Source organism: Microtus pennsylvanicus, chromosome 4 (genome assembly GCF_037038515.1).
Source record: "Microtus pennsylvanicus isolate mMicPen1 chromosome 4, mMicPen1.hap1, whole genome shotgun sequence".
NCBI lineage: Eukaryota > Metazoa > Chordata > Mammalia > Rodentia > Cricetidae > Microtus > Microtus pennsylvanicus.
In genome coordinates this window covers 96,301,562-96,430,474 of record NC_134582.1, presented here as the reverse complement: position 1 = coordinate 96,430,474, position 128,913 = coordinate 96,301,562, and the positions used below count along the sequence as shown (strand labels likewise).

At 41.8% G+C, this 128,913-nt stretch overlaps 3 protein-coding genes across 6 annotated transcripts; 1 reads left to right on the top strand and 2 right to left on the bottom strand.

Annotated features, from left to right (window-relative positions):
• Positions 1 to 18,393: 18,393 nt before the first annotated feature.
• Positions 18,394 to 69,855, bottom strand: LOC142848192 (enoyl-CoA delta isomerase 2-like). 2 transcript variants are annotated; one of them, XM_075969909.1, is made up of 10 exons: positions 69,715 to 69,855; positions 37,288 to 37,450; positions 34,993 to 35,091; positions 33,604 to 33,792; positions 31,759 to 31,828; positions 29,272 to 29,371; positions 27,959 to 28,079; positions 21,210 to 21,299; positions 19,319 to 19,462; positions 18,394 to 18,715 (listed from the first exon to the last, which is right to left on the bottom strand). In XM_075969909.1, exons 2-10 carry the CDS (start codon positions 37,393 to 37,395, stop codon positions 18,560 to 18,562), a joined length of 1,077 nt encoding a protein of 358 aa, XP_075826024.1. In that variant the 5' UTR covers positions 37,396 to 37,450; positions 69,715 to 69,855; the 3' UTR covers positions 18,394 to 18,559. The 2 variants fall into 2 exon arrangements, with proteins under 2 accessions (XP_075826024.1, XP_075826025.1); XM_075969910.1 differs by lacking the exon at positions 69,715 to 69,855 and adding an exon at positions 38,129 to 38,253.
• LOC142848779 (large ribosomal subunit protein eL31-like) lies at positions 43,014 to 43,452 on the top strand. The gene has a single exon (XM_075970955.1). The coding sequence runs from the start codon at positions 43,034 to 43,036 to the stop codon at positions 43,409 to 43,411; it is 378 nt and encodes a 125-aa protein (XP_075827070.1). The 5' UTR covers positions 43,014 to 43,033; the 3' UTR covers positions 43,412 to 43,452.
• LOC142848191 (enoyl-CoA delta isomerase 2) lies at positions 50,737 to 100,900 on the bottom strand. Of its 3 annotated transcripts, none has more exons than XM_075969908.1 (10): positions 100,797 to 100,900; positions 69,063 to 69,225; positions 63,650 to 63,748; positions 62,361 to 62,549; positions 61,876 to 61,945; positions 59,780 to 59,879; positions 58,376 to 58,496; positions 53,214 to 53,303; positions 51,684 to 51,827; positions 50,737 to 51,053 (listed from the first exon to the last, which is right to left on the bottom strand). In XM_075969908.1, exons 2-10 carry the CDS (start codon positions 69,168 to 69,170, stop codon positions 50,898 to 50,900), a joined length of 1,077 nt encoding a protein of 358 aa, XP_075826023.1. In that variant the 5' UTR covers positions 69,171 to 69,225; positions 100,797 to 100,900; the 3' UTR covers positions 50,737 to 50,897. The 3 variants fall into 3 exon arrangements, with proteins under 3 accessions (XP_075826023.1, XP_075826020.1, XP_075826021.1); XM_075969905.1 differs by lacking the exon at positions 100,797 to 100,900 and adding an exon at positions 69,899 to 70,018; XM_075969906.1 differs by lacking the exon at positions 100,797 to 100,900 and adding an exon at positions 69,715 to 69,804.
• Positions 100,901 to 128,913: the final 28,013 nt, after the last annotated feature.

The following is a 128,913-nucleotide window of genomic DNA, read 5'->3' as shown; positions in this document are numbered from 1 at the left end:
TATTGCATGTGTACAGTTATACAAAATCAACCACACATAAATAAACTAATAGATAAAGTTAAATTAAAATCTTAAATACATTTTTTAAAGGATCCAGTTGGCATGCCTTTAATCTAGTACAGAGCAGTCAGAGTTGCCCAGCACACATCCTGAGGGTATTGTTTCTGGACCAGAGTAAGAATGGCAGAATCCTCAAGCCCTCAGCCAGAGCTCTAATCTCTACTCTGTTGTATGAGGACCACAGCCTCCTGGTTCTTTTTTTTTTTTAAATATTTATTTATTTATTATGTATACAATATTCTGTCTGTGTGTGTCTGCAGACCAGAAGAGGGCAGCAGACCTCATTAAAGATAGTTGTGAGCCACCATGTGGTTGCCGGGAATTGAACTCATAACCTTTGGAAGAGCAGGCAATGCTTTTAACCACTGAGCCACCTCTCCAGCCCTCAGCCTCCTGGTTCTAATGTGAGACCTTGAGATAAGATGTCTGATTCAATTAGATCTGACCTTAGAGGTTGGATGCAGGTACCAGTGCTGCCTAAGAAAAGATTTGATAGAGTCCCAGGCCTAATAATGGTCACAAGAGCCTAAGAAATGTTTCAAGTGATACTGAATCTTGGGGGTTCTACTTTACCTTACATGCTAAGAATTTTGGCAGATGTTTCTTGAAATAGTAGAATGAAACCTATGGTTGATGAACCTGTCAGCCAAAGTGACTGTTTTTATTTTTAACATTAAAATCTCATAAGATTATATTATTATCCTGATATATAAAATTCTAGCACATATAGTGTAAGGAATGACTAATTTTGTGCAAACAATGGCAAAGGCTGGAGTCTGAAAGAAGCCTGAATCCCTTTGTCCCACTGAGGGCTCCCCTCTCTGGATCTGTTGTCCTTCCACAGCTGTTTCTTGAGTTTATCTCTCCCTCCCCCACCCCATTCAGTCTTCCCTCAGGTCTCACTGTTTCTGCATTGCTGTAACTTGATCAGCCCTGACTGGCTTTGCTTTCTTCCTACCTCTGCAGCCTGCTTTCCTCCTTCTCCCTGACTGATTTCCCTACAGTGTAACTCTGATGGCTGTGGTTGGAACTGTGGCTCAGAGTTCTCATTTGGGAAACAACTCTCAGTTCCCCTGTCGATGGCATTTAGGGGCAAGACCTTTGAGTAGTAACTAAGGTGAACTATTAAAGAGGATCATGAAGGCCTCGTCTAGTTGAGAGACCTTGAAAATTAGACATCCTACTTTCCAAATGCTTCTGGCTTCTGTTGTCTGTTATTTACCCAGTTGGAGGCTTTTGGTTGTAGAAACACAAAATGCACCAAGACACTGACATGACTTACGACAGTCTCTTGATCCTTCCTCTGTCACTGGAATCTTGTGTGGGTCCCTTTGCCTAATAAGTAACCCAAACCTCTTAGTGTAAAACATAAGGAAGGCCTTTGAGATTTGGCCCATAATGTCTACTCATCTCTCCTGCTTCTCCTTTCCATTCATTCATTCATGCAGTCATTTATCCATTACACAAACTTTTTATTTTTAAGACAGTTTCACTGTGCATCTCAGGCTGGTCTCAAACATATGGTGATCCTCTTGCTCCTTACTCCAGCCTCTTAAGTTCTAGAATCATAATCTTGCACTATGGCGGACAGCTCTTTGTTTTTTATTTAAAATCATTTGGTTTTAGGTGGAATCTCACTATAAAGGCCCTACTTGAATTTGTGTTAATCCTCCTGTCTCAGCCTTGGATTGCACGTAGTTTCTTTCAGACAAGCAGTTTGTTCAGTCCTCACCTGACCCATATTAAATGCCGTGTCCCATCTCTGGGCACCCTGCTTGACAGGAAAGACTGGCTGTGGTCATTTGTTGTAGAGAGGTAGACAGGCTAAGGACATTCTCAGAGGCTCTGAAGAAAAGACAACAGGAACTTTAGTTCTGGATCCTCGGTAAGGAGTGCATTTGGCAAGTCCAGTCTGAGGCTGGAGTCAATGCCTTGAAGGAGTGAAGGTTGCAATTAGGGAGCTGTGACGCTTCCCTCTGGGTTGAGTATCAGCTGTTACACAGTTGGTGTACGTCTGATTTCTCTTGTGTTCTTTTCCCCAGCATTATTTGATTTGGCTCTCTGCTGACCTTGGTCATTATCCCCCGCTAATAGTATATGAGTTGCTGAACTTCTTAATAAACTTCCTTGTATAAGTTTTCAGCTTCTTAGTCCCAGGTACTGTTTGTCCTTTTCACTTCTCACTCCTGGTCTCCTATTCAACACCTTGCTCTCTGGGACTCTTATTCCTGAAGGTTCAGGTCAGTTTATTGAGGGCAAGTGAACTCTTGAAAATTTCTGTCTAGCCTGTGTGTTTCCACATCTGATGACAACTTCGGGTCAATTGTCACCTGTGGGTAAGCTGTCAGACGGTGTTAACTGACTTCATGCTCACAGGCATTTGTTTGTCTGTGAGTCACAGCTCAGGCAAAAAAATTGGACTTTTGCCAAGTTCCTATGACAAAAGCACCAGGGAAAGTGGGACTGGGGAAAATCATATTCACACATAATTGCAGGGGAAAGGCACCTATTATGACTTGATTAGTATCTAAAGAGCCTCAGTACCCTTTGTTCTCCCTCGTGTTTCCTGCTTCATTTTCATGATCCTGCTTGAGATCAATTAAACCTGTGTAACTCTGACAGAAGAAGTCACTTTATGCTTCTGTCTGTCTTACCAGTCTTCCCTCATCTTTCACCTAAACTTTTGTTGGTTTTTTTAGAGGAAGTTTTATAGATTCCAGGCTTATTTCAAACTCTACTTAGCTGGGGATGACCTTGACCTTCTGATGCCTCCATTTTTCAAATGCTGGTATTAGGTGCGGCCCTGAGCACGGAATCGAGGCAAGAACTGCGCCAACTGCGCCCCAGCCCCAGCCCCAGCCCCAGCCCCAGCCCCAGCCCCAGCCCCAGCCCCAGCCCCCCTACTCCCACTTTCTTGTTTTGTATTTTTTGGTTTAAGGCTTAGTTCTACTCTGTACTGTGCACTGGCCCCAAACCTCCTTGTGCCGCAGCCTTCCTCTCGTGAGAGTTACAGATGTGTCTGGCCTAACCCTCTTAATCTTGTCCCTTCTGTCTCCTTCCTCCTCTTCTTCCTCTTCCCCACTTCTTGTCAAATCAGGATCCTGCCACACCGCCAAGGTTGGGCTCTAAATCAAGATTGTTCAGCCTTTCTGTGATTACAGTGTATGCAATATGCTTTTCTTTTGCTTCATCTTTAACAACCACCTCCTCCACAGGGTGTCCTAGTAGAAAGAGGGACCTTGGTAATGCCCCCTTCCTTTTACATCTCAAATGTATTCTGTTGCAAAAATTGAATGTGTCTTTAACACTGGCACTCAGAGGTCAAGGGCTAATTGATCTTGATGAGAAAGAAAACAGAGTCATTGGGAATAAGCTCCCTCTCCTGTGAAGTGCTCTTGACCATTGTCTTACTGTAACCCTTATTTGTCTCCTAAACCCCCTTTGTGCTGTTATAGCCCTGAAGATGGAGATCTGAGGCAGGAGGGACTCTGCTGTTTTCCTCAGTGCCTGTCACTGGCAGCAGGAATGAACGGATGCAGCTAACTGGGTGACCTGATGATCATCCTTAAGGATGCAGGGTGCTCATCTGCTCGAGAGACACAGGAGCTCCTTCATGACTCAGGGTCCTCTACTCAGGAGACAGAAGAGTGTCCCTCAGACTCATTTGCAGGATGTGGGAATGAAGCAGGAAGACAAGAGGACTCGGATGGAGTCAAGTGCCTACATTGGGAGAGGGATGTTATGTCTATGCCTCAGCAGCAGCTGTGTGTGACCCAGGGACTGTGAGGCTAATCAGCTGTAGCTGAGATTAGTGGTCAGGAACAATGCATGCTGGTGGGATCCCTGTGTTTTCTGCAGGATTCTGCCCTTGAAGAGGAGACTGTTTGCAGGTACTCTGTGCATGCTTGAAGCTTGAGAAGAGGGCACTAGTAAAGAGAAAACCTTGATCAGGGGGGTCCTTAGTAAAGGGCTTGGGCCGTCAGCCTTGTTAAACAGTCTTATTTGAGATACCCTCAGAAAGGCCAGCACAGCTCCTTTCCCAGGGTGTGGAGTTCATTATGTAGAAGCTGCAGGGTGTCAGTAGTGAGATGGAATTAGAACCTGGGGCTTGAGAGGAGGCTTCCAGAAGCTGCCCTCTCTCAGCCCTGTTTCCTAACTAGCTCTTCTGCCTCAGGCCACCAGGCGTAAATCTATTTCCTCCTGATTCTGTCTGACTTCCAGGTTTTCAGGACAGCAACCAGCAGTCAAAATCTGAAATTCCACTAACACAATTACTAAGCACCCCCCCCTCAGAATCAACTTGTTTTCTCTTTGTCTCTTTTTTTTCTGTTTAGGCTGTGCATCCGTGTTTCACATCACAGCACACAAATTTATTCAAAGATGCTAAAAATAGCATGCTGAATTTTACCCACTTCTGGGATCCTCCCTTACTCCAAATGCTTATAATTTAGAAAAGAAAGACATCTCAGAAATAAACATTGGCTCCATTTGCCTTTGTATTCCTCACATAGTCATGGTTTTCTTGCCCAAAGCTCTTTCTGTCATTCTCTTGTGTATTGCACGAGTATTAGACCAACTTATGCTCCATGATTACCTTCAACTACTTTCCTGGCAAAGAAATATCCCTCAGGTATTACTCTCTGGAAAAATCACAAGTGGTAGTCATTACTGTGTAGGAAACAGATTTTTTTCTAAACATCTAATTATATATATTTTTGCATTTATCCAAAGTTTAATCTATAGTCTGCCCCAAAGTGTAATTAAAAGGAGAGCCATCAAAACACTGTGGTCAGCCTAGGAGAGCCACAAGGACCGTCATATACATTAAACACGGTATTATATCATTCACTCTCATTCAAGGGATGAGAAGGATAAGAAGCAGGTGCCATCTTTATTATCTACATTTATAAGCAAGGGTGACCCGACACCCTCCTCCTGTGCTAGAAAGAGCTAAACTGAAAATTCACCCACAATACCAGCAGTCCACCAGCAATCAAGGGGATGGGGGAACCAAACCAAGCAGCCAGCCAAACATGCTCCTGGGCTCTTCTACCTATCAAGAGAGCAAGCTCTGCCCTGCCCCAGCCTTTTGTTATGGTCATTTACTGTCCAATGCAACTTCACCCCCTGGGCCAAAGGATCCCTAGTCACCCAAACAGTGACACAATTCCTGCTGCAGTTGGTGATGTTGGGCTTGCCTTAATGAGTGTTAGTGGGTGTTGGCAGTGTCTTACCCTGGGTCTCTAGATCTGACTGGGCCTCCAATAAAGCCTAATCCTTCTGCTATGTTGTAGACAGGAATATGGAGCCCAGGAGAGGGGTGCAGTATAGTGCTGTTGGGCAGGGTTTTAAGGCATGTTGGGGGCAGTGGGTGGTGTCTTACCTGGGGTCCTTAGGACTATCCTGGCCCCGGTAAAGCTCCAGGGGGCTGTGGGTGAGAGGGGAGCAATGCAGGATGTGCCCTGGGAATCAGGGTCTGGGTGGGAGCCAGTTCGGCAGGGAGGCAGGTTACTTATCTGTTCTTCTGACTGGTGTGGATTGTACCTGGGTCTGTGGAGTCTATCTGAGTTGTGGGGAAGGACTGACCACAAGGAGGATGATGAGGTAGGAGCGGTTAGGTGGCAGAGTGGGTTTTTGGAAAGCAGAATCCAGGAGTGGAAGCAGTCTAGCTGGCAGGTGGGTCACTCACCTTCTGGTCAACTCCCCTTTTGTTTTTAAAACAATAATTTCTCAGGTAACTTCATCAATGTTTCTCCAGCTCAATGTGCCCACTTACACTGTATATAGGAAAATGACAATTGATGTTTTGTATTAGTGAATCTTATCATGTTTTGTTTGGTTGGTTTTGTGCGTGTATGTGTGTGTGCGTGTGTGTAGTATGTGTCTCATGGTTTCATGTACTTGTGTGTCTCGTAGGTTTGGTCTCTTGTACCTGACTCTTCACCTTTTCCTGACCTCATCGGTATTCCCTTTCTTTACTGCTCAAACATGCACAGGGCAGTTCTGCACTTGACACTGTCAGACCAGAAGCATGATTTTAGTTCCCAGCTGAATTACGAATCTCCCCTATAGCGTCTTCTTGGGTTGTGATGCATTCACTGGTAGAATATTCAACTCGCAGGTCCCATCCAGTTAATGTTGTACATTATTACTGATAGTTCTCTTAAGTAATATCTTTATTTTTAACTCTAAGTATCTGTAGAGTCCTATGGGGGAGAAAATTAGCACGTATTTCATACCTTTCAGGAATTTAAGCCCAATTATTACTGAAGACAGTCTTCATAATTGTAATGACATGCCTTATCAAGACTTCATAGTTACACAGGCCAGACAAAATTAATGCATTAAAGGGCTGTTTCCAACCATAGGTCAATAGGACAAATAATTTATTAGCATGATTCACCTGCTTCATAGAGGTGTTGGCAGCATTGCAAGGTTGGCATATTGACAATAGTCATTCATTCATTCCTCAATCATGCCTCCAGAGAGTACTTACTGTTCATCTCTTGTGTGCCAGGTAATAGCAAAGGGCACTGGAATAAAGTTGAGGCTTTGAGTTGCCTGTGAACTTCAGGTCACTGTTTCTTTTACTATACAAATAGTGATGCTGAATTTAATAAACTAAGCTCAGCATCATCGACGAGCTACAATTGTCACAAGTACTGTCTAGGATTACCTTGAAGATACAGAGCATTATTTTTTGCTATTTTACTGACATGAAATTGAAGCTTGGAGTCTGACAAGCCGTATCAATGTCAGAGTACAGACAGTCATAGATTAAAAAAGTAAAGATAAAAATAAATATCAAAAAGTAATAGAGTAAAAATAAATGAGCCACGTAAAGATGTAATACATACAGAGAGTCTGGATTATGCATATTATTGTGTCATTTTTGAATTTTTTGACTGTGAAGGAGCTAAATACAGAGAGACATTTCATTGTATTGACTGCTAAATTAAACCAGCATGTATATTATAAAGGTATCTTGACTTCAGTATTTGGGTCTAAGGATATGGTGCTTTGGAAGAGGTTCTTCTTTTGTTCCCACAGAGAATGAGAACCTGTGGATTGCTTCCAGACTAATATGGTTTGATGGACCAAGATCCCCTGCAAGGTCACCTTGAATACCTTTAAAAAATTTATTTGCCCACTAATCAGCAAAAAGCAGATTGGAGAAGAACTATGCCCATATTTCTAAATACTGTTTATAAATGTTTCTTTGCATATAAAGGGAATATGTTACAGAGATTTACATTGGTATGGATCTTGGTCTATTGATACAAATTTAAGGTAAATTTTGATGTATATATTTCTGATCTTGATTAAGGTATTGTGTTTGTCCAGCTCATGGAAAGATGTAATGTATAATTAAGACATATAGGTTAATAGAAAATAATTTATAATAGTCAATTTTCAGATATATAGAGATATATTTCGGGTAGATGGATAATCTTCAGACCTCTCAAAGACTTCAGAATATGGCATTTAAAATGTTTTCAGAATTTAGGATTTTTCACGACAGTGACACATATGCTTCTGGCAGCACCAATCTACTTCAAGAGGATCACGGGCATCAAAGAGGCTCCTTATGAAGTTGGTTAGCCATTCGGGCAAGAAACTACTCTTGCCTGGACTTAATGATAAACTGGACATATAGGACCCAAAGAGAGAGACTGCTGAACTTGCCTAAACGTAAGATGGTCCTTTGAGGTTCCTGCTTTGTGAAAGAGTCTGATTGACAATCTGCAGGACGCAGAAGAAAGTGACTGACAAACTGACAGTATAGGTGGAACTGTCTTTGAAATTTCCTGCTTCATGGAAAAGTAGGCTAAATATGGATGCCCCAACAACACAGAAGAACTTTGGGTGACTATCCAGGCAACAAGATGTTTCTGTCAATTCTAGAGTTTTGGAAGTTTCTTACAATGCACTTCCTGTTTAATTAGGTAATATTATATCTTTCTGGAGTCTTTGATGGAGTTGAAGAATTTATAGTTATAGTTTTCCTTAGTTATAATAAAAGATAAAGTAGATATAAATATTATAACTATAATTCTTACTTAATATCTCTTTTGTTATATGTAATTTTACTATGTTAAAGTTAAAACCTTTTCATTTAAAGAGAAAAGGGGAGGTGACATAGGATTCCCCTCTGTATGCTGTGAATATCATTAGTTAATAAATGAACTGCTATGGGACTATAACAAAGCCGTAAGGGAACAGAGCTAGGCAGAGAAAACTAAATGAAATGCTGGAAGAAAGGAGGCAGAGTCAAAAAGAAGCCGTGTAGCCCCACCAGAGACAGACGCCAGAACTTTACCCAGTAAGCTACAGACTCGTGGCAATACACAGATTAATAGAGATGGGCTAAATTAAGATGTAAAAGTTAGTAAATAGGAAATAGAGCTAATGGGTCATGCAGTGATTTAAATAATATAGTTTCTGTGTGATTATTTTGGGTCTGAACTGCCAAGAGGCTGGAAACAAACAAATGGCCCCCTTACAATACCTCTGCATCTGACTGATAACTGTGCCTCTGTCTTTTCCCACAATTCTCTTAGTCTGGTTGCCTTGCCTATATTTCCTGCCTAACTAATCAGCATTTTATTTAATTAATATGAGTTACAAATCTTTACAGTTTATAGGAGTGTAATCCCACAGAATTTCCCCCTTTTGCTTTTAAAAATAGGGACTCTGAATCTCATTTCCTTTGTATGGCTTTTTTCCTGACCAGTATCCATAACAACTTGTAACCAACACTCTAAATAAAGACGAACATCCATAATACATAAATCATTATTTCACAGCATCCATATTTTCAGAAATGAACTGAAGATAGACTATTGAAGGATTTCTGCCAGTAAAATAAAAGCTAGCATTCCTCAAGAACTGGTTTTCTGGCCCTTAATGGGATCATTTTCCTTGGCTCTCCACTGGGGTACACCTGTGACACTGTTAGCATATTAAAGCTCATGTTGGTCTCTAGGCTCTCTCAGTATCACAAGAACCTGTTGTTTCACAGTCTATAGTATCATCCTGATCCTTCAGCCTCTCCTCAGCTCCTTATAATCCACATTCTATCTCTCCATTCTCTATCTCTTGCTTTCCCCTTGCTTCTTGTTATGCTCTACTCTCTATTGCTATCCATAGTTTCAACTGTTCTTTTCCTTCCCTGGCCATGTCCAGTCTGTTTCTCTTTCTCTATGCTCTGGCCTCTTCCCAATGAACCTTCCTGATGCCAGGTGTGATGGCCAGGCTCATATCTTTAATCCCACCATTTGGGAAGCAGAGGCAGGTGGATTTTTGTAAGTTTGAGGCCAGCTTAATCTACATAGTGAGTTCTAGAACAGCCTGAGATATATAAAGAGTCCGTGTCTCAAAACCAAAACTGAAACCAAAACAACTTATCCCTAAAAAAGGAATGGTCATATCAGAAGCTTCTTTTTTATGTGTGTTCCCCCTTGAATACACTATTCTCTCCTGTTCTTGCTCTTCCCTAGCTCTGGCCATGTCCAATCTTATCTCTTTCTCTCTGTTCGTACTCTTCCAGATAATGCTGGATATTTTCTCTCTCATTCACAATAAAAAAAATCCCTTCCACCTGATAATGGAGTAATCCTGTTGGCAGCTTCTTCCTGCACTCCCTGATATACAGTCAGGTGTTCCACATATCTGTAATATCAACACTCGGGAGGTAGAGGAAGGATAGAGTTCACTGTCTATTGGGAGATAGTCTTCTGTTTTGTGTTAATTTCATTGGTTAAATAAAGAGACTGCCTTGGCCCTTTAAGAGGACAGAAAATTAGGTAGGCAGGGTAGACTGAACAGAATCCTGGGAGAAAGAAGCTGAGTCAGGGAGCTGCCATGGTTCTCTCACTCCAGACAGATGCAGGTTAAGATCTTTATTGGTAAGCGCACCTCATGGTACTACATAGATTATTAAAAATGGGTTAAGAGACTAAAACTAATGGGCCAAGCAGTGTTTAAAAGAATACAGTTTCCTGGTAATTATTTCAGGTGTAAAGCTAGCCGGGTGGCGGGACGCAGCCCGCCAATCTTATTACAACAACTGTCAGTCTCAGCAATATAACAAATCTGAAGCCAGCCTAGGCTCCCTCTCGAAAAACTCAAAATAAAAACAAAATACAAAACAGGCACAGCTGAGTTCTCTTTTCCTCCTTCTCCTCCTCCTCTTTCTTCTTTCTATTTTCAAAAAGATCTAAGCTTCACCATATACTCTCACAAGTGAGTTACAGAGGGTGACCTAGCTGAGTACATGGAGTCCACATCCATGGGGCATGCAAGCCTGAGTTGGCTGGATCCTAGCCACCATCATGTTCATTTGGGTTGTCCCCATAGGGAATTGGCAAACTTATACAACTGTAATTGTTCTTGGTATGTTGTGGCCCCAAGTGCCTGGAACACTGTGAAACTGAATAAATGTTTCTCAATTGTTATATTCTTCTTGGGTTTTGATCTGGCAAGGGAGACAATGAAATGAAGAAAGGACAGACTCAAGATAACCCATAGAGGAAAATTGGGATCAGGTGGGCCATGCTCCTGTAAGATATGCTTGCTCTAAACGAGGACACCACCAGCAACCCCCAAATTCAGAGTGTTTATTCTACACATCTGAATAGATGAGGTATAATGGCTGCTTACAGCTGGATAAGGAGGAGGGTACTTTATGGTACACAGCTAAACTAGGCAGATGTAGCTAATCTCAGTAGGAGGTCTCTGTAGGATCTCAGTAGGAGGTCTCTGTAGGAGAGAAGCCTCAGGCTTTAGTCATGCTGAAAGAGGAAGCCTTCACTAACAGTTTCTGCACTTTTTGGCTGATCTTTTGGAAGCACTGGGTACCAGTATCAGGGGAAGGCTTTTGCAGTTTCCTGGACCTGAGCTGGAGAAGGTTTTGGCATCCCCTTCAGGTCTAAGGCATTGGGGACCTTAATACAGTTGTGCCCATATAAACAACACTCTCAGGGCTTCCCTCCTCACCACAGTTAAAAAAAAAAACAAAAATGATTGTTAATTTGGATCACTACATTCATCTCTATGTGTTACTGGTGACTGATCACTGCCACTTTTCCAGTGTGTGAAGATTTCCATGGTCCTTCATATGCTGAGTTTTGATTCTTGTTTTAACCCTTTGGAGAATGTGCTGATCATTGTACATTTTGTTTGTCTTGGTAGGGAGATACCGATTTAAGTTCAAAGTCCTATAGTTCAATCCCTTTCTCTGGGGAATATTTCCATTTTCAATTAAATTTCCATACTTTTAACACTGCTCATGTTTCTCTCAGGTGCATCACCCCACCCACCCCATCCCCAGAACAGTGATCAATCTACGTCTTGGGAAAATTCACGTCAATTGAGCTCTAGAAGTCTTTGGAAGGCTCATAAGGGCCAGATCTACCCATGGTTAGTGCATAGTCACTGCTTCCAACTTCTCTTGAAGCAGACAGGAAGATAGGGAAACCAAGGAAACAGGAGAAGGGGAAGATGCTCCTCACCCTGGGATCTGCTTTGTCAGTGTCTGAGAGTACAGGAAACTCAACACAACTGGGTAAGCTAAGGATGCCTAGAACAGGTGCTTTCCTAATAATGCCTCAAACATGGATGTTAAAAACAAAAAACAAAGAAAAACAAATGTAATATGATCACTTGGGGCCAGAACATCTGTTGCCAGATATCAGCTTTCCTGTCTGACCCTTGAATCTATATAACATATTTCATAAGACCACTCAATTTCATTTGCAAAAGGAAATTCTTTTTGGTAAAGAGTAAATGTATCATCTCACATATTTTTAATTGATTTTTAAAACTTCCTTAAATTTAAAGTTTTCTTTCATTTTAATGTCTTTCTGGTAACTCAGGAAGCCACAGGACCATATACAGCCTTGGAAAGACATGTAAGTGAGATTCCATCAAGGAGTCCACTCTCCTGATTTTCCTATGTAACTTCCTATCTAGATGTTTAATCCACCAACTTTTGGTGTGGGAGGTCCTTCTGTCTATGTGTTGATTTTATTGGATAATGAAATAAGAACTGGCTTGGCCTATAGCATGGAAGGAGGAAGGCAGAGTCAGGGAGACTAGAAGGTAGACCTTGATGTAATAAACTGTCTAGTGAATGTGAAGTCACTCTGGCAATAGCACAGAGCAGTGAGGGGAACAGAGAAAGGAGCAGCTGAGATAGCTTCTCTAGTCCAAGGCTGCCTGGTATGAGCTGTGGCTCAGGTGGGAAGGACTTCTCCCTAGGGATGCTCATTGTGAGGCTTGGGGGATGGGCTATTGCAATCGCTGTGTTTATAAACAATGGCATCCTAGGTCTAGAAGGGACTTTGGTTTCTTCTACTCTTATTCATTTTCTCCCACACCAGAAACACCTCTACGGCACCCCCTACTGGCCCTTGATGCAGTCTTTCCAAGTACAGTAAACAAAGACCAACTAGGCTGTTTCCATTTCATGGTTTCATTATCTGTGGATTCAACCAACCATAAATCAAAAATATTTGCAAAATCCCAATCGAACGTTGTACTAAATATGTACATAATTTTCTGTTAGTCCCTAACCAATAGAATGTACCAACTATTTGCATGACACTTTTAGTTTTTCTAGGTATTATAGCCAAAGCATGGACCATTTAAGGTACATGGGATGATACGGGTAGCTGTTCCATTTTCCATAAGGGATTTGAGTCAGCACATTTTGGTATCTATGGGGGCTTTTGTATCACTTCCCTGTGGATTTCTATGGAGCCACATATAACTGTATGATTTTTGTATGACTTCTTGAGGCATAAGAAAAAAGTTGGGGGACAAGGAGCTTGGCATACCCAGCAGTCTGAATAGAAAGATGTGAATCCTGAGGGGTAGAAACCCTGGAGCTGTGAGAACACATAGGATCCCACCAGCCTTCTCTTATTCTTCCAGAACACCAAGGAAAGGCTGCCTGGGGGGATAACTGCACGTGGGGTCTGACAGTCTCCCCTACTCCCCCGATATCTGTCCTCATACCTCATACTATATATCTGCCGACATATTCAATTAATAGTGGGCTGTAAAATCAGTTCTAGTGCTCAGGGTTAATTTTGACACTAATACTCGATGTGGTGCTTTGATGTAGCTGAAGCCAAGAGAAGTCCCACCATCACCACCAGCAGAGACAAAGGCAATCAAGTGACTTGGTTGTCTCCCTTTCCCCAACCCCTTCAAAGTCCAAGTCAGAAGTCACCAGCCTTTCTGCTGCCACCTAGTGACAACAGCCAGTAATGTACAGTTTTTAGGGGATGTTTTTTTTAATTTTTTATTTCCATTTATTTATTTATTAAGGATTTCTGCCTCCTCCCTGCCACCGCCTCCCACTTCCCTCCCCCTCCCCCGATCAAGTCCTCCTCCCTCATCAGTTCGAAGAGCAATCAGGGTTCCCTGACCTGTGGGAAGTCCAAGGATTTAACCACATTCTAAAAGCAAGCTTGCAATTTTCTTCTATTGCTCTATTTCTACTACAATTAAAAACCCATTTAAGTGTGTAAAAATTTGAAATATATGACCTGTAAGGAATTGGTCGTCACTTTCAAAACCTCAAAAATTGAATGATAGGAGAAAGGGGAAGAATACTGAGGAGGTTTAGATGCGATGGGGATAGTGGGGGAGGGGAGGGCAGAGCAAGGCTAAAGAGCACTAAGGAAGTTTGAGAAAGCTACATGGAAGATTACTGTATCAATAGGGTTCTCCAGAGGGACAAAAAACAATCTTTATACTAGAGTGGCTTACAGATTGTAGTCCTTCGACAATGGCTGACAGAAAGTCCACAAATCCAATAGCCATTTGGTCCAGAAGACTAGACAACTCAGATGGTCTTCCACATACACTGGAATCCAGAAGAAGTAGGCTCTACTACCAGTGAAGGGATGAACTTGCCAGCAAGAGAGCAAGCAGGCAAAGAGCAAGAGCTTCCCTCTTCCATGTCGTTTATATAAGTGCCATCAGGTGTGGCCCAGATTTAGGATGGGTGTCCTCACCGTGAATGATCTAACCAAGAAAAATTTCTCACCGTTATACCCAGCAGCTTGGGTTTTTATTAATTCCAGATATAGGCAAGTTGACAAACAAAAAGAGCCATCACAGCTACTATATTATTAAGTACGTGTGTGTGTGTGTGTGCATGTGTGTGTGTGTGTGTTTAGTAGGCGTTACACTTCAAAAATGAAAATTTCTACCTGGCTTTAGTTAATCAGCTGAAATTTCACATGTAATCACATGTGATTTTCCTGGCCATCTGGGTCAGCTAGAAGATCTGCTTACTGTGTGACAATTCCAACCTCTGGGTAATCATGGGACTGACACACCTTTTCCTTCTCATTGCGACTGGCCAGCCTTCCATATGCCAAATGAGTGTGGACCGTGTCATGGGCACTGTGACTATAACCTTGCATGGCCTCTGTTCTTGGAGACTTTCACGTGGAGGACTGTTTTAGCAAGTGACTCGGACAACAGTTCCATTCTTGACTTCCTGTCAGTGGTGGTGATGTGTCCACTGTGACTTCCTGTGAGTGGTGGTGATTGTCCCACTGTGACTTTCTGTGTGTGCTGGTGATTGTCCCACTGTGACTTCCTGTGAGTGCTGGTGACCGTCCCACTGTGACTTCCTGTGTGTGCTGGTGATTGTCCCACTGTGACTTCCTGTGAGTGTTGTTGACAGTCCCACTGTGACTTCCTGTGAGTTGTGGTGACCATCCCACTGTGACTTCCTGTGTGTGCTGGTGATTGTCCCACTGTGACTTCCTGTGAGTGGTGGTGATGGTCCCACTGTGACTTCCTGTGAGTAGTGGTGATGGTCCCACTGTGACTTCCTGTGAGTGGTGGTGACCATCCCACTGTGACTTCCTGTGTGTGGGGGTGATGGTCCCACTGTGACTTCCTGTGTGTGGGGGTGATGGTCCCACTGTGACTTCCTGTGTGTGGTGGTGACCATCCCACTGTGACTTCCTGTGTGTGGTGGTGATGGTCCCACTGTGACTTCCTGTGTGTGGTGGTGACCATCCCACTGTGACTTCCTGTGTGTGGTGGTGATGGTCCCACTGTGACTTCCTGTGAGTGGTCGTGACAGTCCCACTGTGACTTTCTGTGTGTGGTGGTGATGGTCCCACTGTGACTTCCTGTGAGTGGTGGTGACCATCCCACTGTGACTTCCTGTGTGTGGTGGTGATGGTCCCACTGTGACATCCTGTGTTTGTTGGTGATGGTCCCACTGTGACTTCTTGTGAGTGGTGTTGACTGTTCCACTGTGACTTCCTGTGTGTGGTGGTGATTGTCCCACTGCGATTTTCCAAGGCTTTGCTCCATTTGTTTGCATCTGTCCTGTGAATGAACCTGAGACTTGAGGTTCAAACATGGAATCAAGGAGAATTCTTTCCTTAAAAAAAGAAGGCTCATTTTCATGTGTATAGATGTTTAGCCTGCATGAATGTCTGTGCACCACATGTGTGACTGCTTAGATGCCCTGGAACTGAAGTTACAGATGGGTGTGAGCTGCCATATCCCTTGTGGGAATGAAACCTGGATCCTCTGGAAGAGCAGCCAATGTGCTTCCGCTAAGCTATCTCTCAGTCTAGAACACTTTTTCTTCGCTTTGGGATTTTTTTCTCACTTTAACCCTCAGGGAGCCCTTCACCTGGACAGAGACCTTTTTGTTGTCATTTGTTTTCTTGGACTTATCTTTAGCTGGCCACATCATAGCCACAACAGTGTCCACCAAACAGAGCTCTGCTTTGGGAGCAAGAATCTCCTCCTCACCAGAGGAGCCAAGTGTTGTTTTCCCAGCCAGGGAAAGCTGCTTCTCTGTATTCGGGTGGCTTTTCATGATCCACTTTATAAGAATTAATTTATTCATATGGGTGTATACTACACATATTCCTCATACCCACAGAGGCAAAAAGGGTACATCGGATCTCCTGGAACTGTAATTACAGAAAGTTTGTGAGCTATGTGGCTGCTGGGAACTGAACCTGGATCCTCTGGGAGAGCAGCCATAGCTTTTAATCAGTGAGCCATCTCTCCAGCCCCTCCTAATCCACTCCTAATTTAAGCATTATAACAAAGTCTCTTTCTATATGTTGTACAGAGGTTTTGTACTGAACAGGAGCTTTGGACAATAGTTCCCTCCTGGGGTGTGGTGGTCCTGGACTCTACTGGCTTCTTAATTGACTCTTTGGCACTTCCTAGTCATTTCACTCCAGGAAAGCGCCACTCTTCCTTCCTGTTTTAGGATCTCAGCCTGTGAAGACAGCAGTAGCAATCTCATCTTTGTTCCCTGGCATCTTTTTCAAGGAATTAAATATGATGGGCATCAGGCACTAGTAACTTGTTAATAACCACAATGGCTATTTCTGTTTACATTTTCATAAAGCTGAACCCTGCAGACTAAGATTATCAGAATAAAAAAATCAAAATTTAAAATACTTTCAGGTTTTGACACTATAGCTACCTGGAACCTAATTGTTGAAAGAAAGATAAAAATGTAGCAATATTTTAGTAAGAAAAATAATACGCTATTGCTGTTTTTATTTGTGACACACCGTCTGCACCTGAGCCTACCACTGCATCAACTGCTGACTAGGAATCTGCAGCCACTGTCTCCTCACTGCTGAGGCCGCTGCCCCAGCGGAGCCTTCCTGGCCCACACCTCCACATAAGGAGGAATTTTTTTTTTTTTTACTAAGTCTCCCTCTTTTTATTTTACCAATGAAGTCTCACGAGTCAGATACTAGGGTGACAATCTGCTAGCTCAGAGAGACAGAGAAAGAAGCTGGCTAACTTTTCTCCTCTGCCATGTTTCAGAAAGAGGGCTTTCTTCAACATCATTTGAAACAAATTCCTCCAACTGGATGTCTCTTTCTTCTACCCCCCCCCCCCGACTCTCGCCCATCAACTTCCTTTTACTCTCTATGGTTCCTTCCAGTCAACTGGTTGCTTGCTCTGCCTCTGGACCTACATTTGATTTTATATAAATAATGCAATCTTGGGGTTCACAGTGTGATCAAATATCCAGCAACATTCAATCCCAATTTTGTGAGCTCCAACTATCTCATCAAAGGCCTTATCAAGTGAAGTGGATGCCATTAATGAAATTGTCAAGTTAGAAGGTTAGGCAGCTCATAGGTGCCTCACAAAACACTGCACGAAAGAATGAGGATTGTAAAGCCAATGAGGAACATTGCTTTTATGAAGAAATGACCCATTGTTCCTGTCTTACATCTTCAATAAATTGTGTAGGTGTGTGTTGGGGGAAGGGGTGGTATGGTGGTTTGAATAAGAAAAGCTTCCATAAGTGTACATTAGGAAGTGTGGCTTTGTTGGAGTAGGTGTGTTCCTTATTGGAGGATGTATTTCACTGGGGGAGGGCTTTGAGGTTTCATGTTTCTTTCTCTCTCTTACTGCTGCCTGCAGATTTGGATATAGAACTCTCAGCTACTTCTCTAGCACCATGTCTGCTTGCATGCCACCATGCTTCCTGCCAATGATGACAATAGACTAAACCACTGAACTATAAGCCAGCCTCAATGAAATGCTTTCCTTTATAAGAGTTGCTGTGGTCATGCTGTCTCTACACAGCAATTGGAACCCTAACTAAGACAAGAGGCATTGAAAATTATTTTTCTTTTTTGCCAGATGGTTGAAAAAGAAAATGCAACTCAAAGAATACTTCAAGTTGGTGATCCAAAGACTGATAGTGTTTGGCCCAATTTACTCAGTCACCATGTGTGGATGATAAACTGCTTCTGTGGTGTCAGAAACATGATCTCAGCATGTAAGGATGTAGACATTTTTCAGAACAGGTCCCTGCTGTGGAACAATAGATTTTTTTATCCTGTCAATTGTATTATTTGTAATAAAATGCTGATTGGCCAGTAGCCAGGCAAGAAGTATAGGTAGGGTGACAGCAACCAGGCAGGAAGTAGAAGCAGGACAATGAGAATTCTGGGAAGAGGGAAGTTTGAGTCTGTAGTTATGATCCAGACACAGAGAAAACAAGATGTGACAGCCTTGTCGAAAAAGGTACAAAGCCACATGGATAATACAGATAAGAATTATGGGTTAATATAAGTTATAAGAATTAGTTAATAAGAAGATCCTGAGATACTAGGCCAATCAGTTTATAATTGATGTAGACCTCTGTGTCATTTCTTTGGGGCTTAATGGCTGCAGGATCAGGTGGGACAGAAACCTCGGTCAACAGCTCCCCAAGTACACTGTCTTAAAGTTTATACACTCATGTCAAGGGATGTAAGACTTTCTATTACCAAAAACCTACATAAACTCTTAAGACTTGGTATATGAAAGTTTTTATTGGTCAGCGCTGTTAGGCCTTCTTATAATTGCTGTGTTGTTAGTCAAGAAAAAGGCACAGTGAAGGGTGTTCTTCGTATACCAGAAACCCGAAAACACAGAAGGCACATACTTCCTTTGAGAAGTCTAACTGCTGTGGTGGGCTTCACAGCTTTGACTTTCTGGATAAGAAGCTCTTGATAGCGTTGATGTATTCCTCTGACAGCACCATTGCTTTGATGGTACTGCACTCTTCAGCATTAACTGCGTGGAGCTTTTCTTTCTCATTTTTTCTGATTAACTGTTTGGAAATTCTCAGGGACTGATGAAACAAAACCAGCAATAAGTTATTCCAACAGGAATAGGATCAATAAATTCTTGCCATCCACTGTAATTAACTGATCCTTTTAGGTTTTGCTAAGGCATATATATGTATATTAGGGTTTATCTTTAAGGTACACAGAGATGACTCTAAACAGCCCTAGATGGATACAAATCTTCTGGTTCCAGGATCACACACTCAACAGCAAGGATGTAAGAACAATCAGCTATGAGCTACTACCCATATGTACTACCCATACAAACTGATGTTCTATAAAGTGGGGTCTCCTAAATATATTCAACCTCCTCACCTCCCACCTGAATCCCAAAGTAAAAAAGCTGGGTGTCTACTGGCATCCTCATGGAGTTATCACCATAAAGGATTATCATTTGACCTTGTAGCATGGAAATGAAATGTCTATCTGGTAAGTTCTCTTTAAAAAAAAATCACTATTCCCAACATCATAGTAACTTCTAACAAAATCCAGAGGTGCTTCATGCCAACTGAAGACATGTCTTGTCTTCTTAGGATGTGTCTTCCTAAGGCACATTTCCCCTTGGAAAATGATTTCCACATCCCCACAAGTAAAAACCAAATACTTACATTTTGTGGGAGCTTCGCATACACTTTCAGCCTGGTCCAGATTTCTTTCTCAAAAGTGCTGTCAGGAAAAACTTCAGTGACGAGGCCTTGAGCACAGGCTTCTCTTGCTGTGAGCTTCTTCCCAAAGAGAAGCATCTCAGCTGCCTGCAATGCAAAGCAAGATGCAACCTCAGCTTTATAAAAACAGGCTTCAGCTGACTTCAGAACAGCCAGCCACTGGGAGATGCAGATGTACTCATGGCTCTTAAGGTTGCCAGTCTTTCACAGGAACAGGCAAGCCGAAGACCACACTGGACAAAGGTTTTCAAACAGCTGAGACCATAACTGTTTATGTCTGTCTAAAAGTTAGAATGGCAGGTGCTTCTGTGAGGATCTGCATTGGAGAGGCAAGAATGGGAAGCACAGGACTTAAACCCATAGGTGGTGTAGAAGGTCCTTCTGTGTATGTGTAGCTTTTATTGGTTATTGGCTAATGAAAGTGTCTTGGGCCTGCACAGAGAATAGAGGCGGGGGGGGGGGGGAGGAGAGAACTAAACTGAATGCTGTGAGAAAGAAGGGCGTAGTCAGAAGGAGAAGCCTTGGAGTAGCCACCAGAGACAGACACGCTGAAACTTTGCTGGTAGGCCACAACCTTGTGGTGATGCACAGATTAATGAAGATGGGTTACTAAAGATGTAAGAGTTAGACAATAAGAAGCTAGAGCTAATGGGCCAAGTATTGATTTAGATAATATAGTTTCTGTGTGATTATTTTGGGAGTCTGAGCTGCGGGAGCAAACAAACAGCCCTCTTTGCAACACCTAGTAGCTATTAAGCTCTGTAAATGATAACAAAAAAGAGCAGGATAGAACAACAGAATCCATAGGGTCCACCTTTGAGGTTTCCAAAATCCATTCCCTTCCTGGTTGTTGACTCTGAATGTCATCTTTCCCTGCACAGATACTCAGATTACTTTCATGTGAATGAAGGGACATGGGGATAGCTTACATTGCAGTCTATAAAAACCAAAGCAATTGTTCTTTCTATAGTTGCATCTTCTCTTCAAAACACCTAAACAAATTCAAATGTCTAACTTTTAAGAGCTGCTTCTGCTCAACTATTCAAAGTTTACCAGATTAATAACTCAGCCTCTATGACGACAGCCCGGTAAAGTTGAAGTTTGTATGCCCCTGTACTATCTATGTATGTATGTGGGGAAATCCACAGCAAAAAGTCTAATAGTCACCAAATAGGTTCTTTTACCATACTGAGATGGCGACCAATGTCTGCTAAGCCCTTCCCTCTGTCCTTCCTCTCCAGTCCTATCTTCCTTCATGTCCTTGGGGTTATTCCACAGAGGACAAGTAGATGTGCACAAACACAGAGCTAGCTAGACCTGAGCAGTCAGTGGGCTACCTTGGGCATCTCAACACACAGCACAATAACTGGTAAAAGGCAGCTCTGACTGGGAGTCACAGTGACTATGACTATGGAGCTGCTAAAAGCTGGCAACTTCTTGAATTCGCATGGCTCCAAAGAGAAGATGTCACCATGTTATCTTGGAGGATGTTGCTCATCCACACAGTTTGGTGGTTTTGAGCTGATCACATCTGTAAAGACTTCCTAGTCCTGGGCCTACAAGGACTGTCACACAGCTGTGGAAGACAAGGTCTTCTGCTGCCACCAGTGCTCCAGCTCTAGGTCACCAACTGTCAGACACAGTCCCTGCATGATGAACTGCAGAGCAAATATCCTGACCCTTCCCTTACATCGGTTCTCCCCTTGGTCTGGGTTTTCCATATTGCAGAGCAAATAGTCATCCTGCAAATATTGCCCCAGGGAAAGAAGACAGAGTACAGGATTGCCTTGGCAACAAAGACAACACACTGCATTTTAAGTTTTTTCTAAGTTACCTTTGCTGAGCCCATTATCTTCGGAAATGTGTACGAGGAGCATGCTTCTGAGCACTGGCCAAGGGAAGTAAACGGAGTATGAAATGTTGCCTAGTTGGGATTAAGGAAGAACAGAAAAGCATTAAGGTATATAGATGTTAGTCTATAATTCAACTCTGACAAAGTTATGTAATTACTATTTAATCTTAAATTCACATTCTGGCCTAGCACTTAACCATCTTATGCCTCAGCCTCTGAGGGCAGGGATTACAGGATTGTACAACTGTGTCTAGCTCAGTATTCCTAAGAGGATATTTAAATTAAACTTATGTGTTATACTATGAATACACAATTCATTTCTAGTGTGTTATCAATGGGGTTTTACAAATATGTAAATTATGTTGCCACCAACAATTTGAGCTGAGTAAATATTTAGTACACCAAAAGCCCCTTATGGTCCTTGTGGGCAGCCCTTCCTTCTAACATTCCCATGCATCACTATCTCCTCTCTGTCCCTGCTGTCTCTCCCTCCAGCCATTTTTTTAGAAGGTCACATGCATGGAATCCTACATACAATAGATCTTTGTTTCTTGCTCCTGTCCCTTGGCATAAGGTTTGGGAGTCACTCATGCACTGCACATTGGTGGCCTCTTTCTCATCATTGCTGCTCTTAACCCTGTGTACGTGGCATCACTTAACGACCTATATGCCACTTAACACTTTTACTAATGTTTCCAGCACTTTGTTCATTATCAGTAGGGTTAGTCACAACCATGGAACTTGTTATAATATATAAAATTCCCCCTTTTCAAAAATACCTCAGCTATGTTTTAAAACAAATCCTTTTCAGATTTGTTATACTAAAAAGCAAGTAGATGTGAGTAGAGTAGCCATGCATCAACACCCCATACTGAGACAGGAGAGCCCCACTTTGTCCATGCCCTTATTCAGCTTTCCTAGGAGAACTCCCTGTAGCCCACACACATCACTATGAACATAGTGCTGTCTCTTATGTTTTCAGTTCACTCGTTAGCAGTAGCCTCAGAGTCCAGCTCTTCCAGACCACCTCCAGTGTGCGAGGAAGAAATGCATAGGGAAGCAAAGCTGAGCATATACTTTCTGTTTGAGGGTAAACACTCATACACATGATCTGAAGGTCAAGTTCTTTACTGTTTTGTTCACTCTAATTCTTCCGCTATGGCTTCTTCTATTCTTTTCTGCTTTAATTCTCTGTGCCAATTCTTTCTTGCTTCTCAGTTTACCTAGCTTAAATCCCCCCCTTTTAAACAGGAGGCTTAAGGTAAAAAGAACAAAGTTACAGGAATTACATCTCATTGGTCATAGCACACTCCTTAGGTAAACGATAAGGAGACAAGCCATTTACCATATACCATGGCCCTCAAAGTTTCAAGGTTCCAGGTCTAAGACTGACAAGGGGCTGGGGACACAGTGCCTGGGTGAGACAAGCTGCAGAGAGATCTGAACAGAGAGTCAGATCTTATCAGTCAGACTTAGCAAAAGAAGGATTGGCATGGTTTTTTAGGTTGCTTTGTGTTAGTAACTTTGCTTAGATATCTGCAACTCTGACTGTGTGCATATCTGTAAATTTTTTTAACATATGATCCATATACAGAAACATTTAGTCTAGTTTGAACTTGCTCTGAGGTGAAAATGAGTTAATTGTGTATACTTTGAGTAAAAGGAACAGAGCTGGCTTGTGTTTTACAGTCCCTGTGGGACAGTAGATCTAGTTATGAAACATATCCTAGTATACTTTCTATATATCAAAATTACATAACTTAATGAGAAGTCATCTTCCTGACCACCCATGGATATATGTGCCCATAAGATTGAGATGCAATTGTTGGATTATATATGCATATCATATGAAGTTACACACTTCAGTGCAGGTATTGGGGAGACACCATAGCTGCTTTAGCAAATATGAAATTATAGATTGGAGTAATATTTCCCATAGGCCCTGCCTGGATGGTATTTTCCCCTATCAGAGAATTATTCCTCTAGTGGGTTGACATCTGAACATTAGTTGTCACCTACTGTATACATTCACGGCACTTGATAATATGGCCTTTATGACAAATGATGTTGAGAATCTTGATGTCTACTTCTGGCTGTGTGTAGTAGCATCTTTGGTAAAGTAACTTCTAACATATTTCCCACTAATTTTTGTTTGTTTGTTCTTTTGTTTTGAGGCAGGGTTTTTCTATGTAGCCCTTGCTTTACTGGAACTTTCTCTGTAGACCAGGTGGGTCTTAAACTCACCAAAACCAACTGTCTTTGCCTCTTGAGTGCTGAGATTAAAAGTGTATGCCACCACTACCTGGCATTTCCCACTATTTTAAAATGTTTATTATTTGCTTTCTTATTTTTGAATTGTAAGAATTCTTATAGATACAGGTTATAAGTAAGTATCATGGAAAGAATTTCTGCTAGTCTACGGCTTATCTATCTCTTTAAATAAAAACAATGTTCTGGATAAAGGGTCTTTATGAAACGTAGCACAGGCTGGTCTCAAACTTAAACAGTTCTCTTGCCTCAGACTCCTAGAAGCATGCTGGGATTATAGGGATGAGTTGTCATACCCTCTTGGCCTTTTGGAGGTAGGGATGAGTAAGAGTGTGGAAGAACATCCTATGTAGTCCAGGCTAGCCTTGTTAGGTAGCTAAAAATGACCTTGAGTTCTTGATGGTCTAGTTCTTCTTCCTAAGTCCTGAATTGTATCCCTTTATCATCATATACAGTTTCTTTTTGCATTACAAAAACTTCAAGTTCCATTTATTTGTTTATTTACATGTATATATGCATGGGAGCATGAACACTTATATGGATGAAGACCAGAGATCAATTTGCTGCAGTTCTTTTTCTCCTTTCATTATGTGCAGTGCAGGCATTGAATTTAGGTTGTTGTGAGGACTAGTTTCATATTAACTTGATCCAAGCTAGAGTTACCTGAGGAGACAGAACTGCACTTGAGAAAAAGCTCTCGTAAGGTTGGCCTGTAGGCAACTCTGTAGATTAATGCCTTGATTGATGATTGATGTGGGAGGGGTAATCCCACAGAGAGTGGTGCTACCTCTTGGCTGATGGTCCTGAATGGTATAAGAAAGCAGGCTGAGCAAGCCGTGAAGAACAGGCTAGTAAGCAGCACTCTTCCACGGTCTCTGCATCAACTCCTGCTGCCTGGTTCTTGCCCTGTTGGAGTTCCTGTCTTTACTTCCTTCAGTGATGGACTGGGATGTGGAACTATAAACCAAATAAGCCCTTTCCTTCCCAACTTGCTTTGCCATGGGGTTTCATCACAGTAATAGAAAATCTTAAGACAGCATAATTAGTAGCAAATACCTTCACTACCTAAACTCTCTTGCCTAGACCCCAGAGTGTAGGCTATTTTAAATGTTCTCTTTCATGGTTTAAGGAGCCATTAGGTTTCATTTCTTGCATGCTATTTATTTCTCCTCACTGTCAGTTTTTATACTAGATTCTTGATCAATTGCTTTATAGATTTAGTTTAAAAATATTTTGAAGTGAGCAGCTTTTGTTGGATGACTTGAAATATTGTTTTCTCAATCTTCCATTTGTCCCGATTTCACCCTAGAGATCTTCTGGCTGGCTTCAGATTCTAGAGTTACTTTCAACATTGGTGGTTTAGATGATAAGTATGCTCATTTTTTCTATACTTAAGGAAAACATGTTATGAGAAAGGGTTTTACTCCATAGCCCAGATAGGCTAGCCGTGAACTCATGATAATCTTTCTGCCTCAGCTTTCCAAGTGCTTGTAAGTACAAACCAACACCCCATCTATTTATGTATTTTGTGAAGAATAATAAATTTATGAAATAAGTATACAAATACTTAATTTCTAGTAGTAAGACAGTAGTTATTTTAATAAGTATTTGTGAGTACATAGATAAAGGTAGCATATGAATAAAACCATAAAATAATCTCATTAATGTCACTTTTCTTTTACCCAGAAACCTTAGTAAGAAAATGCACTTCAGGAATATAATTAGACAACGTAGCTTTAAGAATATAATCAGAAAAGCAGTCATGGCTAACTTAACATAAATAGGTACATAGGAACTTGGCAACAAGCAGTTCCTATTTCCAAAGATGGAATAGTGGATGCAGTTAAAGGGCTGAGGCTCTAGCGATGAACTGATTTAAGGCTTTGGGGCAGTCCCACACCCTCTCTGTAATAGTATTCTCTATCTGTAGCTTAGTATGATCTTATAAGGCTGCTGTGTGTATTGTATAAAATGTGTATGTGTATTATGTGTATTAACAGAGTACCTAAGCACTATGAACACGCAAACATCTGTTTGAACAAATTTAAAACTCACATGGAAACAGTACATTTGCTGGTAGAGAAGCTACTAGCATATTTAGTTGCTAGTATTTAAGACCAGTATCCATCACAGACAACAGCTTAGTGATAGGCATTTTAATAGGGTTGAATGTGAGCCTCTTGTTCACTACAGTATTTGTTTATGAAGTCAATAAAAACCCAGGGAATCTCTTCAGTAGTTAGCCAAGAAACTTTGGCCCTTCCTAAGGAGAAAGCAGCAGAAGAACCTGGGGGCTGCTGATCTATGATTCTGGGGTAATTACTAAGATAACTGTCATCACATCTGTGTTTACAACATCAAAACTTAGAAACATCCTAAGGTTTCAGAAGCCAGGCACTGGTGAGATTTGCTAAGCTACAGAAACCAAATGCTTGCACTAGTTTATATCTGAGTGATAAAATGAGTGATTTTTCCCTAATTAACAAATTTTGGGATGCATATTTAAGATAGGTATATACACACACAGAGAGAGTAAAACTGCTGCTTTAGTGAAACTAATAAACTCATATATTCACATCCAGGTATACCAATTATCTATTCATTAGCCCAAGTTCTTGTATAAATTCCACTATGATTGACTACAGTTCTCACACAGCAAGTTAGAGGCTCAGCATCATGTATCTGTGACTATGTATCCTTTGAACTATATGTCCCTAATCCTCCCACTCCCATCCATCATCCTATAGATTAGTAAATGTGAGAGTCCCCTCTGTGTGCTGTGATTACAATTAATGAATAAAGAAACTGCCTTGGCCTGTTGATAGGGCTGAACTTAGGTAGATGGGGAAAACTAAACAGAATGCTGGGAGGAAGATGGCAAAGTCAGAGAGATTATGGGGCCACTGCCAGAGTCGGCCATGCTGAAACTTTGCCTGTAAGCCACAACCTCGTGGTGATGTACAGATTAATGGAAATGGGTTAAATTAAAATATAAGAGTTAGTCAATAAGAAACTAGAGCTAATGGGCCAAGCACTGTTTTAAATAATATAGTTTCTGTGTGATTGCTTCAAATATAAGCTAGCCTGGCCGCCGGGAAGAACAAGTGGCTCACTCCCCTGTAACAATTAGTTTTTCTTAAATGGTACTGGTGATCCAAAACAGAGCCTTTCCCTTCTTAGTTTACTGATCAACACGTACATTTCCTGTGTGTGTGTTTCGGTTTTTCAAGACAAGGTTTTGCTGTAGTTTTAACAGCCTATCCTGGATGTTTATTTTTTCCTTTTTTTTTTGTAGTTTCTATACTTTTGGAAATTTTAAGTTTGGCCATAACAGAAAAATACTATGGTTAAAAAGAATAAAGCAAAAATACAAGGTGGGCATGGCAGAATCTACCTTTAATCAAAGCAACTGGGAGGAGAGGCAAGAGTATTTCTGTGAGTTCAAGGCCAGCCTGGTCTACCTACACTGTGAGTTCTAGGAAAGCTAGTGTGACACAATGAGACTCCCTCTTTCTCTCTCTGTCTCTGTCTGTCTCTCTCTGTCTTTCTCGCTCTCTCTCACACACACAAACACATGCACAAACACACACGAAGGCAAACACACGCTCAATACAGTGGTGAACACAAGGCTGAACTATGTTAAAGTCTTAGAATTTCTTAGGCTTCAGTTTCTTTTTCTAAAAAGGAAGGAGAACAATGAATGACCAAAGTCCCTTCTTAATCTAGAATCCTAAATACTAGGATTCCTGAACTAGGAAAAGAGGTTCAAGCAATCCTGCAAGCTGTCCATCATCTCCTGACCATTTTTGAGTAATATGAAAACTGAAAATGGAACAGCTATGTAGTGTGATTAAAATACAGAACCATTAGAGTTGGGGCAATGTTTGCAATGGCAGTGTTTAGAAAAAATAATTAACAATGACGTAAGAATACAAACTGTCAAGTTAGACTGAGTCTTTAAAAACTATCTAAATGACTACATTCTACTGCTGTCTTGTTTTGGTTTCTGTTGCTGTAATAAAACACTGACCAAAAGCAACTTGGGGAGGAAAGGGTATATTTGGATTATAGGTAACAGTTCACTGTTGAGGAAAATCAAGGCAAGAACTCAAGAATCAGGGGCAGGAGCCATGGAGAAACAATGCTTATTGGCTGTCTCCTCACAGCTTGCTCAGTCTGCTTTTTACCACAACCCAAGATTACCTGCACAGTGGTGGTACTGCCCACAGTGGGCAGGGCCCTCCCACATCAATCATTAACCAAGTAAATGTACCACAAACATGACCAATCTGTTAGAAAAAATTTCCCAGGTTAGACTCTCTGTTTAAAAGTAACTATTTTGTGTCAAGTTGACAAAAAACTAACCAGCACAGCCATTAACCCCTTGTAATATACTGAAGAATAGTCACAATAAAGAATGGAGGTACTTACGGATTGACCTGTGCTTGCACAAGTAGACTTACCCTGTCTGATGCATAGACAGCATCAAACAGTCCCAGAAGGGCTACAGGGATTCCTATAGCTGGCCCATTTACTACTGCAACCAGAGGCTTTGGAAAGTCTATAAAAGTGCTTACAAATTCCCTAAAGAAATGGAAAGAGAAAATCATTAAACATCCCTAAGTGGCACCACTAACTATAGAAAGGAATGTATAAATCTGATATGATATCAATCTATAGGGACACCTCTGCTGATTGGCCCAGGATTCCTGTAAACCTAATGGAATATCAGGTCATGACTCCTAGAGGCTAAGGCCAGTTCACATCTTGGGCACTGAATTCAGGACTGTGGGTCAGCTGTGACCTGAGACATAATGGTGAGTGACTACATGCATAGCTGCATATCATAGCTCAGGGGGACTGAGAGACTTGGCAGAACTGGGATAGGAAGGTGAAGCCCCAACCCTCCTTCAACAGCTTTCAAGACTCCTTCCAGTGCACAGCCAGCATCTGCAGACACTGTCTATTCACCCTGCTGCGTGGGAACTCAGACTCCCTCTGCCTCTTCCTCACCTTACACTTTCCACTTAACCTCATCAGACTACAGGATGAAGAGAGGGATCTATCTGGAATCATGATTAAGTGCATCAACACGGACAAGTGGTCATTTTACTGATGTGGGGGGCAGTGAGGAGATGACTCATTGGTTAAAGCATTTGCCACCTAAGTGTGAAGATTGGAGTAGAATTTGAATTCTCGGAACCTCCATAAATTCTGGGTGGTCTTGGAGACATACTTGCTAGTTGTAAGTAAACTTGACACAAGCCTGAGGCATTTGGGAAAAGAGCCTCTCAGTTAAGAAAGTGCTTACATGGTTTTGGGCTATAGGCAAGTCTGTGGTGCATTTTCTTAATTAGTGATTGATGTGGGGGGGGGGCAGACCATTGCGGGTGATTCCACCTTTGGGTCGGCAGTCATGGAAGCTATAAGAAAGCAGGCTGAGCAATCCAGGAGGGTGCAAGCCAATGAGCAGTACTCCTCCATGATCTTTGGATTGGTTCCTGCCTTCAGGTTCCTGCACTTGTTTCCTTTGATGACGAATCATCAGGTGCAAATAAAAAAGAATTTCCTCTCCAAGTGTTTTTGGTCCTAGTATTTTCTCAGAGCAACAGAAATCAGAACTATGACCAAAAGCAATGCAGAAAATGTCTGACATCAACCCCAGAGTCCACATGAACATGTAGGCACTATACCCACATATATGCTCACAACAATGACACATGAAATTGGGGAGCAAAGAAGTAACCCTCTAGGAATGAACAAATGTGACTCTTACCTCAGAGACTCAGGACCCTTCTTAGCTACCTCCTCCATGCCACCAGGGACTCTTGTGAAGTTAGTTATGTCATTCCCACTGCAGTAATAGTCACCAGCTCCTGCGAACAGTCAATCAACAGAGCCATGATTCCTTCATGTTCCAACTCATTCTAGAGTTATGTGCATCTGCTGTGTGCAGGGCTCAGCCAGTCACTAGCAGAACACGAGTGAACCTCTTTTACACACTAGGGACTAGCAAGGCATGAGTGTTAAAGAACCTAAGTAAATGCAGATGGTGTGACTAGAACATGGCAGATGGCCACGTGGTATGACTATGGAGCAGGCTCAGTCTATTGTGGTGTTTAGTGTGGAGCTCACACAGGAAGGGGCAGCTGGACTAAGATCTGAACAACAGGCAAGGCTAGCAGAGATGAAACAGTGCACATGAGATTCTGTGTCTGTGGTCTCCAGGGTCTACACAACAGGCCTAAAGAAGAGCGCCCAGCGCTGAAGCAGAGAAAGATCGGGGGGGGGGGCTGCTATAGTCAAGATGAGTGGAGAGACTGTGTGGAACTGTCTAGATTACAGTAAGAACCATTATCTCTATATTAAGAGTCACTGAAGTTGTGTGATTATTTAAGTACTGTTTGTCTACAATGAAATGATTTCTTCTTAATCACTTTAGTTTTGAGACAGGATCTGAAGAAACTCAGGTTGGCTTCAAACTCACCATAAGCTGTGGATAACCCTGAGGGGCTGATTTTCTGCCCCTACCTCTTCATTGCCAGTTCTGAAGTCCTGTGTCAAAATACCATGCTGGGGATCAAACCCAGGGATTTCTACTTGATAGGCAAGCATTCCATTTCAGGCTACTTCCTTAGCACCCTTAAATAGTTTTGATAACTGTAAATATCAGGGTTTTCCCAGACCAAAAGAAGACACAATGGTTCTTATTTATGTGCATAGGATACATTCCAAGATGGTCCACAAATCCCTGAAACAGGGGGATGGTCATCAGGCTTTCAATATGTATCATGTATTTCCTTTCCAGTTGATCCTACATACCCTCAGGTTTTACATCTATGGATCCAACCAGCAGAAAATATTTGTGGAACAATAAGAAGAAAAAAACACCCATGTATACTGAATATTCATGGACTTTTTCCCTTTTGACCATTCTTTCCTAAAGTATGTAATGTGTACTGACATAGTATCTTTCTTGTTAGGCATTATGACATCCAGAGTGGACACAAGATACCTGCAATGTGTGGCCCTTCTATTCAGATACCACATGATTAAACCAGCAGAAAATATTTGAGGACCAAAAAAAATCATGAACACTGAATATTCGTGGACTTTTTCCCTTTGACCTTTCTTTCCTAAACAATGTAATGAGTACTGACATAGTATCTTTCTTGTTAGACATTATGACATCCAGAGTAGATTCAAGATACTTGGGATGTGTGGCCCTTCTATGGAGATACCTCATGATTCTACACAGGGAACATGAGTGTGAACAGTACTATTTTGATGAGAGTAGTGGAACTAATTCTCAGAGGGTGTTGAGGGTGACTGTATGTGCATACCTGTAACAAAGTTCAACATATAATTAGGCAAGATATTTACAGTTGCAAACTTTAATAATAACTATATATTATATAATTTGTAGGGATAAGTCCCGCCCCTTAGGGGGCGTGTTCGCCTCGGGCTAATGTTTGCCTATAAATTTGGCGAGCATGCTCCCAGCCGCTGCTTCTGCTTTCCTGGACTCCACGGGAATGGTGGTTCTGTAAGTCTATTTCTACATTAAAGCTATATATATATATATATATATATATATATATATATATATATATATTTACAATCTGTCTGCATTCATTTACGCCGTTACAATAATGAGTTATTTAAAACATACTGTTAGTTTCCTAGAAATTCCTACTTATTTCTAGATCAGGGATGACAACAGATAACTCAAATTTTGGGAGGAAAACCCCTGAAAGGAGCATTCAGTTAAGAGGGACGACTGTACTGATGCCTCAGAATGCACCAGATGCTCTCTCTACCCTGCCATCCCAGCTGCTGGGGGCCTTCATATCCAGACTCCATCAGTCAACAGAGCAGAGCTTCTCTCCAGTACTAGAGGACGTATGTAAATTAAACTGAGCAATATGCACTCTTACGTTTCATAATTTCACTAAGCAATTCTGTATATCTGCATGTATAAAAAATGTCTTTTCATTGTCGAGCAGAATTCTACAAACAGAAGTCAACCTGTTTGTGGATGGATGAGTTGTTTTCTGTTGTGACTCTTGTGAGTCAGACAGCATGAGCTTTACTATGTTAGGTTGGGACTGACGAAAGAGTGGTTATAACATGTGCATCATAACATGGTCCATTTATACATCAATCACTGGAGTGCTGGGAAAGACCTTCAGTCAGCATCAGTTCTACCTTGTAAGAAATTCCCTGAAATAGAAAGTGAATGAGTCCATGAAAATGGTCTTACCTGTGAAAACGGTTATGGCTGAGTTGTCTGTGCTGGCGTTTTTAAGTGCAAGCATAATGTCCTGATACATCTATGTGAACAGAAAGACAGGGAAGGGAACAGTAAAAATGAGATCCATCGTCCAGTGGACTGAGCTGCTGTATCGGTCTGCAAACTTTCTTTCAATCGAGTGCCAAAGTAATTTTTTTAAAAGACCTACTTATTTCAGTTTATTTCATGAGTGTTTTGCCTTGTGTATGTTTGTACAGTGCCTCGGACCTGGTGCTTTTGGAGGTCTGAAGGAGGTGTCAGATCTGCTGTGACTGAAGGGACAGATGAATGTAAAGCACCGTGTTTGGCTGGGAAACTTAGGAGACATGAGTGCTCTTAAGCACTGAGCCATCTCTCAAGTCCCAATAATTGTATTTTGATGATGAAAAAAGAGGCTGCCTGAGAGGATTTCCACTCCTCTAACAATGGCTGGGTGCACATGATGTACAGGTGCTGTGGCAGATGCACCAAATAACCACTTTGTCCAAAGGTGAGCAAGAGAGACATAGTTCCTGAGCTTTGCAGCTGGACAGTGACTGTGCTCCGACAGGGATGGAGTGATGGAAGCCCATGGGGTAGCACAAAGCTTGCTAGAACTTCTGAGGTTGCTACAGCAGGTGAGAGGAAAGGTAGCTAAGAAAACAGTCCGTAAAACAGCTTCTCAGCTGTCACTTCAAGGGAGGGGAAGTGTACTGTGCAGTCTGGGAAGCCAAAACTAATGCAAAGGCTGGATTTCTGGGCCTCTCCGTGCGGGGATACAAAGGCACTGGCCCTGATTTCTCTGAAAATCTTGCCATAGTTTTAATGTGTTTTCAAAATTGGTATAGATTTTATGAAAACTGTACTAAAAAATTTGTATTGATCTTATTAATGATTCAATGTGGGAAAGAGTTATGAGGAGGGTGGGTATTTCTAATGACACCAGAAAAATAGAAGCATGAACTTAATACGTGAATAATGATGAGACTGTTTTTCTTAAGGCAGGGGACAGAAAATAATTCCTGAGAATTACAGCAGCCAAGGTTACTAGGTAGAGCTGGAGCCAGGAATGTGGTGGATCAATTTAGATTCTCCTGTTTACCAGCTATAAGAACTTAGCAAGTTACATCTCACCCTGCTCAACTAGTCTATTAAGTAAGTGTGTCAGGGTCCTCTGTTCAGTAAAGACCTGAGTCTTGTTTCAAAGTGTAGCTGTACTCCCCAGTTAACATAGAGGTAACTCGGAACAAGCAAATACCGAGTTCTCAGAATAAAGTGCCTTAAAAATTTGAAGGTTCAGTAGCTGCTTTACAAGATCCTTAAAGCTTCAAATGAGCCTGCTGTCCCGTACTGCAGATGGCAGCCTTCACCTCCAAGCACCTGATAAACCCCTGTAATCAGGGGGAGGGGATCCAGTGATTGACTTATTATCAATGTAGTTCTGGGGAAATTCAAATATACCCTGTGAAGCAGCTCATTCAACAGGGCTATTACTGCTCTGCTGAAGATGGAGTCTCTCTCTGCAGTTCCCTGCAGGTGCACACAAGCATGGTCCATGGGTATGGAAAAGACTCAGATTTTACAATTCCCTAAGGGGTTTCTGTGCATCTCTATCCATGATCTTTCATTTAGACTGATTTAACTGATTTGTGCTTTCATTCATAGCAAAGCTTCACTGCCTTTGGCATATGTAGAACCTACTAGAAACTCCCCAGTTCTAAACAATGTCTGACTCTGCTGAGTTAAGTCAGATGCTCTAATCTACAAAAATAGGAATAGTGCTGAAATTCTACAGTTGCATGAAAGAATGAAATAGAGAAAATAGAGGAGCATCACCTCTGAAGTTATGGCATTCTTTTTGGAGGGCCGATTGAACATGATCTTCGTGATGCCATCTGCAGAGGTTACCACAATGTCCTTAGACTCATGGACTTTCTCATTATCTCTACTTTTTCCCTTGCTAGAGGCTTCAGATGAGGGACTCAAACTGGATACCAGATCCACATAGTTCTGCTTGGCAGTTTCCTGAAGAGTAGATGACAAAGACCTTTAGCATTTAAAATAAGCAACATGAGAAACATACAATGCTAATAAACATCACTATGTGATCAAGAGCAGAGTCTTTGATTCAACAGAGGTGCATTGCAATTTACAAGGTTGTGGGAGAGGAGACTCATGTGTGTAATTCCAGCCACTGGGAGGCTGAGGCAGGCAGATTTTTGAGTTCAAGTCCAATCTAGACTGCAATAGTTGAAGAGTCCAAGAATAAGAATATAGAAAGGTAGATACCAGAAATAAGAATATATAAATAAAAAATTACAAGTTGTAAGCCTAGGAGAATGAGAGCAGGCTGTTAGCAGCTTTCTCAACAGCTTAAAGATTAACTATTAATAGTAGGTTACTTCATTTTATAATCCATAGTTCGACCTGAGAGGCTGAAACAGCCCTGGCTCTGCAAACCGAGCGTCACTCTGCAAACTGAGCATCAGCTTTTAGTTAAATCCCTGGCCACTCATGACCAGCAATTGATGTGAGCTGAGTTAACTTTTAAATGATGGGATGTACGTGACTTTTGACTTTTTGGTTGTGTATTTTCCAATACGCTTCCCTGCCATGAGAAACTGACAGTATCAAGGAGGTGCAGAGCCTTGGTTAACACTATCAAGGACTAAATACAATGATGAGGTTAACTAAAATCTCTGTAAAATGACATTGGAAAGAAGGGCAATATGTGTCTACATATTTCATCTCCAGATTGTAAAAATTTCTTTCTTGGTGCCTAATACAATACTGTTGTGTCTCAGGTAAGGAGAGTCAGGAAGAGGGAGAAAAGTAGGAGAGGGCTACTCGTGGGTGGGGCAGTTAGAACACGTTAGGCACTCTTCAGTTTTTCTTATAAAAATGGGGGCGGGGGGTTCAAAAAATTGTCTTTTGCCACAGCCTTTCAAGCCCAAACTCTGGCTGTGGTCTCAGCTAGCTGATAAAATTTTGTGCCCCATACAGATTTATTTTTTTAAGTTTTAATTTTTTTTCCTGGAATAACGTTTGCTTCTATTAGTAGACTTGGGTGTCTGTCCCCATCTTTGTGTGAACTGCTGCCATCCCCCTGGTGGACCCAAGATAGTGCGGGGGCAAAATAAAGGAATTTTAAAGACTCACTCAATGATTTGCTGGGGATGGGTAAACATTTATTGAACTCTGGTTATTAACAGGACACAAACTTACCTTTGGGAGGCTTCCAAGGACATTCCATGCTTCCCACTTGGCTTTATTGACTAGGTCAAATACTCCTGGCTTAGGCATATTACAGGGTCCATCTGTGGCCTACAAAGAACACACGGTAATTAATGTGGAATAGAAATCTTTTGAGAAAGTGGTCCTAGAAGCTAAGAATTCATCAGTTTGGTATCCCTGATCAGATGTTAAAAGTGAAAACACCGAGCCAATTTTTAAGTCACAACATTTGAAAGTCCACACTGTCTTCTAAAGTCCTCTCTATGGGGACAGAACCAGGAATTTACGGGTAAACTCCTGCTAACTGCTCAAAGGGCTGTAGCTGGTGCAGGTAGGGATGGGGTCTTCAGTTCCTGGTCCTCAGGAAGCTTAGCTAAATGACACTCCAGGAAATACAAAGAAAACTGATTTTGTGAGGGCAGGTAGGATGGGTATCTTGAAATGAATTAACACCCAACTCAGCTACTTTTCAAAAGAGATTTTCAAGCAATTTCAAATGTATAAATTTTGCCCTAGAGTCATTTAGTGGAGGACAGAGGAGTCTTGGAGATGACAGGAAGTGGAGGCTTTGCTCATCGAAAGTCACCCACTGTAGTCAGTCATCTGGGAGGTTACAGGAAACCGAGCCCACAAAGGGCTGCACAGAATTCCCTCTACCAATGGGAAGCTAAGAACCTGCTGGAGATTACAGGTAGTGGCTTCTATTTGTTCCTGGTCCTTGTACTTCTCCATCCCAACTGCTGACCAGTCAGTCCTAACTCCAGACAGACAGCAAAGCTTAGGGCTGTGCAATTTCTAAGACCGCCTCAGCTCATATCCACTAAAAGACTCACAGTACCCTTGCAAGCTGTGGTATTCATGGTTAAAGTTCCTCAAAGAGAAAAAATAGAGACTTAACTAACAGAAGGCAAAGATTCATAGAATAAAGTTCAGAGCTGAAGTCAATGTGACACTTCTATTGTCTTCTGACCAAAGGTTATGAAGGGGAAAATCCCCAGATTGATGGATATATGAAAATATGGTGGACTATTGGAAATGAAGAAGTTCTCTGCAGTTTCCATGTCCACTGTTTGTCAGAGCCCTAACCCATAGGTAAACCTACCTACCCTAAGAGCAGCCTGTACACTAAATCAATGGCTAGACTCTCCAGGCAAACAAAGATGCTTGTGTCAAGCATGACTGTGCATGGGCTTCAAGAATAACCCCTAGCAGCTGAGGACAAAGTCTTTTTGGACAAGTAAAATTCTTGAATGTACACTTCCATTTTCTGAGTTAGGGTTTCTATTGCTGTGATAAAAATACTCTGACCAAAAACAACTAGGGGAGGGGAGTGTCTATTTCAGCTCCCAACACTGAGGTCTTACTCCATCGATCACAGAAGTCTGGGCAGTAAATAAAGACAGGAACCTGGAGACAGGAACTGAAGCAGAAGCCATGGTCAATGCTGTTTACTGGCTTGCTCAGTGTCCTCTCTTAGGCATTCCACATCAATCATTAATCAAGATAATGTCTGACAGCTGTGCCTACAAGTCAATCTTACGGAGGCTCTTTCTCAATTGAGAGTCACTCTTTCCAGATGACTCACGTTTATGTCAAGTTAACAAAGAAAAACAACCTGGACACCTCCACAGAGACACTCATGCTAATCACCTAGTAGATATCTTAAAAATAATAAATTGTAACACAGGAGTCCAGGATGGCAGACAGAGGAGTGAAGTCTTTCCATTATAACCTTTAGTTCCTCAGTGATTATAAAAATTTTCAAACATTCACAAATACATGAGTTGTAATATCCTATTAACAGTTATTAAATTTTATCTTATATGCTTCACCTATTTTTTAATTTTAATTGGTTTCACACATCCCAAACACTACATTATGCACCCTTAAATTACTATCAATTTCCCTGAAACACAAACATTTATTACATAAACATGGCACCATTAACAATATCCAGGATACCACTAAATAATAGTAAATCTCAATCAATATTCAAATTTTCAAAATTGTCCCCAAAACTCCGTTTCAGTGAGTTACTCTAATCAGGAAGGACTCCAAACCAGGGGCCCAAACATGCAAACGGGAATGTGAATGTTATATCTCTGTGCTTTGAAAGTATATCAAGACCCAACCTAAAAAGCAAACCTAAACTAAGCCTGCATCACAAGCCACAAAGGGTGACAACCATGCAGCCCAACCATGCAAAGCAGCCTGCTAGAAGCATATCAACTTCAGGAATCATTTGCTCCAAATGTGTATAAATCACATCTGACCTCAGCCCATTACCTGCTTATACAGCCCATAGAGTTGCAGCTTCACTTGGTTTCCTGGGTCCTTCTTCAAGAGTTTCACTTGGTTCACTGCATTTTCAAAGTCCTGCTGACTGGCTCTCATCTTTGGTCTGCCCAAGTGCACCTGAGCCACTGGGAATCTAAAGACCTGCGGGAGACTACAAACAGTGGTTTTTATTTGTTCCTAGGTCTTCCTTTCTGCAGCAGAATTACCCACTGGCCCCAAACCCTATGAATCAGGATGACATGTTTATCTACAATATTTTCTATAAGTAAGCAACTTCCCACAGACTGGCACAAACTTTTTCAAATGACGTGTAGGTTTTGCCTTTTGAGAAAGTCACTCATGCCACCACCGCTTTACTGCAACCACCAGGCTCCAGGCTTTGCTTTTGGGGCGCAATTTCTTTGGGTTGTTTCATTTGGCTCGCTCTAACCAGCCACTTGTATAAAGAGGGTTTGAAAACCACGCTAGTGATAAAGAATTGCTCCTTTGCAGCGCTCAGAAAACTGGCAATCTTGGTCACAGTGCACCCTTAGAGCCCTAGGAAGTTCCGGGTTCGGCCTGCAGGCATGGGCGTCTCCCAGAATCAGAGCTTGCAACTCTCCCTGGTGGACAGAGGTGAGCAGAGTACTTCCATTCTTTCCCTTTTGGATTCAGCAGAGGAAGGACATTCTATTTAGAGCTCTCTAGCTGGGAAACCCTCACAGGAGGATCCTGCTGTCCTGCTAGCCAGACCGGTTGACAGAGTGGGCGGCTTGCGCGGGCGCTTCCGCGGGCTGGCGACAAACCCCGCTGGCAACTTTGGTCCAGAGAGCCGAAACTGCAGGCTTACCTTGGACACCAGCGCCGCACCACTCTCCAGATCACTGCCGCCAAAGCCAGATGCTTAAGACAGTGTGATCCCTGAGGCTTAGGTCCAGTTGAAACTGCAGGACCAGACCAGGTGGGGCGGAGCCAGATGTGAGCTCCGGCCATAGGCGGAGCCAGGCATCTTAGGGCGGGCAGAGCAGGGCTTGGGTGTGAGCACTGGGGGAGGGGTGTGGCTGGCCTGTCCTACTGATCTGAGAATGGGCAGATATCAGGGAGGAGTCCAGAATTTCTGGACCAGGTCCAACTTGGTACGAAGGCGACTGGCACAAGACTGGCAAAGACAGCTGGAAGCAGGAGTACGGAGGCAGATCGCTGGGCTCTGGGAGTTTTAATCAGAGATCCTAAAGCATATTCATGTAGAAACCGGATCATTTTTCAGCATGTTCAGTTAGGAGCACATTCCTGAGCACACTCAGTTTAAGGTCATGGAGCACGTGTTTAAAAGATTAAATCAACAAGAATGCCCCCTGGACATGCTTATCTTGCACAATAAAGTCTAAGAGGAACGTGGAAGGACACTGTTCAAGTTGCATTAATGTAAGGCGTTTGTACCTGAAGGTGTCGGCCTTGCTTAGCAGCTAACCATATGAGCAGGGGCCATGTCCTGTGAACACAGTTGTCTGACTGGAGACAGGGTAGTAATGGGGCAGTTCTCAATGAAAGGGAACCACTGTGAGTTGGGCAGCACTTCCTTTAAGCATGAGGATCAGTGCATCCTTGCTAAGGAGTTCGGATTCTGTGCTAAGAATATTAGAGAGCCATAAAAGAGCTAATTGGTGGGGCTAGAGAGTTGGCTGAGTTGTTTGAGAACATTTGTTGCTTTCGCAGAGGACCCGCGTTTGTCTTTCCTGAACCTACATGGTGTCTTATGGCCATTCATAATCCATAGCCAAAGGAATAGAGCCCATCTTCTGGCCTCGGCAGGCACCAAACACATAGATGGTATTGCATGTGTATAGTTATACAAAATCAACCACACATAAATAAACTAATAGATAAAGTTAAATTAAAATCTTAAATACATTTTTTAAAGGATCCAGTTGGCATGCCTTTGATCTAGTTCACAGAGCAGTCAGAGTTGCCCAGCACACATCCTGAGGGTATTGTTTCTGGACCAGAGTAAGAATGGCAGAATCCTCAAGCCCTCAGCCAGAGCTCTAATCTCCACTGTGTTGTAAGAGGACCAGGGCCTGCTCGTACTTATGAAGACCTTGAGGGAAATTATCTGATTCAATTAGATCTGACCTTAGAACCTGGTTGCAAGGACCAGTGCTGCCTAAGAAGTGATTTGATAGAGTCCTAGGCCTAGTGGTGACAAGAGCCAAGGAAATGTTTCAAGCAACACTGAATCTTGGGGATTCTGCTTTACCTAATACGCTAAGAATTTTGGCAGATGTTTCTTGAGATGGTGGCATGGAACCTATGGTTGATGAACCTGTCAGCCAAAGTGACTGTTTTCATTTTTAACATTAAAATCTCATAAGATTATATTATTATCCTGACATATAAAATTCTAGCATATAGTGTAAGGAATGACTTTAATTTTGTGCAAACAATGGCAAAGCCTGGACTCTGAAAGAAGCCTGAATCCCTTTGTCCCACTGAGGTCTCCCCTCTCTGGATCTGTTGTCCTTCCACAGCTGTTTCTTGAGTTTATCTCCCCCTCCCCCATCCCACTCAGTCTTCCCTCAGGTCTCACTGTTTCTGCATTGCTGTAACTTGATCAGCTCTGACTGGCTTTGCTTTCTTCCCACAACTGCAGCCTGCTTTCCTCCTTCTCCCTGACTGATCTTCCTACAGTGTAACTCTGATGGCTGTGGTTCCAACTGTGGCTCAGAGTTCTCATTTGGGAAACAACTCTCAGTTCCCCTGTCGATGGCATTTAGGGGCACGACCTTTTAGTAGTAACTAAGGTGAAATATTAAAGAGGATTATGAAGGTCCTAGCTAGTAGACAGACCTTGACAATTAGACATCCCAGCTTCCAGAATGCCGAACTGGCTTCTGTTGTCTGTATTTTACCCAGTTGGTGGCTTTTTTGTAGACACATAAAATGGACCAAGACACTGACGTGACTCATGATAGTCTATTGATCCTTCCTCTGTCACTGGAATCTTGTGTGGGTCCCTTTGCCTAATAAGTAACCCTAACCTCTTAGTGTAACAGATAAGGAAGGCCTTTGAGATTTGGTCCATAATGTCTACTCATCTCTCCTGCTTGCCCTTTCCATACATTCATTCACACAGTCCTTTATCCATTACACTAACTTTTAAAAAGACAGTTTCACTGTGCATCTCACTAGATTTTCTGCATCTGTCCAGAAGATCATGTAATTTTTCCCTAATTTTATTTATATGCTATATTGCATTTATCAATCTATGTATGTTGAAACATCCTGCATATTCATGTTGCTTACATGATTCAGCTTACATGATGCAGTCTTCATAATGTTTTCCTCAATTGTGTTTGCAAGCATTTAGCTAAGAATTTGTACCTCTATGTTCATCAGGGAAATTGCTCTGTAACCATCTTTATCTGTTTTTGTCATCCTCTGGTTTCCATGTGAGAATAATTATGCTTTCACAGAATGGTTTTGGTTCTTTCCCCTCAATTTGGCTGAGCCTTCTGCGGAGTGTTGGTGTTAGATCTTTCTTAAGCTTTAGTAGACTCCAGATATGAGTCCTTGAAGACCTGGACTTTTCTTTGTGAGAGTACTTCTAATTACAGCTTTAATCTCATTGCTGGTAATGGCTCCTCTAGTGGACTTATTTATATATTCTGCCTTCGATTTTGGCTAAGTTATATGCATTTAGAAATTCATCCATTTCTTCCTGGTTTTCCAGGTTTTAGAATCTGTTTGCAAACATTCCCCAGTAATGATATAGATTCCTTGGAGATTATCTGTCTGTCTGTCTGTCTGTCTGTCTCTCTGTCTGTCTATCTATCCACCTATCCATCCTTCCTTACTTCCTTTCTTCTTTCATTTCTGTTCCTTTGCAACAATATCCCCTTTATGTATAATTTTTAAAAATCTGGGTCTTTTCTCTCTTTTTGTTAGTTTGTCTAAAGGTTTGTCATTCTTGTTAATTATTCTGAGTTCCTTTCGGAGAACTTTTTCTCTCAGTCTCAATTTTATTTAATGGTTCATTTACCGTGGATATATTAATGGCTGTGAAGGCCTGGGGAGATCTCATGAATACATAAAGACCTCTGTAGTAATAGGCTGCTTATTTGTTCCCAACTGTTCATACTAGAAATAACCATATGGAAACTGTATTAATTACAACACTATTGGGCCTATTAGATTATACATATTTCTAGCTCACTCTTATTTATTAATTTAACCCATTTCTATTATTTTATATTTTAGTATGAGGATTGTGTCCTCCTGGCAAGGTTCCACCTGGTGATGTGTGTCTTTCTCCTCTGGCAGCTCCATGACATCTCCTGTGTCTGCCTTCTTTCTCGTAGCATTCAGTTTAGTTTGTCACACCTAGCTCTAACCTGCCCTATCACCAGCCAAGGTGATTTCTTAGTCATTAACAAATAAAAGCAACACATATACAGAAGGACTTCCCACACCATTACCCCTTTTCTGTTTAATTAAAAAGAATGTCTTTAACTTTAACATAGTAAAATTACATATAACAAAACAGTTATCAAGCAAGAATTACACTTACAATATTTATACTACTTTATCTTTTATCATAACTAAAAAACCTATAACTATCCTTCAACTCCATTAAATACTCCAGAAGGATATAATATTACCTAAGTTAACAGGAAGTGCATTGTAAGCACTTGGCAAAGACATCTTGATGCCTAGACAGTCATCCAAAATTCTTGTGTATCATTGGGGCATCCATCCTTGGCTTATAGGCCCATAGTATCCAGCAGACTTTTTCATGAAGCAGGAAATTTCAAGACAGTTCTGCCTATATTGGCAGTTGTCAGTCACTTTTTTTCTGTGTCCTGAAGAATGTCTTGCAGACTCTTTTATGAAGCAGGAACCCTGAAGGATTGTCTTACCTTTAGGAAATTTCAGCAGTCATTTTTCTGTGGGTCCTGCATGTCCAGTCAAACAGTTCAGGCAAGAGCAGTTCCTTGCCCAAATGGCTAATAAAGTCCATGAGGAGTCTCTTTGATGCCCATCTTTCACCTAAAGTAACTGGTGCTACCAGGAGCAGATGTGTCTCATTGTCATGAAAAGTTCTAAGTTCTTATAACATTTTAAACACCACATTCTGTAGGTTTGTGAAAGGTTTGGAGACTATCTAAAATATATTTCTATATATCTAGCAAACCTAACTAACCTGATTACAAGCTTGACTATTATAGATGACTCTCTATTAACCTATATTTCTTAATTATACATTACATTTTTAAATGACTGGCACACACAATACCTTAGTCAAGAGTAGACATAGACAATTAACAAAACTGACCTTCAATTTTTATCAATAGACCAAGATCAGTAATTGAGAGGCAGTGGATTCATTCTGGATTAAGAAAAATCAGGTTTGCTCAAGGAAGACTACCCCTGAGAAACCTCCAATAGGTGTTGATGGACCAGATGGTCTAACATTTCAGAGAACCTCTGTTGAAGTTTCTTCTGAGTTCTACATCCAGAATAGTTTCAAGACTGCTGGCTGAGATGATCAAGCCTCACACAAAATTTTCAAGTCAAGACTTGACCATAATCTTAAATTTTCTTTAGGCCCCTATAAGATTATCAGCACCCCAAATCAGCAGGAATTAGCCTGGCAAACTATGCTCACATTCCCGCAAAATGGACTGTGGATATTTTCCTTTGTATAAAATGTTGGTTAAAAGTTTTCATGAGCCCTTTCCAGCTTGGGCCCGGCAGAATGGCTCCCGCAAAGAAGGGTGGCGAGAAGAAGAAGGGCCGTTCTGCCATCAACGAGGTGGTGACCCAAGAATACACCATCAACATTCACAAGCGCATCCATGGCGTGGGCTTTAAGAAGCGTGCTCCTAGGGCACTTAAAGAAATCCGGAAATTTGCCATGAAGGAGATGGGGACTCCAGATGTGCGGATTGATACCAGGCTCAATAAAGCCGTCTGGGCCAAAGGAATAAGGAATGTTCCATATCGTATCCGGGTACGTTTGTCCAGAAAACGTAATGAGGATGAGGACTCACCAAACAAACTCTACACATTGGTAACTTACGTGCCTGTTACCACATTCAAAAATCTACAGACAGTCAATGTGGATGAGAACTAACCTACTGAATCTCAAATAAAGTTGGAGAACAGCCAAAAAAAAAAAAAGTTTTCATGAATAATGGTCAGGGGGAAAACTAAACAAAGGATATTATATTAAGAGTTCTTCTTGTTTGTTTGTTTTTTTTTTTAAAGGTGGAAGTGCTGTGGGACAATAGTCCTGTATCCTGTAACAATTCCTCAGTTATATTGTAGCCAGTCAGGAAGTCTAGGCAGGGTGACCAGGCAGGAAGTATAGGTGGAACAACCAGCATAGGAGAACTCAGTGAAAAGACTCAGTCTGCAGTTGTAACCCAGATACAGAAGAAGCAGTATGAGAATGCCTCACTGATAAAGGTACCAAGCTACGTGGCAACACTGGCAAGAATTATGCCTTAATGTAAGATATAAGAGTGAGTTAATAAGAAACCCTGAACTAACAGGCCAACCAATTTATAATTAATGTAGACCTCTATGTGTTTCTTTGGGACTGAATGGCATCGTGACTGGGCAGGACAGAAACCTCTGTCAACATACCTCTGCTCAACATTTGTATGATTCTATTGTCAGAGGACGGACTCATAGAGGACACAGTGTATGGAATTTGGAGAGAACTTTTATTACAAAGCTAAAATACTCAAGGGGTAAGTGTGAGTGTTCTCAGTATGAATCACAAGTTTTAGGCAACTCATCTATGAGCAAATGTTAATGGAATATTGATGAGTTCAGATAGATTGGAGGGACAGACAATTCTGAAATTGGGGAGATTATGTTTCCTAATGTTGGTATAGAATTTATTCCCCCTTTCTGCCCAAGACATCAGTCGCATGATGGGAACAGCCAACACTAATGACAGGTAATTATAATACCATCCTGTTGGACTAAGATGTATAGACTGGCCCGGCACCCTAGCACTGGTTTCTGTTTCTTTTCCTTTGTCTGGGGACTCCACATATACCAGACCAAATGCTATTCTACTACATGCAAATCTTTTTTTTTTTTTTATGGTCAGCACTTGAAAGACTCTTTTGCATTCCTGGCTTGAGTTTGGATGACTCCTCCATGCACTCTACTGAATAATTTTGAGTTGTTCCTCCCTGGCCATACACATCTTCTTGCTGCAATTTTTTCTAAGACTTTTTTTTCTTCTAAGATATCTCTGTTCCAGCCAGAATCTATGTTACCCAGGCTGGTTGGTATCTTGCCATCCTAGTACCTCACCCTCCCAAGTGCTGAGGTTACATATATCCAAGCTACGATTTTTCCCCCTCTGTCTTTGTCCTTCAGCAGTTTGGCTTTGATGTAAGCTTTATGTTCTTAGAGTGTAGGTGGTTTGGGGGTTGCTGAGTTTCATAGATGTGTGAACATATATCTTTCATCATGTTTGAGATAGTTTTAGTTGGGAGTTCTTTAAATATCTTGTCTGTCTCAACCAATGTCTTTATCTTTTACTCTGTGCATACAGTGATGATGAGATACCCACCCCAGTTCGTGTAGTTGTTTTAAAATTTCTAATATCATTTTGATGTTTTTTTCATATTAGCTAACTTCCACTAATCTGTTTTCCACTTTACTGACATCTTTTATTTTCTCAGTTTACTGTGGTTCCTGCATTATGCCTTTTTAAAATTAGAGATATTCTTTCTTCTTTTTTTCTTATTTCCTATATTTTCCTTTTGGCTTTTAAGAAAATAATTTCTCAGGCAGTGGCTTGTATCCATCTTTCCAGTCTAGTATGCGAACTTACACAATATACAGGATGAAGATGATGGCTGCTTCATATTATCAAATCCGGTAAGTTTGATTTCATGCAACACAGGCTTGGCACTGTGTACTTGACTCCTCAAGTTTTCCTGCCTGCATCAGGATTCCCTTTTCTGCATTATGCTAATCTGCACAGGGAAGCTCCAGAGACATGACTCGGGTCCCCAACTGAAGTATAACTTCTCTTACCCAATAGTTTCTTTTTCAGTTCTGGTAATTGACTCAAGTCATGTTAAATTAATGAGTTAACTGATAGAAAATTCACAGACCCATCCACTCAGTGGCATAGTCTATTACTAATTTTACTTTGATAAGTATTTTTTTTAAAAAAAATTCTAAGTACTTGTAGAGTTTTGTGTGAAAGTCAACACTCACATCATATCCCTCAAGATCTTAAGCCCAATTATTACTGAAGACAATCTTCATAAGTCTAATGACACGGTGCAACGAGATCTCATGGGAGGCCAGATGGAAATAATGTATTAAAGGATTGCTATCAATCATGAACCAATAGGACAAATAACTCATTAACATGATTCATGTGAACTGACATCGCTATTCATCTGCCACACACAGGTACCTGCTTCAAGGAGGTGCTGCCAGCACTGACAAGGTTGGCATATTGGCAACATTCATTCATTCATTCATTTGTAAATCATGTCCCCATTTATTGATCACTCTTGGGTTCCAGGTATTAGCAAAGGACACTGGAGTAAAGTTGAGGTTTGATGAGTTGGCTATGAACTTCAGATCCTTGCTCCTCTTGCAATACAGAGGACACTACATTTCCATCTGTATCAGTTCCAGGATGCTACACGATGTGGATTTTGTATTGTGGGTTCTCATCTTTGCTATATAACAGCATTAACCAGAGTTCAGTAATGCTGAAGTTCAGCAAGTTAAACTCAGATTCATCAATGATCCACTGTTTTCCAGAGTACACTGTTTTTGTTATTTTGCTGACATGAAATTGAAGCCCAGAGTTTAAGTAGAGTTCAAGGTTTCATGTTCAAGGTCTCAGAATTAGTGACTCTGTGATGTGGGAGCTCAAGATCATTATCAAATCGGTTAAGTTCTCTGTTAATTATTCTTGTGAGTGAGAAGAGTCAATAACCAAAATTTCAATAAAAACATGAGGTGTTTCAGGGATACAATCTTTTTGTAAAAGTTAGAAAATGTAAAAGTATCAAAATTGAAATCGCCTATTATTTTAATGCTAAGAAAACTACTCTATGTAAGACTGAATTTAGATAAATGAATGCAATATTGTATTTGGGTTCTCTAGAAAACAGAACTGATAGAAAGAATATTACAAGTGGGATTAATTAGATTGTCAAATAGAATGCAAACTGGGTAGTCCAAAATGGCTGAATGTGCACTGGAGAGGCTTAGAGCTCAGTAGCTGCTCATCCGATGAGGGACATGGCCTCAGGAGTTCCATCTAGTGATGAAGGTCAGGAGGATTCATGTAGAGTCCCTAGTCTTCATTATCAGTGGAAGATAAGCTGGATTCTATCTACTCAAGTGGACTAGGGCAGCAGCAACAGAGTAGATACAGTCCACTCACCAGCAGGGGGCAAAGGAGAGCAGGTAAAGAAGCAATAGTTTAACCTAGGCCCCTCCCATAGCTGAGGCATCCAAGGGAAGGTCTATAGGAAGGTGCTTCCTTCTAGGGATGTGGGACTTTGTCATATAATCCATTCTGGAAATACCCGTACAGACCTAGCAAATGGTTTATTTCTTAGTTGATTCCCAATCCAATCAAGCTGACAATCAAGATTAACCAACAGAGATGTTAATTCTAAATTTAAGATACTGAAAAGATGTGATAGAAAAACTCTCAAAAAAAAAAAAAAAGCTTGAATTCAAGATCAATTGATATTCTCAGGTGCAGATATTTTAACGTCAAAATGGCACTTTTTTGTTTTGTATTTTTTGTTTTAAGGCTTAGTTCTACTCTGTACCGTACACTGGCCCCAAACCTCCTTGTGCCGCAGCCATCCTCTTGTGATGTGTCCGGTCTATCCCTCTTAATCTTGTCCTTTCTGTCTCCTTCATCCTCTTCTTCCTCTTCCCCACTTCTTGTTAAATCAGGGTCCTGCCACACAGCCAAGGTTGGGCTCTAAATCGGGATTGTTCAGCCTTTCTGTGATTACAGTGTATGCAATATGCTTTTCTTTTGCTTCATCTTTAACAACCACCTCCTCCACAGGGTGTCCTAGTAGAAAGAGGGACCTTGGTAATGCCCCCTTCCTTTTACATCTCAAATGTATTCTGTTGCAAAAATTGAATGTGTCTTTAACACTGGTACTCAGAGGTCAAGGACTAATTGATCTTGATGAGGAAGAAAACAGAGTCATTGGGAATAAGATCCCTCCCTTGTGAGGGGCTCTTGACCATTGTCTTAATGTAGCCCCCATTTGTCTCCTAAATCCCCTTTGTGCTGTTATACGCCTGAAGATGGAGATCTGAGGCAGGAGGGACTCTGCTGTTTTCCTCAGTGCCTGTCACTGGCAGCAGGAATGAACGGATGCAGCTAACTGGGTGACCTGATGATCTTCCTCAAGGATGCAGGGTGCTCATCTGCTCGAGAGACAAGGGAGCTCCTTCATGACTCAGGGTCCTCTACTCAGGAGACAGAAGAGTGTCCCTCAGACTCATTTGCAGGATGTGGGAATGAAGCAGGAAGACAAGAGGACTCGGATGGAGTCAAGTGCCTACATCGGGAGAGGGATGTTATGTCTATGCCTCAGCAGCAGCTGTGTGTGACCCAGGGACTATGAGGCTAATCAGCTGTAGCTGAGATTAGTGGTCAGGGACAGTGCATGCTGCTGGAATCCCTGTGTTTTCTACAGGATTCTGCCCTTGAATAGGAGACTGTTTGCAGGTGCTCTGTGCATGCTTGAAGCTCGAGAAGGGGGTAGTAGTAAAGAGAAAAATGATCAGTGGGGTCCTTAGTAATACCTAGATCACAGGAGTGTGGACTTAGGCTGTCGGCCTTGTCAAACAGTCTGTTTGCGATGCTCTAGGAAAGGCCAGCACAGCTCCTTTTCCAGGGTGTGGAGCTTATTATGTAGAAGCTCCAGGTGTCAGCCCTGAGATGGAATTAGAACCAGGGGCTTGAGAGGGTTCTCTCCCTTAGCCCTGTGTTTTCTAACTAGCTCTACTGCCTCACGACACCAGTAGTAATTCTCTTTCTTTCTGATTCTGTCTGACTTCAAGGTTTTTCGGACAGCAGCCATCAGTTAGAATCTGAAATTCTGGTAACACAATTATTAAGCATTTTTTTTTCAGAATCAACTTGTTTTCTCTTTGTCTCTACTTTTTTTCTGCCTAGCCTGTGCATCCGGGTCTAACATCACAGCACAACTTATGTGCACAACTTATACTCAATGATTACCCTCAACTACTTTTTGGTAGCAAAGAAATTTCCCTCAGGTATCCTTCTCTAGAAAAATTGCACGTATTATTCGTTACTTTCGAAGAAATAGACTTCTCCCCTAATCATCCATTTTTCTTATTTATACAAAGTTTAATATTCACTCTGTTCCAATATAATTTAAAGAATGAGAATGGTAGCTATAGTTTTGTGCTGGTTTGCTGAGAATGGTGTACCAGGCTTTTTCTTTCGGGCCACCAATCAGCTCCCAAATCATGACGCAGATTCTGATTATTAGATTTGATGCTCCACCTAGCTTAGGCTTGGTTCTGGATAGCTCTTCTAACTTAAATTTCCGGTTTCTCTTTATCTACCTTTGCCTTGGGGCTTCCTTCTGTATACCTTACTTTCACTGCCTCTCATGTCTGGCTGGCCTGGCTTCTGGACCAAGTTATATCCTTCCTTCTCTCCTCTCTTCTCTTGTTCTTCCCTCTCTCTCTCTCTCTCTAGATTTCTCCTCATACTTATTCTCTCTACCCACCAGCCCTGCCTAGCCTTTCTCTGCCTAGTTATTGGGCTTTCAGCTCTTTATTAGACCAATCAGATGCCTTAGGCTGGCAAGGTGAAACAAATGCAGTACATCCTTACATAATTAAACACACCTCCTTACATCACTAAACAAATGCAGCATAAACAATACAACAATCTTTACATAGTTAAGATGATATTCCACAACAGAATGGCCTCCACATACCCCTGTATTTGAATACTTGGATCCTAGTTGGTGAAACTGTTTGGGAAAGATGAAGAAGAGTGGCCTTGTTGGAGGAGGTATATCACTGGTGGTGGAGTTTTTAACAGATTGGTACAGTTCCCAATGTGTTCCCTGCCTTCTGCTTGATGTTTGAGAGGTGAGCATCAGTTTCTGCTTGCATACTGGTCTGATTTTGGTTCATGATGGACCGTGATTTTGTAATGTAAACTGAAACAATTCTTTCTACCACTAAGTTGCCTTTGGCTATGGTGCTCAGCACAGTAGTAGAAAAGCAAACTAGAATAATTATTTAATTTCCCCCCACTATTTCAGATGCTATACTTTTTGTAATGTAGTTTTCTGTGTGAAGACTGCTGGTTGTTATATGTTGATTTTGTATCCTTCAAATGTACTTGTATTGTTTATAAGTCTGAGCTGTTTCTGGTAGAGGATAAAGGATCTTTTAATTATGTATCCATATCTTTTGAAAATAGGAATAATTTGATTCTTTCTTTTCTAATTTCATCCTTTTTATTGGAGCACTACACTGAATAAGAGAGGTGGTAATGGATATCCTTGTCTCATTCTTGATTGTTTTAGAAAGTGACTTTCATTTCCCCATGTAGGATAATATTGGGGACAGGTTATTGTACATGGTGTTCATTACTTTGAAGTATATTCCATCCAATCTTCACTTCTCCAGCACTTTTGCCATGAAAGCATGTTGAGCTTTATCATTGTTTTTTTCTGCATCTGTCCAGATCATGTGGTCTTTCCTTAAGTTTAATTATATGCTATATTGCATTTATCCATCTATGTATGTCGAACCATCCTATATATCCAAGATGAACTCTACATGATGTAATCTTCATAATGTTTTCCTCAAATGTGTTTGCAAGTATTTAGCTAAGAACTTGTGCCTCTATGTTCATCAGGGAAATTGCTCTGTAATCATCTGCTGCCTGCAGATTTGGATATAGAACTCTCAGCTACTTCTCTAGCACCATGTCTGCTTGCATGCCACCATGCTTCCTTCCAATGATGACAATCGACTAAACCACTGAACTATAAACCAGCCCCAATTAAATGCTTTCCATTATACGAGTTGTTGTGGTCATGGTGTCTCTTCACAGCAATTGGAACCCTAACTAAGACAAGTGGCATTGAAGATTTTTTTTTCTTCTCCTTTGCCAGATGGTTGAAAAAGAAAATGTAATCAAAGAATACCTCAAGTTGGTGATCCAAAGACTGTTGGTGTTTGGCCCAATTTACTCAGTCACTATGTGTGGATGGTAAACTGTTACCATAGTGTCAGAGATGTGAACTCAGAATGTCAGGCTCTAGACATTTTTCAGAACAGGTCCCCAAATACGCTGTCTTAGGGTTCATACATTCATGTCGAGCAATGTACGACTTTCTATCACCAAAAACTTTCATGAACTCTTAAGGCTTGAGGTATGAAAATTTTTATTTGTCAGCGCTGTGAGGCCTTCTCATTACAATTGCTGTGTTAGTCAAGGTAAAGGCACAGTGAAGGGTGTTGTTCATACACCAGAAACTGAAACTCACGGCACATCCTTCCTTTGAGAAGTCTAATTGCGGGGGTGGGCATCACAGCTTTGATTTTCTGGACATGAAGCTCATGATAGCATTGATGCATTCCTCGGACAGCCACCTTTCTTTGAGGGTAGTGCACTCTTCAGCATTAACTGCGTGGAGCTTTTCTTTCTCATTTTTTCTGATCAACTGTTTGGAAATTCTCATGGACTGATGGAACAAAACCAACAAGAAATTATTCCAACAGGAACAGGATCAGTCCATTACTGCCATCTGCCGTAATGAACTCATGCTTTTAGATTTTACTAAGACATGTATAATCGGGTTTACCTTTAAGGTACACAGAGATGATTCTATTATTTAAGGTACACAGAAAGCTCTGTTATTATACATTTCTAAACAGCCCTAGATAGATACAAATCTTCTGGTTCCAGGATAACACACTCAACAGCAAGGATGTAAGAACAATCAGCCACAAGCTACTACCTATACAAATTGATGTGCTATAGAGTGGGGTCCCCTAAATATACTCAACCTCCTCACCTCCCACCTGAATCCCAAAATAAAAAAGCTGGGTGTCTACTGGCATCCTTCTGGAGTCATCCTTATGAAGCATTTCCCATTTGACCTTGTAGCATGGAAATGAAATGTCTATTTGGTAAGTTCTCTTTGAAAAAAAGAATCACTATTCCCAACATTATAGTAACTCTTAACAAAATCCAGAGGTGCTTAAAGCCAACTGAAGACATGTCTTGTCTTCTTAGCATGCGTCCTCCTAAGGCGCATTTTCCCCTTGGGAAATGATTTCCACATTCACACAAGTAAAAACCAACTACTAACGTTTGGTGGGAGCTTCGCATACGCTTTCAGCCTGGTCCAGATTTCTTTCTCAAAAGTGCTGTCAGGAAAAACTTCAGTGACGAGGCCTTGAGCACAAGCCTCTCTTGCTGTGAGCTTCTTCCCAAAGAGAAGCATCTCAGTTGCCTGCAATGCAAAGCAAGATGTGACCCCAGCTTAATATAGCAAGGCTTCAGCTGACTTCAGAACAGCCAGCTACTGGGAGATGCAGATGTACTCATGGCTCTTAAGGTTGCCTGTCTTTCACAGGAACAGGCAAGCCAATGACCACACTGGACAAAGGTTTTCAAACAGTTGAGACCATAACTGGTTCTGCCTCTCTAGAAGTTAGAACGGCAGCTTCTTCTGCAAAGATCTGCATTGGAGAGGCAAGAATGGGAAGCCCAGGGCAGAAAAGGCCTGAACCCCTAGTAGCTATGAAACACTGTAAATGATGACAAAAAGGAGTAGGGTAGAACAATTGCATCCATAGGGTCAACCTTTGAGGTATTCAGAATCCATTCCCTTACTGGCTGTTGTAATGGTTGACTCTGAATGTCTTCTTCCCCTGCACAGGTACTCAGATTACTTCAGTGGGAATGAAGGGACATGGGGAGAGTTTTCATTGCACTTCAATAAAAAACAAAGCCAATGAGCAAATGTTCTTTCTATAGTCGAGACACATAAATAAATTCCAAAGGTCTAACTGTCTAACTCTGAAGAGCTAGTTCTGCTCAACTTTTCAAAGTTTAACTGATTAATAACCCCAGCTCTATGACGACAGCACGGTGAAGTTAAAGTTTGTATGCCCCTGTACTATCTATGTATATATATGTGGGGGCATCCACAAAAAAAAAAGTCTAATAGTCACCAAATAGGCTCCCTTACCATACAGAGATGGCAACCAATGTCTGCTAAGCCCTTCCCTCTGTCCTTCCTCTCCAGTCCTTTCTTCATGTCCTTGGAGTTACTCCACAGAGGAAAAGTAAATGTGTACAAACACAGAGCTAGCTAGACCTGAGCAGTCAGTGGGCTACCTTGGGCGTCTCAACACACAGCACAATAACTGGTAAAAGGCAGCTCTGACTGGGAGTCACAGTGGCTATGACTATGGAGCTGCTAAAAGCTGGCGACTTCTGGAATTCAGATGGCTCCAAAGAGAAGATGTCACCATGTTATCTCAGAGGATGTTGCTCATCCACACAGTTTGGTGGTTTTGAGCTGATCACATCTGTAAAGACTTCCTAGTCCTGGGCCTACAAGGACTGTCACACAGCTGTGGAAGACAAGGTCTTCTGCTGCCTCCAGTGCTCCAGCTCTAGGTCACCAACTGTCAGACATGGTCCCTGCATCATGAACTGCAGAGCAAATATCCTGACCCTTCCCTTACATCGGTTTTCCCCTTGGTCTGGGTTTTCCATGTTGCAGAGTAAATAGTCATCCTGCAAACTTTGCCCCAGGGAAAGAAGACAGAGTACAGATTGCCTTGGCAACAAAGGCAACACACTGCATTTTAAGTTTTTTCTAAGTTACCTTTGCTGAGCCCATTATCATCGGAAATGTGTAAGACGAGCATGCTTCTGGGCTCTGGCCGAGGTGGCTAAACGGAGTATGAAATGTTGCCTAGTTGGGATTAAGGAAGAACAGAAAAGCATTAAGGTATATAGATGTTAGTCTATAATTCAACTCTGACAAAGTTATGTAATTACTATTTAATCTTAAATTCACAGTCTGGCCTAGCACTTAACCATCTCATGCCTCAGCCTCTTGACTGCAGAGATTACAGGAATGTATGACTGTGTCTAGCTCAGTATTCCTAATTGGTGAGGACATTTAAATTAAAATTATGTGTTATACTATGAATACACAATTCATTTCTAGTATGTTATAAGTGGGGTTTTGTAAATATGTAAATTATGTTGTCACCATCAATTTCAGCTGAGAAAATATTTCGTACACCAAAAGTCCCGTTATGGCCCCTGTGGTCAAGCCCTTCCTACACATCACTATCTCCTCTCTGTCCCTGCTGTCTCTCCCTCCAGCCATTTTTTTTAGAAGGTCACATGCATGGAATCCTATATACAATAGATCTTTGTTTCTTGCTCCTGTCCCTTGGCATAAGGTTTGGGAGTCGCTCATGCACTGCACATTGGTGGCCTCTTTCTCATCACTGCTGCTCTTCCCATATGTACGTGGTGTCACTTGTTGCCCTATATCCAGTTAACGCTTTTACTAATGTTTCCAGCATTGTGGCCATTATCAGTAGGGCCAGTCACAACCACAGACTTACTTGATATAATATATAAAATTCCCCATTTTCAATAATACCTCAACAAAGCTGAAAAATTCTTTTTGGATTTGTTTTACTAAAAAAGAAGTAGATGTGAGTAGAGTAGCCATGCATCAACACCCCATACTGAGACAGGAGAGCTCTACTTTGTCCATGCCCTTATTCAGCTTCCCTAGGAGAAGTCCCTGTAGCCCACACACATCACTATGAACATAGTGCTGTCTCATATGTTTTCAGTTCACATATTATCAGTAGCCTCAGAGTCCAGCTCTTCCATGGTGCAAGGAAGAAATCCATAAGGAAGCAAAGCTGAGCTTATCCTTTCTATTTGAGGGGTAAACACTCATACACACGATCTGAGGGTCATGTTTTTTATGTTCTGTTGGCTCTAATTCTACCTGTGTGGCTTCTAGTTTTCCTTTGTTTTAATTCACTGTTCCAATTCTTCCATGCTTCTCTCGCTTAGCTTAAATACATTTTTTTAAAAACAGGAGGCTTAAGGAAAAAGAATAAGGTTACAATAATTACATCTCATTGGTCATACACACTCCTTAGGTAAACGATAAGGAGACAAGCCATTTACCATATACCATGGCACCTCAAGGTTTCAAGGTTTCAGACTGACAAGGGGTTGGGGACACAGTGCCTGGGTGAGACAAGCCGCAGAGAGATCTGCACAGAGAGTCGGGTCTTATCAGTCATACTTGGCATAAGAAGGATTGGCATGGTTTTTAGGTTGCTCTGTGTTAGTAACTTTGCTTAGACATCTGCAACTCTGACTGTGTGCATAGCTGTAAAGTTTTTAACTTATGATCCATATACAGAAATATTTAGTCATGTTTGAACTTGCTCTGAGGTGAAAATGAGTTAATTGTGTATACTTTGAGTAAAAGGAACAGAGCTGGCTTGTGTTTTACAGTCCCTGTGGGAAAGTAGATCTAGTTATAAAACATATCCAAATATACTTTCTATATATCAAAATTACACAGCTTAATGAGAAGTCATCTTCCTGACCAACATGAGATGCAATTGTGAGATTACATATACAAATCATATGAAATTACACACTTCAGTGCAGGTATTGGGGAGACACCATAGCTGCTTTAGCAAATGTGAAATTACAGACAGGAGACACCCTGCCTGGATGGGATTCTTCTCCATCAGGGAATCATTCCTCCAGTGGGTTGACATCTGAACACTAGTTTTAACCTACTGTATACATTCACGGCACTTGATAATATGGCCTTTATGACTAATGATGTTGAGAATGTTTATGTCTACTTCTGGCTGTGTGTAGTAGCATCTTGGGTAAAGTAACTGTTAACATATTCCCCACTAATTTGTTTGTTTATTATTTTTGAGACAGGGTTTTTCTATGTAGCCCTTGCTGTATTGGAACTTTCTCTGTAGACCAGGTAGGCCTTGAACTCACCGAGAACCATCTGTCTTTGCCTTCTGAGTGCTGGGATTAAAGGTGTGTACCATCACCATCTGGCATTTTCCACTATTTAAAAAAGGAAATTATTTGCCTTCTTATATTTGAATTGTAAGGATTCTTTATAGACACAGGTTACGATTAAGTATTATGCAAAGGATTTTTACTAGTTTGTGGTTCAACTTTCCTTTTAAATAAAAACAATGTTTTAGATAAAGGATCCTTATCAAATGTAGCATAGGCTGGACTCTAACGTAAAGTAGTTCTCTTGCCTCAGCCTCTTAGAAGAGTGTTGGGATTATAGGGATGAGTTATCATACCCTCCTGGCCTTTTGGAGGTAGAGATGAGGAAGGATGTGGGAAAAGATCTTATGTAGTCCATGCTAGCCTTGTTAGATAGCCAAAATTGACCTTGAGTTCTTGATGGTCTAGTTCTTCTTCCTAAGTCCTGAATTGTATCCCTCTACCACATATACAGTTTCTCTTTGCATTACAAAAGCATTAAGTTCCATTTATTTATTTATTTATTTATTTATTTATTTACATGTATATATGCATGGGAGCATGCACATTTCTATGGATGAAGGCCAGAGTTCAATTTGCTGCAGTTCTTTTTCTCCTTCCATTATGTGCAGTGCAGGCATTGAATTTAGGTTGTTGTGAGGACTAGTTTTATATTAACTTGATCCGAGCTAGAGTTACCTGAGGAGACAGAACTGCACTTGAGAAAAAGCTCTCGTAAGGTTGGCCTGTAGGCAACTCTGTAGATTAATGCCTTGATTGATGATTGATGTGGAAGAGGTAACCCCACAGAGAGTGGTGTCACCTCTTGGCTGATGGTCCTGAATGGTATAAGAAAGCAGGGTGAGCAAGCCATGAAGAACAGGCTAGTAAGCAGCACTCTTCCATGGCCTCTGCTTCAACTCCTGCTGCCTGGTTCTTACCCTGTTGGAGTTCCTGTCTTGACTTCCTTCAGTGATGGACTGTGATGTTGAACTGTAAGCCTTTCCTACCCAACTTGCTTTGGCATGGGCTTTTATCACAGCAGTAGAAAATCTAAAGACAGTTGACATATGAGGAGCAAGTACCTTCACTAGCTAAGGTCTCTTGCTCAACCCCTAGACAAGCAGGCTATTTTTAATGCTCTCTTTCATGGTTTAAAGAGCCATTATGTTTCATTCTTGTATGATATTTATTTCTCCTCACTACTAGTTTTTGTACTTGATTCTTGATCGATTGCTTTACAGATTGACTTTAAAAATATTTTGGAGTGACCAGCTTTGGTTGGATGAGTTGAAATATTGTTTTCTCAATCTTCCATTTGTCTTGATTTTGCCCTAGAGTTCTTCTGTCTGGCTTCAGATTCTAGAGTTACTTTCAATATTGGTGGTATAGATGACAAGCATGCTCATGCATATTTAAGGTAGGTATATACACACACAAACACAGTAAAACTGCTGCTCTAGTGAAACCAATAAGCTCATATATTCATAGCCAGGTATACCAATTGTCTATTCATTAGCCAAAGTTCTTGTATAAATTCCACTATGATTGACTACAGTCCCCACACTGTAATTTAGAAGCTTTGGCACCATGTATCTGCCACTGTGTATCCTCTGAACTATATGTCCCTAATCCTCCCACCCCCATCCATCATCCTACAGATTAGCTTTTCTCAAATGGTCCAGCACAGAGCATTTCCCTTCTAGTTTACTAATCAACACATCCATCTCCCATGGGTATGTTTTTTGTTTTTTAAACTAATCTTTTTTTTTTTTGTAGTTTCTATATTTTCAGAAATTTTAAGTTTGGTCACTGCAGAAAAATACTACGGTAAGAAAAAAATAAGACAAAAATACAAGTTAGGCATGGCGGCATCCACCTTTAATCCCAGCTTCTGGAGGCAGAGACAAGAGTATTTCTGTCAGTTCGAGGCCAGCCTGGTCTATCTACATAGTCAGTTCTAGGCCAGCAATGTGACATACTGAGACTCCCCCTTTCTCTCTCTCTCTACCCCATTCACAACACACACACACACACACACACACACACGCACGCACAAACACATAAACTCACAAACACACATGTTAAACACAGTGGTGAACACAAAGCTGAACTGTGTTGAGGGCTCAAATTTCTCAGGCTTTAGTTTTCTTATCTAAAAAGGAAGGAGAGCAGTGATTGACCAAAGTCCTTTCTCTTTCTAGAAGCCTAAATACTAGGCTTCCTGAAGTAGGAAAAGAAGATCAAGCAATCCTGCAAGCTGTCAGTCATCTCCCGATAACTTTTGAGTAATATGAAAACTGAAAACTGAACAGCTATGTAGTCTGATTAAAATACAGAACCGTTAGAGTTGGGACAATGTTCGCAATACTGGTGTTTAGAACAAGTAATGAACAATGAAGGACAAACACAAATTGTCAAGTTAGATAAGTCTTTAAGAACTATCTAAATGACTACATTCTACTGCTGTCTTGTTTTATTTTCTGTTGCTGTGAAACACAGCAAACAGAAACCACTGATCAAAAGCAAGTTGGGGAAGAAAGGTTTATTTGGGTTACATTATTGAGAGAAGTTAAGGCAAGAACTCAAGAATCAGAGGCAGGAGCCATGGAGAAACAGTGCTTATTGGCTGACTACCCATAGCTTGCTCAGCCTGCTTTTTTTTTTTACCACAACCCAAGATTACCTGCACAGTGGTGGTACTGCCCACAGTGGGCTGGGCCCTGGGCCCTCCCACATCAAACATTATAGAAGAAAATGTACCACAAACATGCCCTAGGGCCAATCTGATGGAGAAACATTCCCCAGTTGAGTTTCCCCTCTTTATAAGTAACTCTCTTTTGTGGCAAGTTGACAAAAAAACTAACCAGCACAACCATTAACCCCTTGTAATATACTGAGGGATAGTCACAATTAAGAATGGAGGTACTGACGGATTGAAATGTGCTTGTGTGGAACTAGACTTACCTTGTCTGATGCATAGACAGCATCAAAGAGTCCCAGAAGGGTGACTGATATTCCTACAGCTGGGCCGTTAACTACTGCAACCAGAGGCTTGGGAAAGTCTATAAAAGAGTTTACAAATTCCCTAAAGAAATGGAAATAGAAAATCATTAAATATCCCAAAGTGGTACCACTATCTATAGAAAGAAATGTATAAATCTGATATGATATTACTCTATAGGGACACCTCTCCTAATTGGCCCAGGATCCCTATAAATGGCACCAAGTGGAATATCAGAGTATGACTCGTACAGGCTAAGGCCAGTTCACATCTTGGTCACTGAATTCAGGGCTGTGGGCCAGCTGTGACCTGACATATCACAGTGGGTGACTACATGCAGAACTGCATATCACAGCTCAGGGGGACCGAGAGACTTGGCAGAACTGGGATAGGAAGTTGAAGCTCCAACCCTCCTTCAAAAGCTTTCAAGACTCCTTCCAGTGCACAGCCAGCATCCGCAGACACAGTCTATTCACCCTGCTGCGTGGGAACTCAGACTCCCTCTGCCTCTTCCTCACCTTACACTTTCCACTCAACTTTATGAGACTGCAGGATGGAGATGGGGGAATCTATGGGGAATCATGATTAAGTGCATCAACATGGACAAGTGGTCATTTTACAGATGTGGGGGGCGGCGAGGAGATGACTCATTGGTTAAAGCAGTTGCCACCTAAGTGTGAAGACTGGGGTAGAGTTTGAATTCCCAGAATTTCCATAAATTCTGGGTGGGTGTAGAGGCCTACTTGTAATTGGCCTCAGAATGGGAGCCTAGAGCAAGCATGTGAGTGAACTGTGGGTTTGAGACATCAAGTTTCAGTGAACAAAATGAAAGAGTACGCTGGCTAGTCTTAGGTCAACTTGACATAAGCTAGAGCCATTTGGGAAAAGAGCCTCTTAGTTGAGAAAGTGCTTCTATAATATTGGGCTCTAGGCAAGTCTGTGGTGCATTTTCTCAATTAGTGATTGATGTAGGGGACCCACACCATTGAGGTTGATTTCACCCCTAACTGGCAGTCCTAAAAGTTATAAGAAAGCAGGCTGAGCAAGACAGGAGGGAGCAAGCCAATGAGCTGTACTCCTCCATGGTCTTTGGATTGGTTCTTGCCTTCAGGTTCCTGCACTTGTTTCCTTTGATGATGGACTGTCAGGTGGAAATATAAAAGGAGTTTCCTCTCCAAGTGTTTTTGGTCCTAGTACAGCTACAGAAACTGGAACTATGACATAAAGCGATGAAGAAAATGTCTGACATCCACCTCAGACTCCACATGCACATAAGTGCACTTGTACACACATATGCTCACCACAAAGACACATGAAGTTGGGGAGCAAAGATTAGCCCTCTAGGATCAAACAAAGGTCACTCTTACCTCAGTAGCACGGCACCCCTTTCAGCTGCCTCCTCCATTCCACCAGAGGCACTGGTGAAGTTAGTTATGTCATTCCCACTGCAGTAATAGTCACCAGCTCCTGTGAACAGTCAATCAACAGAGCCATGATTCCTTCATGTTCCAACTCATTCTAGAGTTATGTGTAGGCTGTGCGCAGTGCTCGCTCAGCCAGTCACTAGCAGAACACGAGTGAACCTTTTTTACACTAGGGACTAGCAAGGCATGAGTGTTAAAGAACCTAAGTAAATGCAGATGGTGTGACTAGAACATGGCAGATGGCCACGTGGTATGACTATGGAGCAGGCTCAGTCTATTGTGGTGTTTAGGGTGGAGCTCACACAGGAAGGGACAGCTGGACTAAGATCTGAACAACAGGCAAGGCTAGCAGAGATGGAACAGTGCACATGAGCTTCTGTGTCTGTGGTCTTCCGGGTCTACACAACAGGCCTAAAGAAGAGCCCCTAGCACTGAAGCAGAGAAAGAACAGGGTGTGGGGAGGGGGGCTGCTATAGTCAAGATGAGTGGAGAGACTGTGTGGAACTGTCTAGATTACAGTAAGAACCATTATCTCTATATTAAGAGTCACTAAAGATGTGTGATTATTTAAATACTGTTTGTCTATGATGAAATGGTTACTTTGTAATCATTTTTTTTGAGACAGATCTGAAGTAGCCCAGGTTGGCTTCAAACTCCCCATGTAGCTGAGGATGACCCTGAGCTGCTGATTTTCTGTCCCTCCCTACCTATTGACTGCCAGTATTGAAGTCCTGTGTTACAATACCATGCTGGGGAATCAAAGTCAGGAATTCCTACATGATAGGCAAGCACTCCATTTCAAGCTACTTCCCTAGCACCCTTAAATAGTTTTGATAACTGTAAATATTGGAGTGATCCCAGGCCAAAAGAAGATATGATGGTTCCCATTTATGTGCATAGGATACATTCCAGATGGTCTACAAATCCCTGAAACATGGGCATGGTATCAGGCTCTACAATATGAATTGTGTACTGCTTTTCCAATTGATCCCCCATACCCTCAGGTTTTACATCTATGGATTCAACCAGCAGAAAATACTTGAAGACCAAAAAAAGTCATCCATAATAAATATTCATGGACTTTTATCCTTGTGCCTCTTCTTTCCTAAGCAATGTAATGTTTACTGACATAGCATCATTCTCTCTTAAGCTAATGCATAATTGACACCAAGAGGGGATTCAAGAGCCTTGGGATGTGCGGACCTTCTATGGAAATACAACATGATTCTACACAGGAACATGAGTGTGAAAAATACTGTTTTGATGAGAGTCATGGAACTAGTTCCCAGAAGGTGCTGAGGGTGACTGTGCGTGCATACCTGTGATGAAGTTCAATATATATATTAGATAACATATTTATAGTAGCAAACTTTAATAATCACAATATATTATATGATGAGTTATTTAAAACATACTGTGAATTTTCTAGAAACTCCTACTTATTTCTAGACCCCAGGTGACAACATGTAACTCAAATTTTGGGAGGCAAAACCCCTGAAAGGAGCATTCAGTTAAGACGGGCAACTGAACTGATGCCTCAGAATGCTCCAGATGCTCTCTCTACCCTGCCATCCCAGCAGACGGAGGCAGTCATATCCAGACTCCATCTGCAAACAGTGTGAAGCTTCTCTCCAGTACTAGAGGACTTATGTAAACTGAGCTGAGCAATATGCACTCTTATGTTTCATGAAGTTCACTAAGCCATTCTGTAAGGAACATCCATATTTCTGCATGTATCAAGAATTTGCCTTTTTTATTGTTGAGCAGAATTCTACAAACAGTTAAAAGTCAACCTGTTTGTGGATGGATGAGTTGTTTTCTGCTGTGGCTCTTGCGATTCAGCTTTACTATGATAGGTTGGGACTGACGACTTATCAGGAGTAATTATCAAAGAGTGGCTATAGCATGCGCACGATAACATGGTCCATTTATAAATCAATTCACTGGAGTGCTGAGAAATACCTTCAGTCAGCATCAGTTCTACCTTGTAAGAAATTCCCTAAAATAGAAAGTGAATGAGTCCATGAAAATGGTCTTACCTGTGAAAACGGTTATGGCTGAGTTGTCTGTGCTGGCGTTTTTAAGTGCAAGTATTATGTCCTGATACATCTATGTGAACAGAAAGACAGAGAAGGGAACAGTAAAAATGAGATCCATCGTCCAGTGGACTGAGCTGCTGTATCTGTCTGCAAGCTTTCTTTCAACCCCGTGCCAAAGTAATTTTTTTTAAAGAGTTACTTATTTCAGTTATATGTGTGAGTGTTTTGCCTTGTTTATGTTTGTACACTTCATCTGACCTGGTGCTTTTGGAGGTCTAAAGGAAGTGTCAGATCTGCTGTGTCTGGATTTGTAGAACCTACCAGAAACTCCCCAGTTCTAAACAATGTCTGACTCTAATTTGGCTAATTGAAGCCGAATGCTCTAATCTTCTACAAAAATAGGAATAGTGCTGAAATTCTACAGTTGCATGAAAGAATGAAATAGAGAAAAGAAAAATGTGCCCGTGCCCTGGCAGGAGCATCACCTGGAAAGTTATGGCATTCTTTTTGGAGGGCCGATTGAACATGATCTTCGTGATGCCATCTTCAGAGGTTACCACAATGTCCTTAGAGTCCTGGACTTTCACATCAGCTCCACTTTTGCCCTGGCTAGAGGCTTCAGATGAGGGACTCAAACTGGACACCAGATCCACATAGTTCTGCCTGGCAGTTTCCTGAAGAGTAGATGACAAAGACCTTTAGCATTTAAAATAAGCAACATGAGAAACATACAGTGCTAATAAACATCACTATGTGATCAAGAGCAGAGTCTTTGATTCAACAGAGGTGCATTGCAACTTCCAAGGTTGTGGGAGAGGGGAACCATGTGTGTAATTCCAGCCACTGGGAGGCTGAGGCAGGCAGATTTTTGAGTTCAAGTCCAATCTAGACTGCAGTAGTTGAAGAGTTCAAGAATAAGAATATAGAAATGCAGATACCAGAAATAAGAATATATAAATAAAAAAAATACAAGTTGTAAGCCTAGGAGAATGAGAGCAGGCTGTCAGCAGCTTTCTCAGCAGTTTAAGGATTAACTATTAATAGTGGTTGCTTCCTTTTATAACCCAGAGCTCTATCTGCAAGGCTGAAGCAGCCCTCACTCTGCAATCTGAGGGTCAGCTTTTAGACAATCCCCTGGTCACTCATGACCAGCAATTGATGTGAGCTGAGTTAACTTTTAATTGATGGATTGTTCGTGACTTTTGACCTTTTGGTTGCTCATTTTCCCATACCCTTCCCTGCCATGAGAAACTGGCAGCATCAGGGGAGGTGCAGAGCCTTGGTGAACCCTATCAAAGAACACCAGAGGAAAATAATGGACTAAATACGAACACTAGTTTAACTGAAAAACTCAGTAAATGGAATTTGCAAAGAAGAGCAACTTGTGTCTACGTTTCACCTCAAGATTGTAAAAATTCCTTTCTTTTTGCCTAATGCTTATTGTTATAAAAAGTCAGGGGAGTCAAAAAACTGCTGTTTGTCACAGCCTTAATAGCCTGAACTCTGGCTGTTGTCTCAGCTAGCTGATAAACTTTTTGTGCCCCATAGAGAATTTTTTTTTTAATTTTTAAATTTTTTTCCTGGAATAAAGTTTTCTTCTGGTTTCCTAGACTTGGGTGGTCTGTCCCAATCTTTCTGTGAATCCTACCCCTCCCCATAGACCCAACATAGTGAGGGGGCAAAATAAAGGAATTTCAATGACTTACGCACAGAGATTTGCTGGGGGCAGGGAAACATCTAGTGAGTTCTGGTTAATAACAGGACACCAACTTACCTTTGGGAGGCTGGCAAGGGCATTCCATGCTTCCCACTTGGCTTTATTGACTAGGTCAAACACTCCTGGCTTAGGCACGTTACAGGGTCCATCTGTGGCCTACAAAGAACACAGTGGTGATTAATCTGGAATAGAAAGCTTTTGAGAAAGTGGCCTAGAAGCTAAGAGTTCATCAGTTTTGTATCTCTGATCATTTGTCACAAGTGAAAACACTGAGCCAATTTTCAAATCACAAAATTTGAAAGTCCACACTGTCTAAAGTCCTCTCTATGGGGATAGAAACAGGAATTTAGTGATAAACTCCTGCTAACTGCTCAAAGGGCTGTAGTTGGTGCAGGTAGGGATGGGGTCTTCAGTTCCTGGTCCCCAGGAAGCTTAACTGAATAGCACTCCAAGAATACAAAGAAAACTGATTTTGTGTGAGGGCAGGTAGGGTGCATATCCTGAAATGAATTAACATCCCACTCAGCTACTTTTCAGAAGAGATTTTCAAACAATTTAAAATGTATAAATTATGCCCTGAAGTCAGTTCATGGAGGACAGAAGAGACTTGGAGATGACAGGAAGTGGAGGCTTCGCTCATCCAAAGTCACCCACTGTAGTCAACCATCTGGGAGGTGACACAAAACCGAGCACACAAAGGGCTGCACAGAATTCCCTCTGCTAGTGGGAAGCTAAGGACCTGCTGGAGATTACAGGTAGTGGCTTCTATTTGTTCCTGGTCCTTGCACTTCTCCATTCCAACTGCTGACCAGTCAGTCCTAACTCCAGACAGACAGCAAAGCTTAGGGCTGTGCAGTTTCTAAGACCACCTCAGTTCACATCCACTAAAAACACTCACAGAACTTTTGCAAGCTGGGGTATTCACGGTTAAATTTCCTCACATGGAAAAAAATAGAAACTTAACTAACGGAGGGCAAAAACTCACAGAATAGAGTTCAGAGGTGAAGTCAATGTGACACTTCTATTGTCTTCTCTCCAAGAGTTATGAAGAGGAAATACCCCAGACTGATGGATATATGAAAATACAGGTGGACTATTGCCAATGAAGAAGTTCTCTGCAGTTTCCGTGTCCACTCTTTCCCAGAGCCCTAACCCATAGGTCAACCTACCTACCCTGAGACCACCATATACCTTAAATCTCGAGCTAGACTCTAGCAGCTGAGGGCAAAGTCTTTTTGGACAAGTAAAATTTTTGAATGTATACTTCCATTTTCTGAGTGAGGGTTTTTATTGCTGTGATAAAAATACTCTGAACAAAAGCAACTAGGGGAGGGGAGTGTCTATTTCAGCTTCTTCTCAGCACCTCAAGGAACCTTGTCAAAAATTGACCACATACTTGGTAACAAAAAACCTCAACAAATACAAAAAATATTGGAAGAACCCAAAGTATCTTATCAGATCACCATGGTATAAAACTAGAAGTCAAAAGCAATACTAATTCTAGAAAACCCACAAACACATGGAAATTAAACTGTGCTCACCTGAAGCATCAATGGGTCAAGAAAGAAAAAAAGAGAGAAATTAAAGACCTTCTAAAATTCAATGAAAATGACCACACAACATACCCATGTTTATGGGACACAATGAAAGCAGTGTTAAAAGGAAAGTTCATAGCACTAAACGCTTACATAAGAAGCTGGAAAAATCCCACACTAGTGAATTAACAGAACATTCGAAAACTTTAGAACAAAAATGAGCAAACTCATCTAAGAGAACTAGACGACAGGAAATAATCAAAGTGAGAGCTGAAATCAACAAAATAGAAACAAAGAAAACAATACAAAGAACCAATGAGATAAAGAGCTGGTTCTTCGAGAAAATCAATAAAATTGACAAACCTTTATCCAAACTAACCAAAAGGCAGAGAGAGAATATCCAAATTAATAAAATCAAAAATGAAAAGAAGTCATAAAAGACATGGAGGAAATACAGAGAATCATCAGGTCATATTTTGAAAACCTGTACTCCACAAAATTGGAAAACTTAAAGGAAATGTACGACTTTCTGGTGAGTAAATATCACTTACCAAAATTAAATCAAGACCAGATAAGCAACTTAAGCAGACCTATAACTGCTGAGGAAATAGAAACAGTCATCAAAGTCTCCTAACCAAAAAAAAAAAAAAAAAAAAAAAAAAGCCCAGGACCAGATGGTTTCAGCTCAGAATTCTACAAGACTTTCAAAGAAGAGCTAATACTAATACTCCTCAAATTATCCCACACAATAGAAACAGAAGGAACATTGCCAAACTCTTTTTATAAGGCTACAATTAACCTGATGCCCAAACCACAGAAAGACATTACTTAAGCAAGAAAATTACAGACTAATTCATGAACATTGATGCAACAATACTAAATAAAATACTGGCAAATTGAATCCAAGAACACATCAGAACCATCATCCACCATGATCAAGTTGGCTTCATCCCACAGATGCAGGGATGGTTCAACATATGAAAATCTGTCAATGTAATCTTCTATATAAACAAGCTGAAAAATAAAAACCATATGATCATCTCATTAGATGCTGAAAAAGCATTAGGTAAAATACAACAACCCTTCATGATAAAGGTCTTGGAGAGAGCAGGCATACAAGGAACATACCTAAACATAATTAAGGCAATATACAGCAAGCCAACAGCCAACATCGAACTAAATGGAGAGACATTCCCAGAGAGTCCACTGAAATCAGGAACAAGGTTGTCCACTCTCTCCATATCTATTCAATATAGTTCTTGAGATCCTAGCTAGAGCAATAAGACACAAAGAGGAAATCAAGGGGATACAAATTGGAAAAAAAGAAGTCAAACTCTCACTGTTTGCTGATGATATGATAGTTTACATAAGTGATCCCAAAACTTCTACCGAGGAACTTCTACAACTCATAAACACTTTCAGCAATGTAGCAGGATACAAGATTAACTCAAAAAAGTCAGTAGCCCTCCTGTATACAGATGATAAAAGGACTAGGGAAGAAATCAGAGAATCAACACCCTTCACAATAGCCACAAATAGCATAAAATATCTCAGAGTAACTTTAACCAAACAAGTGGAACACTTGTATGACAAGAACTTTAAATCTTTGAGGAAAGAAATTGAAAAAGACACCAAAAAGTAGAAAGATCTTACATACTCTTGGGTACACAGAATTAAGATAGTAAAAATGGCAATCTTACCAATCTACAGATTCAATACAATGTCCATCAAAATCCCACCAAAATTATTCAAAGACCTTGAAAGAACAGTACTCAACTTCATATGGAAAAGCAAAAAACCCAGGATAGCGAAAACAATCCTGAACAATAAAAGAACTTCTGGAGGCATCACAATCCCTGACTTTAAACTCTACTACAGAGCTACAGTACTGAAAACAGACTGGATTTGGCATAAGGACAGACAGGAGGACCAATGGAACTGAATAGAAGACCCGGATATCAATCCACATATCTTTGAATACCTGATTTTTGACAAGAAAAATAAAAAAAATATCAAATGGAAAAAAGAAAACATAGTTAACACATGGTGCTGGCATAACTGGATATCAACACATAGAAGGATGAAAATAGACCCATATCTATCACCATGCACAAAACTCAAATCCAAATGGATCAAAGACCTTAACACAAAGCCAGCCACACAGAACCTTATAAAAGAGAAAGTGGGAAGCACATTTGAACGCATTGGCACAGGGAACCACTTTCTAAATATAACCCCAGCAGCACAGACACTAAGAGAAACAATTAATAAATGGGATCTCCTGAAACTGAAAAGCTTCTGTAAAGCAAAGGACACAGATAGAGGTCTGATTTCCAAAATATACAAAGAACTCAAGAAATTGGACACCAAAAGAACACATAATCCAATTTTAAAAAAATGGAGTACAGATCTAAACAGAGAACTCTCAACAGAGGAATCTAAAATGGCTGAAAGACACTTAAGGAAATGTTCAACATCATTAGTCATCAGAGAAATGCAAATCAAAACAACTCTGAGATTCCATCTTACACCTGAAAGAAAGGCCAAGATAAAAAACACTAATGACAACTTATGCTGGAGAGGATGTGGGGAAAAGGTGGGAATGCAAGCTGGTACAGCCCCTTTGGATGTCAGTGTGGTAATTTCTCAGAAAATTAGGAAACACCCTTCCTCAAGACCCAGCAATACCACTTTTGGGTATTTATCCAAAGGATGCTCAATCGTGCCACCAGGACATGTGCTCAACTATGTTCATAGCAGCATTGTTTGTCATAGCCAGAACCTGGAAACAACCTAAATGCCCTTTGACTGAAGAATGGATAAGGAAAATGTGGTACATTTACACAATGGAGTACTACATAGCAGAAAAAAATCAACACCTGGAATTACACAAAAAAAAAAATGATGGAGCTAGAAAACTTTATTTTGAGTGAGGTAACCCAGACCCAGAAAGACAATTATCACATGTACTCACTCATAGGTGGTTTTTAAACATAAAGCAAAGAAAACCAGCTTACAAACAACAATCCCAGAGAACTTAGACAACAATGAGAACACTAAGAAAGACTCACATAGAGCTAATTCATATGGGAAGTAGAAAGTAGAAAAAGAAAAGAGCTCCTGAGTAAATTGGGAGCCTGGGGACTTTGGGGGAGGGTTGAAGAGGGGAGGGGAGAGGCAGGGAGGGGAGCAGAGAAAAATGTAGAGCTCAATAAATATCAATAAAAATAAGTATATAATAAAAAAACTACCAGGACACCCACACAGAGACACTGATACTAATTACCTAGTAGAAATGATAAAAATAATATATGGTAACACAGGAGTCCAGGCTGGCAGACTTATGAGTGAAGTCTTTCCATTATAACCTTTAGTTCCTCAATGATTATAAAAATTTTCAAACATTCACACATACATGAGTTATAATATCCCATTAACAGTTATTAAATTTTACCTTATGTGCTTCACCTATTTTCTTTTTTGTTCATTTTAATTGGTTTCAAGCATCCCAAACACCTCCACCCTTAAATACTTACTTTCCATTTCCCCGGAACACCAACATTTTATTATATAAACATGGCACCATTAACAATATCCAGGATACCACTAAATAAACTCAGTCAATATTCAAATTTGCCCAACTGCCCTGAAACACCTTTTCAGTAATTACTCTATTCAGGAAGGACTCCAAAGCAGAGGTCCTAAACATGTAAACATGAATGTTCTTTCTTTCAAGTCTCTTTATTCTGGAGAGAAGCAGAGGGGCAACTCGGTGCTTTGCCTAAAAAGCAAACCTAAACTAAGCCTGCATCACAAGCCACAAAGGGTGACAACCATGCAGCCCAACCATGCAAAGCTGCCTGTTAGAAGCATATCAACTTCAGGAATGATTTGCTCCAAATGTGTATAAATCACATCTGACCTCAGCCCATTACCTGCTTATACAGCGCATAGAGTTGCAGCTTCACTTGGTTTCCTGGGTCCTTCTTCAAGAGTTTCACTTGGTTCACTGCATTTTCAAAGTCCTGCTGACTGGCTCTCATCTTTGGTCTGCCCAAGTGCACCTGAGCCACTGGGAATCTAAAGACCTGTGGGAGACTACAAACAGTGGTTTTTATTTGTTCCTAGGTCTTCCTTTCTGCAGCAGAATTACCCACTGGTCCCAAGCCCTATTAATCAGAATGGCATGTTTATCTACAATATTTTCTCCAAGTCAGCAACTTCTCACAGACTGGCACAAACTTTTTCAAATGACGTGTAGGTTTTGCCTTTTGAGAAAGTCACTCATGCCACCACCGCTTTACTGCAACCACCAGGCTCCAGGCTTTGCTCCTGGGGCGCAATTTCTTTGGGTTGTTTCATTTGGGTCGCTCTAACCAGCCACTTCTCTGACTAGTGTTTGAAAACCACGATAGTGATAACGGATTGCTCCTGTGCAGCGTTCAGAAAACTGGCAATCTTGGTCACAGTGCAGCCTTAGAGCCCTAGGAAGTTCCGGGCTCGGCCTGCAAGCATGGGCGCCTCCCAGAACCAGAGCTTACAACTCTCCCTGCTTGGCAGAGGTGGGCAGAGCGCGTCCATTCTTACCCTTCTGGCTTCAGCAGAGGAAGGACATTCGAGCTCCCTATTTAGAGCTCTCTCGCTGCGAAACCGCCAAAGGAGGATCCTGCTGTCCTGCTAGGCAGACCAGGTGACAGAGCGGGCGGCTCCGCGGGCGGGCGACAAACCTCGCTGGCAACTTTGGGCCAGAGAGCCGAGGCTGCCGGCTTACCTCGGACACCAGCGCCGCACCACTCTCCAGGTCACTGCCGCCATTGCTAGATGATTGTCTTGAGACAATCTGATCCCTGAGGCTTAGGCCCAGATGAAACTTCGAGACGCGACCGGGAGAGGGCGGAGCCAAATGTGAGCTCTGGTCGTAGGCGGAGCCAGGGGGTGAGCTTGGGCAGTGAAAGGAGCCCCGCAAGGTGGGGAGGGCAGAGCGCGACTAGACTGTGAGCCCCAGGCAGGGGTGTGGCTGGCCTCTCTGTCGGAGCCTGAGCTCTGAATGGGCGGGTTTCTGGGAGGAGCCCAGAATTTCTGGACCAGGTCCAACTTGGTACAAAGGTGACTGGCACAAGACTGGCAAAGACGGCTGGAATCAGGAGTACGGAGGCAGATCGCTGGGCCCTGGGAATTTTAATCAGAGATCCTAAAGCATGTTCATGTAGAAACCGGATCATTTTTCAGCATGTTCAGTTAGGAGCACATTTCTGAGCACGCTCAGTTTAAGGTCATGGAGCACGTGTTTAAAAGATTAAATCAACAAGAATGCCCCCTGGACATGCTTATCTTGCACAATAAAGTCTAAGAGGAACATGGAAGGACACTGTTCAAGTTGCATTAATGTAGGCGTTTGTACCTGAAGGTGTCGGCCTTGCTTAGCAGCTAACCATATGAGCAGGGGCCATGTCCTGTGAACACAGTGTCTGACTGGAGACAGGGTAGTAATGGGGCAGTTCTCAATGAAAGGGAACCACTGTGAGTTGGGCAGCACTCCCTTTCAGCATGAGGATCACTGTGTCCAGGCTAAGGAGTTCGGATTCTGTGCTAAGAATATTAGAGAGCCATAAAAGAGCTAATTGGTGGGGCTAGAGAGTTGGCTGAGTTGTTTGAGAACATTTGTTGCTTTTGCAGAGGACCCGCGTTTGTCTTTCCTGAACCTACATGGTGGCTTATGGCCACTCATGACTTCAGGTCCAGGGGAACAGACCCCATCTTCTGGCCTCGGCAGGCACTAAACACACAGATGGTATTGCATGTGTACAGTTATACAAAATCAACCACACATAAATAAACTAATAGATAAAGTTAAATTAAAAGTTAAATACATTTTTTAAAGGATCCAGTTGGCATGCCTTTGATCTAGTTCACAGAGCAGTCAGAGTTGCCCAGCACACATCCTGAGGGTATTGTTTCTGGACCAGAGTAAGAATGGCAGAATCCTCAAGCCCTCAGCCAAAGCTCTAATCTCTACTCTGTTGTAAGAGGACCAGGGCCTGCTTGTTCTTATGAAGACCTTGAGGGAAGATGTCTGATTCAATTAGATCTGACCTTAGAACCTGGTTGCAAGGACTAGTGCTGCCTAAGAAGTGATTTGATAGAGTCCCAGGCCTAGTGGTGACAAGAGCCAAGGAAATGTTTCAAGCAACACTGAATCTTGGGGATTCTGCTTTACCTAATACGCTAAGAATTTTGGCAGATGTTTCTTGAGATGGTGGCATGGAACCTATGGTTGATGAACCTGTCAGCCAAAGTGACTGTTTTATTTTTAACATTAAAATTTCATCAAATTGCTGGGCGGTGGTGGCGCAAGCCTTTAATCCCAGCACTCGGGAGGCAGAGGCAGGCGGATCTCTATGAGTTCGCGGCCAGCCTGGTCTACAAGAGCTAGTTCCAGGACAGGAACCAAAAGCTACGGAGAAACCCTGTCTCGAAAAATCAAAAAAAAAAAAATTTCATCAAATTATGTTACGATCATGACATATAAAATTCTAGCATATAGTGTCAGGAATGATTTGAATTATGTGCAAACAACAGCAAAGGCTGGAGTCTGAAAGAAGCCTGAATCCCTTGTCCCACTGCGGGCTCCCCTCTATGGATCTGTTGTCCTTCCACAGCTGTTTCTTGAGTTTATCTCCCCCTCCTCCATCCCACTCAGTCTTCCCTCAGTTCTCACTGTTTCTGCATTGCTGTAACTTGATCAGCCCTGACTGGCTTTGCTTTCTTCCCACCTCTGCAGCCTGCTTTGCTCCTGCTCTCTGACTGATTTCCCTACAGTGTAACTCTGTGATGGCTGTGGTTGGAACTGTGGCCCAGAGTTCTCATTTGGGAAACAACTCTCAGTTCCCGTGTCGATGGCATTTGGGGGCAAGACCTTTGAGTAGTGACTAAGGTGAGACATTAACAAACAGCATGAAGGCCCTGGCCGGTTGTCAGACCTTTTCAATTAGACATCCCTGCTTTCAGAATGCAGAACTGGATTCTGTTGTCTGTTATTTACCCAGTTGGAAACTTTTTGTTGTAGAAACATAAAATGGACCAAGACACTGACATGACTCATGACAGTCTCTTGATCCTTCCTCTGTCACTGGAATCTTGAGTGGGTCCCTTTGCCTAATAAGTAACCCAAACCTCTTAGTGTAACACATAAGGAAGGCCTTTGAGATTTGGTCCATAATGTCTACTCATCTCTCCTGCTTGCCCTTTCCATACATTCATTCACACACTCGTTTATCGAATTTGCTAGCTTTTTTTTTGAGATAATCTCACTATGTGTCAAACATATGGTGATCCTCTTGCTCCTGCCTCTGCCTCTTGAGTTCTAGAATCATAGTCTTGTACTATGGTGTACAGCTCTTTGTTTTTTATTTAAAACCATTTGTTTTGAGGCAGGATCTCCCTATAAAGGCCCTACTTGAACTTGTGTTGATCCTCCTGTCTCAGCCTTGGGTTGCAGGTAGACATCCCTGCCTGTTCTTTCCGTTTGGAAATAGGTGTCCAGCATCTCTGGGTCTCTGCAGCCCATGCTTTCTCCATCCAGACACTGTTTGACGTGAGAAGTCTCTGACCCCCTCGTTCGCTCTAGTCACCTCCTGTAATCCTACTCTATCCAGAGCTGGCCTATTTTCTAAGACAGATGTCACTAAGTTCTTTCAGACAAGCAGTTTGTTCAGCCCTCACCTGCCCCATATTAAATGCCATGTCCCATCTCTGGGCACCTTGCTTGACAGGAAAGACTGGCTGTGGTCATTTGTTGTAGAGAGGTAGACGGACCAAGGACTTTTTCAGAGGGTCTGAAGAAAGGACAACAGGACCTTTAGTTCTGGGTCCTCAAAGGAGTGTGTAATGGAAAAATTAAAAATGCTGCAGGATCCTTGCTGGCAGCAGACATCAGAAACGTGGCAGGTACCCAAGCAGTAGCAGCGGGCCATGTGGTGGCAGGAAGGGAGCAGTGGGTCCCAAGAGCAGCCATTCCCAGGTAGGGACGGGGCAGGAGACAACGTGGCAGGTCCTTGAAGGTGGTTGGTCCCTGGCAGCAAGCCAGGTCGCCGGGGGGGGGGGAAGAGATAGAATGTAGTAATATGGGGAGCGGCGGCGGCTGTGTCCCCAAAACCCCAGCCGCCTGCCCGGCTCGGCTAGCTTATGCCCCGAAAGAATTACACGGACACTGTATTCTTTTAAACACTGCTCTGGCCCATTTCTAATAATCTATGTAGCGCCCCTAGGTGCGCTTACCGGGAAGATTCTAGCCTAAGTCCATCCTGGGTCGGAGCTGGGGCATGGTGTGCGTCTTCCCTGGAGCAGGTAGCATGGCGTCTCTTCTGAGGTGTCTGCTCCGGAGAGAAGAGCTGTGGAGTCTGACCTCACTTCCTCTTCCTCCCAGCGTTCTGTTCTGTTTACTCCACCCACCTAAGGGTGGGCCTATCCAATGGGCCTAGCAGTTTCTTTATTGCTTAGCCAAAGAAATCAACAGATTGATATGACACTCCCACATCACTTCCCCTTTTTCTGTTTAAACAAAAAAAGGAAGGCTTTAACCTTAACATAGCAAAGTTACATAAAACAAAACAGTTATCAAGTAAAAATTACATCAGAAACATTTATACATGTAACAAAATTGACCGTAAATCTCTATCAATACAAATTATTCATACCTATATCATTTCCCCCTTTAAATGTAAAAGAACATTTATAAACTATATTTGGGAACATGGGCGCAGTTTTTTCTCTCCAAACTGCTTCCTGCTGAATGGGGGCGTCGTTAATTAGGTCTTTCATGGTATAACCTGTGTGCTAGTTTCATCTCAGTTGGCAGTTGAGCAAAGCAATTTTCTGAAGATGTTCACAGCAAACCTTCAGGAGGACGTGGTCCATCATACCAAATCGGAATAGAAGAAATGAACAGGGTCTCATCCTCTGTGAAAACAAAATAAGAAACTCTTTTCCAAAGTATCATATCCTTAGATCCAAATTCTGAAATCATACCCTCATGATATCCGTTCTGGTTCCACTGGGCAGCCCATATAATGAAATGTCTCCCTGTACTTAGCTCCTTCACAGTCAAAAATTTTAAAGAAAACACAATGTACATAATCCAGACTCTTTGTGAATTTTTCATTTTTACGCGGCTTAGTTTTACTCTATCACTTTACTTTATTCTGTCTCTTTAAAGACTTTACCTTTTTTTTTTTACCATTAACTTTATTCTTTATATTCTTTTTCTTCTCTGTCCCAAGCCTACGTACATTCATCCAACAGTGTGACTCATTCAGTGGTCTGAATCTGTCCTATTGTGAATCTGCAATTTTTTACTATCCAGGAGCACTTTTGATTTACGCCTTTAAATCACTAGACGCTTAAGAATCTAAGCTGTGACATTCCTAGGTTAACTTTTTGCTTTTTGAGCGTACATCTGTGGACCAGGCTGTCTTTGAACTCTCAGAGATCCGCCTGTCTCTGCCTCCCAGGCATTGGGATTAAAGGCGTACACTACTACACTTTGAACTCACAGAGATCTGTTTGTCTCTGCCTTCTAAGCACTGGGATTAAAGGCGTGTGCTACCACACCTTGAAGTCACAGAAGTTTGCTTTAAGAATTTTAACTTTTAGTCTGCATATATTTTTAACACACTTTAAACCATTCAGAAATTTTCTGTCTTTGAATCTCTCTTTACTGTATCTCTCTCTTTTTCTGACAACAAGAGCCTTTAAATTGCCAAGCAATATCAGTCGGACTAAAGGCGTGGCTTTGCCAGCTAGATCCAGTCCATTCCTTAGCTTTCCAGCCTCATGGCGGATATACAGGCTGCAGCCATGTTTATAGCATTTCAAGGTCCCTGCCAGCCAGCGAGCTACAACAGACAACACTCAAGTCCTCTTTCGGTAGCCGGCCCTCCTGCCTCAAACAGTCAGAGTTTGCCCTGGCAGGATGGCCCAGAAAGCTGGCATTTTTAAACGGCACAGCTTTTTTCCTGCTATGGCTTAAAACCGAAAAGCATGCGTTCAGCTTTTAGTCAACACCGTTTAAGTGTTTCGTGGCAGGACCTCTTAATGAGCTGCAGGCTTTGCAGCTAAAGCTGAGTCAGGAAGCCTCTTGGGGCTACCAGGTAGGAGCGGCACTCAGCACTTTAATTCTGAGACTGAATATGCAGCACAGAAATTCTTTTCATCCAAGTTACATCCAAATCTGACATGCAGAGCACTGCGCAGTCTGAAAACACGTCTCTGTATGGCGGCAGGAATCCGCCATGCTCTTCCGCCTGCCTAAGCCTGATTCGGCCGTCTGCCCAGATGCAGGCGGGGAGCGCTGAGAGCCATCAGCATGGTCTCAGAGCACTCTCCTTCCGATCCCAAGCGGGAACACAAACATAAAGCCAGAGTTTGCACTGGCGGCACAGCCCCAGGAAGCCACGCTTTGAAATGACACAGCGTTTTTTATGCTGCTGTTGCCGAATCAGGAAATCTCTCTACAGCACGCCACCAACAAACAGCAAAAATCTGTGTTAAATGCTCTCTCCCTTATTTTTAAGCCTTCTCAGGTTTTTTAAGTGGGTTTAGTTAGCCACACGTCTGGGCGTCATTTGTAGTAATATGGGCGGCGGCGGCTGTGTCCCCAAAACCCCAGCCGCCTGCCCGGCTCGGCTAGCTTATGCCCCGAAATAATTACACGGACACTGTATTCTTTTAAACACTGCTCTGGCCCATTTCTAATAATCTATGTAGCGCCCCTAGGTGCGCTTACCGGGAAGATTCTAGCCTAAGTCCATCCTGGGTCGGAGCTGGGGCATGGTGTGCGTCTTCCCTGGAGCAGGTAGCATGGCGTCTCTTCTGAGGTGTCTGCTCCGGAGAGGAGAGCTGCGGAGTCTGACCTCACTTCCTCTTCCTCCCAGCGTTCTGTTCTGTTTACTCCACCCACCTAAGGGTGGGCCTATCCAATGGGCCTAGCAGTTTCTTTATTGCTTAGCCAAAGAAATCAACAGATTGATATGACACTCCCACATCTGGTTTTTATGACGTCATGAATTTTTTTTTTTTAAGCACTAATTTTGGATCTGTTTTTTGGTACCAATTGCAAGAGACAATTTCATATGATGCACATTTTTGACAACGCTCTGGCCGGACCTTCTCGAAACACACAGAGACTAGTTATAGTCTTCTTAAGTCAAAGGTTAATTTGGGAATTTTACCATCGTTTGCTTTCACAGGGGCCCCTAAGAAGAACGTCGCCCCCATGTCAGCTAGAAGCAATCTAAGAGGACGACGTCCCCTCTCCCAACAGAGTTTGCCCACAGGGTTAGGGACATCTTTTAGTGGTTGGTTTAGGGGTGAGGGGATGGGGAGATATTGTATGGAATTAGGGATATATATATATATATATATATAAAAAAAAAGAGGGGGATTAACTGGGTTGATGGGATGATTGGTATTTGTGACTTACTGTTTTTAGAAAATTATGTTGGTACTGTTTCTTGTATATTGATATATTGAATATTGAATGTGAGTGTTCCTACCTCTATTTTGGTATAAGAGTATGCTTATATTGTATGGATACATCTATCATATCACAATGTACATTTCTACCTCTGGTCCTATTTATGTAATAACATTGTTTACATTTGATAAGTAATGACATTGTTTACAAGTGAAGATCATTGTCTTCATACATTGCACAATTGTTTATTCCCTTAGTTTTCAAATTAGATAGGTATTGAGAATTACATGTTTGTCATATTATTTTTAGGTTAATCAGGTCTTTTAGATACATAGAGATTATTTTCAGTATAGATAGTATAATCTTCAGCCTCTTTGAAGAGCTGTAGAAAATGGCCTTTAATCTAACCTAGAATTATGTGCCATTGAGACACAATTTACTCCTGGCAACACCACTCTACTCCCGAGAGAACGTTGAGCACCAAAGACACTCCACTGGGAGCTTGTCTTCCTGGCAGAACTGGCCTTTGGGTTAAGAAAAACCCATACCTCAACTACTGACTAAGATATAAACAGGATTGTCTTATCTTGCCAAGACAGGGTAGGATAATCCTAAGATGGTATGTCAGTTATGTTAGGCCTTAGCCAAAGTTGGTTGACTCAACATTGCAAACGAGATTTTGGGTGATTGCCCAGGCAGTCAGTTGTCTCTGTCATTTGTTGCACATTTTGGATATCTCTTTTTTGTTAAGTAATATTTACTCCCTTCTCAGATCTTTGATGGAGTTGAAGATTATTTAATTGTAGTTACTCTTTAGCAAAACTTTTGCTCTCAATATTGTTTGTTATATTTATCATTTGTTATTATTGTTATAGTTATATTTGGTTTAGTTGTGTCTTATTTAGACAAAAGGGGGAGATAAAGGGGTTAAATCAGCTCCCTTTAGAGGGCGGGGTTTGCCTCAGGCGAATCCATGCCAATAAAAGGGTGCGCGGCGGAGAGGCGGCTCGTCCCTTTTGTTCCTCGCTACCTGTGCTACGCTGGAACTTTGGTTCAGTAAGTTTAACAATAAACTGGTAAATATTCTTTGATATCTGCATTGCCTTTATTTTGTGCCGGTACAATAGAACTCTTGCTGGAAGCTGAATATCAGCCTGTCTCAGCAGGCAGGGGAAGGAGTGGGTGTGGCTTGTCTCTTAAAGAGACAGAAGAGATCATTACAGAGTGAATTTGGCAAGGCCAATCTGAGGCTGGAGTCAATGCCCTGAAGGAGTGAAGGCTGCAGTTTCTGGAGCTGTGACTCTTCCCTCTGGGTTGTGAGTATCAGCTGTAACACAGTTGGTGTATGTCTGATTTCTCTTGTGTTCTTTTCCCCAGCATTATTTGATTTGGCTCTCAGCTGACCTTGGTGATCCCCCCCCCCCCCGCTAATAGTATATAAGATGCTGAACTTCTTAATAAACTTCCTTGTATAAGTTGTCACCTTCCTAGTCCCTTTCTTTTTGTCCTCCTTGATTCACACTTCTGGTGTTCTATTCAATACCTTGTTCTTTGGGACTCTTATTCCTGAAGGTTCAGGTCAGTTTATTGAGGGCAAGTAAACTGTTGAAAATTTCTGTCTAGCCTGTGTGTTTCCACATCTGATGACAACTTCAGGTCAATTGTCACCTGTGGGTAAGCTGTCAGACGGTGTTAACTGACTTCATGCTCACAGGCATTTATTTGTCTGTGAGTCATGGCGCAGGCAAAGGAATTGGACTTTTGCCAGGTGCCTATGATGAAAGCACCAGGGAAAGTGGGACCAGGGAAAATCATATTCACATATAATTGCAGGGGGAAGGCACCTATTATGACTTGATTAGTATCTAAAGAGCCTCAGTACCCTCTGTTCTCCCTCGTGTTTCCTGCTTCATTTTCATGATCCTGCTTGAAATCAATTAAACCTGTGTAACTCTGACAGAAGAAGTCACTTTATGCTTCTGTCTGTCTTACCAGTCTTCCCTCATCTTTCCCCTAAACTTTTGTTGTTCTTTTTAGAGGAATTTTTATAGATTCCAGTCTTATTTAAAACTCTACTTAGCTGGGGATGACCTTGACCTTCTGATGCCTCCATTTTTCAAATGCTGGTATTAGGTGCGGCCCTGAGCACGGAATCAAGGCAAGAACTGTGCCAACTGCGCCCCAGCCCCAGCCCCCCTACTCCCACTTCTTGTTTCGTATTTTTTGGTTTAAGGCTTAGTTCTACTCTGTACTGTGCACTGGCCCCAAACCTCCTTGTGCCGCAGCCTTCGTCTTGTGAGAGTTACAGATGTGTCCGGCCTAACCCTCTTAATCTTGTCCGTTCTGTCTCCTTCCTCCTCTTCTTCCTCTTCCCCACTTCTTCTCAAATCAGGGTCATGCCACACCGCCAAGGTTGGGCTTTCTGTGATTACAGTGTATGCAATATGCTTTTCTTTTGCTTCATCTTTAACAACCACCTCCTCCACAGGGTGTCCTAGTAGAAAGAGGGACCTTGGTAATGCCCCCTTCCTTTTACATCTCAAATGTATTCTGCTGCAAAAAATTGAATGTGTCTTTAACACTGGTACTCAGAGGTCAAGGACTAATTGATCTTGATGAGGAAGAAAACAGAGTCATTGGGAATAAGATCCCCCCTTGTGAGGGGCTCTTGACCATTGTCTTAATGTAGCCCCCATTTGTCTCCTAAACCCTCTTTGTGCTATTATGCCCCTGAAGATGGAGATCTGAGGCAGGAGGGACTCTGCTGTTTTCCTCAGTGCCTGTCACTGGCAGCAGGAATGAACTGATGCAGCTAACTGGGTGACCTGATGATCATCCTCAAGGATGCAGGGTGCTCATCTGCTCAAGAGACACAGGAGTTCCTTCATGACTCAGGGTCCTCTACTCAGGAGACAGAAGAGTGTCCCTCAGACTCATTTGCAGGATGTGGGAATGAAGCAAGAAGACAAGAGGACTCGGATGGAGTCAAGTGCCTACATCGGGTGAGGGATGTTGTCTGCTTCAGCAGCAGCTGTGTGTGACCCAGAAACTGTGAGGCTAATCAGCTATAGCTGAGTTTAGTGGTCAGGGATCCCTGTGTTTTCTACAGAATTCTGCCCTTGAAGAGGAGACTGTTTGCAGGTGCTCTGTGTATATGCTTGAAGCTTGAGAAGGGGGCACTAGTAAAGAGAAAACGTTCATCAGTGGAGTCCTTACTAACACCTAGATCACAGGAGCGTGGAAGAGGGCCAGGCCGTCAGCCTTGTCAAACAGTCTGTTTGTGATGCTCTAGGAAAGGCCAGCACAGCTCCTTTTCCAGGGTGTGGAGCTCATTATGTAGAAGCTCCAGGGTGTCAGCCCTGAGATGGAATTAGAACCAGGGGCTTGAGAAGCTTCCCTTTCTCAGCCCTGTTTCCTCACTAGCTCTCCTGCCTTAGGTCCCAGGAGTAAATCTGTTTCCTTCTGATTCTGTCTGTCTTCCTGGTTTTTAGGATAGCAGCCAGCAGTAAGAATCTGAAATCTGAAATTCCAGTACTCACTATTACTAAGCTTTTTTTTTCCCCAGAATTAACTTACATTCTCTTTGTCTCTACTTTTTTTCTGGTTAGCCTGTGCATCCGGGTCTCACATCACAGTACATGTATTCCATGTGCACAACTTATGCTCAACAATTACCCTCAACTATTTTTTTTTTGTAGCAAAGAAATTTCCCTCAGGTATCCTTTTCTAGAAAATTTGCAAGTATTATTTGTTACTTTTGAAGAAATTGACTTCTCCCCTAATCATCCATTTTTTTCTAATCCATATAAAGCTTAATATTCACTCTGTTCAAATATATTTTAAAGAATGAGAGTAGTGGCTATAGTTTTGTGATGGTTTTCTGAGAATGGTGTACCAGGCTTTTTCTTTTGGGCCACCAATCAGCTCCCAAATCGTGATGCAGATTCTTATTATTAGATTTGATGCTCCATCTAGCTTAAGCTTGTTTCTGGATAGCTCTCCTAACTTAAATTTTCTGTTTCTCTTTATCTACCTTTTGCCTCTGGCCTATTTACTTTTGTTCCTTCTGTATACCTTACTTTCACTGCTTCTCATGTCTGTCTGGCTTGTGTCTGCCTGGCTTCTGGACCAAGTTATATCCCTCCTTCTCTCCTCTCTTCTCTTGTTCTTCCCTCTCTCTCTATAGATTTCTCCTCATACTTATTCTCTCTACACACCAGCCCTGCCTAGCCTTTCTCTGCCTAGTTATTGGGCTTTCAGCTCTTTATTAGACCAATCAGATGCCTTAGGCTGGCAAGGTGAAACAAATGCAATACATCCTTACATAATTAAACACACCTCCTTGCATCACTAAACAAATGCAGCATAAACAATACAACAATCTTTACATAGTTAAGATGATATTCCACAACAGAATGGCTTCCACATACCCCTGTATTTGTATACTTGGATCCTAGTTGCTGAAATTGTTTGGGAGCAATGAAGAGGTGTGGCCTTGTTGATCGAGGTTTATCACTGGTATTGGAGTTTCCAACAGATTGGTACAGTTCCCAGTGTGTTCTCTGCGTCCTGCTTGATGTTTGAGAGGTGAACTTCAGTTTCTGCTTCAATTTCTGCTCCTATTTCACTTCATGATGTATTGTGATTGGGCAATGTGAATGGAAATAATTCTTTCCACCTCTAAGTTGCCTTTGGCCATGGTGCTCAGCACAGTAGTAGAAAAGCAAACTAGAATAGTTATTTAATTTCCCCCAATATTTCAGATAGAATATATTCTCTAATGTAGTTTTCTGTGAGTTCATTATTGATATGTGTGAAGACTACTGGTTGTTATATGTTGATTTTGTATTCTGCAAATGTACGTGTAATATTTATAAGTCTAAACTGTTTCTGGTAGAGGATAAAGGATCTTTTAATTATGTATCCATGTCTTTTGAAAATAGGGATAATTTGGCTTCTTTATTTCCTAATTTCATCCCTTGTATTGTAGCACTACACTGAATAAGACAGGTGATAGTGGATATCCTTGTCTCATTCTTGATTGTTTTAGATCGTGATTTTCATTTCCCCATGTAGGATAATATTGGGGACAGGTTATTGTACATGGTGTTCATTACTTTGAAGTATATTCCATTCAATCTTCACTTCTCTAGCACTTTGTCATGATAGCATGTTGAGCTTTATCAAGAAGATTTTCTACATCTGTCCATAAGATCACGTGATTTTTCCTTACGTTTATTGATATGCCATATATCATTTATCAATCTATGTATGTCAGATCATCCTTATATTCAAGATGAACTCTACATGATGTAATCTTCATATTGTTTTCCTCAATTGTGTTTGCAAGCATTTAGCTAAGAACTTGTGCCTCTATGTTCATCCGGGAAATTGCCCTGTAGTCATCTTTATCTGTTTTTGTCATCCTCTGGTTTCATGTGAGAATAATTATGCTTTCACAGAATGGTTTTGGTTCTTTCCCCTTCAATTTGGCTGAACCATCTGCGGAGTGTTGGTGTTATATCTTTCTTAAGCTTTAGTAGACTCCAGATATGAGTCCTTGAAGACCTGGACTTTTCTTTGTGAGAGTACTTCTAATTACAGCTTTAATCTCATTGCTGGTAATGGCTCCTCTATTGGAGTTCTTTATATACTCCGGCTCCAATTTTGGATAAGTTATATGCATTTAGAAATCCATCTATTTCTTTCTGATTTCCCAGGTTTTGGAATATGTTTTCAGAGCATTTCCCAGTAAGGATACAGATTTTACTGGGGAGTTATTGTTTATCTATCTATCTATCTATCTATCTATCTATCTATCTATCTATCTATCTATCTATCTATCTATCTCTCCTTCCTTCTTTTCTTCCTTCCTGTCCTTTCTTTTCCTTTCTTTTCCTTTCCTTTCCTTTCCTGTCCTGTCCTGTCCTGTCCTTTCCTTTCCTTTCCTTTCCTTTCCTTTCCTTTCCTTTCCTTTCCTTTCCTTTCCTTTCCTTTCCTTTCCTTTCCTTTCCTTTCCTTTGCTACAATATCCCCTTCATGTATAATTTTCAAAATCCTGGGTCTTTTCTCTCTTTTTATTAGTTTGTCAAAGAGTTTGTCATTCTTGTTAATTATTCTTGAGTTTCATTCTGAGAACATTTTCTCTCAGTCTCAATTTTATTTAACAGTTCATTTACAGTGGATATATTGATGGCTGTGAGGGTCTGGGGAGATCTCCTGAATAGATAGAGACTTCTTAGTCTGAGGCCACTTGTTTGTTCCCAGCTGCCCAGACTAGAAATAACCATACAGAAACTGTATTAATTACAACACTACTTGGCCTCTTAGCTTATGCATATTTCTAGCTTACTCTTATCTCTTAAATTAACCCATGTCTATTATTTTATATTTTAGCATGAGGATTGTGGCCTTCTGGCAAGGTTCCAGCTGGTGACATATGTCTTTCTCCTCTGATAGTTTTGTGGCATCTCCTGACTCTGCCTTCTTTCTCTTAGCATTCAGTTTAGTTTTCTCCACCTAGCTCTAACCTGCCCTATCATAATCCAAGGCAGATTTTTTTATTCATTAACCAATAAAAGCAAAAAATATACAGAAGGACTTCCCCTTTTCTGTTTAAATAAGAAGGATGGTTTTAAATTTAACATAGTAAAATTACATATAACAAAACAGTTATCAAGCAAGAATTACACTTACAATATTTATACTACTTTATCTTTTATCATAACTAAAAAACCTATAACTATCCTTCAACTCCATTAAATACTCCAGAAGGATATAATATTACCTAAGTTAACAGGAAGTGCATTGTAAGCAACTTCGAAAACTCTAGAATTGACAGAGACATCTGGATGCCCGGACAGTCACACAAAGTTCTTTTGTACCATTGGAGCATCCTTCTTCAGCCTATAGGCCCATAGTATTTATAATACTTTTCAGGGCAAGAAATTTCAAACACGGCTCTGCCTATATTGGCAGGTTGTCAGTGAATTTTTTCTGTATCCTGAAGAATGTCTATCAAACTCTTTTATGAAGTAGGAACCCTGAAGGATCATCTCACCTTTAGGAAAGTTCAGCCATCATTTCTCTATGGGTTTTTCATGTCCAGTTAAACAGTTAAGGCAAGAGCAGTTCCTTGCCCAAATGGCTAAGAAACTGCATGAGGAGCCTCTTCAATGCCCATCTTCCTTTTGAAGTAGATTGGTGCTGCCAGGAACAGGTGTGTCTCATTGTCATGAATAGTTCTAAGTTCTTAAAACATTTTAAATGTCATATTCTGTAGGTATTTGAGGGGTTTGAAGATTATCTATCTAACTAAAATATATTTCTATATATCTAGAAAACCTAACTAACATGACTACAGGTTTTACTAGTATAATGGACTCTCTATTAACCTATAATTCTTTTTTTTTTACTTTGTAACACGTATTGTTCCATTTATTTATTTATTTTTTTAAATTTATTTATTTATTAAGGATTTCTGCCTCCTCCCCACCACCACCTACCATTTCCCTCCCCCTCCCCCGATCAAGTCACCCTCCCTCATCTGCTCGAAGAGCAATTAGGGTTTCCTGACCTGTGGGAAGCCCAAAAACCGCCCACCTCTATCCAGGTCTCGTAAGGTGAGCATCCAAACTGCCTAGGCTCCCCCAAAGCCAGTACGTGCAGTAGGATCAAAAACCCACTGCAATTGTTCTTGAGTTCCCATTCTTTCTCATTGTCCGCTATGTTCAGCTAGTCCAAATTTATCCCATGCTTTTTCAGATCCAGGCCAGCTGGTCTTGGTGAGTTCCCAGTAGAACATCCCCATTGTCTCAGTGTGTGGGTGCACCCCTCGTGGTCCTGAGTTCCTTGCTCGTGCTCCCTCTCCTTCTGCTCCTGATTTGGACCTTGAGATTTCTGTCCGGTGCTCCAATGTGGGTCTCAGTCTCTGTCTCCTTTCATCGCCTGATGAAGGTTAATATTCAGGAGGATGCCTATGTGTTTGTCTTTGGATTCACCTTCTTATTTAGCTTCTCTAGGAACATGAATTATAAGCTCACTGTCCTTTATTTATGGCTAGAAACCAAATATGAGTGAGTACACCCCATGTTCATCTTTTTGGGTCTGGCTTACCTCACTCAGGATAGTGTTTTCTATTTCCATCCATTTATATGCAAAATTCAAGAAGTCCTTGTTTTTTACTGCTGAGTAATACTCTAATATGTATATATTCCATACTTTCTTCATCCATTCTTCCGTTGAAGGGCATCTAGGTTGTTTCCAGGTTCTGGCTATTACAAACAATGCTGCCATGAACATAGTTGAGCATATACTTTTGTTGTATGATAGGGCCTCTCTTGGGTATATTCGCAAGAGTGGTATTGCTGGATCCAGGGGTAGGTTGATTCCGAATTTCCTGAGAAACCGAAACACTGCTTTCCAGAGTGGTTGAACAAGTTTGCATTCCCACCAGCAATGGGTGAGTGTACCCCTTTCTCCACAACCTCTCCAGCAAAGGCTATCATTGGTGTTTTTTATTTTAGCCAATCGGACAGGTGTAAGATGGTATCTTAAAGTTGTCTTGATTTGCATTTCCCTGATCGCTAGGGAAGTTGAGCATGACCTTAAGTGTCTTTTGGCCATTTGAAGTTCTTCTGTTGAGAATTCTCTGTTCAGCTCAGTGCCCCATTTTATAATTGGGTTGATTAGCCTTTTACGGTCTAGTTTCTTGACTTCTTTATATATTTTGGAGATCAGACCTTTGTCAGTTGCGGGGTTGGTGAAAATCTTCTCCCAGTGAGTGGGTTGCCTTTTTGTCTTAGTGACAGTGTCCTTTGCTTTACAGAAGCTTCTCAGTTTTAGTAGGTCCCATTTATTCAATGATGCCCTTAGTGTCTGTGCTGCTGGGGTTATACGTAGGAAGTGGTCTCCTGTGCCCATGTGCTGTAGAGTACTTCCCACTTTCTCTTCTATCAGGTTCAGTGTGTTCTGACTGATATTGAGGTCTTTAATCCATTTGGACTTGAGTTTTGTGCATGGTGATAGATATGGATCTATTTTCATTCTTCTACAGATTGACATTCAGTTTTGCCTGCACAATTTGTTGAAGATGCTCTCTTTTTTCCATTGTATACTTTTAGCTCCTTTATCGAAAATCAGGTGTTCATAGGTTTGTGGGTTAAAATCAGGGTCTTCTATTCGATTCCATTGGTCGACTTCTCTGTTTTTATGCCAATACCAAGCTGTTTTCAATACTGTAGCTCTGTAATAGAGTTTGAAGTCAGGCATGGTAATGCCTCCAGACAATCCTTTATTGTATAAGATTGTTTTGGCTATCCTGGGTTTTTTGTTTTTTCATATAAAGTTGATTATTGTCTTCTCCAGATCTGTGAAGAATTTTGATGGGATTTTGATGGGGATTGCATTGAATCTATAGATTGCTTTTGGTAGAATTGCCATTTTTACTATGTTGATCCTCCCAATCCAAGAGCAAGGGAAGTCCTTCCATTTTCTGGTGTCTTCTTCAATTTCTTTCTTCAAAGACTTATAGTTCTTGTCAAATAGATCTTTCACTTCCTTGGTCAGGGTTACCCCAAGATATTTTATGCTATTTGTGGCTATTGTGAAAGGTGATGCTTCTCTGATTTCCCTCTCTGCTTCCTTATCCTTAGTGTATAGGAAGGCAACTGATCTTTTGGAGTTGAGCTTGTATCCTGCCACATTACTAAAGGTGTTTGTCAGCTGTAGGAGTTCTTTGGTAGAATTTTTGGGGTCACTTATATATACTATCATATCATCTGCATATAACGAAAGCTTAACTTCTTCCTTTCCAATACGAATCCCCTTGATCTCCTTATGTTGTCTTATTGCTATTGCTAGAACTTCAAGCACTATATTGAAGAGGTATGGAAAGAGTGGACATCCTTGTCATGTTCCTGATTGTAGTAGGATGGGTTTGAGTTTTTCTCTGTTTAATTTAATGTTAGCTGTTGGCTTGCTGTAAATAGCTTTTATTATATTTAGGTAGGATCCTTGTATCCCTATTCTTTCCAAGACCTTTATCATAAAGGGGTGTTGAATTTTGTCGAATGCTTTTTCAGCATCTAATGAAATGATCATATGGTTTTTTTCTTTCATTTTATTTATATGGTGGATTACATTGATAGATTTTCGTATGTTGAACCAGCCCTGCATCTCTGGGATGAAGCCTACTTGATCACAATGGATAATTTTTCTAATGCATTCTTGGATTCGGTTTGCCAGTATTTTGTGGAGGATTTTTGCATCGATGTTCATGAGTGAGATTGGCCTGTAATTCTCTTTCCTGGTTGAGTCTTTGTGTGGTTTTGGTATCAGAGTAACTGTAGCTTCATAAAAGGAATTTGGTAATGACCCTTCTGTTTCTATATTGTGGAATACATTAAGGAGTATAGGTATTAGCTCTTCTTGGAAGTTCTGGTAGAGTTCCGCATTGAAACCATCTGGTCCTGGGCTTTTTTTGGTAGGGAGGTTTTTGATAACAGCTTCTAATTCTTCGCGACCAACAGGTCTGTTTAGATTGTTCACCTGGTCCTGGTTTAACTTTGGTATATGGTATTTATCTAAAAAAGTGTCCATTTCTTTTACATTTTCCAGTTTTGTGTCATACAGGCTTTTGTAGTAAGATCTAATGATTCTCTGAATTTCCTCTGTGTCTGTGGTTATGTCCCCCTTTTCATTTCTGATCTTATTTATTTGCGTGTTCTCTCTCTGTCGTTTAATTAGTTTGGATAGGGGTTTGTCGATCTTGTTGATTTTCTCCAAGAACCAGCTTTTTGTTTCATTGATTCTTTGGACTGTGTTCTGTGTTTCTATTTTGCTGATTTCAACCCTCAGTTTTATTATTTCCTGTCTTCTACTTCTCCTGGGCGCGTCTGCTTCTTTTTTTTCTAGAGCTTTCAGGTGTGTTGTTAAGTCCCCAATGTATGCATTCCCCGTTTTCTTTAAGTGGGCACTTAGTGCTATGAACTTTCCTCTTAGCACTGCTTTCATTGTGTCCCATAGGTTTGAGTATGATGTCTCTTCATTTTCATTAAATTCAAGGAGGACTTTAATTTCTTTCTTAATTTCTTCCTTGACCCAGGTGTGGTTCAGTAGTTGACTGTTCAGTTTCCACGAGTTTGTCGGCTTTTTGTGGGTAGCATTGTTGTTGCCTTCTAACTTTAATCCGTGGTGATCATATAGGACACAGGTGGACACTGATATTTTTTTGTATCTGTGGAGGTTTCCTTTGTTTCCAAGTATGTGGTCAATTTTTGAGAAGGTTCCATGAGCTGCAGAGAAGAAGGTATATTCTTTCCTATTTGGGTGGAATGTTCTATAGATGTCTGTTAAGTCCATTTGCTTCATTACCTCCAATAATTCTCTTAATTCTCTATTAGGTTTATGTCTGATTGACCTGTCCGTTGGAGAGAGAGGTGTGTTGAAGTCTCCTACTACTAGTGTGTGTGGTTTGATGTCTGCCTTGAGTTCTAGTAATATTTCTTTTACATAAGTAGGTGCTTTTATATTGGGGGCGTAGATATTCAGGATTGAGACGTCATCCTGATGAATTGTTCCTGTTATGAGTATAAAGTGACCATCTCGGTCTCTTCTGATTGATTTTAGTTTGAAGTCAGTTTTGTTAGAAATTAGTATGGCCACACCTGCTTTTTTCTTAGGACCGTTTGCTTGAAACACCTTTTCCCAACCCTTTACTCTGAGTAGGTGCCTGTCTTTGTGGTTGAGATGTGTTTCTTGCAAACAGCAGAATGTTGGATCCTGTTTTCGTATCCAATCTTTTAGTCTGTGCCTTTTTATAGGTGAATTGAGCCCATTAATATTAAGTGATATTAATGACCAGTGGTTGTTTACTTCGATTATTCTTATTGCTTTTGGTAGTAGAGATTGTGTGTCTCCCTTCTTTGAGATGTGCTGGTGAAGGGTCGCTAGATGCCTGAGTTATTTTAGGCAGTGTTGGCAGTGTTGGATTCCTTGGGTTGCGATTTTCCTTCTATTACTTTCTGTAGGGCTGGATTTGTGGCTACGTATTGTTTAAATTTGTTCTTATCCTGGAATGTCTTGTTTTCTCCATTGATAATGAAAGATAGCTTGGCTGGGTATAGTAGTTTGGGTTTGCATCCATGGTCTCTTAGCTTCTGCAGTACATCTATCCAGGACCTTCTGGCTTTCATAGTTTCCATAGAGAAGTCAGGTGTAAGTCTTATTGGTTTACCTTTATAAGTTACTTGGCCTTTTTCCTTTGCAGCTCTTAATATTCTTTCTTTAACCTGTATATTTTGTGTTTTGATTATTATATGGCGAGGAGATGTTTTTCTTTGATCCAGTCTGTTTGGTGTTCTGTATGCTTCTTGAATATTTAAATGAATATCTTTCTTTATGTTGGGAAAGTTTTCTTCCATAATTTTGTTGAAAATATTTTCTGGGCCTTTGAGCTGTGACTCTTCTCCTTCTTCTATTCCTATTATTCTTAGGTTTGGTCTTTTTATTGTGTCCCATATTTCCTGAATGTTTTGTGTTGAGAATTTGTTGGCTTTGCTGTTTTCTTTGATCTGTTCGTTTATTTTCTCTATGGTGTCCTCAGCATCTGAGATTCTTTCTTCTATCTCTTGGATTCTATTGATTATGCTTGTTTCTGTAGACTCTGCTCGTTGACCTAGATTTTCCATATCCAGCTGGTCCTCATTTTGTATTTTCTTCCTTGCCTTCATTTCAGTTTTCAATTCTTGAACTGTTTCCATTACCTGTTTGATCGTTTTTTTCTTGGTTTCCCAGGGTATCATGTACGTATTTACTCATTTCTTCAAACTTTTTGTTATACTTCTCATCCATTTCTATAAGGGCATTTTTTACATGTTGTTTAAGGGACTCTATTGCATTCATAAAGTCAATTTTTCCCACTTCTTCTGTGTTAGGTTGTTCAAATACTTCTGTTGTAAGATTATTGGGTTCTGGTGTTTTCATGTTGTTTTTCAGATTATTGGGTGAATTCTTGCCTTGACGCCTACCCATCTCCTCCTATTGATCCTATCTAATGGGTCTTTTAAAAACCGGATCAAGTTTCCCTGCTGGCCAAGGGCTCCGCTTATGAAATGCCCTCGCTCTGTTTCATGGTCCTGCCGCAGGCCAAGAACCCTCTCACCCCTCCGAAGGGTCTTTAGGACAGTACCAGGCTCCCCGTTTGCCAGTGACCTGGCTAACCAGAGGCCTACCTCTTTGATTTAATTGTAGTAGGGCGATCTGCTCTCCTTATTGCACGCCTGTCCCCACTGCTTGCGTCTGCCTCCGCTCTGCTGCCAGGCAGGTCCCCCAAAGCCTCTTCCTGAATGCGATGCCTCTCTGCCACGTCTGGACGCAGTGGCCTCTCCGCCTCCGTGCATCTGGACACCGCAGCCTCTCTGCCCTAACCTATATTTCTTAACTATGCATTACATTTTAAATAAGCTGCACACACAACACCTTAATAAAGAGCAGAAATACACATATAACAAAATTGACCTTAAATTTGTATCAAGAAACCAAGATCTATACCAATGCAAAGTATTCATCTCTATGCAATATCCCCTTTAAATGTAAACAAACATTTATAAACAATCATTTAGGGAATTTGGTGTAGTTCTCTTTAAACTACTTCCTGCTTTTTGTTGGGTGAAGTATTTTGGCGGAATGTTTATAGTGACCTTTCAGGGAGTCTTGGTCCATTAAAGCCCATTTGTCTGGAAGGAATCCATAGGTTCTCATCTTCTATGGAAACCAAAGCAGAATCTCTTTTCCAAAGCAACATATCCTTAGACTCAAATTTTGAAATCCCTTTAAAATATATATGTGGGTACACAATGAAATGTCTCTCTGTACTTAGCTCATTCATAGTCAAAAATACAAAGAAAACACAATAGTATACATAATTCAAACTCTGTGTATATTCCATCTTTATGTGACTTATTTTTCTTACTAATTTAAGATGTAAGAATCAATTAATAAGAATCCTAATAGTTTATGATTAATGTAGACCTCTGTATGTTTCCCACAGCTGTGGGAATGGGCCGTACAGAAACCTGTCAACAAACTGTGCCAACGTGGACAACAAAATCCATGTAAAACCTGAGAGACTTTGGGAAAGAATTCTAGCCTCAAAAGGAACAGAGTTAAGCACGGTTTCTTGGTAGCAGCATTTTCTTTGGTGGAGTCTATTTGCTAGAGACAAGTGTGTCTCATTTAAGAGTGGCTTCTTGACTCAGCTTTGGCTGCTTGCAGCCCTTTAAAGAGACTCTTCCACAAAGCACTTAAATGGTGTTTATAGCTGACAACATGTTTCTTGGTGGTGGCAGGAACCTTGAAACTCCACAGAGTTATGGCAATAAATGTGGTTTCTGCCAGTACCTCTGCCATGAAGCTAGATTCTCAGAAAGCTAAGGAATGGGGTGGCTTCAGTTGTTAAATTCACAGCTTTAATACTAGCCATATCACTTATCAAATTAAAGACTCATGTGGCCAGCAAAAGAGAGATATACAGTAAAAATAGATTCAGATGAAAAAGACCCTCTAAATGGTTTACAGTGTATTTAAAAATATGTGTAGGCTTGGGATAGAAAAGAAGAAGGATAAAGACCTGTAAGAGAAAACTTGGGAGTGGTGGCACACACCTTTAATCCCAGCACTATTGAGGCAGAAACAGGAAGATCTCTGTGGGTTCAAGGACATCCTGGTCCACAGAGTGAGTTCCAGGAGAGCCCAAGATACATAGAGAAATGCTGTCTCAAAAAAATGAAAGATGAAAAATAAAAATAAAAAAAGAGTTTAAAATAAAGCCACGTAAAGAAGAAAAACACAAAGAGAATCTGGATACTGTATGTTATTTTGTTGTCTTTGAATTGTTTGACAGCTGAGGCAGGAACAACTGCTAAAAAACAGTTGATTATAAATGCTGCTGAATTAATCCAACATAAGTATTTTGAAAATGGCTTGTCTCCAAAATTTAAGTCAAAAGGTATTTTGTTTGGAGAAGAGGTTTTGCTTTTGTTACCACAGGAAATGAGAGGCTGTGGATTCCCTCTAGATTAAGAAAAATCAGGTTTGATCAAGGAAGACTACCCCTGAGAAATCTCCAATAGGTGTTGATGGCCCAGATGATCCAAAATTTCAGAGAACCTCTGTGGAAGTTTCCTCTGAGTTCTACATCCAGAACAGTTTCAAGATTGCTGGCTGAGATGATTAAGCCTCACAGAATTTTTGAGTCAGGACTTGACCATAATCTTAAATTTTCTTTAGGTACCTATAAGATTATCAGTGCCCCCATCAGCAGGAAATAGCCTGGAAAACTGTGCCCACATTCCCCCCAAAATGGACTATGGATATTTTCCTTTGTTTAGAATGTCGGTTACAAGTTTTCATGGATAATGTTCAGGAGAAAAGCTAGACAAAGCATAGTAGATTCAGAGTTCTTGTTTTTATTTTTTTTTAAAAAGGAGGGGTAGTGATGTGGGACAATGGTCTTGTACACTGCAAAGATTAGTCAGTTGTATTGTAGCCAGTCAGGAAGTATAGGCAGGGTGACCAGGCAGAAAGTATAGGTGGAGCAACCAGATTAGAATTCGGGAAAGAAGAAAGACTCAGTCTGCAGTTGTAACCCAGATGAAGAGGAAGCAGGATGAGAATACCTCACTGATAAAGGTACCAAGCCACATAGCAACACTGGCAAGAATTATGGGTTAATGTAAGATATAAAAGGGAGTTAATAAGAAAGCCTGAACTAACAGGCCAACCAGATTATAATTAATGTAGACCTCTGTGTGTTTCTTTGGGACTGAATAGCTGTGGAACTGGGCAGGACAGAAACCTCTGTCAACATACCTCTGCCCAATATTTATATGATTTTATTGTAAGAGAAAGAACTCAGAGAAAACAGTATAAGGAATTTGGAGAGAGCATTTATTACAAAGCTAAAATACTCAAGTGGTAAGTGTGAGTGTTCTCAGCATAAATCACTAGCTTTAGGTAACTCATCTATGAGCAAATTTTAATGAAATATTGATGAGTTCAGATAGAGTGGAGGAACAGACAATTCTGAAATTGGGGAGATTGTGTTTCTTACTGTTGGTATAGAATTTATTCCCCCTTTCTGCCCAAAACATCAGATGCATGATGGGAACAGCCAACACTATTGACAAGTAATTTTAATACCATCCTGTTGGACATAAGATGTCTAGCCTGCCCCCAGCACCCTGGCAGTGGTTTCTGTTTGTTTTTCTTCATCTGAGGACTCCACATCACATATACCAGACCAGATGTGATTCCACTATGTGCAGAGCTTGGAGTCGAACTTTATTTACTGTCAGCACTTGAAAGACTCTTTTGCATTCCTGGCTTGAGTTTGGATGACCCATCCATGCACTCTACTGAATAATTTTGAGTTGTTACTCCCTGGACATATGCATCTTCTCGCTGCAATATTTTCTAAGACTTTTTTTCTTCTTCTTCTAAGATCTCTTTGTTCCAGTCAGAATCTATGTTACCCAGGCTGGTTGGTATCTTGCCATCCTCCTGCCTCAGCCTCCCAAGTGCTGAGGTTATGTATATCTAAGCTATCATTTATCCCCCTCTGTCTTTGTCCTTCAACAGTTTGGCTTTGATGTAAGCATTATGTTCTTAGAGTGCTGCCTGTTTGGGGTTGTTGAGCTTCTTAGATGTGTGAACCTATATCTTTCACCAAGTTTGAGAAAGTTTTAGTTGGGAGTTCTTTAAATATCTTGTCTGTCTCAACCAATATCTTTATCTTTTACTCTGTGCATACAGTGATGATGAGATGCCCACCCCAGTTCATGCTGTTGTTTTAAAATTTTTAATATCATTTTCATGTTTTTTTCATATTAGCTAACTTCCACTGATCTGTTTTCCACTTTACTGACATCTTCTTTTATTTTCTCAGTTTACTGTGGTTCCTGCATTATGCCTTTTTAAAATTAGAGATATTCTTTCATCTTTTTTTCTTATTTCCTATATTTTCCATTTGGATTTTAAGAAAATAATTTTTCAGGCAGCTGCTTGTATCCATCTTTCCAGCCTAATAAGCCCACTTACACAATATGCAGGATCATGACGATGACTGCTTCATATTATCAAATCCGTTAAGTTTGATTTCGTGCCACACAGGCTTGGTACTGTGCACTCGACTCCTCATGTTTTCCTGCCTGCATCAGGATTCCCTTTGCTGCATTATGCTAATCTGCACAGGGAAGCTCCAGAGACATGACTCAGGTCCCCACCTGAAGTATAACTTCTCTTACCTAATAGTTTCTTCTTCAGTTGTGGTAATTAACTCAAATCATGTTAAAATAATGAGTTCACTGATAGAAAATTCACAGGCCCATCCAGTCAGTGGCATAGTCTATTACTTATTATTCTCTTGATAAGTCTTTTTTTTTAATTCTAAGTACCTGTAGAGTTTTGTGTGAAAGTCAACACTCACTTCATATCCCTCAAGATCTTAAGCTCAATTATTACTGAAGATAATCTTCATAAATCTAATGACACGCTGCACCGAGATCTCATGGGAGGCCAGATGTAAATAATGTATTAAACGATTGTTATCAGTCATAGGCCAACAGGACTTTAAATAACTCATTAACATGATTCATGTGAGATGATAGAGCTATTCATCTGCCACACACAGGTACCTGCTTCAAGGAGGTGCTGCCAGCACTGACAAGGTTGGCACATTGTCAACAATCATTCATTCATTTGTAAATCTTGTCCCCATTTATTGATCACTCTTGGGTTCCAGGTATTAGCAAAGGTCACTAGAATGAAGTTGAGGCTTTGATGAGTTGTCTATGAACTTCAGATCCTTGCTCCTCTTGCTATACAGAGGACAGTACATTTCTATCTGTATCAATTCCAGGATGACACACAATGAGGATTTTGTAATGTGGGTTCACACATTTGTTATATAACAGCATTAACCAGAGTTCAGTAATGCTGAAGTTCAACAAGTTAAGCTCAGCATCATCAATGATCCACTGTTTTCCAGAGTACACTGTTTTTGTTATTTTCCTGACATGAAATTGAAGCCCAGAGTCTGAGTGGAGTTCAAGGTTTCAGGTTCACGGTCTCAGAATTAGTGACTCTGTGATGTGGTAGCTTAAGATCATTATCAAATCGGTTAAGTTCTCTGTTAATTATTCTTGTGAGTGAGAAGAGTCAATAAGCAGAATTTCAATGGAAACATGAGGTGTTTCTGGGAGGCAATCTTTTTTAAAAGGTTAGAAAATATAAATGTATCAAAATTGAAATCACCTATTATTTTAATGCTAAATAAATCTAATCTTTGTAAGATTGAATTTAGATAAGTGAATTCAATATTGTATGTGGGTTCTCTAGAAAACAGAACTGATAGAAAGAATATTACAAGTGGGATTATTTAGATTGTCAGATAGAATGCAAACTGGGTAGTCCAAAATGGCTGAATGTGCACTGGAGAGGCTTAGAGCTCAGTAGCTGCTCATCCAATGAGGGACATGGCCTCAGGAGTTCCATCTAGTGATGAAGGTCAGGAGGATTCATGTAGAGTCCCTAGTCTTCATTATCAGTGGAAGATAAGCTGGATTCTATCTACTCAAGTGGACTAGGGCAGCAGCAACAGAATAGATACAGTCCACTCACCAGCAGGGGGCAAAGGAGAGCAGGTAAAGAAGCAATAGTTTAACCTAGGCCCCTCCCATAGCTGAGGCATCCAAGGGAAGGTCTATAGGAAGGTGCTTCCTTCTAGGGATGTGGGACTTTGTCATATAATCCATTCTGGAAATACCCGTACAGACCTAGCAAATGGTTTATTTCTTAGTTGATTCCCAATCCAATCAAGCTGACAATCAAGATTAACCAACAGAGATGTTAATTCTAAATTTAAGATACTGAAAAGATGTGATAGAAAAACTCTCAAAAAAAAAGCTTGAATTTAAGATCAATTGATATTCTCAGGTGCAGATATTTTAACGAAAAGAAAAACAGCATTTATGAACAATGAATCATGAGGGTATTTTTGTGGTAAAACATGCATGATAGCAAGTTTATCCTTTTGAACATTTTAACGTGTACAGCTCAGTAGTGTTAGTGTTAGGAGCCTTCAGAGTGTTGCACACTCCATCTCCCGAACCTTTTCAGCCTTCAAAGCTGGAACTCTGTCCTCATGAACCTGCAACTTCCATTTTTTTTTTTTTGCTCCCTTCCCTCTAACCGCCATCATTCCATGATGCTCTATGAACCCGACTATTCCAGCTATTGCTGTAAGGGTCATATACCCAGTTGTTGATTTTTTTCTTACCAACATTCCCCACATATCTGTCGAGTCCCTTTCTTAGAAGATAAGCTTTATATGTTTAGTAAGGGGGAGAACGTTGGCTTGTTTGTTTTCTGCTAATTTTCTGGAATGTCAGTCTCTTGGTTTCCCAGTTGAATGAGCTAGCATTTCTATTACAGAAAGTAATAGCCGTTCATCAACTCAACCATAACGTTATGATATCAGTAACAATCAGCCCCAGAGCAGGTCATAAGAATAGAGACCCTCTGACACTTTGGAGACTGTGTCACCCTGTATGGACATTCAGCTAGAAGACACTGTATTCTGGGAGTGATTGACTCTCAGTTTAATAGAGGGTAGCCATAGACAACTCTAGAAGACAGCCTTGAGATAGGGAGAAGCAGGAGGGCAGGCTCCGAATTTTTTTAACACTGCATTTTATGGAGAGCACAGGGCTGAAATGAACATTGGGCCAGTTTCTCATCTCAGCTTCGGTGAGATTTCTATTTCTTTTCTAATTTGGTCTGAGGTCTTGTTTGTTAAGGTGAGGAAAGTTGCCAGCTGTCACACACATCTGTTATATCAACACTTTGGAGGTGGAGGGAGAAGATTAGAATTCAAGGCCAGCCTCAGCTATATAACAAAATTGAAGCCAATCCGGCCTGCACGAAACTCTATCTTGAAAAATTCAAAATCCAATAGCCTCATTGGTTTGGACCTCTGCAAGGATGATGTCAGGGTAAAACAAGTAAGTAAGAGTCCTTCAAGGAGTCCACTCCCGCTTAGGAATTGTATACTATCCTTTCCCTATGTAACCTCCTGTCTAGATATTTAATCTGCCAACTTGCCTCACTGTGACTCGTGCTGAAATTCTTTTCTATGACACCGTCAAGGAGCTGGCTACCTTGAAGGGATGTTCCCAAGAGGCTAGTGAACTCTGTAAGTTACAGGTGGCTATGCCTTCTTGATGTTACCGACACTCTATGTCTCTCTAGCACTTGTGATTGATGGAAAGTCCCTCTTCTGGTTGTCCAACTTGTAGTTGTCCATCCCTGTGCCTGCAGTGCTGTGCTAGGAAAAGAGAGAAGCAGACTGCCCACTTTCTTCCACAGCTCAGCACGGTGCCCACTGCTTGACAGAGCCCACTGGACTTGCCCTTAGCTCATCCTGCTGTTTCTCAGCCTTTCTGTGCAATCCATACTAATCCCATGCTTCTGAAGCTTGGCTCACATGACAACACAGCACTGTGTGCCTCTGGCCACCCTCCCTGGGAGCTCACCAATATCTTCTCTCTTACCTAGAGAACTCGGGGCCTCATGCATGTGTGTCAGCCCTTTGTCCCGCTTCTTCAGGGTCTTCTATGAACTCTGAGACTTCTTTAATCCTTTGTGGCCTGTGGCCATTCTGTAGCCTACACACATACATATTACTGGGTGAGGTGTGATGTGTTTGTTACCTGAATGTTAATCTAAGTTTTCTTAGTCACTGTTCTGTTGCTGTGAAAAGACACCATGACCAAGGCAGCTCTTTTAAAAGGAAGCATTTAACATGGGGCTTGCCCACGGTTTCAGAGGTTTAGTAGGTTACGGCAGTGAGCATGTGGTATGAGAACTACATCTTCATCTGTCGGGGGGGGGGGGATAGAAAGAGAGAGAGACAGAGAGAGAGACTGGGCATGGTGGGCCTTTTGAAACCTTTTGAGCCAACCCCTTGGGATACACTTCCTCCAACAAGGCAGCATTTCCCAATTCTTTTAATCCTTTCAAACTGTGCCATGGCCAGGCGGTGGTGGCGCACGCCTTTAATTCCAGCTCTCGGGAGGCAGAGGCAGTTGGATCTCTGTGAGTTCGAAGCCAGCCTGGTCTACAAGAGCTAGTTCCAGGACAGGCATCAAAAACTACAGAGAAACCCTGTCTCGAAAAACCAAAAAAAAAAAAAAAAAAAAAAAAAACAAAAACTGTGCCATTCCCTAGTGACTAAGCATTCAAAGATATGAGTCCATAGGGCCTTTCTTATCTAAACCTCCACATTAGTAATTAAACTAATAATAAAATAACCAATGTTTGCCAATGGCCATCTACCAAGGGGAAATGGGACAACTGGGCAAACTGCAGCCAACAACACCGATACAGATATAGCTTGTGATTTATTGCTATTAAAAAATCTCACATTGTGAAAGGCACAAATGGTACTGTTTATGGCATAAGCATAATCCTGACAAGGTCTCAGGACACAATATCATTCATTGTTCTATGTCATATAATCACTTGTCTGTCCTTGGGAACACTGAAAAGGGAGAGGGGTTAAGTGACAGATGACGAAACTCCACTTGGCTGTTATTATTGGGAGAAGTAATTCCCCTGGGCCCCGTTCAACATATTTCTGTTAATACCCAGACATTATATTTCAACATTAGATATCTAGGCAACAGTGTCTATTGTGAACTACTTTCCTTGGGGATCAAGGTATATTTACTAAGATAATCTTGGTGTGTCATTTCACACAGAGTGAAGTGGTTGCTCTTGGGACAAATGTCATCGGCATAATGACAGATTTTTCAGAAATGGGAGAGAGGAGGTCTGTCCTGCCAAACCTTCTGTTACTGAGAACAAAACTAAAGATTTCACTTTAGGAAGTCAAAAAAAGTGCCACCAAAGGTCACATTGAGTCACATGGTAACTCTGTAAGCTCCTTTCTCGGCATTCCAGCTGATCTTTGGGGTAAATCTCTCCTGCTCTATCCTCTGGGAGCCACTAAGATCCACATAGTTAGTCAACATCATTTGGGGGATTCTCAAAGTTGAGAAGAATGTGGCTATCTTCAGGTGCATTTTTGGTAAAAGGTAGAGAGAATGTGTTTTCTCTCCTGAATGAAGGTGGTGATGTCTCTCCTGAACCTTGCAGCAATAAAATTGATGATATAAAGAATTTACTAATAGGCTTGCTTAGGAAATATTAGGTTACACAAAGCAGAATTTAGCTATAGCTCTGCCTCCAATGAGGCTGGCAATAGGTAGTGTATTAGCCAGGTTTATCAGAAACTGTAAGAAAGAAAATTCTGTATCATAATGGGAGTTTGGGGTTGCTGATAAAGTTTCCGCTTATGTTTATTAACCAAGATTGATTTCCAGTTAGGCTTCTTTTCCGCAGCAAAGGACACAACTGTTACTTATAATCAGCCATTAGGTCCTTTCCCATAGCAAAGAAAGTGCCTGGAAGGAGCAGCTCAAGGGTTGCTAAATCCCCGGTGCTTTTATCAGGAGAAGTGTAATTCTGCCAGTTGTGAAAGATGAACCTGGGTACCAACTATGGGTAAAGAACACCACTGGTGAATTTAAGAATTAATTCTAATTCTGACAGTCTTTGCTTTGTAAATCATTTGCCCACATGACCCGATCTGCAGTCTCCCTGTCTTTGTTTAAATTGTTCAAAGTGTAATCTGGGACAAGGGTCTAAAAGAGATTTAAGGATGACAGTGTATGTGGATATTGTAATGAGGTTGATACTTCTGGATTCTAGGGGTCATGCAGGTGCAGATAAGCCCTTAGGCAGAAGTGCCTAATGGCTCCCTGGGTATGTTAAAGGGCCCAGTGTGATCCACATGTACATAATTTTTGGTTCACTTAGTCCCTAACCAATAGAATGTACCAAGTGTTTACATGGTACTTACAATTTTTCTAGGTATTATAGCCAATGCATGGACCATTTAAGGCACATGGGATGATATGGGTAGGCTCCACGAAAATACCCGCCCTTTTCTTCATTGATCCTGCGTTAAGGAATTAAAAATAAATCTTCCTCTTGGAACAGTGTAGAGCAAGAGTGAGGCCAAATTTGAATTCTTCACTTCTTTGTGTATTTTTCTTCTGTATGTTGTTTGTGGTTTGCAGCCTGTTCTAGCTGGTGTGTAGGTGCAATGTCTGTCTGTCTCTGCTGTTTCTCTGTTCCTGTTGTCTCTGACAAAGACTTGGCTCTGTATTTACTGTATAGGAAACACCGTGTGGGAAAGGAATGAGGGAACTTACCCTCCTCCCCATCAAAATCTTTAACAGATTTTGCAAGGGAAAGCTGACCCAAAATAGCGCTCAAAACCTCATCCTATATCCACATAGTGCTTCCGATAGTCACAGGATATTTGTGCTTTTATTTATGTATTTATTTTTGTTTTTGTTTTTTTAAGACTGCTTTCAACCTGCTGGCTGCTTTCAGCAAATAATTGCCCCAACACACACACACACACGCACACGCACACGCACACACACACACACACACACACACTTCTGGGTCAGAGTCACGGAAGAGTACTTAGATTACAATTAAAGCTATGCACTTAGTTTAGGTTGTAAAAGCTATATACATGGGAAGTCCAAAGGTATGGTAAAGTTGGTTACATTGTTTTCTTAAAGGCAGGTTAAATTTAACTAGGCTGATTACACAATATTGAGTATGTTGTTTTAAACGATCTCAAGGCCTGGCTAAAGTTCTGTTTCTGAAAGCAAGAGACATTTTCAGAAAAAGCTACTTAGGTCCCTACAAGGGATTTGATCAGCACCTTTTGATACCTAAAGGAGTGACTGGAGCTAACCCCCCTCGGGAATCTCAATGGACAGCTCTGTGTTCTTGAGGCACAGGTTAGAAAATCAGGGACAAAGATTTTTGGTAGTCTGAGTAGACAGAACTGAATCCTAATGAATATCTGAGGGACAGAGGACACACAGAAGCCCACCAGCCACCACACTACTCTTCAGGAACACCAAGGAAAGGGGGTGGAGCAACTACACTTGGGTCCGATAACCTCTTTGCTGCCTGTTCCCACAGCAATTCCCGCCCACATACTCAGTTGGCAGTGGGCTGTAAAGTCAGGTCCACGATTCTGGGTACTTACTTTCAACCTGCCGTATTGCTTCGACGCATCTGAAGCCACGACGAAAATCCCCTCCGCTGTCCACCAGCAAAACACAACAGAGATGGAGTTGTCTCCCCTCCCCCAACCCTTCCAAAGCCAATGGCCAAAAGTCACGAAGCTCTTCTGCTGCCATCTGGTGACGTCACATAGCAACTACATGGTGTTGGGGGGAAAGTTTTAACCTCGTTAGGAAACAAAGCCTGCAATTCTCTACGAATACTCCAGTTTTACTAGAATTAAAAACATTACCTTCCTAGAAACTTAAAAGATCTGCTTATAATGAGTTTGTCTCTACTTTCAAAACCCTAAAAACTGTTTAACGGGAGGTAGAGCAAGAACAGGGGAGAAGTTTAAATGGGGATATGGTTGGGTGGAAAGGACAGAAGAGGGATAAATAATGCTAAGAATATTTGAAAAAAAACATGCGCAAGCCTATTATTTGATAAGCTTTCTAATATATATATACACATATATAAAACTATATAAAATATTTTATATATATTTAAAAGTTTAATTGGAGTTACCCTACACAGAAGGTAATATTTCCCTCAGGATTCATAGATTCCAAACTAGGTGTGGGACCCCATCTATCGAACTGACTAAGGAAGGGGATGTCTTAGGTACCTCACAACGTTGCAGGTTTCTGCTGGGGGCTGTGCTTTCTTAATCTCTGAGTCCATTGTATCAATGCCAGCCTGCAACACAAGGTGCTTAGTAAATTCTTATGACCGGGGCTGACACACTGAATGGCCTCTTTTAGGGGTGCCACAGATGGTTTGGCTTTGATTCGACATTTTGTTCAGGTGTCTCCCTGTCGTTTCTCCAAATTAAATACAGCTTTGTTTGAAGCTTGTATCTTGCCGATTGGTTAGCAGAGGGAATAGAAAATGTTCTCCGAGAGCCACATGCCGTCAAGCTGTTGCTGACTGCCTGCGTCCTTCCACCTTTCCTTCCTCACTACAGATGGCAGGTTCCAGAAACCGTGATAGAGATGGCTGCAGGTCTTAGGGGCAAATGTCTAGACAAAACTGCTAGTAAGAACATGAACACACTGGCCAGTGTTCTCTAGAAAAATAGAACCAACTGAAGGAGAAGGAGAGAGAGAGAGAGAGAGAGAGAGAGAGAGAGAGAGAGAGAGATTATTTAAAATTTTCACACAACATATTTTGATTATATTCTTTCCCCTCCCCTAACTCCTCCTAGATCCTCCCCCACCTTGCTATTCACAATTTCATGTTCTTTCTTTTTCTCTTTAAAATAAAAACAGAAAAAAACAACGAAAAGTGGAAACTCAAAACAGACAAACTCAAATAATTTAATAAAACAAAAAAAATACCAAAACAAAACAAAAAGTGCACACAAAAGCCAGGGAGTCCATTTTGTGCTGGCTGACTGCTCCTGGGCATGGAGTCAGCCCTGGAATATGACTGATATACTCAGAGCCAGGCCATTGGCAAAAACAGGTTTTCTCTTACCCAACAGTTATCGATTGCAAAGAGCTTTTTGGTTAGGGGTGGGACTTTGTGTGTCCACTTCCCCCTTCTCGGTGCTGGTATTGTGTCTGGTTTGTTCCTGTGCAGGTTTTGGCTTGCTCTTACAGTCTCCGTTCCTTCATATGTTCGCACGATCTGCTGTGCCTGGAAGATGCGATTCTTGGAGCCATGAGGCTCAGGCTCTTACAATCCAATGACTGGATTCTGTAGTTCAGTCGAGTTGACATACGAAGCTAACCGCTCTGGCTACGTACCAGGGAAGCACCTAGCGTCTCTGTTTTCACAGCTGGCATCAGAATGTGTTCTTCCAGTCAGACAGGAGCAAGCCGTCCACACGCCAAGACTGTGCTCTGCTCCTGCGGCCAGGGAACTGCAAGGACCCTTGATTTCACAGCCCACATCTTTGGTTGATTATCACTACTTGCAAACTCTTCTCCATTAGTTTATGCTCAGCAATGTGGCATATACACTCATTTCTACAGATATGTACACGTTTAAAAAGAAATAAACTTGTTTTATAGAAATAAATTGAATGGAATTATCGAAGAAATGAAAAATAATTCCATTTCTTCCCAGGCTAAAGATATTTGTAGAGTTGAAAATGTTCAGTTTGGGGATCCCAAGAAAATGACCCTAGGAGTATACTAATAATTAAAATCCATCTCTGTTTTCTGCCCGATGCTGACTTTGGATCATATAGCAAAAGAGGAAGTTTGTTTAAGAACCACACTATACTTGCGTTTACGAAACAGCCCATTATCTCCCTGTACTGGACGCCTCGTTCATTTGTCTTTACTGGCCAGCGATTGACTGTTTGATGAAGGGGATTGTCGTTAAACATTTATAACGAATAAGAGATGGTGCTGTCTTCTTTGATGTTGTTTATATTTGACTGTGTGGGACTCAGAGTACTAAGACCCCCACTAGAACCCCAGACTTGGCAGGTCCCACATTGAACTCACCTTTTACCCCGATTCCATCTTTTTTCAAGGTATAAATCTTTTGTTGACTTTAGGCAGTCTCTTTCCTCCTGTTTCCCATAGTGGATGGTAGTTCCTAGAAGAGACTGCATCTATGCTGAAGGTCCTGCAGACTAACTGATCAGGAATTCATAATTAAGGGAGATGGAAACTTGTACATGTGACCAAACATCTTCATCTATAGTCCTCTTAATGGTCGTTCACTACTAACCTAACATCTCCGTGATGTCAAGTCAAACTCTGAGAATGCACTGTAAATTTAGCAGACCACTAGCTACCACCAAACCCACCTTAAGGATGCCCCAAGGAGGCACCTGAAACCTACAGAAGAAATCCCTGCTCCTCTGTCATAACCCACCTACCTGATGTCGCCATCAAGTAATTGGTACATGCATTGACTTGTGACTTTCTTTCCTTCTATGACCATAAATGTTTACGTGACTTCTTTCTTAGTGGAGCAAACCATTCAGGGGCCCCAGATCAGTGTTCCCATGCTACAGCTTCATCTTGGCTCAGGATCAACCATTACTTATTTCCTTTGGAAGAAGAGCTATGGTTTTCACTGATACTATGCTTAGCCATCAAATCCTAGGGTTCATCTTCAGTTCTTGCCACTTGCCCAGCCCCTCATCACCCATGCCTGGAGTCCCACAGTAGCTCTTTACTAGGTCTGTCTACCTCCCAGGCAACTCTGCTTCTTCTGGATGGTCTTTGAGAGATGAACATCAACCGCTCAGTGATCCCTCAGGCTGCTTGGATAAAGTACACATGGCGGTGTGGCCCAGAAGATGCCCTGTGCCTGGTCCTTGTCTACTCCTCTAAACCAACCTTATACCCATCCCCACTGGTCCTTTGCTGCAGTCCTATCATTTACCCCTTCTCCATAAATACACAGAGCTCTCTCCCTTGCTTTTAGGGTTGCCAGACATTGTTGTTGTTGTTGATTTTGGTTTTTAGTCTACAATCCATAGCTCCTCCTCCTTATTTTTCAGAGCATGTGTTCTCCCCACCACTGTGTGAAATTACCTGGCACGAGTGAGAAGGAAACACAGAATACACAACAAACCTGCTTAGGAGTTTATTAGAGGGGGCGTATACAGACCTGGGGGAATCAGTGTGCAGAGAGAGAGAGAGAGAGAGAGAGAGAGAGAGAGAGAGAGAGAGAGAGAGAGAGAGAGAGGGAGAAGGTGCTGGCAGCTTTTAAAAGCTGCCTAGTGCATGCACACAGGGAGTTGACATGACTATGTCATACGCAGATGATGAGGCTCATGCATGTGTGCAAGGGCTTAGCTGAGTCATACACCGATGATGCAACCATGCAAGTGCATGGGTCATGAGGGACCCTTTAATATCCTCAGGGCCATTAGACACTTCTGCCTGAAGGCTTGTCCGTACCTGCATGGCCCTAGAACCAGGAAGTGTCACCCTTATTGTGGCTAAAATCCTAACACTGTGTGCTGAGGCTGTGGGTATGCCAGCTGTCCTTGACTGGCCAAGGAGAAAGAGTGTGACTCTGCCTGGACTACTGGGTCCCCATCTTAGATTTGTCAACAAGATTAAAGTGTCACAAGAAGTACAACCTATGCCAGGAACTCTGGGTTCCAGTTGGCTGGTCAGTGAGTCCTTGCTGGCTGGGTTCCATGATCTGCCATATTTCCTGCTTGCCTGAGTCAGCCTTCATTCTATTCTTTTTCATCTGTTCCATTTTGTTTGAGTTGGTTAGAAGCAGACACTACCATCTGAATACATTTGTCTACCCCCAAATTCATGTTGATGCTGTGAAGAGATGGTAGAACTTTGGGAGGTATTCATCATGAAGGAGATCTGGCTTTACGCATGAATTAATGTAATTTTTCCTAAGGCACTGGCTATCTTGGGCATTTTCCTCCCTCTTCCAACCTTTACTCACTATTCACCCATTATTCTGACTTATGAAACCTTCCACTATATTCTTCATATTTTCCATCACAAGGACCTCACCAGAAACTGAGTATCTGCTGGCACCATGATTTTGAATGTTTACTCATGATCCATTTAGTCACAGGTTCTGCAAGGCAACAACAGAAATTGGAATCAGATCTTGAATTTAAAATATAAAAACCCCAATTAATTCATCTCTTGCCCTTTATAACTCAGCTCCTCGAAGATTTTCAACCCTATCTTGAGCTAGAACCACTCTCCTTTGTTTCCAAAGGGTAGGGATGATATAGTTGAGCGTCTACTTCCTTTCTTTACTTGAGCCATAGGCTTCTCTGCAGCCCAAGTATGTCAACAGCCTGAGGCTGAATGTCTGGCAGTGTCTCTGTCCCATGACTGTCACGTGATAGACATTGCTACATCCCCTCACTAAAAATAAGCGGAAGGCCCAGGAAGCACTTTGTATAGAAATCAGAAAAATTGATGTTTTTCAGAATCAAATAAAACATTTTCAACAAAAATCTTGCAATCTATAAAAATTCTCTACATTAAACACTAAACAGAGTGAATTTTCCCCTTTTGATGGCTCAGAATATAGCTGGTTGCTCTGAGCTGACAAGCAATGCTGCCCTTGGGACTCCTCAAGAGGCCCCTGGAGCTGCCTTATGGTTCCTGTTCGCTGCTGTCCCAGCATTTATTATGCATGTTTCTTTGGTGCATTATTAAAGAAACACCTATTGATCACGTGCCACTTGGCAGCCGCGGGGCTGAGATTAGCGTGCATGCCACAGTTACATTCTGAAGGGCACATATCTGGGACTGGGGGTGGATCAACGAGAAATGATTCAAGGGTGATGCTCAGGAGCTCATCGGTAGGGGTCCTGATCTACAGGGGATCAGAGATCAGAGGCTTTTTTTTTCTGGTTCACCCTTACAGAAAAATGGATGTTTTCCAGGTGAAGAGGAAGGATGTATGTATGAGTAGTGTGTTGTGTGTTTAGGGTATATATGTGTTTGTGTGATGTATGTATGTGTAAATAGGGTATGTGATCTATATGTATGTGTAGTGTGTGCGAGTTGTGTGTGTAGTATGTATATGTGTTTAGTATGTGTGTAAGTTGTGTGTGCAGTGTGTGTGTAGTATGTATGTGTGTGTAGTGTGTATGAGTGTGTGTGGAAGTATAGGTAGTACGTATGTAGTGTGTATGTGAGGGGTGTATGTGGTATGCATATGTGTGTGGTGTGGGGGGGTTATAAATGTGTAATGTGTGTGTAGTGCAAATAGATGTGCAAAAATCTATTGGGTGTCCTACTCCATCATTCTTGGCCACCGTCCCTTGAAATTGGGTCTTTTAACCTTAGAGCAGTATTTTGACTAGTTAGCTAGCGAGGAAGCAAGCCCAAGTGATCCTCTTGTTTATGCCTTCCACACAGCTCTGGTTATAGGCTTGTGTGTGTGGCTAAACCCGGCCCTTTAAAAACCGAAACCCAAACCAAAACAAAACAAAACAAAAACAAAACCCCAAACTCCTCACAGTGCTGGGAATCCAAACTCAGTTCCTCAAGCTTACATAACAAGAGCCCTTACCCAATGAACCCTAAGGAAGAATTTTCTGAACCTCCTTTGGCGTTTGTATATGGGACTCACCTGTGTTTGGAACTGATGCTTATATCTTCCTTCCTTCCTACCATGGCTGTTTCTCTGCTCCAGTTCTGCAAGTTGGGTATTGCTGGGCTCCTGGAGAATAACAAACGAGGGTGATATGGCCACAGGCAACTGCTCAAGTGGGCACACTAGCACAGTGAGTCTGTAGAGACAGTCTCTAGAGGGCTCTAAATTGTCAATGATGTCCCTTTGTGGAGGTCGGAACAGTAGGATGTGAGACTCCGTGTCTCTTGCCTTGTGGCAGAAACTCCACCCCAGGGAGGGAAAGGGTTGGAGTCTCCTTCAGGGAGGTTCAGGGAGAGATGAAGGGACCTGGGGGCAAGGACATTCTTATTCTTGCTGTCACTGAGACTCAAGTGCATCCTTGCTCTTCACATGTCTTGTTGTACATGGATTAGTCTGTTTCCTGCTTTATAACGAAGTACCAGAGGCTGTATGACTTATAAAATGAGAGGTTCATTTACTTTATCATTTTGGAAGTAGTGGCAATTATTCTGGAATGTCACCCTTTCCTGGCTGTGTCACAGCGTGGTGGATGACATCATGGTAGGGAGCACACGGGAAGAAGAGATCATGTAGTAGGACAGGGGACCAGAGATGGGTCCCACGAAAACTATAATAACCCTCAGTGAACCAACATCCTCCCACTGAGTTCCAGCTCTCAGAACTCCACATTGAGCAGTGAGATTCCACAAATGAGCCTTTAGGGGAACAAACTGCACCCCAACCATAACAGATTGCATGGTTAATGACAGTATCTTCTGATACATCCTGAACGAGTCAATGAGTAATTTATAATGAAAACTAACTTGCCAAGAAGGAGCCCACGCTACTCTCTGTGGGTTTTCCATCAAATATATCAAAATATAGGTGACAACCACAGCATTCAATCTCTGCCTGTGCATTTGCCATGAGTTCACAAACACTGGAAGGTACACACTCTTGCTCATTGCTCTTCTTCATGGGGGAGGGGATTATGGTCAGGACTAATTGGTATGGTCACTCTAACATACTTGATGTTCATATAGATTTACAAGTTTGAAATATCAGACCGTATTGAAAATAAGAGGATTAGCTGTGGCAGCAGTAAGTAAAGATGCCAGATACCCTGCAGCCATCGGAGGAAGGCAGGCAGACATTGTGCATAGACACCTGTGCCTCTTATATCCTGTGCTGGGTACCACCAGGCTGCCCTCCGACTTCTCGTATTTCTTCTTGGACTTTGTTACCTCTGATATAAGACTGTGCCTTGCCTGGGATCCCCACATCTCCCTCGCCCAGATGAGAACTGTTTACTTCAGCTACTTCTCCGCAGGCCAGCCCTGCTGGTGCTTTCCTGGTACGTGGCCACTCCCTGGAGTCTGTTCTGTCTTGTTAGTCCAGGCTGGAAACCAGAATATGGCTCTGAGCCGGGAGAAGCTGCATGCTAAGCGGTTGCGTATGAGACAGCCAGATTCTCGCTGATTTTAAAGGGACTTCTTCCTGATCTTTAGAATAGCAGAGACCTGGTGTGATCTGGCAATGGGATGTTAATGGAATCCGCAAAATGCAAAAAGCAAAAATAGCTCAAAGGAGAAACATCTAATCCTGCCAGCTCAGTGTGGAGCATGTGACCGTGCAGGAAGATGGGATCTCGGGCTGCTGGGGACAAGTCCTGATGTAAAAGTCATAAGATCCTGCGGTCTTGGAAATTTTAGTCTAACATCAGTTTCTGTTCTGATATCCCCCAGGCATTTCTGTGAGCATCCAACCCAGCACTCGAGCTCAGCTGGGTCCCAGCGCTGGCAATGCACAGCGAAGACCTTGCCCTCACTCCTCTGTGGCAGGAATGGAGGTCAACACCCATGCTGATTCTATTTGTTCTTGAACTTTGCTCCCCCACTCCAAATCACTCAGGGCCACTAAAAGTCCTGGGGAAACAGCTGGCTCTTGACACCTGCATTTCAAAGTGCTGATTTCAGCAGGCTCTCAGGGGTTACATTTGCCCAGATGAATTGTTACCATGGATGCTTTTGATTCTTGCTTAGCACTTAGGAGAAACACAAACCGTTTTCTTACTGCTTCGCAGGGTCCTCATGGAAAGCGCCTTAAACTAACAAGATGAGGTTTGGCAGATTGGTTGGGCCAGCGGCATCCTTTCTCATTTCCTGATTTAAAGGACATGTTCATTTCTTTCTGACTCTAGGTCTTTCATTAGTCCACATTTGTCCTACAAAACTTTTGAAGGAGAGATCAGAGACAAACATTTTCGATGACAGCCTTTAAACAGAGTCAATTCTCCTTTGAGAGAAAGGAGGCCTGGGAAGACATGGAACTGGAATATGGAGGGAAGGGAGCAGCCAAAGGGAATGGGAAGGAGATGAAGTAAATCAAAGCTTGGTGCTGCGACATGGAAATTCTGTTTCACGTTCCAGGAAAGAGATCAAGAAAACATACTCCTCAGGTCTCTGCAGAAACTTGAAGAGGGTGATATACAGGCCATCCTTGATATGGGCCATGTACCAGATCCTTACTGAGGTTCTGCAGTCTGGATCAATAGATGGATTGGTCTCCATGCAGGTCAGGCCACAGAAAGCCAGCTCATTTTGTAGTAGTCAAATTAGAATCCCTGGCTGAATGACAAAGTCCCCCCTGGCTTCTTGAGAACATGGTGGTGTTCCAAGCAAGCCTTGAGAAGGCCTGATCCTTGGGAAGAGAGGCAAGGGGGTACTTTTCAAAATAAATCATGAAGAACCTGATGATCTCTTGTAATTGAGATTCACTAAGATTGTAATTGAGGGGAGGCAGAGGGTAGAGCAACCAGAGTTGAGCTATTTCACCTTTGGGAGCTTTAAGAGACCCAACCGTTCTGGGAAGCTGCCCTATTTCCAGCCCATAATCCAATACCTCCGCGGGTTTATTTGTCAAGAGCATCAGGTTGCTGTATGGATCCCTCAGACACCAAGAAATGAACTTTGTGCCCCATCCCTAGCCATCTTGGAGACCAGCAGTCTTGACCTCCAGTCCAGAGGGTAGTGGACCTCTATGAACAACACCAGAGTAGTGAGGGACACCACAGCTTCTGGGTAATGGGTCAAGAGGGCAGTGATGGAGACCTGGGATCCTCAAATTTTCACACAATTGCTAACACAATTCCCTTGATCTACTGTGATCTCCAGTGAAAAGTCTCTGTTTATTATCCCAATAATTACCTCCACTTCAGTCCTATGAGGAGTCTCCAGTCTTTGCTTGTTGACCTCAGTCAGCCATTTCAAAGTCAACAAATATATTAGCCCTAGCATGCCCTGGTGTGCCCCGGTGTGCCCTCGTTTGCCCTGGTGTGCCCCAGTGTGCCCTAGCATGCCCTGGTGTGTCCCTGTGTGTCCTGGTGTGCCTTGGTGTGTCCTGGCATGCCCTGGTGTGTCCTGGCATGCTCTGGCGAGCCCTGGTGTGCCTTGGTGTGCCATGATGTGCCCCAGTCTTCCCTAGTGTGCCCTGACATGCCCTGGTGTGTCCTGGCCATGCTCTGGCGAGCCCTGGTATGCCTTTGTGTGCCCTGGCAAGCCCTGGTGTGCCCTGGTGAGCCCTGGTGTGTTTTTGTGTGCCCTGGCATGCCCTGCTGTGCCTTGGTGTGCCCTGGCATGCCCTGGCGAGCCCTGGTGTGCCTTGGTGTGCCCTAGCATGCACTGGTGGCCCTGACATGCTCTGGCGAGCCCTGGTGTGCCTTGGTGAGCCCTGATGTGCCCCGGTGTGCCCTGACATGCCCTGCTGTGCCTTAGTGTGCCCTAGCATGCTCTGGTGGCCCTGGCATGCCCTGGTGAGCCTTGGTATGCCCTGGTGGCCACTGCTTAGACTACAACTTGTTTGCTGGTTGGTCCAGCAGTGCTGAATCTGCTCTTGCTCAGAGCTTCCCGTCACTAGTGCTGGGGCGAAGAAACTTGTGGCAGAACCTTCAGCAATTCCCAGAGGTAAGGCCAACCAGATATTCAGCCTTAGAATCCATTGCATCCATTTTCCAATAAGAATTTCATTATTGAAAAATCAGAAGAGCAAAGAGAAAAATAGCAACCTATGTCTATAGACCAGGTGGCCTTCAAACTCACAGAGGTACTCCTGCCTCTGTCTCCCAAGTGCTGGCATTTAGAGCAGTGGTTCTCAGCTTCCTAACACTGGAGCCCTTTGAGTTCCTCATGGTGTGATGACCCCCCCCCGCAGCCAATTTCATTGCTACTTCATAACTGTAATTTTGCTACTGTTATGAATCATAATGTAAATATCTGAAAGGGTAATGTCCCACAGGTTGAGAACCACAGATTTAGCATCTTATGTTGTAAGTATTTTAATTTATGTTTTTTTTCCATATTTCACCTTTTCTGCTTCCTTACTTTATCAAAGTGTATTAGTCACTTCTCTGCCGCTATGATAACACACCAAGGCCAAGGCAATTTATAGAAGGGTTTATTTCGGCTTACAGTTCCAGAGGCTTAGCATCCACAATGATGGGGACAGCCTGGCAAATGGGCCACAGGCATGGCAGCAGAGCCCAGACACCGAACTGAACGCACACATCAGAGAGAACACACTGAAGCGAACACACTGAAAGTCTTTACAGTCTCAGAGCTGGCCTACGGTGACATACTTCCTCCAATAAAGCCATCTGTCCTACACTTCACCAAACAGTGCCACCAGTTGGGGAACAAATGTTCAAAAGCCTAGAACTATGGGGGGGTCATTTTTTTCATTCAAGCCACCAACGAAGTAATATGAGCATACATGTTAAAAAATTTGAACTGGACATGGTGGTGCACACCCTTAATCCAGCACTTGGGAGACAGAGGCAGGAGTATCTCTGTGAGTTTGAGGGTGGCCTGGTTTATAGAGCAAGTTCCAGGACAGCTAGGGCTGTTACACAGAGAAACCCTGTCTCAAAAAAAAAAAAAAAAAAAGGAAGAAAGAGAAAAAGAAAGAAAGAGTTCTAAAGGACTTGTGTAAAATCTAACAGCTTGGACCCTTGCCCACTGTCCAGGTGTTCACGCTATGGACAAGAACTTCTGATTCTGTCACTGAGCGTCACATGTGGAATCATTTCCAAACTGTTGACATTCTCTATCTGCTTCATCTCGTGCTAAATAAATAAACATGTGGGTTCCTCACATTGTCTCTACCTCTGAATCCCTTCCCTTCCCCTCTAAGTGCACTGCATTGGTAGAGAATTTGGTAGAGATATTCACAATACCATATACTGGTACAGCTAACCTTCCCAGCAGAAGCAGAGAGTATCACTTCCTCCTGGCTATCTCCCTGACAGCAACATGGGCTCATGTCTTTATTTACTTGTCTCTTTCTTGCTGACTCTTTGCACACATCTCATAGCCACTCTGTGCAGTTTGTGTCCATGAGACCCAGGCAGAGTGATTCTTCAGTTCCACACTTCCCATATTCAACCCCTGCTTGCCCCTCGGGAGCAGCCATAATCCTGTTCTTTGCTGGGGTTCTTAGAATTCCTTGCTGTGTTCCTTGCTGCTCTCAGACCTTTCTTTCTTGCTGGCTGTACAAATGATGCTATGGTGGCCATTAATGTTCACGCTGTTTGCTGTATGGCTGAGTGCATTTCTCTTGGGTGGCTATGGAGGAAAGAAACTTTGGCACATTAAGAGGTAAGTTTTCCCTCTAGCTGGTGGGTGAGACATGAGATCTTACTGTTTTCTAATTCCCCTAGGTCTTATTAATATTGACTTTGGGGGTTGATTTCCTTTCTTGGACAATCCTATTTGTATCCATTGTTCAGTTATCTACTAGCTTCCTGCAGTTTCACCCACGGAAAGGGCACCTTGGTGGATTCCAGATACTACCTTTTGTTCTATTTCCTGGCTCCTAGCTTCATTAAACCTGTAAACTGGTTCTTCAGGATACGTAACAGTCCATTTTCACCCATATTTTACTTTTTATAATGGTAGAAACAGAAACATTAAATTTACCACCTCTAAATTCATTCAGGATATTATGGTACATACATTTAGACTTTGTTTTCCAAATGTTTTAATTTTTGAGAAAGTCAATACACATTTTCTTTTAGAATCTATGGCTTCTATAGCTTTAGAAATTCTGCTATGTAGTATATACCTGTCTGTGCTTTCTCTTTATGTTTTTCTTCTATTGTACCTAAGTGTTTTACCCATCTGTGGGATAGGAAACTACTTCCATCATAGGGTCATCATTCATCCCAACATCGCCTATTGATCAGTCCATTTCTCCTTGTTTGCAGAGTTACCGCTTTCACATAAGGAAGATACCATACACAGCAATGTAACTCCAGGACTCCCCTGACTTTTCAGTTGCCACTCTTGTATCAGTGCTCTGAAGACTTTTTCTAGAAGCACAGAGGTAAAGCGATGGGGAATCAAAATCCTGTGGGAGCCGTTCATGGCCTAAGTCAAAGGAACTGGGCTCTGAATACCCTGGATCTCATCTCACATCTGATGCTGGTTCTGAAACACATCTTAATACCTCACAGGACTTGGTTTTCCCACCCCCTGCTGGGATTGCTTAAGTGGTTTCACCCTTTTTAAGTGTCTTTTCTATCACTTAAAACACCTCACTTCCTAACACCTCCCTAAATAAGTTGTTTACACTCAATGGAACTGGAGGGAGATTCAAATCTATGGCTCTTCAAGGCCCAGTTGTTCTGTTTGTCTGTCTTTGAAGCATCTAACCCCTCAGACTTGTATTCTTCAGCAGGCTCACATAGAAACAGGCCTCCTCCATCCTCTTGTGACTTTCTCATTTGTCCTCTGTTCAGTGTTCGGCTTTCACACCCATTCTCCTGGGTCTCCCGGCATGATTCATTCCCTAGCTTTCTGACAGCTGACTCAGTACACAGTCGCGGCTCTGTGGGACTTGGGACTGACTTCAAAGACAGCTTGAATTTTCATTCACACTAAAATTTTTTTCTTATCACACACATATGATGTGGGAGTGTCATATATCAATCTGTTGACTTCATTGGCTAAGCAATAAAGAAACTGCTAGGCCCATTGGATAGGCCCACCCTTAGGTGGGTGGAGAAAACAGAACAGAACGCTGGGAGGAAGAGGAAGTGACTTCAGACTCCACAGCTCTCCTCTCGGGAGCAGACGCAGGAGAGACGCCATGCTCCCAGCTCCAGGGAAGACGCACACCTTGCCCCAGCTCCGACCCAGGATGGACTTAGGCTAGAATCTTCCCGGTAAGACCGGTGCTCACAGATTATTAGAGATGGGTTGATCGGGATGTGAGAATTAGCCTAGAAGAGGCTAGATAGGAATGGGCCAAAGCAGTGTTTAAATGAATACAGTGTCTGTGTAATTATTTCGGGTAAAGCTAGCCGGGCAGGCGGCTGGGGTGTTTGGGGACGCAGCCCTGCCGCCCCTATTACTACACACACACACACACACACACACACACACACACACACACACACACACACAGAGGTGGGGGGAAGAGAACAGACAATTGGAAAAGGATGCACACAATTAGTAATTTATCCACACAGTGTGCCTATTATTGTCTCTTGGATTCTTTTACTGTATCTTGAATATGTTGCAATCACGGTGTAGAAAAAAAAAGTAGAATCATGCAAAAAATACAAGTTATTTTTTAATTGTATACTTTCCAGTCATTTTTTAAAAAAATATTTTTTTATTATTTTTAAATTACCTGTTGTACTGGCTGGTTTTGTGTGCAAATTTGACACAAGCTAGAATCATCAGCGAGGACAGAGCCTCAGCTGAGAAAATGCCTCTATGAGATCCACTTGTGAGATATTTTCTAAATTCTCTCTCTCTCTCTCTGTCTGTCTCTGTCTCTCTTTCTCTGCTCTTCTCTCCTTCTCCCCATTCCCCTCCATAAACCACTCATGGCATGTCTATCTATGTCTCTTGTCTCTCACTTGCAGCGTGGCTTCCTGCCTGGGACCAGCCACTTTCGGAGACCTGCGGTGTGGTCTTGTGGAGGGCCCACAATAACCATAACGTGCCTCTTGTCACAGACAAGCAGGTTTTGCTTTTTGTTTCTGGTTTTGTAAATTTGACTGAAGCCATGAATCCATTGTTTGTTTGCTTGCAGTCCTTATCAGATCTTAACATGATTTTCCTTTGTTTTTTTCTGCTTCGAGGCTCTGTGCTATAGTTTTATAGGTGCTTTGGAGTTCCAGTAGCAAACCGATCAGTAGTGACAGCTTGGGCAGATTTGCCCCTGGTGTTTTCTGTGTGGATTTGCAGTTTCTGAGCAGAACTGGAACTCTGCTGTGGGCACAGCAGTCAGGTCATAAGCACACACTCAGCCTCAAGGACTGTCCACACAGTCCCTGCTGTAAACCTAGCTCTTCTTCCTGCTCCAGTTGCGTAATTACACCTTTGTCCCCCAAAAGGACCTTTGCCCAAACAGTGTGAAGTCATTCCTCAGGAAAGTGCTTGGATACCAAAGCACTGTGGCTAAGGAGCAGGGGACTCCGTTGCAGGTGGTTGAAGGGCCATTTCAGAGACCCTGGAGGGCATGCCCATATACATGAATTTATGTGCATTTCCCTCCTAAAACCAATGCTGCTTGCCTGCAAGTCCTTTCCGGATAGTTGAGCAGTTTGAGCAGGAGTTTGAAGGGACTGCCCTGCAGTCATGCTAGGATCTCCACAGGCTCTTTATCAGTTCCGTGATACAGTGCAGCACCCATGACCATTGAACCCCACAGCACAAGGCAGAGGCCCCTGCAGAACTGACTGGCTGTGTCTCTCCATCTCCACGTACTCACGAGGGTGATCACTACCGAGTGCAAAGCTCCTTTTCTTCCTTCCTTTCTCCTTTTGTCTCTTTCCCCTGAGGACGAAGGATAAATGTCTCTGCGTCCATACTACTCTGTTCCTGCCTCCACAAAGAACACTCACCTCGCCATTTTATAATTACTCAGTTGTTTCCCCATTTCTCCAGGTCACATGACCACACTCAAGGGTCCCAGTGAGACCTCTCTCAGCAGAGCTAGGCCTCCTCTAATCTGTATCTTATCTTTCCTATTACCTTGGGTTCTTAAGCTTTTCTTCTGCAGCCAAGAAGTGTTCTTGATGGTCAACTTATTTCCTCTTCTTCTGTCCAGAGTGATAGCTTCAGCAGCCTTGAGAGTTATCTTGTGTCTGGCGTGTAGCAGGTACTGTATAGCAGTCACATTGGCAGCCACTGGAAGAGAGCCATGCAAGGTCACTCATCATGATTAATCAGAGGAGAAAAAGCAAGTATTTCTGTGTCACTTTTGGTTGCTTAAAATCGGTTACTGTAATCAAGCTACCTTCTCGTGCCAATTCTAAGATCCTAAACTGGGAACCCTTATAAATGCACCAGGTAGGCTGCTTATGGTAAAGAGACCTTGAAGGTGCCCTACCCTAATCCATGTATTGTAAACAGTGTTTATAAAGTTTGTGCCTTCCACCAAGACTAAGGTAAATAGATAGATCACTCCAGGAGCTGAGTGACCCCACAAATATAACCATGTTTGGCCATAAAACAGATTTTTGTCAGGCATGGTTGAAGTACACTTTAATCTTAGCACTTGAGAGGGAGAGGCAGACAGATCTCTAGGTTCTAGGACAGATTAATCTTCGTATTGAGTTCTGGGCCAGCCAGAGCTACACAGGGAGGTCCTTTTGCAAAACAAAGAAAGAAAGAAGCAAATCCAGACAACTTGAGTTCCTACAACGAAGGTTGCAAGGGTTATAGATCATTTTGCCTCAGAATCTTGCACGTTGCATCCTAAATGGTGGGTCCCGGCGAGCAGTAAGTACCTTGGGTGAACTTCGCACCTCTCCTTGGATGGCCATCCTTCTTTCCATCCCACCAAGCCTCCTTGGATCATTCCTGGGAGCCTGAGGATTTCTTTGCATTTGAAGACAGGCCCCGTTTCTCGTAAAGATAATGAAGAATAAATAGCCTTACCTTGAATCACTGTGACCCCTTGTGGAGTGCCTGGGAAGTGCATCCCAGCCTCATTTAAAAGATTTTTTTTTTCAGCCTTCCGGCCAGTTTGAATAAATTAATATAAACCTTCATTTAATGTTAACACTCTTCTTCACCTTAACCCTGGAAGAGGAAGTGGCCCAGAGCAGGAACATGCTAAATTCATGTGTGTTTCACTCAGTATGACCAGGTCATTCTGGACATTTATTTCTGTCTGGAGTTGGGGAACAACAATGACTACAGCGAACAGAGCAAAGCATTGCCGCCTGTAGATGCCGAACTGGACTGGAGACACACTCATTTCCCGCTGGAGTTGGTGTGAGTCTCCCTTACTCTCGTTCCAGCCTCTTTGGCAGCTTTTTCACACCAGGCGGTAAATGGGGACATTATGATACTCTTTTTCCCAGCAGGTACCCACTGGAGACCGGTTTCCATGGAGACCAAACCCAGAGGGACCATTCTGAAGAGGCAGTTTGTCAAGCAAGGTGTGCAAATACTGAAAGAGGGAGGTGAGAAGGAGTTCCTTATGGCTTGTGGGATGAAAGGCGAACACACATGCACAGAGGAAATGTGCAGGGAAGCACATTTAGTTCAAACAAAAACAAACAAACGAAACAGCAAAACACTAGAATGTTGCTACTCGGCACAGGCAAAAAGCTCTAGAAACCACAGGTCCACAGAGTATCCCGTGAACATGAAGTGAGGGGAGCATTCAGGTGGCAGAATGTGACCTTGTCTGGGAGGTGCATCCTCTTGGGAATGGAGCTTACAGACAGTAACACAGGGGGCAGGATGAAAGAAGCTATGTACCCCAGCAGAAGGCAGGCCAGAAGGGGCCAATCTGTTTTTAACTTGACTGCTTTATTGTTCTAAAATAAACAGCAAGGAGAACATGCACTTTTTATGAATGATGGATGGAACTTGGTCTATAGCTCTGGTTCTCAACCTTGGTCAAAGGAGAAGTTTAAAATATGGGAGTCAGAAAAGCATATTGCAGCAGTGATGAGCTAAGAGAAAGGGACGGGAAAGAAGACAGTGTTTTACTGCCTGGGCTAAACTAGCCCAGTCCCAGGTGAGTTTTGACCTCTGCTCCTTTCTGAGGGACTGATGAACTTGAAATGGGTCCAGACAGCCTGAGCCCTGGGATGTTAAATTGTTTCTCTAAGGATTCCATTGAGCCGCCAAGTTTTAGAGCCACTAAAGGACAGCCCCCATCAAATCTTCCTCCTCTAACTAAAACGAACACATGCACACAGACACACAGGTATACAGACACGTAGACACACACACAGACAGACACGCACGCACATAAGCTGCTGATGATGTCAGCTTTGCAGCAGAATGGATTACATTCATTTCAGGGTTTCAGGGTACTCGAGTCAGCAGGGGACCGAGTATTTGTTTAGTATGCTAATGAAGGGATGCAGTGGGCTGTAGGCCACAGTGGATTTGGGGAGAGATTTGGATTCAGCAGTTTTATGCCCCAACCCTGGACACAATCCACTCAGCAAGTATAGCTCTGACTCAGAGCCAGTTTTACTGGAGCGATGTCTGTGACAAAGGTCATGAAAATAGAACTTGGGTTTCAGTGTCTGCTCTGACATATCACGTGCCTTCTCCCCAGTCCCAGTGCCCCAGATGTGGAGGCTGTCTCCACTGAGTGCTCTCCTTTTGCTTACGATTTTCTTTCAGACCCTATGTTCAAAGTCAAGCACACGAGAGCAGGGAAAGATTGACCTTGTGCCCACAGGGGAGTAAGATGTATACTTTGTGAACTGTGTGGGTCAAGAAAACATTACTATGACTTATTTTACAAGTTGCTTCCATGACTTGCTTAGAAGTTCTAGACTCCACCTAGCTCAGCTGTGGGGAAGATGTCTGATGCAAAGCCACTGCAGTATCGATCATCGAAATTTTTCCCCCAGGAACTTTCAGGTAGCCTAGTACAACATAACCCAATTGAAGTCACTAAATTCGTTGGTTGATCAGTATTGGAACAAGCTGTTTCCACATTATATCTTATTATATTTTCTCTCCTTGTAGTGTTCCCATATCTTCTCCCACATCTCTATCTACCCAACTTCATGTTCTTTCTCTCTTCAAGAAAAACCCAAACCCCAAACAAAACAAAAAGCATATAAGATGGGGTCTGTTTTATGTTGGCTAACTACTCTAGAGAATGGGGCCTGCTCTGGAGTGTGTTCTATCAACACCAGTATTACTCCATTGAAGAGAATTAATTTTCCCTCTTGAATAAACTATTGTTTGTGAATAGCTTCTTGGTTATGGCTGGAATTTTTGTGCCCACTTTCCTACCTTCATGCTTGGATCTTTTCTGGCTTGAGTCTGGGCAGGTCTTGCGCATGCTGACACAGTCTGTGAGTTCATATAGGTAGCAACCATGCTCTTTCTGAAAGATGCTGTTTGGTTTGACGTCATCCACCACCTCTGACTCTTATGACCTTTTCATCTCTTCTTCCACCTATATCCCTGGCCTTGAGGGAAGGGTTTGATAAAAACATCCTATTTAGGACTGAGTGCTCCAAAGTCACACTCTGCACATTGTCCAGTTGTTGGTCTCTGTTAATTACCAGCTACTGTAAGAAGAAGTTCCTTTAAGGCCTGAGGGATGCACTGATCCACTTTATCGTTTCAAATATTTCATACTTTCTTATTTCTCTTTGTCTTTATTTTACATTTAAGTAAATAATTAGTTTTTCTGAGACATGGTATAGTGGTTTGAATGAGAATGTCCCCCATAGGCTCTGGCGTTTGAACACTTGGTTCCCAGTTGGTGATGCTCTTTTTAGAAGGTCTATGACATACTGCTTTGTTGTAGGAAGTAAGTATGTCACCAGGGCCAGGCTTTTGAGGTTTCCATTCTCAAGTCATATTCTCTGTTTTATGCTTGAAGTTCAAGATGTGAGTCTCAGCTTGCTTATTAATCCTCTGAAGTCAGAGGATTAATAAATTTCTAAAAGTTGCCTTTGTCATGGTGTTTATCATAGAAATGGGATACCTAAGACATCATAGGCTCTCTGACAAAAGCCACATGTTATTGAGTAATAAAAATGGGAGAGAAAGCTCTGGTAACTTCAGGGAACCATTTCTGACTGAGTGGAGACCCTGTCCTCTGGTGTCCATACCTGCCTCAGTGGAGACCCTGTCCCCCACTATAAATTGCTTTGAATCTCTGGGGTGGAGCCTAAACAACTGTTGTTATAAAGGCTTCCTAAAGAATTGTTCTGTGTCGCTGAGGTTGAGAACCAGAGCTAGAAATTATGAACCAACGTGACTAAGAAAACTGTCTTGATTTAGTAAATACTCTGTGTTCCATACTATTCATATCTCACCTTGTGTGTTGAGTCAAATCCCTTTTTCTCAGTTCAATTCAGTGTTCTCACTACTAACCACGGGCACACACAACACACACACACACACACACACACACACACACACACACTTCTTTTCATGCAAGCTGTAGAAGGGATTCCAGTTCCAAACTGGAGTGTATTTTGTAGATGCCAAGGTCAAACACAGGTGGAGCATCACTCATGCAAAGCTGCAGTGAGCCAAGCAAGGTATGATTTGAAAGGCAAATCTTAGGAGAGACTGAATTAAACATTTGGCAGAGTTTTCCATACAGAGAAAGAGGAGAGCAAGCGGCAATTTTGGGGTATTGTCTGGGGATGGGGACCAGATGGTTAAGGAATTTTATAGTGCTTTAACAAGGCTGGGTCCACGGGGAACCAAGCACACAGAGGTCATTAACCTCTGAAATTGAGTTTTTCCCTCTTTGTACCAACCTTTTAAAAACACTTCAGTCAAATTTTGGAAAACACACAAAACTAAAAGAGAACACACAGAAATTGAGATTTTTCTTTCAGCTTCAAAAACCAATCTGAAGATTTGACACAAGCCAATCCTTGTTTCCACAGGGCAACAAGCAGGTCTTGGATAAAGCCTGCCTACTTCCAATGGGACTGGGAGTCCTCAGTTCTCTTCAGTCCCCACAGGGCTACATGGCTCTTAATTAGTGGCTGCCAGTATCAATGTGTGCTGACATTTGTGGCTTGAGTTTTAAGATGGCAAACCAGCCTGGCCAGTAAGTTGTCACTGAATATCAAAATTTCATTAATCTATTTCTGCTTTCTTCAAAATTTTCTTCAAGATGGTAGAGGCGGCCCTTTTGTTAGAGAATGGGATTAGCTACCCAATGCTAGAAGGTGTGTGCTCTCATCTCTCAGAGGTACCACCTGCCCTGTTCACTCTTGCATGTCATCTCTCTCTGCAGCCTGCATTTTGGTGTTCAGTCTGATGAGGGAATGCTCCGTGGAACTTCCTACAGGGTGCCCAGTTTCCCCCAACTCTGTAGTATACACTCATGTTTACTTAATCACAGCATGCTTGACCCAAGTGGGCTCCATTAATATCTGTTTTTATTAACCACATTTCAGAGTACATACAGAACATTTTGTTTTGTTGTTCTGAGTTGGCTTTCCCTGGAAATTTGTTCCTTAAACTTTCTATGGTAGTACCATCCTGTAGGAACTTCCTCATCCAATAGCCTTTAAGATACTGGCCCACTTTGGGCAGGATCACATGTACTATATATATACATGTAAAACCATGCATGACCCCTTTTATTTATTTATTTTTGACTGCTGGATTTGGTTCCAGTTTCCACCTACGCAGAGTACTGTGCTGATCATTGCCTTTTCTGTGGGTCTACCCCTAAATAATAAATAATCCTTTATTATATTCCATTCTGAGCCAATGTGGGTCTATTTTATTATAGGCTGAAACAGCACCATAAGCATCTTCCTTACCTTTGACTGACAGCTCAGGGAATGGCTGGAATGTTCTGGACCTTCCATCCCTTCTCATGAGCACTAACTTCTCTGAAGACAGCAGTAAAAGTGAAGGAAATGAGATTAGATAACTTCTGCATTTTTTCCTAGGTGGGTAAGACAGGACTAGAGTTTTTTGTTGTGGAAATAAATAAGCAAATATATCAATACATATATAGATCACAGGGAAAGTGATTGCCATTTATAGACTTAAAAGACTAAATCTTTAAATTAAGACGCTTAAAACATGTTTGATTTATTTCTTTGTACATTCCTAATATGAAGAAAATTATCCAAACCTATTATATTTAAGGAAGACCATGTCACATTTGAACATTATCTAGAGTGATTGCTGCTTGATATGATGCAGATTCTGTGAAATGAATCCAAACCTACTATGTTTAAGGAAGACATTAACATTTGAACATTATCTAGAGTGATTGACTGCTTGATAGGGTGCAGATTCTGTGAAATGAGACACTAATTTATAGACTTATCAGTGGAAATGAATTTTAAAATTTAAATTTCATAGTTGGAGACTGCCCATGTGTTTCCCGGCTGCCCACACCCGAATAATCACACAGAAACTATATTAATTACAACACTGTTTGGCCAATGGCTCAAGTGTATTTCTAGCTAGCCCTTATAACTTAAATTAACCTGTAATTCTTATCTATGGTTAGCCATGTGACCTGGTACCTTACTCAGTGAGGCATACTCATCTTGTTTCCTCTGCATCTGGCTGGTGACTGCAGACTGAGCCTTTCCTTTCTCAGAATTCTCCTAGTCTGGTTGCCCCACCTATACTTCCTGCCTGGCTACTGTCCAATCAGCATTTTATTAAACCAATACAAGTGACAAGTCTTTATAGGGTTAAAAGCATTATCCCACAGCTTTTCCTGTTTTCTTCTTTTCAAAACAAGAACTCTGAATTGAATCTCCTTTGTTTAATTTTTTTCCTGATCATTGTCTATAACAACTTGTAGCCAACACTCTAAACAAAGACAAACATTCATAATCAATTTTGGGGGGGATGTTGGTATAGTGTTCTAGGCTACTTCTTGCTGATTGGGGACACTGATAATCTTATGGGAACCCAAAGAAAATTTAGGATTATGGTAAAGTCCTGGCTACAGTATTCTGTGAGCCTGGATCATCTCAGCCAGCAGTCTTGAAGCTGTTCTGGATGTAGAACTCATAGGAAACTGCAACATAGGTACTCTAAAACATTGGATCATCTGGGCCATCTGCTATCAGAAATTTTCCAGGGGGTCTTCCTGATCAAACCTTATTTTTCTTAACCAAGAATGAATTCACAGCCTCTCATTTTCTGTGGAAACAAAAGAAAAAAAATTTCTCCAAAGTAACATATTTTTTGACTTAAATTTTGAATTCAAGGCATTTTCGAAATATATATGTTGGGTTAATCCAGCAGCATTTATAATTAAATGTCTTTTAGAAGCTGTTGTTCCTTCCTTAGCAGTCAAAAAATTCAGAGAAAACACAATAACATATAGTGTCTAGACTCTCTGTCTATTTTCCATCTTTATGTGGCTTTTTAAAAACTCTATTTCTTTTACTTTATTTTTATTTTTAATTTTTTGAGAGAGGATTTCTCTATTTTCCTTGGCTGTCCTTCATCTCACTCTATAGACCAGGCAGGCCTGAAACTCACAGAGATCCAGCTGCCTCTGCCTTCCAAGTACTCAAATTAAAGTCGTATGCTACCACACCTGACTATATTTCTTTTTTAAAGGACTTTCTTTATCCTTTTTCTTTTCTTTCCCAAGCCTATGTATATTTTTAAACATACTGCAAACCACTTATAAGGTGTTTTTTTTTCTTCAGTCTGAATCTGCCTTTATTGTGTATCTCTATTTTTTTTTTCTCAGTACATGAGTCTTTAGTCTGCTAAGTGATATAGTTAGGATTAAAGCTGCAGCTTTGGTGGCTGAATTTACCCCATTCCTTGGTTTCCTGAGAGTCTAGCTTCATGGTGGAAGAACTGGCAGGAACCACACTTACCACAATTCTGTTATTTCTAGGCCCATGCCACTACTAAGAAGCTTGCCACCGGCTGCCCATAACCATTTAAGTGTTTGGTTGCAGAGCCTCTCTTAAAGGAGCTATACCTCTACTTGCCTCTAGCAAAGAGAGCCCACCCCAGACAATGTTGTTACCAAGAAGTTGTGCTTGACTCTGTTCTTTTGTCTATATAAATTATTTTTTAAAAAACATTTTCTCAGGTTTTATGTGGAAATTCTTGCCAAATGTTTGGGTGCCATTTTGTAGCTGGAAGTTTCTGCCCCCTCTGGTCCTGCAGCTGTTCAGTCCCAATGAAACACACAGAGGCTTATATTAATTATAAATTCTTTGACCTATTAGCTTAGGCTTATTATCAACTAGTTCTCATAACTTAAATTAACCCATTATTCTTATCTGTGTTTAGACACGTGGCTTGGTACCTTACTCAGTGAGGCATTTTCATCTTGCTTCCTCTGTGTCTGGCTGGTAACTGCAGACTGAACATTTCTTCTTCCCAGAATTCTCCTAGTCTGGTTGTCCTGTCTATACTTCCTGCCTGACTACTCACCAATCAGCATTTTATTAAATCAATACCAGTGACAAATCTTTACAGGGTCAAGAGCATTATCCCACAGCAAAGTTTATTGCTAATAGTGGCACAGTTACATACACAGCATGAAGACTATACTTTCAGGGATCGTTTCTATAGTTCGTCACATACACAGCATGCATGAGATTGACTACCATGTAACATTTTCAGGAGGATTGATTTCTGCCCAATAACGTTTCTATAATTTCTATTCATCCAAAAAGATAACCAAGTATAGCCAGATGGCTCATTCCTGTAAAGCTCCTGCCCTACAGTTCTGATCAGCTGAATTCAATCCCTAAAACTAATATTGGAAGGAGAGAACTGGTTCCTGAAAGTTGTCCCCTGACCTTTACTTGTGCGTACACGCAGGCTTGCATTCATACATGTAACACACACACACACACGTGCATGCACACAAACACAGAGTTGCAATCAATTAAAGTTTAAAAGATAACCAAGGTTATAATTTTATTGCCCTGCTGGTCTGAAACCAATTTTCTTCCTCAAGGATCTCTTTCCAGCACTCTTTTTTTTGAAGTCTAGACACGCTTAGTGCCTCCAGTCGCTCTTGCATCAGCTTCACAATTCTGCTACTGTTCCATTAATGAATAAAATGAATCATTAAAAATGTATTCATTCTACATTTGTAAGCCTTCATGTCTTTTACTTCTCCAGCATTTTACCTGGCACTAGATATATCCCCAAAGGAATTTCTGACGGCCTCCAGGCCTTGGTCACACTTAGAGCCTTTTGCCTTGGTTACTGTGGGCTGCATGTGGCAAAACTTTACCCGTTCTTTCTGTAGCGAATAAGGAGGGCAATTCTTTGTTGAGAAAGAAAGAACTGGTCAAAGAGCTCCAGATTAGGAAAGGAAAGAACACGGGAAATTATTCCTCAGTAAAACAAAGCCATTGATTGAGATGTTCCTCTACACCACAGATGACCTCCATCCCTTCCTTGGAAGCTCCAGGTCCACATTTGCAGGGGGGACAGATGGTTGCTGTGTTTTTATTTACTCCTCTGCGTGTTGTCCCTGCATTCCAGCATCCAAAAGAACAGGCTTGTAAGCCCCTGGGCTACACTACTGCAGGGTATGAACAAACTCCCCCAGTAAAGATGTCCTGAAAATTAGGCCTAAGTTTTGAAATATAACATTTCAAACAAGTTAAATGCTTCCTTTATTATACAGAGAATGGCTTATTTAATACCTGTGGAAAAAATGATTACCTAGCTCTATTCTGAATGTGGGTTGGTTCTGTTTAGAAGCCTTCAAACATATCATTTAGGGAAAATATGTTGCCTTTCTAAGGTGGATTCAGAGAGAAAAACAGTAACAAATTATATTTGAAATGGTATAATAAAAAATGAAAATGCTTCGCAAGCTAGGTGGTGTTATAGCTTCTGAAAGATGTTATTTATTGATAGAGGAATTACAGCCTAGATATTCCCAAGTCTACAGACAGTGGTGCTGACACCGTTCCTCTGTAATCAAGAAAACAACCCAAGTCCTCATTCCCCATGTGACTTTGGGAAATATAGTTCCCTCTTTAGATTTCTGAGAAATTTCAGAAAACATTTGTCACCTGCACGCTCCCACAGTTGAGTTGCTCAAGGCCGCTTCTGGCTGTTTGCTGGTTTGTCTCTTTGGTGTTTTGGCCACACACCTTTATTGCTGTTTTTCTGTGCTCCAGTTAACCCACCAATAAGATCATAGCCTTCTAGCAAAATGCTAAATAAACTAGGTACCAATTTAGTAAATCAAGATTTGCTAAAACCAATGAAGGACACTGGAAAGGACATAAGAGGCGGTATTGATCAAATACATGAAATGAGGCCGTAGGCTTTCCCCCTCTAGGGTCTGTGATCTCCACAGTCATGGGCTTTTGACCAGGTTTATAGTACTGGATGTGACGTCTGTCCTGTGGAGCAGGCTCATTCCCAATCAGACAGCGTTTGGTTGCTCATAGGTTACATCTATGGATTTTCCATGCAGAAAATGAGGCCAACAATTGAAATTTTGGAAGCTCTGTACAGCAAAGGAAATGGTGAGTGAAGAGTCGGCACATGGAATAGGAGAAAATCTCGGCCAGCTACATATGGTGCAGGGGATTAGGTCTAGAATATACAGTGAACTCAAACAGCTAAGCTTCAAGAAAGCAAAAAACTCAACTGAAAACGGACTATGGAACCGAACAAAAAGTTCTTGAAACAAGAAATATAAATGACTGTAAATACATTTTAAAAATAAGCAGGTCAATATCCTTAGCTAGTAGGGAAATGCAGATTAAATTCCATCTTGCCTCAAGAATGGTCAAATTAGGAATCCAAATGACAACAGATTCGGGTGTGGATGTCAGGGAAGGGGAACTCTTATAGTTGATAGGAGCATAGACTAATATAGGAACTGTGGAAATCAGTCCTGAGATTGCTCAACTAGAAATAGAACTACCATATGACCCAGCTTGGGCATATAGCCAAAGGACTTTATGTCACCCTACAGAGATCTGTGTTCACTGCAGCTCAAGTCACAATAGTTGGGAAATGGAATCCACCGGAGCATCCATCAACTGGAGACTGGATAATGAAAGCATAGTACAAACACACAATGGGATATTACTCAGCTGCAAAGGAAAATGAAATCGTGAAATCTGCAGGTAACTGGATGGGAACTGGAAAAAAATATGAGTGGGGTCACGATAGTTCCGAACTTTCAATCTCACACCTGATTTGTGCCATGCTGGGGATGGAACTCAGGCAAGCACTTGACCAATAATGCTATACCTCCTGCTCAAAAGCCAACTTCTATACTGTGTTGGACCCCTCTGAACTGGATTTATATATTAACCATACATCTAATCACCTTACTGAATTTAGTTATTAAATTCAATAGTTTGCAGATTATTGAAATAATTTATGATATAACATGTTGTTCTCAAATGAGGCTTTGCATTTTTTCCTATACAAACTCTAGACCCTTTCTTTATTGTTATCACTTCCTTTCAGTGACTGAGACAATTCAGCTGCAAGAAGGGACAATCACAGGCATGCCTGGTCCTGAACCCCACGGAGAACTTGGACATTGAGTGGGAAATACTTGGCTAGCTCCAATTTTTTTAAAAAATCACACTGAGGAAGTACATTTTTAGTTCTAGCTTGCTGAGGGTTTTCTGTGTGTGTGTGTGTGTGTGTGTGTGTGTGTGTGTGTGTGTGTGTATGTGTGTGTGTGTGTGTGTCTGTGTGTGTGTGTGTGTGTGTGTGTGTGTGTGAGAGAGAGAGAGAGAGAGAGAGAGAGAGAGAGAGAGAGAGAGAGAGAGAGAGAATAAATATGGGAGTATATGTTTGTGTGGGTATATTTGTGTGTGCAGAAACTAATGTGGTATCTTTTTTAGGAGCTGTCTACCTTGGTTTTTTGAGGCCGCATTGCTCCCTGGGACCAGGGACTTGCCAATTAGTGCTGCTTTGTTGGTCAGTGAAGGCCAAGGATCAGCCTTTCTCTACTCCCTCAGCACAAGGATTATAAGCGTGTGTCTCTGGGCCTAGCTTTTTTCATGGGTGCTTGTAGGAGGAGGGCTTGCTTGTTGGTTCTGTCCACCTGGCTAGCTTAGCCCCAAACAACTAACTACACAGAAACTGTATTAATTAAATCACTACTTGGCCCATTAGCTCTAGTTTCTTATTGGCTAATTCTTACATCTTAATTTAAACCATTTCTATTAATCTGTGTATCACCACGTGGCAGTGGTTTACCAGGTTAAATTCCCAGCATCTGTCTCTGCTTTCTTCCTCCCAGAATTCAGTTCTGTCTTCTCCACCTACCTAAGTTCTGTCTTATCAGGTCAAGGCAGTTTCTTTATTCATTAACCAATACAAGCAACACACAGAGGGGGCTCCCACATCAGCTGCTGGGACTCACACTCATCCACATGCTTGTGCAACAGGCGCTTTACCAGCTGAGCTATTTCCCCAGCTCCTGCTAAGGTTTCTTTTCTTTTTAAATTGTTAGTGGGTATGGCATTATCACATGTCATTTAAAACCTAATCGTTCTTATTCATCCTTCATTCTTTTAACAGGGTGAGTGATGTCCACAGATTGATTTTTTGAGTGCTAAACAAATCTTGGATTCCTTTGATAAGCCAGATGTATCAGTCACTTTTATGTTGTGACCAAACACCTGACGGAGACAGCCTAAAGAGGAAGGGCTTGTTTTGGGTCACTGCCAGGAGGTCTTCATTCATCATGGCACAGAAGGCATGGCAGGGGCGGCTGGTGACGGGAGTGTGTGGTGGAGTATTCTCCAATCAGAGAAGACCAAGAAGCAAAGACTTCAGCCTGAAATCAGGGGTGGGTACAACCTTCAAAGGCTGGCTCCTGGTGACATTTCTACTATACAGGTGTCACCTGCTAAAGACTTCACAGCCTTTGAAACATCACCACACACTGGGGGGTCAAGTGCTCAAAACCCGATTCTGCGGAGAATACTCCACGTTCAAGCCATAGCACCACATTGATGAACTGGGGTCATTAATGTTTAATTTTGTATCTTAGCCTGGTAAAAATTGACCTATAATTGTTCCTTCTTATACTACCTTTGATAAGCTAAAGTATCAAGACCTCAT

Excerpts from the sequence above, each read along its gene's own strand:
- LOC142848192 (XM_075969909.1), bottom strand. The coding sequence starts at position 37,395 with ATGAGAGCCAGTCAGCAGGACTTTGAAAATGCAGTGAACCAAGTGAAA. Across the intron at positions 35,092-37,287 it reads TCTATGGGCTGTATAAGCAG|GCCACAGATGGACCCTGTAA; the intron begins GTAATGGGCTGA and ends TGTTCTTTGTAG. Across the intron at positions 21,300-27,958 it reads CTGTCTATGCATCAGACAGG|GCAACATTTCATACTCCGTT; the intron begins GTAAGTCTACTT and ends AATCCCAACTAG.
- LOC142848779 (XM_075970955.1), top strand. The coding sequence starts at position 43,034 with ATGGCTCCCGCAAAGAAGGGTGGCGAGAAGAAGAAGGGCCGTTCTGCC.
- LOC142848191 (XM_075969905.1), bottom strand. The coding sequence starts at position 69,942 with ATGGCGGCAGTGACCTGGAGAGTGGTGCGGCGCTGGTGTCCGAG. Across the intron at positions 61,946-62,360 it reads AGAATGCCATAACTTTCCAG|ATGTATCAGGACATAATACT; the intron begins GTGATGCTCCTG and ends CTGTTCACATAG. Across the intron at positions 51,828-53,213 it reads TGATAATGGGCTCAGCAAAG|GCAACTGAGATGCTTCTCTT; the intron begins GTAACTTAGAAA and ends TTTGCATTGCAG.